The sequence below is a fragment of the Camelus bactrianus genome, chromosome 4 (genome assembly GCF_048773025.1).
Source record: "Camelus bactrianus isolate YW-2024 breed Bactrian camel chromosome 4, ASM4877302v1, whole genome shotgun sequence".
In the NCBI taxonomy this organism is placed as follows: domain Eukaryota; kingdom Metazoa; phylum Chordata; class Mammalia; order Artiodactyla; family Camelidae; genus Camelus; species Camelus bactrianus.
In genome coordinates this window covers 90,930,389-91,072,903 of record NC_133542.1, presented here as the reverse complement: position 1 = coordinate 91,072,903, position 142,515 = coordinate 90,930,389, and the positions used below count along the sequence as shown (strand labels likewise).

General features: G+C 43.8%; 5 protein-coding genes across 10 annotated transcripts; 3 read left to right on the top strand and 2 right to left on the bottom strand.

Annotated features, from left to right (window-relative positions):
- Window positions 1-17,667: 17,667 nt before the first annotated feature.
- SPINK4 (serine peptidase inhibitor Kazal type 4) lies at window positions 17,668-24,395 on the top strand. The gene is made up of 4 exons (XM_045504665.2): window positions 17,668-17,817; window positions 21,682-21,722; window positions 22,578-22,690; window positions 24,253-24,395. Exons 1-4 carry the CDS (start codon window positions 17,757-17,759, stop codon window positions 24,296-24,298), a joined length of 261 nt encoding a protein of 86 aa, XP_045360621.1. The 5' UTR covers window positions 17,668-17,756; the 3' UTR covers window positions 24,299-24,395.
- A 2,310-nt stretch (window positions 24,396-26,705) lies between these two features.
- Window positions 26,706-38,329, bottom strand: BAG1 (BAG cochaperone 1; the record flags this gene model as incomplete). Its single annotated transcript, XM_010967495.3, has 7 exons — window positions 26,706-28,955; window positions 29,477-29,539; window positions 30,366-30,473; window positions 33,003-33,116; window positions 34,792-34,874; window positions 36,174-36,302; window positions 37,660-38,329. Coding segments are annotated over 7 exons (1,257 nt in total), but the record flags the coding sequence as incomplete, so codon positions are not given.
- A 161-nt stretch (window positions 38,330-38,490) lies between these two features.
- Window positions 38,491-51,324, top strand: CHMP5 (charged multivesicular body protein 5). Its single transcript, XM_010967371.3, has 8 exons — window positions 38,491-38,646; window positions 39,501-39,605; window positions 41,167-41,213; window positions 42,883-42,976; window positions 43,103-43,174; window positions 46,390-46,498; window positions 48,309-48,421; window positions 50,549-51,324. The coding sequence occupies exons 1-8, from the start codon at window positions 38,578-38,580 to the stop codon at window positions 50,597-50,599; spliced, it is 660 nt and encodes a 219-aa protein (XP_010965673.1). The 5' UTR covers window positions 38,491-38,577; the 3' UTR covers window positions 50,600-51,324.
- Window positions 51,325-59,012: 7,688 nt separating this feature from the next.
- On the top strand, window positions 59,013-116,208 carry NFX1 (nuclear transcription factor, X-box binding 1). 4 transcript variants are annotated; one of them, XM_010967373.3, is made up of 24 exons: window positions 59,016-59,175; window positions 62,156-63,160; window positions 70,017-70,175; window positions 71,460-71,537; window positions 75,108-75,213; window positions 77,463-77,534; window positions 79,205-79,344; window positions 81,856-81,955; window positions 82,039-82,256; window positions 87,582-87,679; window positions 90,880-90,910; window positions 97,319-97,401; window positions 98,360-98,468; window positions 101,131-101,250; window positions 102,402-102,481; window positions 105,369-105,599; window positions 106,495-106,568; window positions 107,354-107,455; window positions 108,011-108,052; window positions 112,316-112,414; window positions 112,999-113,065; window positions 114,236-114,381; window positions 115,063-115,167; window positions 115,936-116,208. In XM_010967373.3, exons 1-24 carry the CDS (start codon window positions 59,151-59,153, stop codon window positions 116,006-116,008), a joined length of 3,363 nt encoding a protein of 1,120 aa, XP_010965675.1. In that variant the 5' UTR covers window positions 59,016-59,150; the 3' UTR covers window positions 116,009-116,208. The 4 variants fall into 4 exon arrangements, with proteins under 4 accessions (XP_045360628.1, XP_010965677.1, XP_010965675.1 ...); XM_010967374.3 differs by having other exon boundaries at window positions 59,017-59,175; window positions 97,322-97,401; XM_045504672.2 differs by lacking the exons at window positions 115,063-115,167; window positions 115,936-116,208 and having other exon boundaries at window positions 59,013-59,175; window positions 97,322-97,401; window positions 112,999-113,102; window positions 114,236-114,373.
- Window positions 116,209-125,450: 9,242 nt separating this feature from the next.
- On the bottom strand, window positions 125,451-140,972 carry AQP7 (aquaporin 7). Of its 3 annotated transcripts, XM_010967376.3 has the most exons (8): window positions 140,777-140,971; window positions 139,620-139,670; window positions 135,593-135,710; window positions 129,210-129,333; window positions 128,661-128,798; window positions 128,335-128,453; window positions 127,909-128,126; window positions 125,451-127,540 (listed from the first exon to the last, which is right to left on the bottom strand). In XM_010967376.3, exons 2-8 carry the CDS (start codon window positions 139,643-139,645, stop codon window positions 127,258-127,260), a joined length of 1,026 nt encoding a protein of 341 aa, XP_010965678.1. In that variant the 5' UTR covers window positions 139,646-139,670; window positions 140,777-140,971; the 3' UTR covers window positions 125,451-127,257. The 3 variants fall into 3 exon arrangements, with proteins under 3 accessions (XP_010965678.1, XP_074219262.1, XP_010965680.1); XM_074363161.1 differs by lacking the exon at window positions 139,620-139,670; XM_010967378.3 differs by lacking the exons at window positions 135,593-135,710; window positions 139,620-139,670 and having other exon boundaries at window positions 140,777-140,972.
- Between the last annotated feature and the right edge of the window lie 1,543 nt (window positions 140,973-142,515).

Genomic DNA, 142,515 nt, shown 5'->3' with positions numbered 1-142,515 from the left:
TCTCCCTGCCCTCTGCAAAAGGGGCCAGTTTGTGAACGAGCAGGTGGGTCAAGAATTTAACTTGAATGAAGTTCCCAGGTGTTGTTGATGCTGTTGGTCCACGGATCGCACTTTGAGAACCACTGGTTTAGTGCAAGAAACCATCATTCCTCGGTATGATCAGTGCTCATTTGTTAATTCAGTTAGTGAATGGCTGCTTGGGGCCTGCTATGTGCCGGCCATGCACGAGGTGTTGAGTGTTCAGTGACAAGAAAAGCAGGCACAGACCCTACCCCCACGGAGCACCCAATCAACTGGGCAGAAAGATATTAAGCAAATAAACAAACTACTAAGTATATAATAACAAATTGTGATAAACACTCTAAAGGAAAAGAAAAAGAAAACTATGAAAAAATAGTAACAAGAACCTACTTCAGATTGAGCAGTCAGGTAAGGCTTTGGGGGGGAAAGGGCATTATACAGGCACGTTTTAAACAAACCCCTAAAGGGTGCACTTACTGCACTGTGTCATGACCTATTAACAAAACAAGAATCTTGTCTTGTTAATATTTGTGGCTTCAGCATGCTGCAGAGAATAGGGCCTTGATTGATAATGTAAGAATGGATGGAAAGATGGATGGATCATTGGAAGAATGAACAAATGAATGACTATAATATGTGATGATATATGCATGCATGCGTGGGTGGATGGATGGTTGGGTGGATGGATGGATGGATGAATGATGGACGGAAGGATGGATGGACGACTGTCTCTGGCAGCAACCCAGGGAACCAGGATTCCTGGTCGTACGTGTGAGGCCAGAGTAGAAACTGATAGAAACTTAGCTGACTCCTTTACTTTATTTCCAAACCCTATTCATCATTTAAAGTGACCACCAACGGCCCCTCCTCACCAAAGCTCCCTTGATTACCACTGCTAAGCCTCACTCCCCACATAAATGTGTTGCTATCACCTTTCACACTTCCACACACGCCACACTTACTTCAACACACACAACTGTCTTATACTTGCCACTTAGTAACTACCTGTGTGCAAGTTTCTCAGGGCAGACCATGCTCTCTGTGTCAGTCTTAGAAGGGAAAGGGGGTGGGGAAGGAAGAAAGGTTTTTTCCCTACCTCTGAGCTAAAGAAGGTAAAGAGCTCAGAGGGTGGTAAAGAGATTCTTGCTCTGATAATTCCTCACGCAACTTCAAAAAAGCACTGTAAATGACACATTTCCTCTGAATATGTGTTTTACACTCCTAAGAGGGACATAGTTTATTTACAGACTCAATCTGAGTTAAATAAGAAGAAAAACACCCAGGGTCTTTCTGGGGTGTTTAAAAATGGAGAGTGAAAAGAAAATTTTATAGAGACCAATTCCTTCCCTTTGAAGACTCTCCACCTGGGATCAAAGCTGGACTGACTGTGTGTGCTTCAGACTTCCACACACTTGTGTCCAGCCCCCAGCTCGTCCGCCTGTGCCAAAGGAACTTGAATGCAGAAGGGAATTTCCAAAGGATTTACAGGTGGGAGATAAAAGGTTCTCACCATCCAAAAGAGGGCAGAATAAAGAATCTGGGGCGTGAAATCCCCCAGAGATTGAAATAAAGTACTTCTCAATTGTGAAGGACTTGAACAGAAGACTCTCAGCATTTGATCTTAGCCAAAAGGCCAAGAAGTGATAACAGAAGACTCTCAAAACAAGACAAGAGATAACAAATAGGGGCATGAATATCCAAGCCCGGTATCAACTAAAGAAAATGTAAGGAGAGCAAGATTTCATATGTATGCACACCACACACACACATTTCACACATTTCAAACTATAATACTCTGTGTGAATCAGGATGTCCTGAAACGGTCTCTCGTGGGACTGTAATTGGTACATTTCTGAAATCATTGGGTAGTAGATCTCAAATGTCTGTAAAATGTTCATGCTCTTGCATCCCCCAAAAGAGGAGGATACTATTTGACACCAATTTATTCCCAATTCTGATCATCTGTCTTAATGGAATTACTTGAAACACAAAAATGAACCAAACAACAACAGGAAAAAGAACACTAACCACAAAGATACTCACCCCTGGGTTACATATATTAGTGAACAACTGGAAACAGCCTAAAAGCCCAGCAACTAAAGAATGTTTGTTGGTTGCACATCTATAGAATACGATTTATCCATGCCCAATTATGTGTTCCGCAGGGTTCTTCCTTGGGGAATGTGCTAGCAGCAATGTTGTCAGCAGCAAAGGCTGCAGATCCTTCAGAACACCCTGATTGAGTCCCTCGAGTCCACAACCTGGTTCTCAGCTCCTTGGGGTCAGAACCTGACTTCTTAGGGCAGACTCTTGGCGACAGACTCACTAATAACACCCACGGCTGATCACATCAAAGGCTGATTTATTAGATTATGGTGGATGGCATCCCTTACCAAATAGCAGAATATGTATCCACTGCCCAAGAGCTGTCCTCCAGCTAGTTTGAGGGTAGAAGGGAAGAAAAATCAGGTTTCTTGGTGAACAGGAGGTTTGAATAAAGGGAAATGGATAGTCTTGAGGAATATTTTTTCAAGCCATGGTGAAGCTTGATGAACTGTACCTGATCTATAGGGCAATTTCTCTAGTGCCCGAGATGTTTGCTTCTCTCCCCTGGAGAGCCAAGGCTGCTTGGTGACCAGTTTGCTTTCCTGCACCTGCCTGTCCATGCTCACTGCTTCTCTTTTTATTACTGCAGCTTCATTCTCAGCACAGGTGACTGACCAACCCAGGGGTGGCAGCAGCTGGACCAGCCATCATCCCTTCACTGGGCATACGGACGTGGGATTGTGCTCATTCTCAATCTATTGCCTCTAAGCTCCAAATTCGATCTTCATTGTCCGCCCTGCAAAAATGTAGCGGATCATCTCAAAATGTTTCCGTTGCTGGCTAATGGATACTAAGCTTTGTCAGTAGAGGGCACTGGAGAAACATGGTAGGAGGGATTTTCCTTCTTGATTCCGGTGTGGTCTGCTCAGCCAGCCCCTGTGGCAGGCAGCACCTGGCTCCTACAGCATGGTCAACTTCTCCAGCATCTGGCTCCTGCAATGCAAGCGACTTCTCTAGTATTAGGTTCCTGCAGGACAGATGGCTTCTTCAGCACCCAGCTCCTGCAGTGCATGGTGGCCAGCATCATCCAAAGGCCAGCTGCTTCCCCTGGCACTACCCCTACAGGTGGTCTTGTAGAGGAGTAACCCCAGTGAACTCCAGAGGGTGGATTTCCAGCACGTTCTGCCAGTGCAGCACTATAGTGACTTCTCCATTCAGGGAGCTACAGTTACATCGTCTCCAACAAGGTTTGGATCTGAGATCGGGGGGGGGGGGTGCGGGGGGGTCTCAGGTGCTCTATTCATGCTCCTTGTAGCTGCTGCCTATACTTCTAACGTCCACTGGGCCTTGGGAAACTCCCTAATGTCCTAATAGTACTGATAATTAATGTCCCCCTCTTTTTGTTTTCAGTTTAATCTATCTGTAATGTGTTTCTGTAACTTATAAGTAAGAGAGACTTAACTGATACCATCTGACTCTGGGAGACACTGCCTCTTCTCATTATAAATTAACTTTAGTAGAACATTTAGAGCTGATGTCCCCTTTTGAGACAACATTATTTATAAAAGTGAAAATGAGAAACCACTTGGAAGTCCAATAACAGATATGACTTGAAAATTATTAATGTACTCGTTCCTTGTGTCTTTCCTCTTCAGTACAAATCCTGTGGGCTGGTTATTCTCCATCTGACCCTTCAAATCTATTGTCCACCATTTTCCACTTACTCTGTGCACTGGGAGGTTGGCCTCTGCAGAATACTTACTCCTCTGCCTTCCAATTCATTACTGCAAATGGAAGGCACTTGAAAGAGATCAGAGAGCAGGTGGTGAGAGTTGTCAGATCATTTGTTACTCCCTCTTATTAGTTCCTTCTCAACCAAACCATGAAAAGGCAATGGCCGCATCCCGCCACCTAAATTCCTGTGGGACTGTCTTTCTCGCACAGCTTTTGCTTTGGCTGTTGCTCCTTCAGGACTAGGGGTGGTAATGCCCTCACACACCTCTGGTCCTGAGCACTTTCCCATTTCTTTTTTGTTACCCTAGCCTTGATGGGTAACTCTTCAGTGACCACATTGAATAAGCCACCTGTTTTCTGCTGGGTCACTGGCTGACTCCATATCCATGGGAAGGCAGGAGGAGCAGAGGTTAGAATTTGTTACAGAAGGGATGCAGAGAGAAAGACTGAGGTTCCTGACATGCAAAATGGGATCATGTAGAAAGATAAAAAGCCTTAAAGGCAGGCTATTTAAATTATTTCTTCAGATTATTCTTTAGTTAGATTCGTTGTTAATTTTCCCTATTAAGCAGGTAGGAAGTTGTGTAGGAGACTGGATCAGTTAGAAACACAAAATATAGAAATCACAAGTTTTCTGCACGTCCCTGGTTAAAGTGTGATGTAAATCTGCAGCCACTACAGGGACGTGGCTAACTGAATTATAGAAAAATAAGATACAATATTAATGATGATGACAGCCAATGAGTAAGAGCTTATAATGTAATCTCAAATGAAAAATGAAGTCAAGAGACTCATACTATGATTTCAACTATGTTAAATATATACACATATATATGCACAGAAAAAAAACTTGTAAGGAATTCACCAAAATGTACAAGGAGGTTGCCTTTAGGTCGTGAGATTAAAGGTGGTATTTATGTTTTCCTTTGTATTTTTCTTTATTTTCCAATTTTTCTGCAATGAGTGTGAATTACTTTTGTGGCCAGAATTCTTTTTTTTTTTTTTTTTTTTTCAGAGCACACATACATCATGCTGTGCTCTTGTTATCAGGAACAAACCAAACTGACCTTGGTAAGTCCCAGCCAAGGCATGTCTGTCTCCAGATATGCCTTGGCCTGTTTTGTGTCAAGAACCTCAGCAAACAACTCTCTAAGTTAACTCTTTCTTCAGCAAAGGGTAGGAAGTGGTGAGGCAGGGACCTTCCGGAGGTTGCCTTGGGGAGCGGGGTTGCTACAGTGGATCCAGTTGTCCTGAGCACCTGCTGTGGAGCTACGGGGAGTCTTAATCTTAAAGTCAGGGTTAGGTTGGGCTGCCTGTACTGGGCTGCAAGGAAATAAATTGAGGCAGAACTAGCCCTGTCCTTGAGGAACAAACAAGGATCTACCACCCGTGACATGTACAGGGCATGAATAGTGTCCTCAGAGAGTGGAAAACAGAGTAGGGCCAACTTCATCAGGACTGGAGGAAGGCACGTAAGTGGATGTTCCCCTTCCCACCCGGGTGAGTGCTGTCCTGCCTTTGGGCCTTTGTGTGGGCCCTTCCCTCTACTTGAGATGCCACAACCCTAACCCATCTCCGTCTACCGTATTGCTGCCTGACTTACCTTTGAAGTATTTAGGTAGAATAGCAAGAAGTCACCCTGGCGGATTCAAGCATTGGGTGCTCACCTTATCTGTCCAGGACCCTGGAGGGTACAGACTGGCGCCCCCTACTGGGCAATGCATCTATGTAAGACCAGAGGGCAGGGGCTGTGTTGGTGTTGGCAAGTTAGGATTTTGTTTTGTTTTGATGTTGTAGGGGAGAAAAAAATAACGGTCTCTTACCCTTCTGTGTTCTTAGCTGAGACCCCTGTAATAAAAGACAGATTAACAAGAGAAAAACAGAAGTTGACTAACGTGTATCTCTCATTGGAGATACACGATGGGGGGTGTGGGAGAATGAATAACTTTCTGAGGTGGCTTGGAATTCAGTATTGAGTGCCATTTTAGTAAGAAAAGGGGAGAGGAAATGTGTGACTGTCAGGCGAGAAGAAACAATTTTTAGGATAGATGAGTGGGCTCTTGGATGAGCAGTGTGATAATTCATGACAAAGTTTATCCTCTGAGTGTGCTGTCAACTTCTAGCCTCCTCTCCTGTGATGAGTCACTCTTCCCTAGTTGATGGTGCTACTCGGGAGGGAATCTATGACAAATGAGTTCTTCTGGAAGATCTCTCTTTAGGCACAGAAGGAGAATTCAGAGAAAGCCTCTCCCTACATTTGCTATTTTTCAAATGCTTAACAGCTCAAAATAATCTATCCAAGCAGCGTATTTTGGGGTGGCATATTCTGCTACCCTTCTTTGTGGTTATTGATGTTGTGGGGTTTGGTTTCCTTCCCTTTAGTGACCCACCTGGCGAATTCAAGCCTCCACCCATCACAAAACAAGTCTGTGGGAAGAGCCTTCCCCTGGGTGGGCACCAGGACCCCTAGTGAAGGCCCAGCCCGCCTGCAGCCTCACTGAGGCCTGCAGAGCCAGCCCCACCAGTGCCCAGGGCTGGGCCTGGACCAGTGCGTGACCCGTGGAGGGAAAAAGATTGCAAATCTGGATCATCTGTGCAGCTCAGCGCCTAGGTGCGCTCTCCCTGAACTTCTTTGCTTCTTGATGGGTCCAGCTGCCGAGAACCCTCCCTGGACCTCCTCCCTTGACCAATGTTGAGGATCAAGAAGATGAAGCTCCAAGTTCTCTTTACTGAGCCCTGGGCTCTGTGGCTGGCTGTTTTTCTGGTCCAGAGCAGACATGGTGTCTGTCTCTGGGGCAGTAAAGGGAAGTATTCCTTTCCCTTCCAAACCCTGCCTTTTCCCTTCCTTCCAGTCATGCCCACTGTGCCCACCCAGTCGAGGCAGACGTCTAAACAGGAAAGACCACAGCCATGGCCTCGTCACCTGTCCTTGCTCCTGGATGGCATGCCTGCAGCCTCACGTGGTGAATTAGTCATTTGTAGATGAGGGCGAGGAGAGGAAAGAAGACCCTTGTTGCCTCTACCAGTCTTCCCTTCCTATCCTGTCTCACTGGCCTGGCATGGAGGCTGCTAGGCCAGCCTTTGGCCAAGACACCACACAAAACTGCATTTTGGTTCTACTTACATTCTTGTCAGAAAGTGTGTTCATGCTAAGGCAGTGCTTCTCAAACGGTAACATACATAGAGATCACCTGGAGACCTTGTGAAAGCACAGGTTCTGACTTGGTAATTGCAAGATGGAGCCTGAGATTCTGCCTTTCTAAAAAGCCCCAGACACTGCAAGGATTAAGGGACCCAGTTTTGTATTCTAGACGGGGTGAGGTATTGCCTGATCTGTGAAGATGATCAGAAGTCCAATGTCAGAATTAATCACTGGGTTCCATTTTTCTCCCCAACGCCTGGCTCAGATCTTGACTTATCTGCTGACACAATTTGACTCATCTGTCCCACTGAGGACTGCTGGAATGAGTAATCTTTGTAGTCCTCATATCTAGAATGGTGTAAGCCCAACAGTTTTTTAAATTAATGAGTCGGGGGGAGGATATAGCTCAAGTGGTAGAGCGCATGCTTAGCATGCACAAGGTCCTGGGTTCAATCCCCAGTACCTCCAATAAAAATAAACAAATAAGTAAACTTAATTACCTCCACCCCTCAAAAAAATAAATAAATGGGTAAACACTTTAATGGCCTTTGAAGGCAATTTCCAGAAGATGTAGGTTGTTAATAGCTAAGACAACGTTTCCTAAACTGCATTCCTTGGGACACCAGTTCCAGGAAGGTGTTCATAGACATTTGTTAAACAATGGGGGAGGGGTGGTAAAGTTCTATAGTCAACCTGGGAAATGCTGGATTACAGACATCTGAAGAGCTTCTCAAAGCCTTTAATAAACTAATGGTCATTGCCAGTGTCCAAGAGAGGGATCCAGAAGGGAGTTTCGCTCGCACATTGACCACAGAGAACTTTCCTGAGAAGCGTCTTACAGCGCTAGTGTGCAGAGGAGTATAGGGAACTGGCATCACTCTGGGTGCTCAGCCAAGGACTGTAGGCAAAATTCGGTTACAAAGGAGATCTAGAGAGAGGCGGGGAGAGGATGTGAAAACTGAAGAGAGAGACCCCCTTTTCTGTTCCCCTTGCAGACGGGGTCATCAGACTTTTAAGATCTTAGCCACTGTGGGCTTCCACCTGCTCTTCTAGATTCTTCCGTGGGAGGAGAGGGGCACACAAGAGGAATTCTGATTCCCTCTTCCTCCTCTGATGCACTGTAGTAGCTGAGAGAGTGAGGCCAGGAAACCTAGAGAATACTTCTTGGTGCTCAGTCCACTAAAAGACTGAGGGCTCTAGTAAGTACCTTCAGAAAGAGCTTTATTCCTGCTAGAAAGCGGCGGGGGGGGGGACCATTTTTAAAAGGACTATGCAATATATGTGTGTATTTGAAACTGACAAAACGAAAGGGAAAGTCTAGTAAAAGGGTTCCAAGTGAATCCCAGAGTTTATCTCCCATGAAACAGTGGTTTTCAACTGGAGGTGATTTTGCCCCCTTCATTGGACATTTGACAGTGTCTGGAGACATTTTTGGTTGTCACAACCAGGGAGGAGGGATCTAGTGGGTAGTGGCCAGGGATAATGCTGAACATCCTAGAATGCACAGGACCTCCCCCTCCAACAAATAATTATCAGACCTGAAATGTCAATAGTGCCACTGATAGAAACCTTGTCTTTAAAGTTGCTCTAAAACATCACCTTCAATTTAAAATTTAGAATGTTGCTTAAATTCAGCTACTTTACCACAAAGAATCAGGGGACATTTATTCAGAAGAAAATTCACGATTATCAATTTGGAGGTCCAAATCTTAGTCAACAATACTATTTTGTACATTTAAACCACATCACAAAGAGCACTACACATTTTGCAAGGAGACATACAAGTAAAACAACTCACAGCAAGTATTTCCTTTAATTTAAAATTTTAGGATGTTACTTGGAGTCAGCTGTTTTAGCACAAAGAATATAGAGGAAATTTATTACTTAGAAAGGATAAAAAAGTACAAATAAATAAATATTATGAGTGGAGATGGGAGGGACCCCACTCCTGGCTATATCATTAGAGATAATTCTCACACAGGTACATAAAGAGACATGCAAGAGGATATTTTACCACAAAGTTATTTGTGGTGGTTGGAGAGCTGGACACAATGAGGCATCCATTACTGGAATGTTCTATCACAGTCAGAAGAAATAAACTAGATATACACACAACAATGGAAATACATCTTTAAAGCACAGTGCTGAATGGGGCAGGAGGTGGGGCAGGGAGAGTAAGGAAGAGAAAGAGATCTCCAGCACAATACTGTTGATGGAAATTAAAAGTACATGCCTACAAAACAACACCTCATGCTTCCAAGAACACTCACAAATAGATTAGATTTACGAATCTGAAGCACTGCACACACTTTTATGGTTGGACTCTTAGGAATTAGTCTCTACTGCCACCTGGTGATAGCAATCCAAAACTGAGGCATAACTCTGTTCCTACTTGTACCGAGGAATAATTTATATACTATGAAAGGCACAGATCTTAAATCTTTAATTTGATGAATTTTGACAATTGTATACATCAGTGTATTATCACTCTAAACAATATAGAGAAGATTTCCATCACTCCAGAAAATTCCCTCCTGCACTTTGCAGAAGATCCTCCCCCCACCCTAAAAGCAACCAGTGATTCATTTCTGTTAGTATAAATAAGCTTTGCTTGTTGTAGAACTTCATGTACATGGAATCATACCACATGTACTCTTTTGTGTTTGCCTTCTTTCGGGAAGTATAATGTTTTCAATTCATCCATGTTAAAGCATGTATCAATAGTAAATTCATTTTTATTATTGAGTAGCATTCCATCCCAGGGATGTTTCACAGCTTATCTATTCACTGGTTGACGGACATTTGGGTTGTTTCCACTTTCGGACTATTAAAAATAAAGCTTCTATGAATATTCATGCAGAAGTCTTTGCGTGGACATATGTTTTTATTTATTTCCAGTGGAATTACTGAGTCATAAGGAAGATGTTAGTGTAATTTTTTAAGAAACTCCCAAAATAATTCTCCAAAGCAGTTATATCATTCTCCACATTCACTAGCAATGGTTTATATAAACAATAAAAAAAATGGACAATCTTAGTTGAATCTTTTTAATTGCTGAGTACTATTCCATTGTAAGATTATATCCTAGTCTCAGACTTTCAGCCTCCAGGACTGTGAGAAAATAAATTTCTATTGTTTAAAAAAGAAAGAAAAGATGGACAACCCAATTTATTTAAATGTGTAAAAAGACATGAACAGATCCTTGATGATATGCAAATAGCCAAAAAGCATGCATGAGGTCCTGGGTTCAAGAATAAATAAATAAGTAATCTAATTATCTTCCCCCACCAAAAATAAAGAATATTCCCATCTCAAAATCCTAGCTTAATCACATATACCAAATACCTTTTGCCATGCAACTTAACAAATTCTTAGGTTTTGAGAATGAGGAAGTGAACATCCTTGGGGGCCCATTACATCCAGGGACCTTAGAACATATTTGAAGATCCCATGTTTTGACCCCATAGCATCTTGAAAGCTAGAAGCTGCCTTCCACCTGGGGACATTTCTCAGGCTTGACAGGAGGTGGCGCTGCAGGGGTGGGTAGGTTTTGTGGCTTGTGTTGAGACTAGCCTGGCTGGGAGATCAGACGTCTTAAAGGTTCCCTCGTCCTCCAAGCCAGCCTGCAGAGCATGGTACTGCCACGGCCGCCGTGAGGAGGTGCTGTCAGCGTGCCAGAAGCTTCGTTACAGCACTTAACAAAAAGTGTCCCGGCGATCCCATCGGGTAGCTGTTGTTGCCCCCCTGTTATTGAAACCTAGTCCCCCTAAAACTGAGTTCCCTGCTGAGATTAACCTCTCTATCCAAAACTTTATATTCTTTCCTGTCCCCTCTGTCTTCCATCCTGTGCTAACTGGACACTAATCAACCAGATCAGATGACTAAAATTGCTGTTGTTAAAAAAATTTTTTTAATAAAATAAAATAAAATTGCTGTTGTTGATAACATCCTTAACTTACAGACTCAGCTTGTTCCTTCAGGCAAGATGAGCTGACAGATCCCTGGGTCACTGACCACCAGACCAGGGACTCCTAAACCATAGGCATCCTGACTCTTGAAACTATGATTAAGAAATGTCAGAAGATGATGATTAACCCCAGCTGCTTTGTCCTTCCCCTTAAAAAACCCCTAACTCGAAGGCCAAGCTGGAGTGGATCTGAGGCTTGTCCCCAGCTCCCTTGCTTGGCGCCCTGCAATGAGCTGTTACTTTGCTGCAAACACTTGCTGTCAGAGTTTGGCTTTCTCCCCAGGGACACACGAGGCCACTGCTTGGTTACGTTATGAAAGAGGAAACTACCCCTCAGAGAGATTTAGGAGTTTACTCAAGGTCACACAGCTACTAAATGCTAGAACCTCAATCAAACAAGGGCTGGCCTGCTACAGAGCCCTGCACTTTCCATCTTGCCAGTGTCTCTCCTCAGCCTCGCCCCTCCTCAGAGTGGCCTCAGAATCCCAGAGAGGAAGGGATAGCAGTGGCTGGACCGTGTCAAAAAGAGTATGTCCTGGTGAGGATCTGAGGACCCTTGCTCCAGATTGGGAAAGAAGAGGTGGGCAGAAGCCCAAACCACACCCTGCAAGAGGGAAGGCGGGGGGGGGGGGGGTAGGCCAGGGTGGCGGGGGTTGGTGGGGGGTGGCGAGGGGGCTCTCTCCTCCTGCCACTCACTTCCTTGTTCACTTCTGGGGCGGGGAGGGGTGTCTTTGGGTAGCTGGCAGAGCTTGAGGAGGAAATGATCCCCAGGGAGGGGCAGACAAGGCCTGAGGCCTCACCTTCAACACTGTCCACATGGCGACATAGCAAACATTAATCAAGTGCCATTGAGCCGAAGAACAGGAAGCTCCCTCACCTGTTCGGATCAACGCCCATGGGCTGCTGACAGCCTGTGTGGTCTGGCCACTCAACATGGCTGTCCTCTTGCTCTCTGTTCGTCCTCTGCTCCACTAGTGCCTGCTTCACTTACACCAACTCAGTCATACATGACTGACTTTCCTATGTACTTCCCACCTCACTCCCCCTGGCCACCCCAGCTAGTGATTGCTCTAATCTTTAAATCAGAACATCTCCACCAGGGAGCTCATCAAAGGGGCAGTGAGAGGTGTGTTTCTCTGCTGGTTTCCCTGGTAACCAATGAGCCAACCTGACATCAATTCCCCCTATAATTGGTAACCTCCCTCTCCTTGCAGAAGCAAAGAATGCTTTCCTATCCTGCCTGTTGTCTGCCGCACACGGCGGGTTGTTACCCCAGGACCTTGCTTCAGACATGTAAGATCCCCTATTCATTAAACCACTGACGTCTCTGTCACTGACTCCAGGCTTTTTCTTCGGTCCTGAGGCTGGGTGAGTCCAGGGCCTGCAGGCCTGTGGGGTACAGCCCAAAGCAGCCCCTGACTGGAAGTGAGCACCCTGCCTCCGGAGGGTGTGTACCACCACCAAGGAGGGTCTCCTGAAGGAAAGACTTTCCAGGACTCCTAGGACCCACACTGAGGATGTTACCGAACGCAAGTTCATGTGCCCCAAGCTCGGTGAGGCAAAACAGACTGAAACGTCGGAGTTTAGAGCAAAGAAAGGTTTATTGCAGGGCCAAGCATGGAGAACAGGTGGCTCGTGCTCAAAAAACCTGAACTCCCCAGTGCTTTTCAGGGAGATTTTATAGGCAAAATCTAGAGTAAGGGCTTCAGGGTATGTGAATTCCTTCTGATTGGTCGGTGGTGAGGTAATGGAGCGGGAGTTCCAGGAATCTTGTGCTCAGCCTGAAGTTACCATCCTCCACCTGGGTGGGGGCCTAGTTCTGACAGAACTCAAAGATATTGTTATGTATATTCCTTCAGGAGGACCCAGGACCTTGCCCCATCACTGCACTATTGTTTCTTAACTGCTCCTCCTTTGTTTCTGCCTTCCCTTACTTCACTGATTAGCTGAGAGCGCTTTGCACGGCCTGTGGAGGCTGCCTCCAGCTGACCCACGTGAACCTCTGAGCAGTTCTCCCGTATCAGGAGACTTCAATTGGATCCCTGTTGGTCCAGCCTTATGAAGTCCTGGGATCCTGTAAGTGAATTTATCCTACAGGTAAGGGATCAGCATATGGGAAAGATTTAGTGACATCTGAGACTGCTGTCTGACTAGCAATATTCCTCCTTCTCCTGGTAACAGGTACTCAGATTGCTTTGGAGACCTACTGACCCCATTGGATACAATCTTTGAGGACTGTCCATCAAAATGCCCCACCTTTCCTAGTCAGGAAGTGAACTCTAGCAGGTTCTATCTTGGGCCTAGTCCTTTCGATTTTCATCTAATTTTTTGTGTAGCTCCTATAGCAGGCACTGTAGCAGGCCCCACCCACAACTTGGCACTCACCATTCCTGTGCAGAATGAGAGAACTGGGAGGAAGGGTCTTCTGAGGGAGGAGCCATGATGGGCCAGGAACAACATTTGCATCCCTGAGGGAAAAGGTTGAGGTGGTAGGTTAGGGCAGGCCCTGATCTATGGGTTAAAGTCTGGGCTGTTGGGGATGGACTGTTAAGGGGACTGGGGGAATGCAGAGATGCCAGTTAGGAGGCTGATGCAAAAATGTCCATTTCTGGGTGTTTGATACCCAGTATCTCACACACCAGGTGTTCCTGCTCAGACCCTCTACCAAAGACAACACGCTGCATAGTTTTACTCCCTTCGTGTAAAACCTATAAAAGTGCCCAGTGCAGGGTACCCCAGAAGTACTGTTTCTGCTTTGGACAGAGACAGTTAGAGCTGGATTTCTCACTCCAGTCTCAGTCCTGCTGTCACAACACCTGGACTGGATGTCGCTCTTATCCTAGGCTTTGGTGTTCCTTCTTAGGGTAGAGGGTGTAGCCTGAGCTAAGGCTTGGAGGCATAGAAGAGCCTGTTGGGTGGTTCTGTCTGATGCAGTGAAGGGCTAAGTGGCCAGAGATGAAATTAGAGAGGCCAGCAAAGGCCCGGCCACGGAGGAATGTTTATGCAATGCCAAAGGGTTTGGTTTTCATCCTCAAGTCAATAGAGATTGAATAGTTTTAATGAAGCAAAGGGAAGGACAGGCTGTGGAGCTGACTGTGTCCAGACCTGGCCTCCATGGAGTGGATGCCCACACCTGGGCTGCTCAGAACAGGTAGATGGGGGGTGGGGAGAGGAGGCAGGCATCTGGGGCTGGAGGAAGGGTGGAACAGGATGTGGGCTGAGAAGCCAGGTCCAGGGGCAAGGTGGTCATGCTGACTGTGCTATCTGGCAGGCCCAGGGCCTCATTGAGCTCAGTTTACCCAGTTTAAGTCAAACAAGGCCCCTGTCCCCTCCACCCGTCAGCGGGATTCATGACTCAGACCTAATGGATGCTGTATTGCCGTCATCAAGGAGGGGCTGTATTGCCGGAGGAGCTGGGCACCCATCCAGGTCTCAGCAGGCAGCCTGAAGTCTGCTTGGGTGAGGCTGGGGAGCGTCAGCTCAGCCAGCAAGCTCGGCCCAGGCCTTCACTGTGACCTGGGGCAGGAGGTGGAAGAGTCTCTAGCAGCCCTGCCTGAGCTCTATTCTGTCCTTATTGTGTTGATCCCAGCACTTGTGTAGGTGCCCAGGACTTTTAGGGCTTGGCCTCTGTTCTGCTTCTAGGAATCTCCACTCAAACTACTTCCTTGGCGTCACAGAGGCTGCACATGTCTCTCCTCTTCCTGTCCTCTTCTGGGCCCTCACAGCCACCCTGGGAGTCAGGCTGGAGGTGGTACATATCAGTGGGTCCATTTCTCAGATGGGAGCACATGCACAGGCTCAAAGAGAAGGGATGCACCCAAGTTCACTCAATGAGTTGGTGGCTGGGCTGAGACCTGAGTATGAGCTGGCTGTCTCCTGCCACTCACTTCCTTGTTCACTCAGCTCCAGCCATCATGGATTCTTTGATGCTTTCCTCCTGAGCACACTAAGCTTATCCCATGCCAAGCTTGTTCCTGTCCCAGGGCCTTTACACTTGCAGTTCCTCCACTTGTCAGGCTCCTCCCCAGATCTCTGCAGGACCTGCTCCTTCTTGCTCAAACATCACCATCTATAAGAACAGCTTCCTTCCATTTTGTCACTTTCTCACCTTACAACATAATTTCTCTTATTTCTGTCTGACTTATTCCCTGCTGTATCCAAACACTCAGCATGGAGCTGGGCACCTAGCTACTCATTAAACTCTTGTTGAATGAATGAATGAATTCTGAATTAATGAATGAGGTTTATTTGGATATACTGACGCCCATGGGGTGCTGCCCAATAGCAGTTGGATTTAGGAGTCAGGCTCACACTTTGGTTGAAGGACAGATTAGGAAGTTTGTTACTGTGAGTGAATCTGGAAGGTTGTTTGTTTGAGGACAGAGACCTTGGGCAGCGGGTGGCGGTAGGTGGGCTCGGAACCCTATAGGCTGCCCTTGACTTTGAAGGATACAGTACTCAAGCTGTCTGGTTCCTTGAAGCAGCTAGAACCATCAGCAGCTATTCCTGGCACATTCATAGAGGTCTAATGTCCAAAACAAAGGAGGTGACAAGTTCCTTTGCTCCCCTGTCTCCTTCTCACTCTAACCTGGGACACTGGCAGGGAGACTTGGGGACCAGGTGAGACATGTAGAGAGGCCCAGGAGTTTCATCATATGCAAGGGTTGGGGTCTGGACCTGTTCAGCCTAGAGGTGCTCATCTGGATTTCATGCAGGTGCAAGAGGCTAGAGACAAAGCCAGGACCTGCACCAAGGAGTCTCAAGGAAGCAGACTTCTTGTGCGAGGAAGGACTCTGTTCAAAACTGTCCAGCAGTAAAGACAAATACTGCATGATATCATTTATATGTGGAATCTAAAAAATAAAACAAACTAGTGAATATAGCAAAACAGAAACAGACTCACAGAGGGAATAAACTAGTGGTTACCAGTGGAGAGAGGGAAGAGGGGAGGGGCAAGATACGGGAAGGGAACTGAGGTACAAACTACTATGTATAAAAAATAAATAAGCTGTGAGGATACATTGTACAACACAGGGAATATAACCAATATTTTATAATAACTATAATTGGAATAGAGAATTTAAAAATTGTGAATCACTACATTGTACACCTGAAACTTATATAATATTGTACATCAATTAAAAATAATTTAATTTAAAAACTGAGACCTTAAAAAAAAAAATCCAGCAATGAAACTGCTCCCCATCCCTGGAGGATGAGTGACTTCTTGGGGGGCTGCTGCAGGAAGGCCTGAGTAGAAGATAGGAAACAGGACATAGATGACCTTTAAAGTTCCTCTTCCTTTATGAGATGACGCTCTTGCCTTAGGACAGGTAAATATTTGTTCTGCCCAGCTACAATGGAAGGTCACCTGCCACCTGCCGCTTACCGCCTGCCACCTGCCACCTGCCACCTGCCTCAGAGTCATTCCTGAGAAGGGGCAAGAGGATCTTGAAGCTGAGTCATGGACCTCAGGCTGGGCTTGGCTGTAGATCTGGGGCTTCTATCAGTCTCTAGGGGTGACTGCCTGCAGCCCGCAAAGGGGCTATTCTTGAACAAGAATCCTTCCCACTTAACTGTTTTTACAATGCATCTGTAGTCTTGAAATCGTTCGAAGTAAAAAGGTCAAAAAACAACAACAACACTAGAACTTTAATTCAAATATTTCAGAGTAAGGGTCAGCACCTGCAGTTTAAAATTCTCCCCAGGGAAATTTAGTCTGCAGATGGAGCTGAAAATCACTAATCTAAATGAATTAGAGAAATGCATATGTAAATACAATTTTATTATTCTTTTTATAAATCAGAAATTCTTTGAAAGCAGATAAACAAATATCTTATTCATATATATATATAGTGTAAGTAGGGGGACTTTTGGGTATTGATTTTTCTTGAACAGAATCTTATTTGTATTTAACCCATTTAAATGTAAATATAGGGAGAGAGGGTGTTGCTCAGAGGTAGATCAATGCTTAGCATGCAGGAGGTCCTAGGTTCAATCCCCAGTACCCCCACTAAAATAAATAAATAAATAAACCTAATTACCTCCCCACCCCCCCAAAAAAGAAAAAATGTAATGTAAATGGACATAGAATACATGCAAAGCACAAAGGCATCTTCTTTGTTATATCTTTATTTTGCCTTTTTTTCCTGTCAGTTTTGCCCTCTACGTGGTACAAATAAATAAAAATAAATGAAAAGTAAATTTCTATTTACATTTATACCTCATTTCATATTCTGCAAAATGTTTTCCCATCTGCTATCCTCACTCACATCTTCACAGCAGCGCTAGGAGGGAGACAAAGCCAGAATTATTATCCCCACTTTGTGATGGGTAAACTGAGGTCCAGTTAAGGAAAGTGGCTTTTCTGAGGTCACAGAGTTGGTGAGTGGCATCATTGGCAAACGAGCCCATGATTCCAGCCCCTTGTCTCTGCCTCTGACCACCTTCCAGTTGCTTTTTTCTCTAAATTGTATCCAGTTGCTTTTTGGTTTGTTTTCTTTTTGATCTCTCTGTCTCTCTCCGACTTAGTTTCTCTCTGCTTTTCTCTTTCTACTTCAATTTCCCTCTCCCTCTTGCTCCAGTCCTTGGACTGGAGTCAGCTTTGCAAGTTGTCCAGACCTTTCCTCACTTCCAAAATCTGCCAGCCACAGCCCAGCCCCAGGCCACCACAGGCTCTGCTGAGAGCAAGCCCTTTCTGGAAGCCAGAGTGCGGGTATTACCTCTGGGTGACACTCCCCGCCTCTCCATCTGGCCCCAGATAAGATAAGGGTGGGCATCGGCACTATAAACAGCTTCCCTGGCCCGGACCCCAGCCAGCTCAGGCCACTGCAGTCCAGGATCAGCATGGCTGTCCGCCTGTGGGTAGTTACCCTGGCCTTGGCTGCCCTTTTCATTGTGGACAGGGGTGAGTGGGTAAAGCCTGGATTCTCTGTGGTTTGGTGTTGGTAGGTGAGCTTGGGGTGGGGGCAAGAGGCAGGGGTCTGGAACACCCTGGGAGGCCTTGGTTTTCTGCATGTACCTTCTTTCTGCATCCTGGGCTAGGAGAAAAGACACCTGTTCAATGCTTGAGTTCAAATGCTAACTCTGGCCTAGAATTACAAAAGTCCCCTCCCCTCTGGGGGTCTCCAGCTATAAAGTAGGAGGAGGTTGTTCTAGTTCAAAGCTACAGTGGGCAACTACTGGGCTAGAGATCGGGGAGGCAGAAAGGAGCAGGCCTGTCTGCAGGAAGATAGGCAAGTCTGCTGGATGCAGGGTGGTGGGTGCCGGAGGAAGCCTGGTCTGGGTCCTCTGAGCTCCCATCTGCTCTGTCAGGCTGTGGTTGTGGGCCTGAGGGTAGCCATGTGAACACATGGGAGCCCTCACCCTGGGCTGGACACATGCTGCTGGAGTGGGGCCTCCTCAGGGCCTGGGGCATTTCTGCAATCTCGCACCTGCTGTGCATCAGGCATTGTTATGAGCCCTTAAAACGCAACAGTGATCAAAACAGAAAAAGAACTGCCCTGATGGATCTTAAATCCAATGGGGTAGGAAGGAGAGGAATTGACAATAAACAAAATAGGTGCAATGTATGTTAAACAGTATGTTAGAAGGTGTTGAAGGCTAAGGAAAAATATTGGGCAGGGTGATGGGGATTGGGAGGGTTGCAAAGTTAAATCAGGGGAGTTCTATCAGAGGTGGTTCAAGCAAAGCTTGAAGGAGGCAGGGGAGTAAGCCATGTGGGTGTCTGGGAGAAGAGGGTTTCAGGCAGAGGGAATAGGCAGTACACAGGCCCTGAGTTAGGAGCACGTCTGGGGTGTTTGAGGTACAGCAAGGAAGCCAGTGGGGCTGAAAGTGAGTCAGGGTTGGGGTGCCAAGTGATAAGAGAAGATATGATACAGGCAACTGGGAACTATAATGGGTCAGGCCTTGAAGACTGACATGAGAACTTAGCTTTTCCTCTAGTGAAATGGGAGGCACTGTAGGTTTGTGAACAGAGTTATGTGTTAAAAAGGATTGCTCTGGTTGCTGTGTTGAGAATAGACCTTGGACCAAGGCCAAGGGCAACCTTGCGGGTAAATGTAATTTTCCCCCACGTCATCCAGGAAGGAACTCTGACACCACAGGGTTCTGAACTCCTCCTTCCCCCCACGCACTTTAGTGGTCAAATCCTGAACACTCACTCTTGGTAGGGCACTGCTACATGGGGGCAGGGACAAAGCAGCCCCAAGGCACGCAGGTCCGTAGGGAGGCAGGAGTGACCCAGTGAGTGGGATAGCACATGGTGGTGGAAGAGAAGCTTCTATGGTCTGAATGTTTGTGGCCCCCAAAATTCATGTGTTGGAATCCCAAATCCCAAGGTGTTGGTATTGGGAAGTGGAAATTTTGGGAGGTGATTAGCCCATAAGGTCAGAGCCCTCGTGAATGGGACTAGTGCCCTTATAAAAGAGGCCCCAGAGTGCTCCCCCGCCCCTCCCACCTGGCAAGCACACAGTGAGCAGGCAACAGCTACAAACCAAGAAGGGGGTTCTTTCCAGACACCAAATTTGCCAACGCCATGATCTTGGACTTCCAGTCTCCAGAACCATGAGAAACAAATATTTGTTGATTACAAGCCACCCAGTTTATGCTAATTCAGTTATAGCAGCTGGACTGAAATGGAAGCCCAAGTCCAGGCCTGCTCAGGAAACCCTGAGAACATTAGGGAAGGCTTTGTGGGAGTCTGTGTGTAAGCCTGGCTTTCAAGAGGGTATGAGTTAATAGGAGAAGGGGAGTAAGGACATTTCAGGCAGAGGGACCAGCACAGGTCAACACAGAGCCTGTTCTGGAAGAGTGAACAGAGAGGAATAGTTGGGGTGTGGGGGCATGGAGAGGTGTCCTAGGAAGAGCCCAGGGGGAAGTTTGGGATCAGCTCATGAGGGACCCTAAATATAAGATGAAGGGGCTTAGTGTTCATGACAGGGAGCCATGGAAGGGCTTTACATTTTTTAATGCTTTCGTCCGTCCCCCACCCCCAACAGTTACATCCCACAAAATGCGCAAATCTTATCATTCAATGAATCTTACTCAATGAGTTTTGACGACCTGTGTAACCCAGACCCCTATCAAGATACAGAACATTTCCATCACTCCAGAAATTTCCCTCATGCTGGTCAGTCCCTGCCCCCACCCCACCCCCAGAGGCAACCACAGCTCTGACTTCTTCCTGCCATAGATTACTTTTCACGCTCTAGAATGTCACATAGATGAAACACGGTATGCATTCTTTTGTGTCTGAATTCTTTGGTTCAGTGTGGTTTTGAGATTCAGCCATGTTGCTGCATGTTTGCTCATTTTTATTGCTGAGTTGTATCCTGTTGTACATGTGTATCACTGTATACCCATTCGCCTGTTGAAGGACATTTGGGTAATTTCCAGTTTGGGTAATTGTGACATGGGACGGTTTTGAGCAGGGTGGTGACAAAGCTAGATTTGCAAGTTGACGCTTAAACAGGACACTAGAAGTCAATCCTTGTTCTCTTCTCCCCTCTACCTTGGCAATCTCTTGTAATAACATCTCCAGGAGAAGCTAAAACCACAGAGCCTTGCACACCTTCGGGGGTGGAGAACTCTCCACTTCTGGAGACAGCCTCCTTCATTAAGGTGTAGCTCCCACTGAGAGAAAACTCTGGAGCCCACACCTACCTCTTTGTAGCCTCCTTGTGCAGATGGGCTCTGCCCTGTGAGGTGGAGAAGAGCTCATCTCTCCTTTGGCCCCAGAACAGCCCTTGAGAGACTTCAGGGAGCAGCCTGCCCTTCTCCAATTTACACAGACACCTTTCCTGACACCTGTGGCTCCCGTTCCCTCATCCACCCATCATGCTCACCATTCCCATCACACTTTGCTCATGTTCTATAGGCAGTTCATCCAGACCTCGAGAGGCCATGGGGCACAACTGTGTGTGGGATGAGCAGGCTGTGGAGTGAATGTGTGCAAATCCCAGCTCTGCTGGTGTGCTGCTTTACATCTGAGCTTCTTTCATAGGTCGGTCACCTTACCTGGGAAACAGACTCTGGGATCTGTAAGCAGTTTACCAGGGAGTGCTCATGGGGCAACACCTGTGAGGGGTGAGGGGAACTGTGATGCAGTGGAGCGGGGGTGGCCCTTGAGCATTGTTCTGAAGAGCAACAAGGAGTTCAGATCGTTGTACCCACATTAACCTGACATCGGATATGGGCTGTTCCCAGGTAGGGAATGTGACCTTGGGCAAAGCAGCCCTGTTTTCTGAGGGCAATTCCTAGGAAGGGACGCGATGTGAGCAGCTAATACTCCTGACAGCTGAGGAAATGAGTGCCTCAGTCCTGCAGGTGGGATCTGGGGAGTGGACCACTCATCCACTACTGCCTCCTCTCCTCCCTGTTACATAGGGTCAGGGAGACGTGACGAGTAGTCAAGATCATGTGTTGTCAATGCCTGGGATACACAGTAGCCTTATTACTATATTATTATCATGATGATGATGATGATGATGATGATGATGATGATGATGATGATGATGATGATGATGATGATGGAACATAACAATCCCAGTGGGATCTGATTAATATGGAACAGCCTGGATTTTCATCTCCCAAACTCGAGGCTTTCTGTCTCGGTTCTTGTAATACAAGGTCGCTTGAGTGCACTGCTTTCCCTTGAGAAATCCCAGACTGGGTAGTGGCTGGGGCAAGTCCCTGAAGAAGCAGTCCTCAGAACCCCTGGACCCAGAGCCTAGAGCCGAAATCATCTAATACTTTCTTCTTTGCCTTTCAGAAGGACCAGTGTCGGCAGAAAAGCCCGTTTTCTCAAGACTGGTAAGGGGGCTATTGCAATTCTAGCCCCAAGGCTGCTGTTCGGCCTTCCCCGCTACAGAGGGGACCCCCTCATCTGTGGTGTGAAACCAGGGTTTTTCTTCTTTACATTCCTGCTCATATATCATCGGTGCTTCCACAGCAGCCAGGGTAGCCTCCCGAGCCTGCATGCTCCCCAGGTTAGCCCTTCCAGGCAGGCCCAGCCCCTTCGCCAAAGTTTGCACCACTAATCAATGCAGAACTCAGGTCTCTGGGGCCTGGGACCATCACTGCTGCATGGCTCCGCCTCCCTCTCCTAGGCCCTACCCCAGGCCCTGATCGCAGTCCTGGCCCACTTCTTTCCCTGACCACAGGGCTGCCTGAAACCCTTTCATACTGAGCCTCAATGAAGTCCTGTTTCTCCAGCCTTCTCACACCAGGGGCCTGGTAGGTCATGCGGGCCAGGGTGAGTTCTGCAGCCCCCAGAGAGGAGGGGCCTCCCGGGAATGATGGGTGGTTCTGTCTCCCTGGGTCCTCAATAGGACCAGCGGCAGAGCTTCTAGCTGGACCCTGGAAGGAGCGTATGAGCCCACAGACACAGGCACACACCTAGAGGCCCGCATACTCGGGCTCAGCAGATATGGTACACACTTATGTACACACCCACGGCCACAGCCACACACACGGTCATGCACACACACACAAACATGCCAAGGAGCCTTGGTTGGTTTCATGCTCTTTGGACCCACACTGGGGCCTTCTTGAATCTGGCTCCTCCCTGGAGCCCCCCCGGCTCTAAGCAGAACCCCTAGATCCCTCTTCTCTGCCTCGGAATCCCTGAGTGCCCTCCCTCCGTCCCTCTCTTCCTCTCTTCCACAGCCACTCTGTGAGCACATGGCAGAGCCTCCTAAATGTCCCCTGACATACAACCCGGTCTGCGGCACTGACGGGGTCACGTATGACAATGAATGCAAGCTCTGCTTGCTCCGGATGTAAGTCCACCCCCACCTTCCCCTCGGCCTGCTTGGGTGGGCTCCATCTATGGTGCACACGAGTCTGAAAGGAGCAAGACTTGACCGCCTCTTCTTTCCTTCACACTTGGGCTGGGAAGAGAGCTCCAACGTTTCCCCATAACAGAATGAGCACAAGTATAATTCAAAAGAAGGCATACGATTCCAAAAAAAGAAAGCCCACTGGTGGGTGGCTGGGGGTTGGGGCAGAAACCCTGGGTTCTTTTCCTTGCTCTGCCCCCGACTGACTAGGTAATTTGTTCATTTATTCCTCCAGCCAGCAATTATTTTTTGAACACCAACTATGTGCTGGGCACTGGGGATACAATAGGGCAGAATAAGCTAGGCAGCATTACTGGCCTCCTGGGGCAAACCGTCAGCCTACGGGGAAGCCAAGCTGAAGGTCAGCCAACTGCAGCACAGATGCCAAAGGCTCAGGTCAGGGAGCACAGGGCACCGTGGGTGCCAGGCAAAGGGCAAGGGCAGGGAAGGCTTCCCAGGAGGTGACACCTCAGCTCAGCCCTGAGGAATAAGTAGAAATTAGCTTGGCAGAGGGGAGTGTATAGCTCAGCGGTGAGGTACATGCTTAGTATGCATGAGGTCCTGGGTTCAATCCCTGATATCTCCATTAAAAACGCATGTGCGCACGCATGCACGCACACTCACACACACACACACACACACACAAGCAAAAACCATAAAGAAAAGAAATTAGCTAGGGAAAAGGGAAGGTAATTCCAAGAGAAATAAGTTTGGAAAGATAGAGAAAGTGAAAATTTTTATATTTGAGGAAATGTAAGAAATTGGATATGCTAGAGCATTAAGTTTAAAGGATAAAGGGGGGAAGTAAGAGATGAGTCTAGAGTGAGCAGGGCCAGGACATGACCCTGGTACCTCAGCTCTTCTATTTGGTTTCATTTCTTCCTTAATAAGACCTTGAGCTCACCAGAGCCAAGTAAGATCATGGAAGAGAAGAAAGTCTTTGGAAGCTGCAACACTCTCGACAGAGAGGCAGGAGAGCAGCAAGACACTGCCCTAATGTAGAAAAAGATCATGATTGGGCGTAGAATTGACAGGCTGTGAGACTGGATGTGGCCGGGGCAGGGCAGGGAGGAAGCAAGAGCAACATGCTGGTTTCTAACTTGTAGGCTTGAGTGGCTGGTGGTGCCATAAGGGGAGAGGAGCAGGGGTGTGTAGCAGGGCTGTGGGGCAATGATGTTTGTGGATGGTCGAGCCTCCAGGACATCCCAGAGGGAGGGAAAAAGTAGAGTTCAAGACAGAGGTCCAGGCCAGAGACAGATTTGCAGCCATCAGCCCATAGAGGTGGTTGAAAGCCCATGAAGCTGAAACCTCCCTGGGGGAGGGTGTACAGAGGGAAAAGCTATTGAAGGATGTGCCAGGGACCCCTGGGGCCTGCCCTGCACTGTACACTGGGTGGGTGGGCAGAAGTCAGCAGGGCATCTGAATGGACTGGGCTGGGGTTCCTGGAGGGTATGTGACAGTTCCTGAGGAGGTGGCCTCGTCTTTGTCTGCTGTGATCCTAGAAACACCAAACAGGACATCCAGATCGTGAAGGATGGCCAGTGCTGACCACACAGGAGCTCCTTAAGCCATGAAGCTTCAGGCTGGAGAATGGTGGTGGGCGTGGAGATGATATGACATGAAATAAAAGATCCAGCCCAACCCCGCCAAGTGGGTCAGTGTCTTTGGGGACCCAGGGGAGGTGGCTGGGGTGGGAGGGGAGGGAGAGTTTTGCCCTGTCCTCCTTACTCTGAATCTGATGTACTCTCCATCTCTGCATCTCAACCCTGCCACACATTCCCCTAGAGGTCCCACACATCTTCTGCCTTCTTGAAGGGGTCAGGGCTCTGAAAGGCCAGCCCCTGTCCCCAGGACTCTGCCCAGCACTCCTGTCTCACCCTCCTGGCTGATACTCAGGCAGTGTACGTGGTGCACATGAACTGCTTATTAAAATATTGAACTAGGACCGTAACTGTTGAAAACAGGTGCTCTCCCAAGCCCTTGAGTGTCCCCCTGCATCCTGGCTACCCACAGCAGGATAACTTCCAGACCCTGCTCTGCTCTTTTGGTCAATATCCACTCCGACCGCTTGTTAAATATGTCGATATTAGACATAACCTCAGGCACACACAGCATACATGCACTCACACAGTGGCCGACAGGAACACACAGCATCCAGAAATCCTACCATAGACAGAGATCTCAGCCCGTGTCAAATACCCGCTCTCTTGGCCAAATTTTATAGGAGGAGCCTCTTGATAGTGGTGATGAGGGGAAAGAGTGTGGAGAGGGGCCTGGCCAGGTAGTAGCAGTTTCACATGGACTCAGATTGCTGCTCTAGGGAAGGCAGATAGAGCAGGAAATGCTCTGTGGGAAAACACACACTGGGAAGGAAGTGGAGTCAGGGAAGATAGGAACCAACATTCCCTGGACCAGTGAAACGGGAACTTGGGCAGGAATTGTTGCTGATAGATCTGCAGGTGGCAGAGACCGAGAGGTCGTCCACAGACCCTTCTACTGCTATTGATAACAGAAACTTGTTTCAGGATGTAGGATTAAGTTTGGCTGTGAGAGACTGAAAAGCCAAAATAACAGTGGCTTAAACAGATAGAAGTTAATTTCTCTCACACACAGACCTATGTAGTATACTAACTTCATGCTCCTTTTATATTGTTACTCTGTCATCCTCATCATTTTCCACCTCAGTGTCCAAGATAGTTGCTCCAACTCCAGCCATCATGTCTATATCCAACCCACAGAAAGTGGCTAAGAAGGGCACTCTACTGCCTCTGAAGATACTTCCCATAAGATGTATGCACTCTGTTTACATCCCATTGGCTAAAATATAGTCTCTTGGCCATGCTACATTTGTAAAAGGAGACTGGGAAATAATTTTTACCTGGTTGGTTATGTGCCAAGCTGAAAATTAGGAGTTCACTTAGTGTAGAAAGAGAGTGGATATTGGTGACATCTAAGTCTCTGCCCCAAGTGGGAAGTCCCTTTTACACCCAAGTGGCAGAGCTCAGCCAAGCTTCTCCTCAGCGACCCAATACTCCTACAATGAGGAATCACAAAGGTTCAGTCTGAACAATGTGCCAGACACCACACAAAAATACCCAGTTCCCCACTTTAGAGATGTGGAAACTGGCCACTGTCTCTTGGAACCACCCTGAAACCTAAGTGTGGGCCCCGAAAGGCCTATTTATTCTATGTGACCCTGCCGCCCTGGACATTGCTGACCGAAAGATTCGTCTCCAGATTTTCTAAACTGGAAACAAGGAAACGGAGGCAGTTCCTCTCTGGTAGCGAAGCCTTAAGATGTGCCAAGTGGGGACAGCGGTCAGTCATGTTTCTCACTTTGTGGAAGAGGCAGGACTGACTGAATGATGCTGGCATGCAGAGAGATATGGGGAGTGATTCCAGGCAGCATTTGTGTTCCTGAATCCCAGCTGCCCTTGAACTTTGCAAAGTTACATGAGATAACTTGACATCCTATCAATACATTTTCTATTTTGACAATCTCTTTGGAATAAGTTCTTGGTATTTTCAACTGAGAGTCCTGACTACCAGATGATGAATGGCTTCCCAGAGAGGGTAATCTTTAAGCTGTGCCTTGAGGGACAAGTAGAGATAATTCACTGAACAGACAGTGAGTGGGAGAATTCTTCCAGCTCTGCGAGGCTAAAGGATGTTTGTGGGATCAGAGCCGCGTTTGTTCCCCTGCGACAGGACGGATCATGTCCTGGGGAAGTGGGCAACTAAGGAGTGCTCTTTCCCTGTTTCCAGGCAGTGATGCCCTGTGGATGTGCATGTTACCACTCTGCTCATCTGCTGGGCAGCCCGGGCCTCAGGGAGCTTTTCTCCACCCTTAAATAAGACAATGGCTACTGATGTTATAAATTCCAGTGCCGACAGAGCTTCAGTGGTTGAGTGCAGCTGTGGAAATTTCACTATTGACGTGTGCAGTCAACATTCATTCATTCTTCAAATATTTATTAAGCACCAACTATAAACCAGACAATGTGTTTGAAATACACAAAGCTCCTTAACCCAAGGAACTTACAGTCTAACATTAAAGGCAAATATTAATCAAATAATGCCACAAATAAATCATAGACCGTGGTAAATGTTCTTCATCTTAAAGAAAAGTTACAGCAAGCTATGAGAGGATATCACCTGGGGGCTTGATATGTTCTCAGACACTGGGTGAGGCTTCTCCGGGAGGAGACACTTAAGTTCTGAAGGATGAACAGCGGTTACCGAGGAAAGGGGTAGGGGCAGGGGGAAGGACGCTGAGGAGCTGTCCAAGCAGAGGAACAGCGTGTGCAAAGACCCCACAGCAGGAGAGGGCACAGAGCAACTGAGGACCTGAACCAGACTAGAGTGGCTGACAGCAGAGAGCAAACAGGAGGGTGGCCCCAGATGAGAAGGGAGGAGGGTAAGGACCTTGGCCTTTACCCCGAGAGAAATGGGAGCCGCTGAGGTTTTTAAGCAGGGGACTGACATGATAAGATGCGTACCTCATGATCACTCAGGCTGCTCTGTGCAGAATGGACTGGAGAGGGCCAGAGAGGAAGGGCGGAGACCATCATGAGAGATAAACAGAAGGAAAAGGAGGGAGGAGATGAGAGTGTGAGCAACCCCATGTTGGCTGGGAGGCAAAATGGTAGAGGTTTAGAATATGGGCTCTGAATTAAACTGCCCAGTTTGTGTCCTGGCTTTGTCACTAACTATGACCTTGAGCAAATTACCAAAGCTCATCTCTAAAACAGGGATAGGATCTGTCTACCTCCTAGACTGTGTGAGGACTAAATGACAAATACATCTAAAGAACTGAGAATGGTATCTGACACACAGGAACTTGCTGTGGCCCAAGGCCACCCAGCTACTACGCAGAAACAGATAAATACTGAACTGCTCTCACTAAAGTCAGGGTGGGCTGGTGGGGCCCACAGCCTGTCACTCGTCCACCCCTGCCACCAACCTGTCCTAGTCCCACCCCCGCAGCCCTAAATTCCTAGGACTTCACTGACTCCTTCTCTGCCAAATAAGGTTGGCCTCAGAGTGGCCTGCTGGGAATCTGTCTCCTGGGCACTGTCCAAAAAAAACGGCATTACAGCAGCTGACCCGTTTAAGAGTTCTAGCATGCAGGGCCACTTGTGACATTACTGAACAGAACTAGACTAGAACTTCAGAAGGCTTTTGCTTCTCTACACTTCAACTACCAAAAAGACAAAAAAAAAGTTGAAACACCCTTTCTGCTTGCTGATGTGTCTATAAACTGGTAGGTTTTTTTTATTTGTTTTTAAATAATAATGAAGGGAAAAAAGGACACAAAACAGAAACGGCCTCAGAAGGGCACGGTTAACAGAAATGCCTTTGAAGGAACTCCTGAGAAGTCTGTGGTTGCCCTCACCACCTTCCTGCTCTACCCACTCTGTCTCCCTTCTCTCCCCCTCCTAAGCCACGGTTCTGACCTGGTTTCAAGCAGAGACTTAGTCATCTCTGGGTTCTAACCTTCTAGACATTTGCTGGTCACAGCCTGTGGCTGGTCAGGGTCACTGGCAGGTGAGGACAGGGTCTATGAACCAACAACCCAGCCAGCTGATCCAGAATTAGGTCACAAGAGATACTTGGAGAGAGAGATTCTTGGACTGCCTGCCTGCCGAAACACCTGTTCCGAGCCATTCCCAACATTCCTAACCAGATGAAGGCTCCTGGTGATTCTGGTTTGAAAGAGAGGACTATGCGATCATAAGGACAAAAAGGCCTCACGTATCCGACTGAAGACCAGAGCGGCCTATACGCCCAGAACTACCCCAGGACAAACGAGAGCTCTCACCAGCCCAAAGAAAGCACTTACGGTCAAAAGAGCTGGGAAGACTCGGGCAGGTGAGGCCCTCTCCAGACAAGACGGGCTGTGGGCAGCACAGACACTCAGAGACGGAGTGTGAAACTGACAGGAGTGCTAAAGATCGCGTAGACAATACTTGTTCATTGAGAGCGGGTGCAAGGGAAGGGAAACTGGCAGTTGGCCACTTGTCCCCAGTAGCCCTGGAGAAATCAGGTAACGTCTGTTCCAGAGAGGGCAGAGCTGGTGGAGCCATTCTTCAGGGTAGCATCTTTCTGCCTCACCTCAGTCGGCCAGGGCCAAGTTTGTGGACTGCAGTCGCTCCGTCTCCTGGCAGATGTTCTGCTCCACTGTGTCACACTCAGCTAGGAACGCCTGAAGGACAAGTGCAGGGGGCAGTGAGGGCCCACTGAAGGCAAGCCAACCCCTGCCCATTCTAGCCTCAAAACGCTCTTTGCCCAGTCATTCTGGGGAGCTCGTTATGGCTGAAACAGGCCGTGCAGGGATGGAGACGGCCTAGGTTCCAAAGCAAGGAGGGGAGGGAGACGGAAGCACAAGACCACGGTTTCTGATGATGCTCTAGGCCAACAATCCTCAAAGGGGGGTGAGGACAGGAAGTCCTGCCACTCCAACTGCATGATTTCAGGGGGCCCTGTCCACATGGAATTGTGTCACGTGTCAGTCCTATCTGCTCTCCAGCGATCTTTCTTCCCAATTGGTTTAAACCCAAATTTAATTACAGGACATAAAAGGAGCTCTTTGCTTATGTTCTGGGTTTATGCTGAGAAATCACCACCCAGAAAAGCCCACACCACACACAATTCTACTCTCCCCTACTTTGAACAGATACACACACCAACACATTACACTTTGTGATGTTCTTCCGCACAACTCACCTGAATCCTTTTCACCAAACCTTTCCTTTTCAGTCTACTGTCTTTGAAATTTTCTGGCAGAATCTATGGAAGAATAAGTTGACACATAAATAATCTTCAGTGAAAATGACATAAGAACACAGCACTAATACCGATAGTACATCAAACAGACCACAGGTCACCAATGTGAATGAGATGTGCATTTTCAGGAATCACTTCCCTGGGTCTGTATCCTACACGGCCCTTCCCATGGCTCTCATTCCTATAAAAGCGCCCTTTGTTCTCGATGTCTGGGCCACAGATCTGTAACATGGACTTTGTCCTTTCACTGTTTCCTGTGCATGGATACTATGTCCTAGCTAGACCATGAGCTCACTGTGGCAGGAAAGCACCTTCTGCTGCTGCTTTACAACCTCCCTCACCCTCCTCCTCGAATCCCAAGCAGAGTAGTTCACCTTCAAGGTCGAGTCATCAGGCTAGAAATATCACGACTGTGTCATCTGTTGGAGGGAATGTGGAGTCAGTGATTCCCAATAGCCTCACAAGAGCTGGGTCCGACTGAATTCTGTCTGTATAGGTAGGTAATGGGCTCAGCGGAGTATCAGACACATGAATTTCAGGAAAGTGGAGCCATGTGTTTCTCTGACCATGAGACCATGGACCATTTGGTCCCAGCTTCATGATGACTAGATGTTAGCATGCATAAATAAAAATGACAAAAACCTTATGTTGGTGGGACATGAAAAATTGGGAACCATCTAATCTTTCTGTGTGTTCACTGAAGACCTGGCAGTGTCTGGCACACAGCAGGTGCTCGGTATCCTCAGGCAGTAAGAGAGCAACACTGAAAGAGTAAAACTGACTGAAATATAGTCAAAGGAAACTAGTTCCCAGCTGAATATTTACTTACTAGTGTGTCAATCTCCTCTAAGATCTTCATAAACTGCTCGATTGTCACCTTTACTCTCCTATCCAGTTTGCAGAGAGCTTCAGCTTGCAAATCCTTGGCCAGAAAACCCTGTAAAGGAATGATGCATTATCTCAAGGGTTCCCTGAGGCTGATGGAAAACTCCAAGCCAAGGCACTGATGAAGCAGCCATTCCCTGAGTCCATGGTCCCCAACAGGCTGGTCCAGACCTCAGGCCCACAACTTCACCTCTTGGGAAAAACAGAAAAGCTGGCCCTGGGCCACCCCAAGCACTGTAATGGGCTGCAGGCCACTATGTCACGTGGCTACTGGGGCTACAAATGCCTCCGGAGGCCTGGCTCCGGTGAAGCCCCCGCCAGAGTATACCCGCACATAAAACGCAGACATTAAGAGCACAAGGTTTAGAGTCTGATAGGCTTGGGCTTCAATTCTGACTGCCCTGTACTGGCTTCTGATCTTGAGCAAGTTACTTAACCTACCTGTGCCTCAATATATTTATCAAAGCCAAGAGCTACAGATGCAGATTTGACAACATGTAATAAACATTAATCAGCAATTCCAACTGGAAGAAGTTATTCTACCAAAACAATTAGAAAAGATTTATGTCCAAAAATGATCAAAGTGTTAATGGTAAAATAACATTAGGTGATGAACAACAGAAAACTGGTTAGTAAACCATGATACAGTCATGTATGATGAAATATTATGCAAGTTTTAAAAAAGTATGATCATTTTTAATGATACAGGAAAATGTTTTTAAACCAATAAAAGAACAATTTTTAAAGTGCACCTAACAACACTATACCAATTTTTTTTCCTTAAAATGGAAAGATAGATTTCAGTTTTTAGTAATGGCTATCTTTGAGTTAGGGCCTTACGGGTGATGTTTATTTTCCATATTAAAAGCGCCCATATGTATATTTAAAAGTTACATACAATCAGTATGTATTACTTTTGAAATTAAAACACAAACATACATCCATTGTTATAAAATGAAGGGATCAAGGGTGTGGAGGGTGCAGGCCGCAGTCTAAACCCACAGCATGGTCTCTGCACCCCTGCATAAATTCACAGGCAAACGTGAACGGATAACAAGAGAAAATGGTGTTGAAACAGCAGGAATCAACAATTCTGCACAGGAAGCTTTGGGAGATGTTGTTTACTGTAGTCTGCCTGAATTCGGGACAAAATTGAACAGACGAGAGGACTTTGGTGCTTTGGAAAGTGTGAAAGCAGCTAGTGAACTCTATTCTTCTCCATCAGGGGAAGTAACTGAAATTAATGAAGCTCTAGCAGAAAACCCAGGACTTGTCAACAAATCTTGTTATGAAGATGGTTGACTGATCAAAATGACACCCAGGAACTCTTCAGAACTAGATGAACTAATGAGTGAAGAAGTATATGAGAAACATATAAAATCTATGGAGGAGTGAAAATGGAGCCCCTAAATAAACTAGTTTGAAACAACTTAATCTAGCATAGTTGTCTTAAATTAGAGGTGGATAGAAGAGTTTCAAAAAGCAACTTTTAGCAAAAACAAAAACAAAAACAAAAACAAAAACAAACCCAAAAACAAAAAAAACTTGCAACAATGTTTTAAGAAGAAAATACCCCTTAACTTCCCAATGACTTCAGATAAACACTACGCATCTTTTTCACAGCACCCTATGATTTTCAGGGTTAGGCGCTAGTTGTAATATTCAGAATTCCTGAAATTACGTGTGGTAAAACTAGTTACAGAAATTATGTAATTCAAGTATAACATTATCTTAAGCCTAACATAATATTGTAACTTGCTTACATCCATCCCTGGATTTGGGTCAAAATACTTAATGATCTTCCCATTGGAAATAACTGGCAGTAGAAAAATGTTTTTGTTAGTTGTACAGGGTCAGATGAAGAAAAATACTATCTTAATTTTGCAGTATACTGTGTTTGCTGGTGCATTTTTATACAGTGAAGCAACAGCCTTGCAGGGAAAGAAAGAGTTTAATAATAAAGTATTCAACTTCTTAATTAAAAAATACAATACAATACAATACAATACAATAAAAGGATCAAAAGTAAACATGGTTTGGGGCTGTTCCTAATCTTTATTTGGTTTCAGCACTCCACCTCTAATACCGTAAGGAATTGAGTAGGATGACACCACTCCCCCTTCCCAACCCTAAGATCACACTCAACTTAGACCTTCTATGAATCAACACAATGTTCTTTGCCTTGCTAAATACATTGTAACAGACTGGACTGAGGGAAGCTACCTACTCTATTTCAGACAATACACAATCCTAACATAGCAGGTGTTCTCCTAGGAGCACAAATGAATACTGACTGGGGTTTGGAAACACCAATGATGATAACACAAAGCACTTAGTATGTGTCAGGCTCAGACTATGTTATTTAATCCTCACAACAATCCTAAGAGGGAGGCGCCATCATTACTCCCTTTTTACAGATAAGGAACCTGAGACAAAGGCAAACTTGCCCAGGGTAATAGAAAGGGGAGAGCCAGGATCTGAACCCAGGGAGTCTAACAACAAAGTCTGCCCTTGTAACCACACATTTGTATCTCACAGAGTTCTCAGAGAAGGTAGAAAGTCTAAGTCCACAGACAGTTACCTGCTGGATTCCAGTAAGGTCTTTATTCAACTCTTCCAGTTGGTCAGCTATCTTCTCCACAGACTTCTCCAAATCTTTCAACTTCTTTAGTTCAGCTTCTTCCTCTGGACTGTTCTAAAATGTTAAAGAATAAAATGAAGTCAATAATCACCAAGAATGGAGGGGAGGATATAGCTCAAGTGGCAGAGTGGATGCTTAGCAGGCATGAGGTCCTGGGTTCAATCCCCAGGCCCTTCATTGAAAATAAAATAAATATATAAATAAGTAAATAAAAGAATCATAGCTCCTGTCAGGAAAAAAAATCCGACCACAAGTAGGCTAAAATACTCACCTAGAAAAAAATAGTCTTAACTCTGCTGCTTCTTGGAAAGCTAGCTGGAGGGTTATACACTAAAATTTTCTATCTAGAGACTCTAGACTAGAGAGAAAGTATTAGGTACACATTCTGGCGAGGGCCCTGATAGCTTGGTTCAGAGAATGAAGCCAATCCACGTGCCAGATTCAACCTTAGCTGGGGGCTGATCATCAACAGACTTCAGACTGAGGCCTGGAGGGTGAATAAATTACAGTGAACATCCATGAGGAGTCCAGAATGGTGAGACAGGTCGAATTCTACTCTTCCTTTGAGTGGAATTCCTGAGCACTGTCATTCAATATGACAATGGTGACAATGATGACCACTTTTATTGAGCCTGCCCTCTATGCCAGGCATCATCCTTAGCACTGTACCTGTTTAATTGCTTAATCCATACCAAAACCCAGTGAAGGAGGTACCCTTTTAGATGATGAAATTGAGGTTATTGTAAAGTAACCTAAAGTCACACAGCCCAAAAAGGTGGAGAGCTGAGACTTGAAGCAGACTTGGTTCCACACACCCCAGGACAGCTCTAACTGTGGGTCCTAAAGCTTCTTCAAACTCAACCTTTGGGTTCTCTTCATTGCCCATCACCATTCTCCCCAACCCTTGATCAAGAAATCTAGAATATTTCCCTTTCTCTCACCTGAGCAATTGGTGGCCAGCAGCTTCCTGCTTTTATACTATCCCAAATTGTTCACATTCTTCTTTGTGGCCAAATCCTGAATGCCAGTCTCCTGGCAGTTCCAAGTCTGGACTAGACTTTCTTTGCCTCCACTTTGCCTGTCTCTGCCCCCTCTCCACTCTGAATCAGCCGCCTCACTCGAAGTAAGGGAACTTCATATGACCAACAATTCCATTGTGTCACAATGCGGGACTGGCCATGGCCCTCTCTCATCCAGCCCAGGGTGTACTGTCCTCACCCCCTTTCCTCACTGACTGGCTCTTTTTCTCCCTCAGTTCTTTAGTCTGAACCTTCCTTTCCAGTCAAAAAAGGTTCACCCCTGTGGGAGATTTTAGGAGAAAGAATGGCTAAAGGAAGAGAGGTTCTGAAATTTGTAGAGTACTTATTTTTTAAATCTACAAGTTTCTTTTAACAAAACTCTCTTTTGTAATCCCCCTCCAAGTGAGTAAAGACTGCTTTAGGCACTTTTTTATCCAGACTGAGATTCCACCACCAACACAAAAGCCATGTTATTGAGGCAGCATAATTACTCCTAATTCCCAGAGTGAAAGCTCTAACCAACAGGAGCTGGATGGTCTGAGAAAACAAAACTGGTAACTGCACTAAACAAACAGAGACTCCATTTGTTTGGAGAGCGCTACTTCACCAGAGCCAAATCTGGGTCCCCAGTTCTGCCTTCCAAACAGAAACATGCATAACAGATCTTAGTCATTTGATTCTGAGGTACCCTAGTGGAAAAAGCAATTTACCTTTTTTCCAATTAACATGACCCGGCAACCATTTTGTATTCCAAGTGCTGACAGTGGTGTCTCCATTTCTTTCAGAGATTTTCCTGAAAAATAGAAGATATGCCACAGTATAACAATTGCATGGCAGTGAAAATAGATTTCTGCAGGAGTGCAGGAAATAGTGTGTCAACTAATGAGAAGAGGATAAATTGGTATAACCTTTTTAGAAGTTTTCTTGACCCAGTAACTTCATTTCAGATGTTTGCATAACAAATAACTGGACGTGTGTCTGCCCAGTAATCGTTATACAGAATAAGTATTATTCATAATAGTGAGAATTGAAAAGAGCCAAAAATTCAGGAATAGGGGACTGGTTAACTATATATCAGTACAATAGAAGACTTTGTAGGCATTAAAGCTCATTTTTTTAGGAAACTTCAATGTCTCAGTGTCACAATAAATGTTGATGGCCCAGTATTATTTTTAAAAAGTTATAAAAACTCTATAATCAATATGATCCTTGTTTTGTCAGCTTAAAAAAAAAAACCCACAAATAAGAACCCACACTTTGGGGTACCAAGATAAATAAAAAAAAGGCTGGGCAGAAATAGACTGAATTGTTATGAGGGGTTTTATCCAGAACATCCCCTTTTTTGTGCTTTTCTCTATTTTGAAACATGGACTTCTACTGCCTTTACAATTCTGAAATGAAATGTTTTGAAAAAGAAAAGACAAAGAGTTACACTATGAAATATAAACAGAAATGCTTCCCATCACTAAATTCTTTATGACTGGCATCAAATGGGATAAATTTGGCTCCAACAGATACCAAAATAATGGGTTCCCGTGGGAATGGGAAGACAGAGAACAGGATGGGAGTGGGTGTGTCCTGGCAGAAATCAGCATCCTCTGCTGGGCCTGTCACGTCTGGGCCCTGCTAAGTTGGTTTAGCACCTTCTCTGTGTCAGCACTATGGTGAGCATTGTACACACTAGTATCTCTGCCCTCGTGGAGTTTGTTTTTCTATCAGAGAAATCAGATGGTCAGTGACTATGAAAACAATTATTTAATAGTAATTTCAGTACAAGTTATGAAGTGGTAGGGAACTCTGTGTGAACATACAATGGGAAGAGGATCTAACTCAGCCAGGGAAGACTGCCCACGTGCTTCATGGTTAAGATTTCTGCCACCCTCATGTGACTTCAACTCTAATACCTGTCCAGATGTTTGCAAGTGCCTAGTACCTAGAAGGTCCTCAATAAATATTTGTTGAAAGAATAAATGAAATAACAAGCAAATAAGATTTGTCCAGTATGAAAACTGAGTTACCATTAGATAAGGTTAAGCAGTTTTAAATAGGCCCTTTAGCCATAAGAACTCAAAGCTGGAAGAGAAATGCCCACCCTTAAATATGAGTTTCTGAAAAGGCAGCGGGACCCCTGTGGCCTCTTCAACAACCTGGGCCAGGTCTTGGACAACTGGTTCACTACAGCCTTCTTGTGGGATAACATGAAGGTCATGCTTCTCATTGCCTGGGGAGAGAAAAGTGTTGGATGAAGAAAACTCAAACCAATATAGGCTGACACTTTATTTATCCAACCTTCAAGGCCCAGTTCATATGCCACCTACTACAAACAGCCTGTGCCCCAATCAGGCCAGCTTTCCTTTGGTGACCTGCTCAAGGACTTCTATTTCCTTTATTATGGTGACTAGCAATATTAGTGATATTAGCTAACGTTAAATAATATCACTTAACATGCATAAGGCGCTGACTAGGCTCATTTCATGCATTATCTTATTTAATCCTCAGAACAACCTCATGAAGTAGTTACTACCTATTATCCCCCATTTCACACATAAAGCGAACTGTGAGTTTGGTCCAGCCCATGAGACTCAACTCCAAAGTCAGAATTTGACCTCAGATCTATGTGATCCCAAAGTCCATGCTTTTCTTCAAAAGTCATCTGCCTCCTGGGGCCTGAATGTCCTCTACTCTGTGCTGTACTGAGCAAGGAACTATTTTTGTCTCCTTTGCTGTAATAGGCAAGGAACTGTTTTTCCCTCAGGCCTCTCCCACTGGGCACACCTGGGCACATACTTGGTTGGTGCCCAGTAAACAGACAAATGAGTGAAAGAACTCCAATAGCAGAAATTTTCTTTTTAGGGCAGGTGTGTCGATTCTTTTCCAGGTATGTTGACAGTAAGGAGATAACGTGTGTCCAGTGCATTATGCCAAGGCTTGAGCCTGCTCAATAGCCACATGAAGTCAGCAGGACAGGTGTTACCAACTCTACTTCACATAGAAGAAACAAGCTGCCTGGAAAGAAGACATCCCAAGGTCACTCAAAACTGCAGAATCTAGAATCCTAGATTTTGAGGCCCTGGAGTCTCCCCTAGTTGGTCCTGAGGAAACTTCACGGACACAGCTCTCTGGAGAACTGTCTTTGTTTAGATCTGTGTCAACTCTAACAGTAGGCAGACCCAAAGAGTGCCCTGAATGTATGCTTGGAACCACGGCTCATTCAAAAATCAGATAGGAGTTGAGACTCCTGCACACACGTCCAGACACAGCAATCATACACAACATGGTCAAACACAAGCCTGGCAAAAGACCCACAATAACTGCGCAGGCACACACTAACACATACAACCAAGAACACGACGTGAAGCACGGACACGTGGATCTACCAAATGGCTTGAGTCAAAATACACCAGCCACATGGAAAGGTGTGCTAAAAAGACCCGTACAAAAGCCGGCCTCACGGATACAAACAAGGTCCCATGCTTCTGGACGCCAGATAAACACAAGGATACACGCTTCGGGGCACGTGTCCAAACCCACAGACTTTCGTAGCCCGGCACGGAGCCCACCCGGCAGCCCCTGCTCACTGTGGGTGACGGTCACGCTGAGCCCTGCTGTCGCCATTTCCTCGCTCTGAGCCACCTCTTCGTTTCGGGCAACCTCTTCGCTTCGGGCCACCTCTTCGCTTCGGACCACCTCTTCGCTTCGGACCACCTCTTCGTTTCGGGTCACCTCTTCGCTTCGGACCACCTCTTCGCTTCGGACCACCTCTTCGTTTCGGGTCACCTCTTCGCTCCGGGCCACCTCTTCGCTCCGGGTCACCTCTTCGCTCCGGGTCACCTCTTCGCTCCGGGCCAAGCGAGGCCGCGCTTTCTTCTTCACCCGCGGCCTGCGAGCGCCGGCGGCGGCGCCCCTGGTGGGTCCAGCATGCCCGCCGGTCACACTCCGGACGGCTGATCGCTGCGAGGAAGGCGGACCGCGCTCGGCTGGAGGCACCGACTGGCGCGGCTCCCGGCCCGGCCGAGTGGCGCGCCGCCGAGGGCCCGGCCGCTCCCGGTCGCCCCGCGTTCTCCGCGCGCCGCCGCGCTCCGCCAGACCCGCGCTTGTTGCCCGCCCAGCGGTGGGAGCTGAGCACGGTGCCCTGCAACCCCGCCCGGCTACTTCCTCGCCCAACCCGGGCCTACCGGCCCCGCCCCTGGGAGCAGCCCCGCTGCAGCTGGGCTCTATTCCGCTAAAGCCGCCCCAGGCCCCACCCACTCACCCGAGGCCACGCCTACGATCGCCACCTAGGCCACGCCCCCTGCTAATCCTCCCTGTCCCCACCTCCAAGCTCCTAGAGCTCTCCTTCCCCGGAAGACCCAGCTGAAAATCCGGAAAAGGGATCGGGAAACGCCAATGGGCACATTGCGCTTGCGCACGGGGGGCCGGAAGTCAAGTCGAAGGCGGAGGTGACTCTGCTTCCGTTTCTGGTCTTGCTGCGGTGTTTTTCTTCTCGGCCGGCCAAGATGAACCGATTCTTCGGGAAGCCGAAACCCAAGGCTCCGCCACCCAGCCTGACTGACTGCATTGGCACGGTGGGCACTCAACCAAGCATAACTAGGCTCAGGGCCCCTAAGAACCCCGACCCCGCCCACCCCCGGCTCCGGCTCCTTCTCCTCCACCCCATTCCTGGTTCCGGGCCCATTACACCTGAGCGCTCTCCACCCCACTGTCCTTGCTGTCACCCGAGTCATTCCAGACGCCACAAACCGGGGACCCTTAACCCACCACTGTCTCCCCGTCCTTGCACCCTATCCCTTCTGATGCCCAGTGCCGCGTCCGCTCGCCCTTGCCTTATTTCCTCACCCCAACCAGCCGTAGGCCCACACACATAGCCACCTCGTCGAGCCCGACCTGTAACTCCTCTTTCGTCCCTCATCCCTCTCGCACGTCAGGACCCTCCGCTTGATATCCTAGCTCACCATATTTGTACCCCAATCCTGTATCTCAGTAACTCAAAATTGAGAACTCTGACACCTCATGTTAAGCCACCACCTTCTATCCAAAAGAATAGCATTAGATACACAGCCCTAGCCGGGACCCACCAGGCACTAGCCCATTTCACACGCCTCCTGGTTGAGCCCCTATCCTTACTCGTCTCCAACTCTAAGGAAATCTCAACTCAGCCCAGTGATTCGCAAATTATTTTTCTGCTCAAACACAGTTGAGGGTGACCCTGGAATATTAGTATCTTAGGGGTAGAGTATAAAAGCCCCCCAGTGTTTCTGACTGGGAATCTTCCTCCCTCCATCATTGGAAATTACCGTTTCCACCTTTCACTATGTGCTCTCCTTTTTCTTTTCTTCCTCTATATTCATTCCTCTCCTTCCACTTTTCATTTAAATGTATTGCAATAACTACCACTGCCTTTGATTTTTTTTCCCTCAAGGTGGACAGCAGGGCAGAATCCATTGATAAGAAGATCTCTCGACTGGATGCTGAACTAGTGAAGTATAAGGATCAGATCAAGAAGATGAGAGAGGGCCCTGCAAAGGTAAGATAGGAGGTACCTACAGAAGGTGCTGTGACAGCCTAATTGGAGCACTTGTGTAAACAGGACCTGGTGGTAGGGCCTAGTGAGAGCTACAGAGGAGATGCTCACGGTCTAGTAAGGAGAAAACGTATGTGAGGGTGTATCCTTCAGGAAGGAGAATTTGCAGCCAGATATGAGAGGAAGGCTGGGGTTTGACCTGGTGGAGAGAAGATGCTAATCCCATGTCTAGAAGCATGTACTTGGGAATTAGCATATTCTACTGAGAAGGTGGCCATCTGGAGAGGCTGGGCCATGCTCAGGAATAATGAGTTGCTGGGCTGGTCAGGGTAGGTAAGTATAATAGATTGGTTAAGGAGTGGCATGTTGGGAAAAAGTACCAGTGTTGTATTAATGATACCATCAATATGCACTAGCTGTGACCTTGATAGAAGTCAGTTTCTTATTTTCCTCTTATATTAAGCAGAAACATAGAGTATTGTATTTAAGTGAATATAGAACTACCCTCCTTTTTCCAATCCCTGTAACTTATTAGGCATTTGAGCTAGAGCAAGTTACTCAGCCTCACTGAACCTTGGTTTTTCCCATCTGTAAAATGGGGATAACATCTACTTCAGGGGGAAGGATATAGCTCAGTTGGTTGAGTGTATGCTTAGCATGCACGAGGTCCTGGATTCAATCCCTGGTACCTCCATTAGATAAATAAATATACCTAGTTACCTCCCCCACCAAAATAAAAAAATAAACATTAAAAAAAAAACCCTACTTCATAGTGTGAGAATTAAATGAGGTAATTTATGTGCCCTAGCACTGTGTCTAGTACATAGAAATGTTCAGTTAGGTATTATTATCTGTGAAGTAATAAAATCTGCTTTTCCTTCTTCATTGGAGGAGACAAATAAAATGGTTTATGAAACAGTACAGAAGGGGAAGTGACAAGAGGATTTTCTCCGCCATCTTAGTTGGATGGCATGGAATGAGGAGCCACCAGAGGCGGAAAGCTCACCTAGACTTGAGGAGATGAAAGCCTAAATCATGGTGGTAGTCATGAGAATGACATGAAAGGAGTCAATTTGAAAGTGAGTTCTGAAAATCTAACACGATGACAGTGCATGAAGAGACAACAGAGAGGGGAAAGGTAAGGTTGGTATAACGGTTCTCAGCCTAGAGAAGTGAGAGACTGGTGGGGCCATTGTTAGTAAGTTCCAAGATGAGAGCAGGTGGAGGAGTATGGGCATGGTGAGTTTGAGTGGATAGCAGATTGTCCAAATTGGGACTCTCCCTAAGGCACCTGGAAAGACAAAATCAGCCCTCTTGGGGCTGGGAGTAGAGATGATATGCACTAGGAAAAGAAAATTACCTCAGTACCCTGAGATGCGAGATGCAAGGACAGAGGCAAGCCAGGGCTTGAAGGCTGCTTAGGAGGTGAAAAATCCAGGAGCCACTGTGTCCACTGCTTTGAAGACAAGAGGAACTAGGTATATGAGTCTGAAGATATGGAAGATTTCTTTTACCATATGTATATTTTCTACTTCCTTTCAATAAATTCTATTTTTCCTCCTAGAATATGGTCAAGCAGAAAGCCTTGCGGGTTTTAAAGCAAAAGCGGATGTAAGTTATAAACATAATCTCCTTTCCTCTAGCAGGTTTAACCAAAAGAGAAATTGTATTCCATCCCTTTAGGTTTTCATACCACTTTATAAGCATTCTTGAGTTAATTGCAGATTTCATTTACACATATAATTGGCTGAGTTGTTCTTCCCCTGCATGTTCAGCAGCGTCCGTTGCAGCACTGTCCATCTAAAGAGAACTTTTTGCTGTGTTGGGAGGTATTTTATATCTATGCTGTTCAATACAGTAGCTATTACCATGGCTATTGAGCACTTGAAACGTGGCTAGTGTGACTAAGGAACTCAAGTTTTCATTTTATTTAATTTTAACAATTTAAGTAGCCATGTGTGGCTAGTGGCTTCTCTATTGGACTGCCCAGATCTATAGAGTTTGATTCTCCCATTATTTATTTAATTAGGGTGTGCCTTTTTAATTGTTATTTGTTTGTGAAATTGAGAATCTTAAATAGTTGTTCCCTCCCATAAGAAGATTTAACAGTCCTTGATTTGTTTTAGGTGACTATGTCCCCAGTCATAGTCACCATTTGAACAGAAGCCAAATAGCATCTTTGGTACTTCCCCTTGTGGGCTGTCCAGCTGGTGAGACCCTCTGCTAATAAAGAGTCAGAAAGATTGTTGATACCTCTATTCCTACTTAAAAAATGACTTTTTGTAAGACATCAGACACCATCTTCTTTTAGATTAGACGGAATTGGAGAAAGAAATTACATGGCCTAGAGTGGTGACAGTGTGTGCTAAAACTGTTTCCTCCCTTAATTGATAGTATTGTAATTTTTGAGTGGCTTTTTTTTTTCAATGAAGGGTACCCTTCATTGTAGAAACTTGGAAAGTACATGAACATAAGCAGAAGAAAAGAAAATCTACCTAGATTCCTACTACTAGAAATAACAACCTTTAAGTGCTAATTTCTTATAGTTTCTTTCTCTGCTTGTGCATACATGGTATGTGTGCAAATAATTTTTTACAAGAAAATAAATGGTGTGTATATAGGTTATCCTTTTCTACTTAATGCCATTTGCTTGCATCATTGACTATTTTTCTTCTGGTTGGATGGTTATATGGTTTCCAAATTTTGTATAAAAACTATAGTGATGCAAGTCTTTGAGGAAGTATTATAAGTTGATACAAAACTTTGTTAAAAAAAAACATAGTTGGAGTACCAGGCATTATATTAGGTTGGGTGGATTACCTAGAGATATGAGGTTACTAAAATATAATACCTGTCCCCAGGAGCTCAGTTTATTGGAAAAACAGTTTCACTATATGTATGAAGAGCCTTAAAAAATAGTCTTAACCCTTTGCCCCAAGAATGCCACTTCTGGGCATTTAGCATAGGAAATTATCTAAAACATTATAAAGACATATATTGACCGCTTAGCAATGTAGAAAATGGCAATAATAATGGTAATGTTAAGTGGAAAATAGTGTTATAACTAAAATACCTACAAAGGAAAAAGACTGGAGGGATACATCAAATGATATTTGTGTTGGATTGATTAAACTGTTTTTCCCAACTTTTCTGTGTATTTAATTTTTTAAGGTTTTTTTTTTTCCCCTAAAGAAAATTCTCTTGTTTAGTGTTAGAGATACTTTCTTCCTGAGGATTTCTGTCTGGCTTACATTTACCATTCTCAATTGACTCTAACAAGGTATGAGCAGCAGCGGGACAATCTTGCCCAGCAGTCATTTAACATGGAACAAGCTAATTACACCATCCAGTCACTGAAGGACACCAAGACCACGGTACTCCCAAAGCACCTTTTCTCATGATTTTATTTTATTTTTGTGCTCTTTTCCTGTGGTTTTTAAGACAGTTTAACCAGCATTGCTTCTTAAGACATGATGTTTTTTTCTTTCCTTTTTTTTTAGGTTGATGCTATGAAACTGGGAGTAAAGGAAATGAAGAAAGCTTACAAGCAGGTGAAAATAGACCAGATTGAGGTGAGATGTATACTGGTTTCCACAAGAATGTGCACTGGTTTCTGAAAGGATCAAAATGAATGTGTATATGATGGGAAGAGCCCAGAAGACAGAATATATCTTGTGCCTGCCATTTGCTAATAAAGTAACTTCAGGAAAGGGTACCAAAAGTCTCACTTCCCTTATTAGTAATGCAAGGATTCTGATACCACATACAGTTATTATGAGGATGAAATAAATGAGCTGGTTTATCTAAACACACAATGCCTGGCATATAATACACACCCAGTAAATAAGCACCCAGTTTCCTTTTACTTTTAACTTACTTGATGAATTTTAGTTGGTTGCCTCAGTTGTAAAGTAGTGGTGTTGCTGCGCATCTCCCAGGATTGTCATGAGTGTTAAATTCATAAAATGCTCAGCACGGTTCCTGGTGTAGAATTGGTTCCCTTTAAGTAATTCTCTTGAGATTTTTTTCTCCCCATTTTATTGAGGTACAATTGACATCTAACATTATGTAAGTTTACAGTGTACATTGTGATGATTTGATACATGTATATATTGTGAAATGATTACCACAAAAAGGTTAACACCTTCATAACCTCAGATAATTATCATTTGTGTGTGTGTGGTGAGAATATTTAAGATTTGCTTTCTTAGTAACTTTCAAGTGTATAATACAGTACTGTTAAATATAGCCACCATGCTACATTAGATCCCCAGAACTCAGTCATCTTTTTTCAGTTATACCCCATTTATAGTTATTTTAAATGTTGGCTACATTCCCTGTGTTGTACAATATATTCTTGCAATTATTTCATACATAATAGTTTGTGCCTCTTAATCCCCTACCCCTATCTCTTTAGATACTTAATAATACTGTCATTAGGTCCTTACAATTAGCATTTTCTTTTGAGATCATGCTTTGGCTGGGGAGATGAGCCCTTAGAGCTTGGCTCCTCTCACCTCTGTCACTTAAACAGCCCAGCTGGCAAGCAGGGACAGCACGGGGAATGGTGACTGGCCAGAGGAAACCTCTTCCTTTCTGCATATGTGAGAGTGCTTTTCACCTCTGCCCCTGAACAGAATGTCTCTTCCTGTGAGGGCAGGGACTGGATTTTGTTCACTATTGTATCCCCAGTACCCTAAACAATGCCTGGCCATAGCTCGAGCTCAAAGTATTTAATAGTTAATGAACAGATGAACGAGAGGCTATTCAAGCAGTTCTGCCCAATTCACGCAGTATTTGTTGGCTGAGTAGTTACTGTGTATCCAGCATTTTACTGCCTCTGCAGAGGTGTTCTCTGGTAGTTCTGGTCTTTAGTAATGCAGGCAGTCTTCTCATCTAGCTTTTCCCCTCCTTGGACCACCCTGGGCCCTCTCTGTAATTGGCCACCAGTCTCTGCTTACAGAATGATATCTTACAGGAGATTCACTGAGAAAAATGTTCGTGTAGGCTTGTCTTATTTGTACAACACTGTTTGATCATAAAATGTAATGAAATAGAATTTTATTTTCTGCTTTTAGGGTTGCTTGTGTTTTAATCAGTGCTATTTAATAAACAAAATAGAAATTTTGGTCTTTCTGGGTTTTTGTATGTCTCTTCATCTTTCACCTGTGGTTGTCTGGCTGTCCCCACACCTAATTATCCTTTTCCTGATCCCTAATAGATTTGCCTGCATGATAGATGGAGAGCCCCTTTCTAACTTTTTTGATGTGTATGGGTATATGTCTTTGGCTGGGCTATATATTTTCAGTTTCTTTTGTTTTCCGAAAATAATTTACTTGTAAAACATTGTCATTGTTTTATAGTGCTCATTTAAAAATTTTTGCCTCTGTGTGTGTGTTCACCTGTCTGTATCTTTTTTATTTTCCAGTTTCTGCACATCAAGGCTAATGCTTGTATTTGCTGTTTTGTACTGCTTTTGTTCGTCTTTCCAGAATTGAACCTGCTAATTCTCTGTGATGATTTTTTTTTTCTCTGCTATCCTAGAATCTATTGCTAGGAATCCTATTCATGGGTGATTTTGGGAGACTTGTTTTGATATTTAAAAGCATAATAGAAGCTTGGTTTGATTAGTTTATGCTATTTTTACTCTCTTATTGTTTCAGCCAATGCTCCTCTGTATAGCAGATGGTTACACATGTACAGGATGATAGTTTGGCACTTAGAAGTATAGAAAAACAAAGCATTTCCTTTTCAAAAAATATTTTTCTCCACTTTACTTTCTACCCTTATATGGAAAAAACAATCCTCTAACTTGGGAGCCAGGAAGGAGTTTTTAAATGTTTTGCACTAGAAATTCTGGAGGATAAGTTGTGCTGATTTGGACCTTCTGCATTATCAACACTAGTCCATTCCCCTCTATGTGGAATTTTCAGTGTGTGAAGAACATTTTGTTCTGTACATCCCTAACACAATAGAGGATATATAGTAGTAAGTGCTTCGTGTTTGACATGTTATTGCAATAAATCCTTACAATAATCCTATGACATATGTTATTGATAATCCCATTTTACAGATGAGGAAATTAAGGCTAAGAGACGTTACTTTTCACTGAGTAATGGCCAAATTTTACCTTGGATATGTTTGACTCTGGAGTCTGCTCTTCTAACCGTTAAATTGGCTGTCCTTTATTATACTGTACCACTTCTCAGACTGGTTTTTATGTTCTTTCTGGCCTTGCAGTAGTTGCCCATTTAAGTACAAGCAGATCATTCACAGATGATTTATACCCAGTCAGTTTTTTTCACCAGCCTGATCTCAGATATCAAGCCTTTCTTGATTCCATTCTGTTTCTCCACCCAGGGTGGGACCAGTATAACCTTTTGTACCCAGTTGTTTCCACTACTGCTTCCTTTCCCTACACAGTGTAGTCAGTTTTGGGCTGACTCAAGAAGAGTAATTTACTTGTCTCAATTATCTCCTTTTCTCCATTAACTAGAAAATTTTGGTAGTGTAAATGTTGCTTGATTTCATGTTTTAGGTAAACTTTCTATAACGATGGAAAGCTGGTGGGCATCTATTCTTGCAATAAGAGTTTGGATTTCCACAAAGCACCTTAAATTCAAGTGCAAGATTGCCAATTTTATTCTTCTCTATTTTTAAGTTTACATTTTTACCACCAGAAATAGGAGGAGGATCATGTGGATCATTGCTTATTTCTAAGATTTAGTGGAGAGAGTTAGAGAAAAATGGTAAGAAATAAATAAAACCCTGTCATATATTTTTGTAGGATCTACAAGACCAGCTAGAGGATATGATGGAAGATGCAAATGAAATCCAAGAAGCACTGAGCCGCAGTTATGGTACCCCAGAGTTAGATGAAGATGACCTAGAAGCAGGTAAGTTATGGCAAAAGAAATATATGTGTAGCTTTAGTGTCTGAAAGGAGCAACTGCTTGGGACCTTTTCTTCCAAATGTTAGAGAAAATCCTGTGAGGGTTCCCTGAGATTTAGTTTATGATATAGTCTCTTGGCAAAGAACTTGTGAGGTGGCCACATCAGATTGTATACCCCACCACCTCTGGGATGGGCAAGCTCTGAAGGAAAGTCCGGGCAAAGGCCTCTGCTAACCTGGTACTTGATATCCAAACACTGCCATTCCCTGCTGCTTTCCTTTGGATTTTTCTCTTTATTTTCCTACTTGGAGTCCTCTCCCTCAGAACAGCAAAGCAGATCAAGAAACAGGAGTTGGTAAATACTTAGTGTGCATCTACTAAGCCAAGCACTGTGTTAAGGTGCTGAGGATTCACCATTGAAGAAAACAAACACAATCCCTGCATTCTTGAACCTTACAAGAGCACAGACTGTTGGGAAAGGGAAGTATGGGGTACCATAGGAGCACATAGCCGGTGAATCTAACCTAGTTGGGAGTAGGGTATGGGCATAGGACCTGAAGGATGAGTAGGGGTTAGCAAGAAAAAATGGGAGGGGTTGTTGGAAGGCCTTGCAGAGAATAGTTTAGAAACCCTTGCTGTAGTCCATTTCAGAAACAATAGTGGCGTAGCACAAGATCTTATGGTAGCTCACAGAGAAAAAAATGTGACAATGAATATATATATGTTCATGTATAACTGAAGAATCGTGCTCTACAGTGGAATTTGACACAACATTGTAAAATGATTATAAATCAATAAAAAATGTTAAACAAAAAAAAGAAATAATAGTGGCTAAGATTAAGGTGGTGGTAGCAAAAACAGAGAAGTAGACAGATTGAAGAAATTTTAGGACGTTGAATGGACACGATTGATTGGATGTGGAGAGAGAGGGAGGTGTCAAAGATGTCTGTCAATTTCTAGCATGAGTAACTGGGTAGATGGCAGGACCATCTCACACTGGATTTTCTGTTGCATGATTCCCCTGTCACATTATTACTACTACTTTCTCTCTACCTCCTGTTTTGCCTAGAACCTCTCCCACCCACCCCCATTTACTTTTCTATTTTATTTCTCATCTTGAGTTTCCCTGATGAGTCTCTACCCTGCTATTGCCATTCTTCCTTGTCACTTCCAGCTCACTTTGCCATAGACTTATTTTTATTTTTATTTATTTTTTTAAAAAATATTTAATCTATTTATTATTGTATGATTTTTGTTTTGGCAGGGGGAAGTAATTAGGCTTATTTATCTTTAGAGGAGGTACTAGGGACTGAACCCAGGACCTTGTACATGCTAAGCATGTGCTCTGCCACTTGAGCTATACCCTCCCCCCGCCATAGACTTATTTTTAAAGCCTGGTCTCATGTCATGGTCACTCACTACACAACAATCTCATGCCTCCTTTCAAGTTCATCAATAAATGAGAGAGAATTTTTTGCATTTGTTATTGTTAGGATTTTCTAATTTGAATCGGCCAGTTGATAACTATGGAGTCTTCTCATGAAGACCAGGTCCTTTGTAAACCTGTAGGGAATGATGGTTTTCTTCATTGATCTTATTTTAATTATTGTTTTTCATAGATTTTACCACATCGGTCTCCTTGAAAAGTTCTTATGATGGTCTTTTATTTTGCAAATAGAAAGTAATAAACCCTTTCTTTTTGTTTTTAAATTTTTATCTTACTGCAAATAATTTGGCTAACTTTCTTAACATTAGCTGCCAGTTTTCTTGCCTATTTTTTTTTTTTTTGAAATGTTGACTGTTTCAATCTCAGAGTTGGATGCACTGGGCGATGAGCTTCTGGCTGATGAAGACAGTTCTTATTTGGATGAAGCGGCAGCTGCACCTGCAATTCCAGAAGGTGTTCCCACTGACACAAAGAATAAGGTGAAAGCTTTTTCTGTTTATATTTTCTGTGCAAATTGGTAAAGGTTTTATGCTTGATCACCAGTCTGGGAATCTAAAAGGTATTCTTAAGTAAGAACAAGGAAAGACTGTCTCTGTCATTATTTTGGGAACCCTTGAAAACCCAGTTTTCTTGCATTGGATTGTGTATAGGCTGCGTAAATAGTGTCACCGAGGCCAGGGGTGTTTTTATATAATAATAATTTGTACAGTATAATCACCCTTGTTGTGAGCTTGCACTGAGTGCCTTTTATAGCTTTTAGACATTTCCCTGGGAAAGCAGCAGCAACACATGCATGAACCATGCTGGGCAGCAGTGTGAAATAAAGTTCTGCTCTAGACACAGTGGTTAATAATAGGGTGGATTTTTTTTTAAACTAGGGGTTCATAATTTAAGTATGAAACAATGTAGAATGTATTGTTCAACACCAGGAAAATAGCCAATATTTTGTAATAACTAAATGGAAAGTAACCTTTAAAATTGTATAAAAATAATAAAAAGTGTTTTAAAAAATGAAATCTTCTAACTCTGAAAAAATAAAAATAAAACAACGTAGAAGGATTCTAATCCAAAGGGTAAAAGAATTGTGAGAGGGGAGGGTATGGCTCAGTGGTAGACTGCATGCCTGGCTTCAATTCCCAGTACCTCTGTTTAAAAAATAAATAAATAAATAAGCCTAAAATGATCTCCCCTCCTTAAGAAAAAAAAAGAATCATGAGATCTGGATTTAAGTCTGAGGCTTAAACCGCAACTATGAGACTCTGGTGAATATTTTGAACTTTTCTGTTCCTTGCATCTATAAAATGCAGAGAATTATAATTAGCTCACATAACTCTTCTATGGATCAAATTAGATCTTGTATGGAAAAGAACTTTGTGAACTCAAAGCCCTTTTCAAACCTACGTGGTTGTCATTATAAATAGATACTATTTTTTTCTTTTAATGGAGGTACTGGGAGTTGAACCTAGGACCTCATGCATGCTAAGCCCATGCTGTACCAGTGGGCTACTCCCCACCCCGCAGTTGTCATTATAAATAGATAAAATTTTGCTGCTTATGAAATCCTATTCACCCCACCTTATAGTTCCTGGTATAATGTGTTGTGTTTTCTGTTGCCACTGGCCATTTACAGCTCTGGTGTTGATCCACTCCCAACGTGCACATTGAGGTGCAAAGTGTAGTTGAGAAAATCCTGGAGTGGGAGCCAGTCTCAGCTCTGCCTTTATTCACTTGTGTGACTTTGAGCAAGTCAGAAATTTGTGTCTTCTCTCTGAACCTCATGTTTTTCCTACCTATAAAATATGGGGAACAAGTGGTGGAAAGTGGGTAATTTATCAGATCCTTTACAGCTGATTCTGAAGAATGTGTCTTCCCTTACTTTACCCCCCATTCTTCCCTTGAGCCTTCCTTGGGGTCGTCTTACCTTTCTCCACTGCCCACACCACCCTGGCCTCTCTGGCTACTTTAGGGTGCCAGGTGCATAGTTTGCTTTTTCTCAGCATACCTAAAATAATTTTTATTAACACTACCATAGCCCACCTTCTCAAATCCCTAGTAACAAGTCCCTGAAGCATGTATGTCATTTCCACTTTTAGAAGGTCACAGATTTCTGACTTAAATGTGCTGTTGAGGTATGGTTTGTGACTCAGTACTGGTATTGCTGCCTATAGGTTTGTGGTAAAGTGTGATGTGAAAGTGGCTGCCTGTCCTAGGGCATTGCTCCTTCAGGGACTGGGGAGGCTACAAAAGCTATTGATTCACTTTAGGGATCAGAGTGAAAGTGGGAATCTGGAGGCGAGGGCTCACTCCTCAGCCTTTCCTTCTGGACCCTCCCAGCCCCTTTTTCCCCTTCCTAGATTTACTCCTAAGTTTCTCTTTCTCACTCTTCCTTTATTCTGCAAAGGGTTGCCCCTTTTGATCCCTTCTACTTTTCCTGATTTATCACTTCCCCCTTTACCTTTCATAAAAAAAAATTCTCATCTTATCAATGGGATTTTTGTTTTCATTGATTAAACACTTGGAAATGAGTTTTGACTACTACAGTTTTGTAATCATTTTTTTTTATCAGTTGAAAAATAGTGGCACTAAACATTGCTTCCTTTTCACAGGATGGAGTCCTTGTGGATGAATTTGGATTGCCACAGATCCCTGCTTCATAGACTTGCATCATTCAAGTACATCGTGTAAAATAAACACATATTCTGGGACTAGGAAATATTTACCTTTCCAAGTTTGCCATAACAGATTTAGGTTTCTTTCCTGTCTTTGGAGGAAAAGTTAATTACATTGCTCTTATTTTTTTTTTCCATTAAGAGACTCATTGCTTGGAGGATGTTTTCTTTGTACTAAATTTTTATTCCTCCTTTCTTATGAAAGACTAACTTACTTAAAATTATCAGTGGGTATGTATGACTTCCTTCCTTGAAAATAATTTTGAAATAAGACCAGGAAATGGGAATCTTTAAATACTAGGAAAGCGTATCTCCACAATCTCAAATTGACCTGATCAGTTGCTAAAACAAAGATGAGATTTGTGGGACTGTTCATATTATGACTCAAAACCATTTTCTCTTGTGGTATTATAGGTTGGTTAAAGTGACGGCCTTTTTTGGTGAGTTTTGTTGTGTCTTGTGTGTAACTCATTACTGTGTCCAATATTGGAATGGAATTACCACTACTGTATCATGGGTGGATATTTTGATTCTATGGTTCCTTCAGTATTACAGCTGACTTGTAATCAACAATGAATATTCCTTGATATTTAATGTATAGGACATTTATTTATACTCAATAAATATTTTTCAAAAGGTTATAATTTTAATAATATCACTTCAGCCTGAAACCTCCACTACAGAAGCCAAATGTAATAAAATTTTAATGTCAACTCGGCCTTAAAGACTTCACTGCAAAAATTGAATTTAACTGGTAGCATTGTGGTGTAGAAGGAAGAGCGAGGAGCGGTCTAGGCTTGGGCCCTGGCTCTGCCAGTAATAACTAGGTCATCTACTCACGCCTCTGAACTTCTGTTCCTTACTAGTAAAATCGTGCTTACCTCACAAGGCTTTTGTGAGGAATAATTGAGATAATTGTCTTGAGTACTAACTGCCAATCTCATATGAGGGATCATTAACAATAAAAAACAGGGGCTTTATTCTTTCCTCGGGAGGTGCTGGGAGTGCTGCAGCAAGTCCAGATCCCTGCCTGATTTCAAGGTCTTTAATGATCCATTCTGCCTTCCCTAACCTCTCGCCCACAGCGTCCCCTCCTCCAGCCTCACTGGGAGCCTCACAGTGCCACATGCACCAGCCTTCCATGTGTCAGCAGGTCAATCCAATGAACATTTATTGAACACCAGCCCTGCAGAGTCTCTGTACCAATCCAGGGGATACCAAGAACAGTCACAGCTCCTCTCTTCAAAACCTCCCTGTCTAGCTGTGAGGATGAGACATGTATGTAACCCTCTCCCACCCCCACTTATGTTACCCTTGAAGAAGCCTTCCAGTGGAGTGAGCATTACACCATCCATCATCACCTTCTTGAAACCTTCCTTGGCTTCCTTACAAGTTCTCACTCAGCCCTTTAAATATTCCTTCCATCATAGGTCCAGTCTTGGACTTCTTCTCACCCTTCATACTTTCCTTTCAGATAGCTCACACCCATGATTTTAACTATTATCTGTGAACTGATGACTCAACTGTGACTTGCCTAGACCTCTTTCCTTATTCCTATTTTCAGTTCTGGGTATTTCCAATTAAACATGCTGCCACTACCTAAAATCTAACATCTAAATTGAGCTCGTTCCCATGGGCTTCACACTCAGCACACATTCCTGCTTTATTTCTTACCTTGCCCAGTGTTATCAGCGACCCGGATATTGCCAGTTTTAGTGGGTGATATTTAGTCCTCCAGCGGGGCCTCTTTAGTACATCGGATAGGAGTGAACAACCATTCTGCCAAAATCTCTATTCCCTTGACCTTCATGGTATTACTCTCTGGTTCTCCTGTTCTGACTATTCCCTCCGAGACTCCTTTCTGAAATCTTCATCGCTCCAACCCTGTAATGTTAGTGTTACTCAGTCTTTATCCACCATAATTCTTTCTCTGCTCACTTATATTTAATGAGCTCAGCTGTTCTCATGGCTTTACCTGCTGACTTCTAAATCTATACTTGTATCCTGGATCTTGCCCCTGAGTTTCAGAATCCTGGTTATAAACAGCTGTTTGCCTGTCCGTCATTTGGATGTTCCAGAAGCCCACAAACACTTCATATTCAGTGGCTGAGACAGCCATTACTTTTCCCCCAGACCTGAATCTCCTGCTTTCCTTGCCTCAGCTAACAGAACCATTATCCTCCATCATTCAAAACAGAAAGCTCTTGCATTGTCCTTGATGCCTACACTTTGACTCATCCTACACATTTAGTTAATCTCTAAACCTCCTTTTAATCCCTGAGTGTGTCTGAATTCCAACCTCTCCTTCCATCTCTTAGCTCTCTTTGGCTTAGACATCCCTAGACTATAGTCTTTTGGAATAAATGCCTTGCTTTTCTCTTCTTGCATAGTTTCACCTCCTTAAGTCCATTCATCACACACAGCTATACTTACCTTTTTAAAATGCAAATCTGACCCTTACTTAAAGTCATGGTTCCCTGATGCCTCCAGCAGGACATAAAAAGCTGCCTATGACTTGGCCCTTGCCTCTCTGTAATGGTTTATTGCTTAGTCTTTTCAGAACAACATTCTCTTTCAGTTAGAAAACTGCCTCCTCAATTTTAAATGTATGATTATTGGAAAAATACCGATTAGAATAGCCTATCTTTACTTTCCTATTGTGGATGTAGGCTTGTGACCAGGCTGTGCCTACTGAAGTTCATTTCTTGAATTTCCTAAATGGAAACTAGGGGAAATGCTTTGCTGTTGTCGATTTTAACAGTTAGTCTGAGATACTGAGGCAAGAGAGCAGCAAAAATGAGAGGCAGAATGAAAGCCTCTTCGTGGCACTGAGCTCTGACTTCCAGTCCTTGAGATTCTTAGAGTGCTTCAAGTCTCTGTAACTCTTCCTTTAATTCTGGGAGCTGAGAATTCTGCCTGTGACCTGCCTTTTCTGCTTAAACTAGTTGGAGTTGGGTTCCTGTCACTTGCTGGTAAGAGTCCTGAAAAATTTCTCTGCAGCCTCACTTTGTGCCATGTCCCACTTTGTAATTTTCTGCTCTAATAATTGCTTCTAGTTCCCCTGCATCCACCATTCAGTCATGATTCCCTGCCTCTGCTCATACAGTTTCCCCTCCCTGGAACTGTAACCAAGCAGTGGCCTCGTGTGTCCCTGGGTAGAAAGCCAAACTCTGACAGCAAGTGTTGCAGCAACATAAGGGCTTATTGCAGGGCGCCAAGCAAGGGAGTTGGGGACAAGCCTCAGATCCACTCCAGCTTGGTCTTCAAGTTAGGGGTTTTTAAAGGGGAAGAACAAAGCAGCTGGGGTTAATCATCATCTTCTGACATTTCTTAATCATAGTTTTGGGAGTCAAGGTGCCTATGGTTTACAAGTCTGGTCTGGTGGTCCTTGACCTGAGGATCTGTTAGCTCATCTTGCCCTGGAGGAACAAGCTGAGTCTGTAAGTTAAGGATGTTATCAACAACAGTAATTTTAGTCATCTGACTCTGGTTGATTAGTGTTCAGTTAGCACAGGATGGAGGTCAGAGAGGACAAAAAAGGGAATGAAGTATTGGATAGGGAGGTTAATCATAAACTCAGCAGGGGAACTCGGTTTTAGGGGAACTCAGTTTCAGAACTTCCTTAACACCTTTGTCATTCTGCTGATTCTTGTTGTACTGGGAAAAGACCGAAAGCCAGGCCCCGGACTTTGTCGATCCCAGTGAATTTAAGGAAAGTGGATAGGATGAACCCTGCAGTAGAGAGCCCCAAGCACACAAAGCCTCCGGTGATCACTCTTGTAACCACCACCAGATAGCACTTCTGGTCAATATCTCACCTGTTAACCGTCAGAAGCAGAACTGAGTGTCAGTGGTCTCTTTAGGTTGTAATGTAGCAGCCCTGGGAGTTGAGCAGAGGTGGAGGAGATCGAAATGATCCAATAGAAAAAGTTTCACTTTTATCTCTATTATCCATATCTCTTAGCTTTCCTTTTGTATGTTCTTATGTCACCTAGAACATTTGTTTGTTTTATTGCTGCCTGGGTCCTGCTCCTGTAGATTCTTATATAATAGATCTAGATACAGTGTGGGCACCTGGATTTTTTGGGGGGGAAGTCACTTGGATTTTATAAAGTTCCCCAGGTGGTTCTTAGGCATAGCCAAAGTTAACAGCTGCTGCCCTAGGGTGCCTGACCAGTCAACCTGTTTTCATGGACAAGCAAGTCTGCCTGTTGCCATAAATTTCTGCGATGAAGAGATAGGCAATGATTGCCCTAAGGCAGAGTTTTCATCCAGAGAATGAATTGGAATTCTCTGTTTTTTGAAGAGTTTGTGAAGGATTGATGTTAATTTTTTGAATGTTTGGTAGAATTCACCAGTGGGCCTGGCTTGGTGGGAAGATTTTTTTTATTACTAATTCAATCTCTACTTGTTATAGGTCTATTCAGATATTCTATTTATTCTTGAGTCCGTTTTGATAGTTTGTGTATTGCTAGGAATTTTTCCATTTCATCTAGGTGATCTGATTTGTTAGCATATGCTTGTTCATAGTATTACCTATGATCTTTTTTATTTTTGTAAGATTGGTAGTAATGTCCTCTCTTTCATTACTAATTTTAGTACTTTGAGTTTTCTCTTTTTTTGTTTTTCTTGGTCAATCTAGCTGGTTGGTCCACTTTGTTGTTTTTGGCTAATGAATCAACTTTGTTTTGTTGATTTTTCAATATTGTTTTTCTGGTTTTTTTATTTCATTAATTCTTCCTCTAACCATTATTATTTCTTTCCTTCTACTTGTTTTGGTTTAGTTTGCTCTTCTTTTTCTAGTTTCTTAAGGTAGAAGTTTAGGCTACTGATTTGATATCTAGCTTCTCTTTTTATTATTAAATACTTTTTAGAGCAGTTTTAGGTTCACAACAGAATTGAGCAGAAAGTACAGAAGTTCCCACATATGCCCTGTCCCCACACATGCATAACCTCCTCTACTATAGACACCCTGCACCAGAGTGTGCTTTCACTTAGTAATATACATTTAAGATTCCTCTGTGTGTTTTCCATGGCTTGGTAACTCATTTCTATTTAGTGCTGAATAATATCCCATTGTCTGGACTTCTTTTTTAATATAAATATTTACAGCTATAGATTCCCATCTGAACACTGCTTTCCTTGTTTGTCTTAAGTTTTGGTATGTTGAGTGAAGTCTGTATAGAAAAGGCAGGATAAATACTTGCTTACTTCCATGTATTTACATGTTTTGGAAATAATGCGTGGGTTCCCTAGCGTGCCAGTTTTGAATTACTGACTTTCAGTTCCAAATTTATTCTTTTTGCATGCTCTGTGAAATGGATTTGGACCCTTTAAATATTTATCCTTTACCAGCTGGCAGGTACTAAGCTTTGTCAGTAGAGGGCAACAGAGAGATTCTGCAGGAGGAAAGGGTTTTGTTTCCTGTTTCTAGTATTTGGGTTGGGCAGGCTTCTCCGGTGCCTGGTTCCTGCACTTCAGCACCTGGCTTCTTCAGAGTATGGTGGCCAGCTGCCAGAAACATCTCCTGGCACCCCCCTCAAGTGGTTTGTAGTAGAGTGCCTCTTGTGAGACTCCTCCTCATGAATGACTTGCCCTAGCACCATACGAGGTAGATTTCTGGCACCAGTGCAGCACCACAGCAGCTTCCCCACCATCTAGTGAGCCACAGATAGGCACAGCACCTCTAACAACATCTGTGCCTCAGCTCTGGGGTGATCTCCACTGGACACTTTATCTCAACCCTTGAGGCGGAGGCTGTTCCTTATATTGCTAATCCTATATTCTTTTAGAATTCTCTTTTACTGCTTTACTAGCCAACCCCTTATTACTCCATTCCCCTATTGTAGTTAATAAGTCTTTAAATAAATAAACCCTTCCCTGTCCAAATTACTGGGTGGTTCCTCTCTCCTGATTGAACCCAGACTGGTACAACTGGTAATTTCTAAAGGTGACAGTAAGGTTTTTTGTTTGATGAAGAGATCTGTCCAAATTAAGGATTTATGTTCAATAAAGGATAAAGTTAGTAGATGTAATAGAATATAAGACAATTGAAATGTCTAAAACTGACAAGATATACAAGTCTACAATGTACAGGAAACCATCAGAAAAATTGAACAACCCCAATAGAGAAAGGGGCAGTGAATGTGAATAAACAATTTAAAAAGAGGAAAACTCAAAAGTTCATTAAGAAATGTTCAGACTCAGTAATAAGAGAAATTTAAATTAAAACAATGAGATATCACATCACAGTTTCTGGTTTGGAAAAAGTTTGAAAGCTGGATAATATTTATATCTCAAATATACCTCAGATCTGTCCTCTTCTCTCCATCACATTTGCTGTCACTCTAGTCCAAGGCCACTATTATCTTCTGCATTATCATAATACAAAAATGTAACTGGTCAGCCCACTTCTATTCTCGCTCTCCCACAATTCAGTCTTCCTCTGAGAGCATGAAAAGTCTTTATGTGTAAATCAGACACTGAAGCTGAGTCCCCCTAAAATTGAGTTCCCTTACAGAGTTCATGATTAATCTCTCTATCCAAAACTTTATTCCCTTTCTTGTTTCCCCTCTGACCTCAATCATGTGCTAATTGAATGCTAATCAACTAGAGTCAGGTAACTAAAATAGCTGTTGTCAGTATCATTGTTAAGGTGCTAAAATTGCTATTATAGATATCATCATTAACGTATAAACTTGGGACAAGATGAGCTCCCCAAGCCATGGACCACCTGGCGAGAGACTTGTAAACAAGAGACATCCCGACTCTCCAAAATACAGTTAAGAAATGTCACAGAAATGTTACAAGATGATGATTTTTTTTAATTAATAAAATTTTTTTTAATATTAATTTTTTTGAAGTATAGTCAGTTAACAATGTTGCATTAATTTCTGGTGTATAGCACAGTGATTGTTATACATATATATTCCTTTTCATACTCTTTTTCATTATACGCTGTTACAAGTTATTGAATATAGTTCCCTGTGCCATATAGTAGGATCTTGTTGTTTATCTATTTTATATATAGTAGTTAGTATCTGCAAACCCCGAACTCCCAAATTATCCCTCCACCCACCACAAGATGATGATTAACCCCAGCTTCTTTTATCTTCCCCTTTATAAAAAAACCACCTAACTCAGAGACCAAGTTGGTGTGGTTCTGAAGCTTGTCTCCCACTCCCTTGCTTGGTGCCCTGCAGTAAGTGCTTTATTTTCCCTCACCACAGCCTGGTGTCATTAGATTGGTTTTGCTGCATATTGGGCAAGCAGGCCCAGGTTCCATTAGGTAACAATACCACTTCTTGGCTTAGAACCTTTTAATAACTTCCTAGTGCTCTTGGAATAAAATTCATTATCATGGCCTGCAGGTGATCCACGTGATTTTACCTACCTCCCAGTTTTATAGTGCCACTCTCCTTGCTCACTGTTCTCTAGCAAATATTCAATACCTTGAACGCCAAGCTCTTTCTTTCCTCGTATCTTTTGCACACGCTATTCCCTCTGTCTGAATCTTCACGTAGCTTACCATTCTTATCTGTCCTTCTACTCAAAGAAGGTGGGCCACCTTTTTCGGGAGCAGATCCTAGTAAGTATCACTGTTACTCTGATTATTTCTTTCATAATGCAAATTATTAGCTTGCAAATAAAAATTGCTTGGTTTTAACCTCCCCTATTAGACAATACACTTCATGAGGGCGACCATGTTTGTCTTTTTCACTATTAACCTCCAGCACTTAAAGCACTGCCTAAAACAAAATAAGCGTTAGAATGCATGTGAACGAATGACTATTTTGTGTTCTAAGAAAAGCCTGGACCAATGAATTACTTTACAAATGCAGATCCTTCACACGTAAATGTTGTGTCCTAGTTAGTAATGCGACAGCAAAACACGCAAACGAAGTAACTCCACACACTCACTTAAAATTTTGTGCTTTAAAATTTTTCAGTGCCTCCAAACTTCGTCCCTCATATTCAGCATCCATGCTATTTTTTATTGTCACCTGCCAGTTTAAGTCCTTTATCATTTCTAAAAAATTTTCTATCGTTTTCTGATTTGTTAAGAGCGCTTTGTATAGTAGCTTTTTATTGTTTGTTTTGCAGGCATTTTTTTTTCCCAGATTGCTTTTTTTTTAATCCCACATAGCCTTTTGACTTTTTATTTTTAACCCTACGGTTGAACTACTCTAGTAAGGAGGTGATGTCTGGGGTGACTCCAGTAAACCAGTGAAGCTGGTTGGGTGACAGGGGAAAAGGGTATCGTAGCAGGAGAACAGAGGGAGTCTCAAAAGAAAAACAATCATAGATCACGCAAGTCAGGGCCCCTGACAAGCACTATCCGCCTCCTGCAGTCGGCCGGCCGGCGCGCCTGTCTGACGTCACGGACGCGCCGCAGTGTTGACTCAAGCCGCGCAACCTCGGCGGCCATCTACCAGGCGCGCAGCTGCGAATATTCTCGCGGCGCCGGAACTCCAGGGCACGTGACCGGGTGACAGGGCTCTCTGGGCTGGAGGGCGCGCTTGAGGTGTTGCGGCACGGGATGGCGGAGGCGCCTCCTGTCTCAGGTACTGTCCTGGCCCGCGCGGGACTGGGGCCCTCACGGGGAGCGGATATTGGGTCATTGAGGAGTCTTAGAGCTTCGGCCACTCGTATCGCGAGAGTGGCGCGTACTAGGCTTGGGGATAGTGCCTCGGAAGGGCCTAGGCACGCGCGTCGTGTGCACCGAGTTCTCAACCCTCCTCACTGGGTCGTGAAGTCCGGCCGCTGGGTTCCTAGGGAGAGTGAGTGTGTCCGGCCTTCTCCAGGGCTTATCCTGGCCTTGTAGGGCAACGGCCGCACTGCTACCCGACAGGCAGGCGTCGGCCGGGTCACGGCCCGTGACGGTGGCGGGCTTCCGACGCTCGGCGGGTTTGCACGCTGTGCCTGAGGTATATATGCTCGTGCGTCCCTGGAGTGGCGGCGCCGGCGCTAGCCGAACAACATGGTTTCCAATCTTAGCCTGCCACGAACTCGCTTTGTGACTGAGTCTCGTTTTCCTAATCCTTGAGTTAAGAGTTTGAAAGTCAGTTACTGTGAAGATTCCCGCCGCTGCTGAACCTGTTTCACAATTATTAGCTTACTTCCTCTCCCGGAGTTGCCTCTGTGTAGAGACAACCTCATTTGGCTGTTAGTATAACATCCATTTCCACTTCCTTCAGGATATCCTAGATCGTTATTTTCCAAAGTCTTTGAACAGTGACCGAAAAGGAACATTTTACGTCGTAGCCTCAGTGCACACAGACGTAAATATAAAAAAGTGAACCAAAAGTTTCAGGAAGCAGGGGTTTTCCTTACTATCTGCAATACACTCTGTTACCTATTTCGTTTGGAAAAATATTTGTCACAACCCACTACATAATTTGATTTCACGACCCACTCTTTTTGAAAAACAGCAGGGATATGCAGCATAAGATTTGTGAATAGTCATTAATTTGAGTCTTTCTACTGCTACCTACCAGCTGTTGGCACACCAAGAAGAGTATATGTGTATATATGTACTTGGACTCTATACTCTACAGTTGGATTTCCCCTTACTCTGCTCCACCCATCTGCTGCTTACCTGCTGTGGTGTTATCCTGGATCTAGGGTACCACTTGCACTATAGCCAAGCCTTGGAGACATCCTGTTTATTGAGTAACTTCCAGCTATTTAAAATAGTAAAAATATAAAGGTGTCTCAGATCTTTGTGTCCAGTTTTCCTGTGCCCTTTCCCCCTTCCTCATGTCTCTTAAGGGTCTTTCTGAGGGCTTTGCCTACTACCTTATGTCTGGTGGAGTGTATATTGTATGTGAGTAGGTGCTGTCCTGTCTTGATTCTCTAGTTACATCAACTCCTTACTGCTTAACATGAAAGTATCCTATTCCTATCCTTTACCAGGCTATTCTGGACAACTTTACTGACCCTTTTCCTGCTTCTCTTACAACCTTGCTTCTTCAAGCAGAAGACTACACAAAACCCATTTGGTCTAATCTACCTATTCTCACCTTTATGTTATCTTTTAAGTTTCTGGAACACCTTCTCTGCCACCTTCTGAATTTGTCTAATCCTCTTGCCATTTTGTAAGGCCTTTCACCTCATCCTGGGAATTCTGCCTGTGTGAAAGCTTTCAAGACAAATTCTGGAGTGAGTGAGAGGTTACCCTATGACCTTTATGATCTCACTCAGTTCTTAAGTATATATTTCTATGGTACCTGCTACCCAACTTCTGACAGTGGAGTGTAATGTAAGAGTGTGGTCTTTAGGACCACATAGCCTGGGGTGGAATCCAAAATCTGCTTTGGGATACCCCTGTGACCTTGGGCAAGTTACGAACTCTCTCTGTCTCAGTTTTCTCATCAAGAATATAAGGATTAAATGAGTTTACATACGCAAAGTGCTTAGAATAGTGCTTGGCACATGTTAAGTACCTAATAAATGTTAGGGCTCTTTTTTTAAACCTGAAACCCACAGGTTGAGCACTGCACCCATCTGCGGTCAGGTCTGTGTTTCAGATAGTCTGTAGTACTAACAGGAATAATAAAGCACCATTTTAACCACTTTATATGTGTTACTTGCTTTACTCTTCATAGCGACTCTTTGATGTGGGAATTCTTCTATCTCCATTACATGTAAGAAAATTGGGATTAAGTAACTTGCATAAGGACACAATAAGTGGTGGGCAAGGACTTAAATTTAGCTTCTGGGCAGTATCAGTTCATAGAATGTTCTTTGTGCTACACATAGTTCTAACTTTGCTACTGACTGGTTTGTATCCTTAGGCAAATTATTTCGACTTTGGACTTCAGGGACTGAGTTCACTATACAAAGAAGCATCTTGGGGAGGGAGGCGATGAGTAGGTTGAAGGGGCATATGCTTAATTTTGGAGACTCTGGGATTCTGGACCATATTACAGAGATTATGTATGGAAAATCTGAAATATATTCCTGGGGGGAAGAAATGGGATATACTCACTCGGCTGCTGCTATGTACTGTCTATATGAAATCTTGCTTAAATTCCACAATGACCCTTTGAAATAGTATTAATAACTTTTGTCATGGATGAGAAAACTAAGCTAAAAGCAATCAAGTGATATCCTCCTAAGCTCATATGGTGAGTTGGAGGGCCAGACTTTAAACTGATTTTGGCTGACTTCAAAGCCAGTTTACTTGATATTACACAATGCTACCTTAGAGTTTTGAAAGACCACGTGGAACCTACTGATTGATGTCTCACCCCTGAACTATTTGCTGAACTTACGTTTTTTGGTAAAATAAATGCTTAAATGCCTGATGGCCCGGGTGAGCAATTACTTAGCAATTCAGCAGTGTTTGTTGGTGAGGCTCCTGGACATGGGATGATCTGTCTTCTACAAGCACCTTGAACACCTTCACAGGAAACACAGGCCTTATGAAGAGACTGTTCTATACAAAGTTGTTAGGAAAATAACTTTTAGGTATGGCTTAGAGTCGTTGGGGCTTAATGGGTAACCAATTAATTTCTTGCATGTCTATTACTTATGTCCTAGGTACTTTTAAATTCAATACGGATGCTGCTGAGTTCATTCCTCAGGAGAGAAAAAATTCTGGTCTAAACTGTGGGAGTCAAAGGAGACTAGATTCTAATAGGATCGGTAGAAGAAATTACAGTTCACCACCTCCCTGTCACCTTTCCAGGCAAGTCCCTTATGATGACATCTCTGCTATTCTTCAGCACACTTATCATCCTTCAGGAGGCAAACCTAAAAGTCAACAGAATTCTTTCCAATCCTTTGCTTCTAATAAATCACTTAAGAGCCATGGCCTTCAGAATCAACCTTGGCAGAAACTGAAGAGTGAAAAGCAGCATATCAGAGTCAAGAGAGCACAGAGTCTCATTGACCAGACCTCGGATGCAATTAGCTTGGAAAGCATGGTCAAGTCAGAGAGTGGGGCAAACCCCAGAGACCACAGCCCTTCTGAGAGTGAGAAGGAAACTGTTGGTGCAGATCCCAGAGGAGCAAAACCCAAAAAAGCAACCCAATTTGTATACAGCTATGGTAGAGGACCAAAAGTCAAGGGGAAACTCAAAAGTGAGTGGGGTAACAGAGTGACTCTGAAACCTGAGGACGTGGGACCTGAAAACACCAAACCTGTGGTGGTTATCCACCCTGATTCTTCGGATACATCCTCTAGAAAAGGAGTAGCAGATGGGTATGGGGCCAGACGCAGCGAGCAGAGAAGACACCCACAGAAAAGACCTCCCTGGGAAGTAGAGGGGGCCAGGCCGCGACCAGGCAGGAATCCACCAAAACAGGAGGGCCAGCGACAGATAAATGCAGGATCCAGAAACAACATGACCTCTGTTCCAAAGGATCATCTTAATGAAAGACCAGCAAAATCTGCCGGTGACAGTGGGAATTTGGCAGTCATCAATAAGTCTTCCAGAAGGGTTGACCCAGAGAAATGTGCTGTAAGGAGGCAAGATGCTCAAGTAGCATCCTTCCCCCGAAGCAAACAGAACCACATGCTAAAGAATGTGGAAACACACACAGGTAAATCTTCCTAGATGGGTGGAAATATTTTTTTTTTTAATCTTAATTTCTGAATAGGTTATAACAGTCACAAATTTAGAAACCAGAAAGTATGTAAAGGTACACAGTAGAAAGTCTTATTCTGTCCTTGTTCATCATCTGCCTGGGTCCTGCCGCCACCTGCTCCACCTCCCCAGTAGGTAACCACCTACTTAGTTTTTAAATATCATAAGCAAATACAAGTAAGGAATTTTTTTTTCTTAACAAATAAGGAATTTTGTAAGGATTTTAAAAAACTATTTATTGTATTTTTTTTTTATTTTAGTGGGGGTGGGGTGGGTAATTAGGTTCGTTTATTTTTAGAGGAGGTACTGGGAATTGAACTTAGGACCTCATGCGTGCTAACCATGGACTGTACCACTTGAGCTATACCCTCCCTGCTAGTAAGGATTTTTTAAGTGCAGGTATGAGTGGTATGGATGTTTGGTTATGAGAATTTTTTTTTGAATTGTGAAACCTCAAGTAGAGAATGGTAACATCTCCACTGCCTCTCCTGGTTCCAGCCTGTGTCGTGTCTTACCTGCTCATCTGCAAGAGTTCCTAACTAATCTTGCCATCTCCAGTTTCTTTCAATTCACCTCTTACATCAGTGTCAGAGAGCGATCTTACTAAAACATGTATTGAACTGTGTCACTCCCCTGCTTAATTCTGTTCGCTTTTTCTCATCACCTACCGTTCTGGCTTCTGCCTCACTCAGCAGCCCCATCTGCTGCTGCCTCAGTCCCCACTGCATTTTATCCCTCAGGCTCTGTGCTGCTTCAGCATTCCATGCTGTTGCATCTGTGGCTCCCTCTGTCCAGACTTTACCACTCAGCTCACTGGTGAATTCCTACTCGTTTTTCAAAAGCTGTAGTTCAGCCACATGTCCGGGAAACATTTTCTCACCTCTACAGATAGCATTGATCTTTTCCACCCCTGTGATACGTCTTTCCCTTACGTACACATACTTCTCTTACAGCACTAACCACGGGAAACAATCACTTGTTTACGTGTCAGTGTCCTCCGATAGTTTATGTGCTCCTTAAAAGCAGAGATTAGATCTTTCTTTTCATTTTTATATCTCTGTTGCCTGACACAGCTCTTAGAACACAGTAGGTACTCCACTCTGGCTGTTAGAAAGTTCTTCCTTACTTTGTTTTTTGTTAGCTTGTTTGTTCTTTTTTGTTGTTGTTTATTTTTTTGAGTAAAGGTAGATTTATTTAGAGAGATACATACTCCATAGACAGAGTGCAGGCTGTCTCAGAAGGCAAGAGAAAGGCCACGAGGTGTTACAGTTTTGTGCTCAGGTTAAAATAAAAGTAGATACACACTCCATAGACAGAGTGCGGGCCATCTCCAAGGACGAGGGAGTGAGAGAGGCCTCTTCATTACTTTGAACTGAAAACTTCTTTCCTGTAAGTACTTCCTATCCCATAGTTCAAATTCTGTCCTCTGGAACAACACAGCAGCTAGTCTTTCTCCTCGGTTTCCCTCCCACTCATTGCAGATAGCTCTTCGCAGTATTTGAAGACTTCTCATTTTGCCCTGAGTGTATATTTTATCCGGGCTAACTAACTTCATTCTGCCAGCTCTTCCTCTTGGACCATCACCATTGTTTCCCTCCAGCTTAATGTGACATCCAGCTTAATCCTGCCTGGGTCTGTTTTCACACTGGCCTCTAGTTCTGCTGGTTTTCATATGCTTCACCAGGCAGCCCTTCTTGGGACCTCAGCTTGTGTGTGAACCAAGGCAATGTTAAATCAGAGTTATTCTTGAATTCTCAAGTCTCGTCATAACGAATTACAAATGGAATGGCTTAAAGATAGCACAACTTCACTATGTCATAGTTTTCTGTAGGTTAAGATTGTGGATTAGCTGAGTTTTCTACTCAGTTCTCATAGGACTTAAATTTGGCCAGGGATGCAATCTCATCTGAGGTGTGGGGTCTTCTTTGATGCTCACTGGTTGTTGGTAGGATTTAGTTCCTTATGAGTGTAGAATTTCTTTTTTTTAATTCAAGTATAGTGAGTTACATGTGTCAGTTTCTGGTGTACAACACTGTCCCAGTCATGCCTATACATACATATATTCGTTTTTATATCCTTTTTCATTAAGGTTATGTATTGCAAGATATTGAATACTTATGAGTATAGGATTGAGCTCCCCATTTTCTTGCTGGCTCTTGGCTCAGAGTCACTCTTAGCAATTCCTTACAATGTGGCCTTCTCCACAGCATGGTAGTTTGCTTCTTCAAGGCCTACAGGGAAGCATCTGCCCCAGATTCTTTACATCTGTCTGATTTCTGTCTCTGAGCACTAGACTTATAAAAGGGCTCACTTGATTAGATCAAGTCCACCCATACTCAGGAGATTATATAGGGCATGCACACCAGGAGGTAGGAATCTTGGAGTCCACGTTAGAGTTCTGCATAACAAATCACTCTTGGTCTCACATCCCAACATATTTTTGAGAACACTTTGTTCATATTTACTGAGGAAATACTGTGTGCGAAGTACTGTTCTAGGTAATAGGAATACAGCATTGATGGGATTTACATTCTAGTAGGAAAGACAGGATGAAAGCACTTACATATTTAATATGTCAGGTGGTGTTAAGAGCTCAAAAGAAATGTAAAGCAGGTTAAGAGGACAGTGACAGGGGCACTAGTTTACATAGGTTGGTCTCTTTAATGAGAGATTTAAACAGAGACCAGAAGGAAGTGCAGAAGTGCACCATGGGGCTCCCTGAAGAAGAATGTTTCAGGCAGAAGGAGAAGCAAGTTTAGATTGAAGTGAGATGGGGGCATTGTGAGCAATGAAGAAATAGGCAGGAGGTCAGAGAAATCACAGGGGCTGGATCACATGAGGCTCTTAGATTTGGTTCTTAAGTAAGAAAATGAGAAGCAGCTGGAAGGTTTTGGGGAAAAGATGGCATGATCTTACAAACATTCTAAAATGATCACTCAGCCTATTGTGTGGAGAACAGGCTCTCTGGAAGAGTTACTACCTGTTGCAGTAATTCAGGTAGTTGAAGGAAACTTGAATTAGGGTAGCAGTGGTGGAAGAGGTAAGAATCAGATACTGCATGTATTTGGAAGGTAACACTGACAGGATTTGCAGATAGAATGGATGTTGGATGCAAGAGAATGAGAGGAGTCAAGAATGAAGCCAAGAGTGTTGTGCCCGAGCAAGCGGAAGACTAGACTTGTGCACTGGAGCAGTAATGCCTGGGAGAGGAAATGGTGGTGTTTGTTTTTAAAACTTTTAGTTTGGTGTAATTTTAGATTTATAGAAAGATTACAAAGATAGTACAGAGAATTCCCATACATCCTTTACCCAGCTTCCTCTAATGTTAACATCTTATGTAACCAACTCTGGTTCTTTGTCAGATCTAAGAAATTGACATTGTTATGATAGTATTAACTAAATTTCAGGCTTTATTTGCATTTCACCAGTCTTTCTGCTAATGTTCTTTTTCTGCTCCAGGATCCAGTCTAGGATACCACCTTGCGTTTAGTCAGCATATGTCCTTAGTCTCCTCTGATCTGTGACAATTTTAGTCTCTCTTTTTTGGAAAAGGTGTTTTCATGTATGTTTTGCTTTGTGTCCTCCTTGTTCAGGAAGGATCAAGGATTTGATTAAATTTGTTAAATTTGAGTTGCCTTAATCAGACTACCAAATAGATATGTTAAGTAGGGAATTGGATATAAAATTCAGGGAAGAGATCTGGACTGGAGATTAAATTTGGGAATTGTCAGTCAGTCTAGAGATGGTGTTTAATAGGCTAGGAGACGTCATGTAAGGTGTGAGTGTAGTTAGAGAAGAAAAGATTGAGGATGGAGCCTTCCTAGGCTTGGCTGGAAGATGGGTTTCCAGCAAAGGACATGGAAGAGAGTAGCAACTAAACTAGGAAGTGGAATTTTCTAAACATCAAATAAAAGAACTCAAGGAGGAGTGAGTGATCAGTTGTGCTCAATGCTATTGATAGGAACAGAAGGATGACAACTGCGTATTGACTGTTGGATTTGGCAGTGTGAGGGTTATTGGTCTTCATAACAGCAGTTTTGGTGGAGTGGTGGGGGTGAAAGCTTGACTGGAATGGAAGGAGGATTACCCCAAATAGGTCTCCATGGCTGTTTGAGAGTGGGCTTTGCTTACTCTCACTCTGCACTGAAAGAACCTATCATGGCCCCAGTTCTTCCAGACTGTCTGGATCCCTCCTTCTGTGATAACAACCCCCCCCCCCGCCGCCATATCCTTAATTTGTTTCTGCTGTACTCCTGCTCGTAATGGACCTGTGGCCTTCTCTCAGTTCACCACTTTCCCTACAACCTCTCAGAGCCTACTTTTTTCTCTTATCCCTGTTACCTTAGTTTCTGGAAGCAGGGAAGAATGCACTCCTTCCCCAGTGTCATTTCTGTACCAGTATTCTGCTTTTGTATCAGAATCCCTGCTCCTTTGAAAATAATGCTACATCAGCTTTCATCTCCCGTCACCTTCTGTGTGTCTCCTTATCTTTGTCATCTGTTAGCCTCCAAATCTCACCTGCTATGCCCCAGACACCACTGTAGGAAAAAAATCTCTGCCCTCAAGGAAATATACATTCTGAGTATAGAGTTAGGAAATAAACAATGTAAAATAAGTAAAATATATGCTACAGTAGATAGATTTAAGTAGTGTAGAGAAATAGAATGTTGAGGGAGTTGGTTCCAGTTTTTTAAGTGGGGCTAGGGACTGCCTCATTGAGAAGATGCCATTTTGAGTAAACAACTGAAATGGGAGAAGGACTGAGCTGTGCAGATGCCTAGGGGAAAGTATTCTAGGCAGAGGGAATAGCAAGTTGTAAAGACCTGCCTGCAGGAATTTGCCTGCCACTTTAGGGCTAGGAAGGAGGCCAGTGTCATCTCAGTAGTGACCTAGGGAAAGAGGAATAGCAAGTGAGGATTGGGAGGTGATGAAGGCCACTGTAAGGACTTTGGTTTTACAGGCATGTGACGTAGGAACCATTGGCAAATGCTGAGCAGAAGAGTGCGTCACCTAATTTGCATTTTGATGGGCTCCCTCTGGCTACTGTGGTGAGGATAGACTGAAGTAGGCAAGGGCAGAAGTAGAAAGGCTAGTTAGGAGGCCATTGTAATAATCCAGGTGAGTGGATCGTGGCTTAGACCAGAGTGTTAGCAGCAGAGGTTGGATTCTGGATATATTTTGAAGGTAGAGCCAGCAGGGACGAGAGCAGTAGCCTTTGGAAAGGGCTTAGCGGTAATTTGTAGGTTATTCAAAGTTGATGGCTGTCACCACATAACTAAATGTATGGGAATCCTAGTGGTCAGATTTCACTGTGACTGTATTTAGAAACATCACATATAAAACAATATTTATTAACAAGCAATAAACTTAATAAACAGTAAAACAGAAAGACAATCTTCAGGGTAAAAATCAAAACAAGAATTAATCCTAGTGTTCTTGAGTGCGTTCTATACTTCACTTACCTTTCTGTGTCTTTTACTTCTAACTTGGTTCTGTTCTGCAGTGGTCAATAGGCATTTTCTATAAAATTCACTGCAAGTATAATTCTTGCAGACTATTCCTTTGCCCCAGTCAGCCTTTTATATATAGATGGCTCAAACACAATCACACTCTCTAATGAGCTCTCTCTTAGCTAACTTACCCCTCCAGAATCTCCCACATATAACATATAACTGATAGGAAATATAATTAACTTTCTTATTCAGAAATGTTAACCTACTTTTAAGAAAGAATCTTAAGTCTGATTCCTCAGTTTTTATAATAGAATTCAATTTTATGATATGTTCATGTCTATCTAAAGCAGGTGGGTTTCCCTTTAAATAGCCCCTCAAAGTATCTTTATTCCAGGCTTTCCCCAGTGGGAAAGAGCTATCCCAGAAACCTTACTGACGCCTGAAACTTTCAAAGGAGAGAGGTTATGGAACAGATGAGATGATACTCACTCCTTCATCCATTCATTTGGTAGATAATACTGAGCACCTGGTATATACCAGGCATTGGTAATACTACAGTGAGCAAGGCAGACAAGGCCCTGGTCCTGCCTCCCAGAGCTTGCAGACTTGGTGTTCTGTATTTCTTTTGGCATTGAATTGGACAAACAAAGTAATCTTAGAAAGCTAATATTATGGAATGATTAAAATATGAGCCTTTGAGTCAGGTAACAATGAGTTTGAATTTTGATTTTTAGAATTCTAGCTATATAATCTTGATTTAACCACTTTCAGTCTCAGTTTCTTCATCTGTAAAATGGTACCTCAGTCTGGTAACCCTACCATGGGGCTGTGTTAGGCGCCAAGCCTATCTTTGTTGAATGAATCAACTAAAGACTTTCAGGGCATCTCCTAGAACCATCTCACCGCCATAGATTGTTGGAACCTGTCCAAGATTAGGTTTCTTGCACCTGACCACTGCAGCTTCACGAGCCCCACCCTAGCCTGAGTCCATAGATGTGGTAGATTCAGAGCCTCCCAGAGTCACAGAGGGCAAAGCAAGGCACTGCAGCACGTTGCTTCTGTGAATGCTCAAGCCATGTGTCATGAGGGGCATTTGGCTACTCTGATTGGATCCTGGGCAGTTTATTAAGAATGTTTCCTCAATTGTGGGAATCCCCACCAGAATGTCTACTTTTTAAGTCATCTACCTCACATATTCCTGCCCCTTCCAAGCCTCAAACTCTAAACAACCACCTTACTCAGAATCAGACGTCCCTTAAAACATCTACATTTGATTCTTCTCTCAAATGCCTTGCTGGTTCTTGGTTGACTACAGTAAAGAATGTTTTCCTGTGTTTATCTGTTTTGGTTTTTGAACAGGTTCTCTAATTGAACAGCTAACTACAGAAAAATATGAGTGCATGGTGTGCTGTGAATTGGTTCGTGTCACAGCCCCAGTGTGGAGTTGTCAGAGCTGTTACCACGTGTTTCATTTGAACTGCATAAAGAAATGGGCAAGGTCTCCAGCATCTCAAGCAGGTCAGTCATTTCTCTCTTCTGCATATTTGTTCTCCCATTTTTGATATGTTCGGGTTTTAAACTTAGCTTTAAAAATACTATTTAATTCCTCTTGAATATTTTATCTGCAGGGAAAGCATGTTGCCCTGATAACATTCCGAATGGTCATTATTAAGCTGTAAATCTTTTTTGGGGGGAGGGGCTAGTAATTAGATTTATTTGTTTATTTGTTTTTAAAGGAAGTACTGGGGATTGAACCCAGGACTATGCATGCTAAGCATGCGCTCTATGCCTTGAGCTATAGCCTCCCCCTATTAAGCTATAAATCTTAAATTAACCAGCTAAACGTAACAATATTAAAATATTTCTAGGGTACAACATTATCAGTCATTTTTAATGAAAATGGTAGCTTTTATCCAAATAGCAACTCTAGAAAACAATTTTTTTTGCTTGAGGTATGGTTGATGTACAATATTATGTAAGTTTCAGGTGTACAACTAGTGATTCACAATTTTTAAAGGTTATATTTCATTTATAATTATGAAATATTGGTTATACTTCCTGTGTTGTACTACGTATGTACTATATATCATTTTAGCTTATTTATTTGAAAACATTTCTTGTATAGTTTGCTTTAGAAAATTTATAGAAAGCAATTGTTTACTTTACCCTTAGGATGTTGAAGTTGTTTTGCTTTTAACAGATCTTCTCCATAGTATTTTGTGGGCTTTTCCCAAAGTGTACTAACATTTATAGATAGTGCAAGTGTTGCCAACAATATACTTTCTGAACTGTGGCTCTTCCAATTTAAGACACCTGGATTTTCCTATGTGTACTCAAATATTTCATCCTATTTCTTTTCAAACCAACATTCAGATCATGTTTACTTTGGTATTAAAAATAATAGAACATCCTCCCACAAAGTGAAATGCTAATTATATGAAGTGATGGAGGTGTTAACTAACCTAAAGTGGGAATCATATTGTAATATATAGTTGTATCAAATCAACACTTTGTGTACCTTAAACTTATACATGTCATATGTTAATTATATCTCAATTTTAAAAAATAGAACAAAATGGGTACCCACTTTATTCACAATATCTTGAAGTCCTTAGAAGCCTAAATGCAGTATTTAAGCAAAGCATTCAGTATTGTGAATTTGTTTCTTAAATGTCTGATATCCTTAACATAGAAATTACTACCACAGCTTCAATATTACGGCTTCCTGTAGATTTAATTTTTTTTAGTTACATGTGCTTTTGTAAGGAAATTATTTTGATTTCTTCTCATTTTTCTTGACAGATGGCCAGAGTGGTTGGAGGTGCCCTGCATGTCAGAATGTTTCTGCCCATGTTCCTAATACCTATACTTGTTTCTGTGGTGAGTTTTTTGTGTACGCTGGTGTCTCTTCCACTTTGTGCATTGTATCTCAGCTCCCAGCCCAGGAAAGGTGGTGTACTGGGCATGTTTTAGAAGTTACTAATAAGACCTCAAAGCTACAGAAGTCTACAAGACATATGCGTGTGGTCTGTTGCACAGCTAGAGTCACAGGCCTTCGTGTGCTTGGCAGATTGTTCTGGAGATGGGCCTTCTCATCATGCCCACCAGGTCTCCTTGGCTGGAGCTTTAGGTCAGAGCTGACCAGATGGCAGAGGCAGGTACAGACATGGGCTTCTTCTCACCCCTAACTGTAACAGCTTTGAAACTCCAGATTTGAGCAGCATGAGTAAAGAATAATGGTGAAGTGCACTTTATTTTAATCCAAGAAATCAGTCGTTGGTCTTTTTAATAAAAAGAGATTTTCTTTAAACCAGCATTACAAACTCAGTTCTCTTGCTCTCCCTCTTTATGGAATACTTCTTCCTGTTTTTGAATAGCTCAGTTCTTCCATGTGTTAGGAAAACAACTTTCCGTGATCCAGATGCTCATCCCTGCTGCTAACCTATTTCTTGCATGTCCTTTTTTTCCCGTCTTTCCTGCCTGTCTTTTAATGGCTAACCTTCGCCCTCTGGTTGTTGATTTTTCAGGTTTTGTTTTTTAACCGTTTGTTTCCCTCCTTGAACCATTGCATTTTTGCTTCTGTCCTCATTACCTCACTGAAACTATATTCAGAAGTCATCAATATCCCTTTCCAGACCAAATCCAGGGCTGATTTATAATTCCTTAACCTTTTTGGCTGCACAATAGCCCCTGTTGCTTTGACCATTCCCCTCTTGAAATGACAAGCTCTTTCTGTTTCTTTCTCCATGTTGTCTTTGTTTTTCTAACTAATTTGTTCATACTTCTCCTTTCCCATTTCTAAACTGGCAGCTTTCACCAAGAGTCAATCATTAACCATCAACAGTTTAACTTTGAACTCAATTATCTTTTTGAATTCAACTATATACAGTGTTCTTCTCCTTCTTGTCTTTAAATCTTCATCTACTGTATCATTTAAGGTCTGACCCCAAATATCCTCTTCTAAAAGAAGCTTCCCTTTCTTATCTCCTCTCTCACTTTGGCCACTATTATCCAGAATCTGCTGGTGTCTTATTGCCAAAATCTGAACCTTAATAGATACTCAATTAGTATTAGCTGAAGAAATGAATGTTCCTGAATATGCTACTGGAAAGGCAGCATGAAACTGGAAGCAAGAGATCAATTGAAAGTTGGATAAATAGGACCAATGCCAAGGATTAATTACCTTATTTTAAAGGACTTTTAAACATAAAGCACCACAATGAAATTAAAAATCTTGTTAAAGCCTTCAACTGACTAATTGAATATGAGACCCCAAGAAGGTAGAAGAATGTAGAGTGAAGGTCAAGGTGACTGAACGAGGTAGAATGGTATGGGAATACAAATAATGGCCTTATTCTACCTGAGGGCTTTGCCTCACTCTGCTCTTCAAGACCTTTAGTTTAATACACTTATTGAAAACTTATTAATATACCAGTCACCATGAAGAAACAGAAGGGAATGAGACTGTTTATTGAGTTCCCAGAGTTCATGCTCTAAGATTTAAGACACAGTTAACTTGATGTTCTACTAGAAATAACAAAGTCTGGGAGCTCTTTGAGGTGAGTGTGATCTGGCTAGATGATTAAGGGAACCCTTCATGAAAAAGAATTGAATTGGTCTTGAAAACTAGGTTTAAAATCAAGAAAGCTTAGGATCTCTTGAGAGAAGAGGAAGTCACCCATTTATGGAACCCAGGATCTATGAAGATGGAGGAGTAGGAGATGACTGGAGAGGTAGGACTGGCTCCTTGGTGCCAGACCTAGACATTGGGAATTCATTTGTCTGGCTGTGGGAAGCCACTGAGGGCATCAACGTGCTTCTTTATGAAGATTAGTCTGGTGACAGTGAGTAGAGTATTTTGGGACCTAAGCAGTTTGGGGACTTAAAATAACCCAGATGAAGAAGAATAAAAGTCTGTTATGGGTTTTAAAGTGGGACAGAAAAGGAAGGTATACAAGATTTCAAAGGTAAACAGGAATCAACATCAATGGGAAAGGAAAGAACCCAAATGTGGCTCCAGAATTTTATGCTTTTGGAATGGTAATACCAAGAACAGAAAAGGGCAGGTCAAGAGAACCAGGTTTGTTGGTGACAGTGAGTTCAGTTTAGAAATGTGAGTTGGAGAAGTAAGACATCTAGTGAGAGATGTTCTACATGGAGTTAGGGATATTTGAAGAAAGGTCAAGGTTTAAGGATGATAGCCACAGTTGAGAGCAGTAGATGAAAGGATAAGGAGTGAAAATGCAGAACCTTGGCAGATGAAGAGGGAAAAAAACATCATTTAGAGTCAGGGAAAAGAGGTGGAGTCAGGGAAAGATGGTAGGGGAAAACTAGGGCACCGTACTGGGACAAGAAAGCACATAGGTAGGGAAGCTTTTCTGATAGTCTAAGATGAGGTTCTGCCAGTAGAGAGGCAAGAGCAGGCATAGAGGGGAAGGTGAAGTGAGATACAGTATGTAGGAAAATTGACAAGATTTGGTGATTAAAATATGGAAAGAAAAAGGAGGATAGCTCTAGTTTTGAGTTTGTATGATTCTGACAGTGATGCTGTCACTAATAGAAATAGGGAACCCTGAAGAGGGTGGGGTTTAATAGGGAAGATGCTAACTTTTACTGTAGTTAGAGGGAATCTGAAGTGACTGTAAAACCCCAAGCACAGATGTCCACTAGACAGTTGGACATACAGGACTGAAACTGAGGATTCAGGGCAATGCAGAAAATGCAGATTTTGGAATCATTTGCTTTTAGGTGTGTTGAACCTCACTGCACAAATGAATTTCTGAAAGAGACAGGCGAGAGAGAAAAGCAGAGGCCAGGGACTGGGAACAGGCTTCATTTAGGATGTAAGTTGCCCAAGTGAATTCCTCAAGGGCAAGGAGTCCTACACCCTGGTTTTACTCTTCCTGCCCCTGTGCTAAGTTCATGGAAGATGCTTACTGAAGATTATGCAGTGATGGTGATTATAAAATTTTAGCCCTTTTATGCCTACATTATAGCTTTCGTATAGGCGAGTTCCTACTCTACAGGAGACTTAACCTTTCCATCTCTTATTGCTTCTTTCCCCCATTGCTCTTACCTTATTCTCTCTTTCTGATCTTTACAGTAGATATTCCCGTATCAATTCAAAGACTCATTTACAGAAGACTTACCTTGCAGGCTTTTTAAAAACTTAGATTAAATGTATCCATTAGTCAAAGTGGCACTTTCATAAGTAAAAATGACTTTTTATTTGTCTTTTCCTGGTAATCCAGAATTTATCATGCTCAGTGAAGTTTTGATAAGTAGTGTTACATTCAACTTTTTATTTTAGGATGTGAGATAATGTGTTTGGTTGAACTAATGAAAACCACACTGATGTTTCTTGCTGTCTGGCTTTATTGTATTATCTCATTAATGTCTAGGATTCAGTTGAAGTTTGTACCATTGACTCTGTAATCTGATATGTTTTAGGCAAGGTAAAGAATCCTGAATGGAGCAGAAATGAAATTCCACATAGTTGTGGTGAGGTCTGTAGAAAGAAACAGCCTGGCCAGGACTGCCCACATTCCTGTAACCTGTAAGTTGGAACGCTAGAACCCTGGGGATTTCTGGTGAACATGCTTTGCTTGTGGCTCTAGTTAGCATGTAACAGGACTGGGTGAACGACAGTGTGGTATTCTTACTGAGCACTTGCTCTGTGCCAGCTACTCTACAAAAGTTGACTCTTTGAATCCTTACTACAGGCCAGTGATGTATAGATATTTATCATCTGCATTTTACACATGAGGAGAGAAGTGCTCAATAATACAGTTGATCAGTTACAAATAGCAAATATCTACAGGCTTTGACTTCAAAGGTTTAATTCCTAGGTTCATCTCTTAACGGTTATGTGATGTTGGACAAATTACTCCTCTGAGCCTCAGTTTCTGGACTTGTAAGATAATAACGATATGATCAAAAAACAGTTACAGATTTCTATGAATATTTATCTAAGACACTAAAGAGACTCGGTACAGAGAGTTGGTATACTTAAGAGACTGTGGTAAGTGGCCAAAAATTGGTAACACTTGCTTTTATTACCCAAATCTAAGAGTAAAACAGACATCAGAGTGTTATACTTGCCTCTGCTGTTATCTGGCTTCTGCATGGAACAAGGCTTGGACCAGAAGTCTTGTGATCAAGAGTGGGGGTGGTGCTGGGGAGTAGCAGCATGGGGAGAGCTGTTCAGACTGGGCTGCCATCTGCTGGGCAGTCAGCACGCCTTCCCCCTTCCTTTGACCGCTTCCATAGGTCAGAACCCAGGGACTCATCTATTTAAACTGTTCCTTCCCTTAGTGGGCATTTTAAGTAAATTTTAGTGAGGAGAAATTAATCCTCTGCTTGAATTATCTTTTCAAAGCCTTCAGCAGAAATGGGCCCCTGTCATGACTACCAGAGAACACAAAATGTGATGCAGATCAGGTGGTCATTCATTTAGGAAGCATTTTTAAAACACCAACACGCAGTCTCCACCTTAGAGTGATTGAATCAGAGTCTCCTGAGGATGGGTCAGAGCCTTTGTAGTTGTAAAAGCTTTCCAGGTGATTCTAATGTGTAGCCAGTGTTGCAAACCACTGTTGTAAAGGTTATGGGATACTGGGGTTAAGTTCAGGCCTCAGGGCTACTTGTAATAACCTGGAATCATCCACACCTGACCAGTAGTTTATCTATCAGTCTAAAGTTATTTAAATATGCAACCATGAAAATAGCTTTACCTGAAAGGGTTGAGGCATATCATGTGAAATATAACTATTAAATAATGATACTCATCTTTAAAGAAGCATACTTAAACTTATGTCTCCTGTGGGTTCTGCCTGTCAAAATGGGTCACCTTGACACATGTTCCTGGATTGTTTTCACTGTTTAAAGAGTCATTATAACTGATTTAGGACTCACACAAAAAAATCCAACCAGACCACTTTATAGGCATACCTGGTTTTTATAGCATATTCTATTACCCACTTGATTAATTAGACTTGGCTCTGATTGGCTTTTAATTCCCCAAGGATTGTGATTGTAGCTGCCCCTGCAGCCCCCCAAAAAAGTTTTCATAGAAATTTCCAAATTGTTTTAAGTATTTTTTTACAGATGTGCAGTTTACCGGGGGTATCTGCTTTGAAGAGAGCAGTATTTATTTGTAAATATAATTCCATTTTGTGATTTTTTTTTTCTTTGGTCTCTTTATATCATAGCTCATATAAAAAGCATTCTCTTCAGAGGCCTAATTCTGACCTGTAGCATATCACTAAGCCCAGCTCTTTCCATGAGTCCCTTTCCCTTTTGTTACTTAGCAGCATGCCTCCCCTCATGTTACCCTCCTTTTCAGTGTTCTTGTTGTTAGCTCATCACCTGGTTATCACTTCTCTGGTGAGAAAATCTCTGTACTTCTCACGGACCTAGCAGATTTGAGCTTTATTACTGTGCTCAGATTCTGATCCTCTAAAGGACTCCATTGGCTGGCAAGCTCTTTTTGTCCCTGCACACTGCTAAGTGGGCCAAGACCATATTTGGAAATATTATCTTTGACTGTCAGACCCAAACAAAACCAATATTTTGACTTGGACTTTACTTTTCTGGTTAAATAGTCTAAGATGATAATGCTGTCAATTATTTCAATATAAAAGTGTTGTATCTTTGTTTAAATAGTTTAATAATCAACTTTAGACAAATACTAAAACATTTCATAGTAAGTTTGTTTGTGGCCATGTTAGGGCCCAGTTGGGGCAGCTTTTTGAAAAGGTCTGGATACATGGGTATGATTTATTCATCACAGGATTTCTTTTTCAGTCTCTGCCATCCTGGACCTTGCCCACCCTGCCCTGCCTTTATGACTAAAACATGTGAATGTGGTCGGACCAGGTAAAGTTAGAATTGTACTCCAAAGAAGACTTATGTTTCCATACTGATGATTTATGTATGAATTTCTAAAATAAAAGATCAGTAGGTAGGTGCAAATAGTATTTATTTACCACCATTAATAAGTGGTAGGTGTAAATAGTACTTTTCTGTCAATAATAATTTCCTGTCCTGCCTTAATCCTGTTTTGCAGTCTTATAAGTGATTAAAAAGTTATATCATAGTGAGATTACCCATTTCAGGCCAAATACCAAGGTGATAGGGACTTTCTTCTTAACCTCTCTAGTGGGTGAAAGAACCAGGAATTGAACCCAGGCCTGCTAAGGTCCAGAAGGCAGAGACCACTTATCTATGCCTAGCATAGTGTCTAGTGTCCAGGAAGTTTTCAGTGAATATCGTTGAATGAAATAATTAGTAGCCCTCTGATCCCGCTCTGTTTTCATTACAGTACAAGTTCTGCTTCATCAGTGCAAGGATCACTGATAGCTGTGGAGTGCCTCTGAGGCCCAGTTAAGACCATAAATGGTTTCTGAACCATAAGACAAGATGGGATCATGCAGATTTTCAGTGATAATAAGCATTTTTAATTTTTTAATGTTTTTGAATTGAAGTATAGTTGATTTACAATGTTATATTAGTTTCTGATACACAGCATAGTGACTCAGTTATTTATACACACACACACACACGTTCTTTTTCTCTTGATAAGACCTTATCCATAGCATTTTTTTAAATGTTTACTGAACTTATAAAGATAACAGTGTGGTCTGAGAGTCACGTACAAAGACTCTGAGTCAGAAAGACCAGGTCAGATTTGGGCTCTGCCACTAACTAGTTTGTTGACCTGGGCAAGTTGCTTGCTCTTGCTGAGCCTCATTTTTCTTACCATAGATAGAAATACTGGTGTCTTCTTCAAGGAGTTGATGTTGGCTGTGATGCTGATCACTGGAAACTGATAATCTATGTAAATAATAGTGACTTTTTAAAACAAAATATTAGTTAAAGTGGGAGTAGGGGATAGGATAAAACTCTTTGTGGGAGAGTAGACTCCAAGCTCTAAACCATTACCCTGGAAAGAAACCTGAAAGCATTTGTCTAAGAGCACTGGCCTCACATCCTTCTCTAGCTAATCAGTCAGCAAAATCAGGAAGTTTATTAGAATAAAGCCAGAATAATTTCCCTATGCTGAATCAAAGTTACATACAGTATGTTCTTAAGTATTATAGCTGTAAAATGCCAGAGTGCCAGGTCCCAGGAGGGTGCCATTGTGCTTTCATTCCAGGAATGTTCATTATAACTACACTTCCAACCTCCCTATCTGCATCTGTGAGATACTGTGGGAGCTCCAGTCTCCTGCATACTGCTTCAACTCAGAGAAGAAATCACATGTAACAAATTCATTGAAATAGCCTTCAGTTCCTCACTGGTCAGAAAATAGGGGAGAGAGAAAGGCAGAATGAGAAATAAGGAAAGCAAAGGAGAGAAAAGAGAAAAGAGTGGAGAAAGGAAGAGTAATTGAGGAAATGACTGGAGGAGGGAAACCGGAAAAGTAGGGGAAGCGGGGCCAAGAGAAAGGTTTAGTAGGTTTTGGAGGAAAATTAGATTAGCTGTCAAATAGGAACTCAATATCCAACATTAGACTAATGCTGTCTTTACATCTGCTATTTTTACAGGCACACAGTTCGCTGTGGTCAGGCTGTCTCAGTCCACTGTTCTAACCCTTGTGAGAATGTTTTGAACTGTGGTCAGCACCACTGTGCTGAGCTGTGCCATGGGGGTCAATGCCAGCCTTGCCGTATCATATTGAACCAGGGTAAGTGGTGGGCACACCAGCCAGCAGTACTTGGGTACTTTTCTGGAACCTTATTTATGGTTGTCTCGATGACATGGATTTGTTTCAAGCCTGAAGTCACAAAGAGTCTATTAGGTCTGGTACCTTGGGTAGAAAGAATTGTATATATATGAATGGTTAGATAGTTTTTATTATTCTAGTTACACAGTAGTAGTGTAGGTCATTGACCTATAGAATTTGGACAATAGAGTTTAAAATTTGGACAATAGAGTTTAAAATAGAGTTTAAAAGTAACTGCTTGGGAAATTTCTTTAACTACTTGAAAAGGACCCAGAAAGGCCAAAATAATCTTGGAAAAGAATAAAGATGAAAGAACTGATTTTAAGACTTAGACTTTTTATCAAGTTTTACTCGGGTGTGATACTATTGATTTATGTTAGCACTTAACAATAAGAAATAGCCCTATGAAGTGTTTTGTGATGTATGCTGTAAGGATTTTTTATGTAGGGCACTATGCCATATATCATTCAGTGTTCTCTTTATGGGTCCTCTTCAGAGAAATTCCTGTCTGGTCTTAGTTTCAAGAATAGTCACTTTTCCTCAAAGACTATCAATCTCTTTTTATCTTATGAAGCCTGTATAACTGACCGAATGTTTGTCTTTATAGTGCGTATTTCTTAGCAATGATTCATTCTATTTCCCTACCATTGTTTTTCTTTTTACATCTTTTAATTTATGTTCTCTTGATTTATTTCATATGTCCTTATATGCTGCCTCAAATCCATTTTGAGATAAGGCAGGTTAAGTATATGTTGGCACTTTGGGCTTAGCAGTACAGGTTGTGGTGTGGAAGAGTCCCTTTGATCTGGACCACTTTTGGCTCTTGATACATATTGAGCTTTTACTCAGCTAAATCACCCAAGTCTTTTTTGTCGAATTTGCATGAATCTCAGTCTCTTTCTTTCTGTTTTTGTGTACATAGCTGATTTTTCAAAACCAGTTGAAGACTTTTTGTTTGTCCATATTAAATGTCTAGCAAAGTATTTTGACCATCAGTATAGTTTATTTATCTTCTTGAACTGTAATTCTCTTAGGAGTACTTTCAGCCCTATCTAGAGGTTTAATAAGCATTTCTGGGTCTTCATTCATGTGTTGATTTAAAATGCTGAACAGATTCAGGCTGACAACAGAGACCTTCCTGCAGACTGTCTTTGGTTCCTTAATAATCTTTAACTAGCAGCAACTCCACTCAACTCTTCTGTCACAAGTTCATATTTCTGTCTCATGCCTAAGCATAGTAGAGTTGTTTTAGTATTATACTCAAATTATCTCCTGATTGATCAGGGGCTTCACTTTGTTTTTATTGTCACAATTTTTCTGACCCTTGATTTTTTTGATTCATAGCTGTCTTATACCTCTGTGGGGGGAAAAAAAAGCCTCTGTTCTATTTGAGCAGAAACTTAGCAAATGAAAGCTTGCTCACAGAGGCTCCCAATTGCTAGGATTTATTTAACAATTCATTTATTTCACCAATGGTGATTGCACCAGTAGTGATTGCATTTCCTGCATCTATATTAATTCATATAATAAGTCTTTATTAAATAAGTTTTAGAACAGGAGATGAAACTGCACATGTACTTACTGGAATATTAAATGTTTATTTTAAAAATCAAGATTCTTGAGTCTTTAGTGACAGTTTTCATTATAGACTGAAAATGTAAAGTGACACTTACCAGAAAAATTATGTAAGCTGATGAAAAATAGTCCTTATGAGACTTTGTTACATACTAATTTGTCAGAAAGTAACTCCTTAAACATAACATGTATTTGTTGCCAATCTGAAGAAATAAAGCACCCTATTATTCCTTGAACACACAGAAAAATCTAAAGATGTTAGACTGGGTTCTCTATCTAGAAAGTATAAGTCTCAAGTTATTTGAAACACTTTTTACTCATTGTCAATACTCAGACATGATTACTTCAAATTTAATGTAGTAGAATACAATTAATACGGATTTTATATTGTGCTAATTTCTAAATATCTTATTTAGCAACAGAGACTTTTTCCGAGCATTTTATGTGAATCCCAGGGTATAAAGTATTAAATCTATGCCGCCTGGTTGAAGTGAGGATGGGATCCAGTCATCACCTCCTCCATCACTACCACCGGTTTAACTTCTATCTCCTGCAGCATCTGCAGAGGACCCCAGGGACCCCTCGATCCATGGTTTTCAACCACGGCCTTATGGACCACAGAGTAGTCTCTTAACTTAGAGGATTGCTTCACTTTAATGCTCATGTTGGGATGTGCTACAGGGGCACCATGAGATATTGACAAGGCCTTTTTTATTTCTGCTTATGGTAAAGCTCTTCAATGGGTCTTAGAGCTGCTGTATAAGCCACATTTATTTCTGCATCAGGTCTGCTCAACACTAATAAATAGCATTTTCTGTCTTCTTAATAGATTGCTTAGAATATTTTAAGCACCTGTACAGATAACTAATCTTTTGTTTTTGAAATTATGTCCTCAAGTATGCTACTGTGGCAGCACCTCCCGGGATGTGTTATGTGGAACAGACGTAGGAAAGTCTGATGGATTTGGGGACTTTGGCTGTTTAAAGATATGTGGCAAGTAAGGTTTTATGTTTTTCTCAGTTAGAATAAAGCTATATGTTATGCAACAATTATGTAACAGTCTGTTGTTTTTCTTAACAGGGACTTGAAGTGTGGGAACCATACGTGTTCTCAAGTATGCCACCCACAGCCCTGCCAGCCATGCCCACGGCTCCCCCAGCTGGTGCGCTGTTGCCCTTGTGGGCAGACTCCTCTCAGCCAGTTGCTAGAACTTGGAAGTAGTGGTCGGAAAACATGCATGGATCCTGTCCCTTCATGTGGAAAAGTGTGCGGAAAGCCTCTGCCTTGTGGTTCCTTAGGTAACTAGTAGGCACAGAGTTGTTTTTAAAAAAGTGAATGTAAATATTTGGCAGCAGTGACTACTCAGGCAAAGTAGTATATAATTTCAGTTACAGTATCAGAGGTTTTGCTAAATATTATGATCAAATTTGTGTGGGCACTTTTTCTTTCCTCCCCAAAGTATACTCACACTTGCCCTATTGATCTCTCTTTCTAATTCGAGTGTTTTATTGCCAACTCAGGACAGTTTTGGTTGGATACTACTTAGAGGGGTAGGGGATGATTTCTCTTAGTAGCTTATACTAGTATGAGTGCCAGATATCCTTTTACTACTAATTTAGGGTTCAGCAAGTATTTAAAAGCATTTTCATATAATAGAAACATCTTTAAATAATTGGGTGAGATGTTTAAGAACTGAAATTTTAAGTACAATTAAACTTCAGCCATTTGAACCACTCAAGAAGCAAGCTTCTCTACAGCTAAGTTTCCCATCTTGCTGAGGATAACACCTCCTGAGTGTCATTGTAGATGGACATTTTTCTAAAATTTACATTCCCTTCTTCCTTTAGACAGAGGTTACCGAAGATAATTTCTTTCCCCTTGTTTGACCCAGACTCATCATTTCCCAGAACCTCAGCTCTCGTATTACTCTGAGTACAGTAATTCCCTCAGGGCTTGCTGAGGTTTCTCAGATAATTTCCCCGTAGCAATGTACAGGTTGAATTGTTTTCCTTACTTGTTAAAGCTTTTGTTTATTTTTTTTGTCAGTGCTTTTAGTATGCCTATGTGCCTACCTTTAGTGACTCTCCCTTTCTTCTGACTTGGGGCTTCTGATTACTTGGATATAGAAACTAGAAAAACTTTGTTGGAATTAGCTATAAAGTAATAGTCTGAGTTTCTGATTGAGACTTTCTGAGGCAGTCCTTGGGAAATGTACATGTACAGTTTTGAAACGACTTGGCAACTTCTCTCCTGAGTGAGTGTTCAAAAGCTGTGTGTTTAGAAAAATGAAAGTGCATAAATGAGTCTGAGTAAGCAAGGTGTTTCTATAACTAACTGTGGTAAAGGTAGAATCTTCAGGTTTGGTATCCATTTTTTCAGAAAGAAAGATTTCACATTTCTTTCAAGTACAGTAGGAGCATTCTGCCTAATTCCTTTTGTCATTCTGACTTTAAAATTATGTATAGAGGAGAAATGCTCTCTTCTCATATCTTTTTTTTTTCCTTCTCATATCTTAATACATGTTCCAACCACATCAGGAAAATCAATCATCTCTTGCTTCTCTGTGTCTACTGTAAAAATTTATCTTCAGATAAGCTCTGTGAAATAGAGATCAAATGACTTCTAATTCAAGAAGGATGGTAAAAATCTTCCTTCTTCAGAAAGCACGTGGGTCAGTTTTGTAAGAATTTCATATATAATGACTAGAAATCCTATCCTGAGGCTAAGATAGCTTGTTGTCAATGAGAGAAAGAGGAAACGTGAAATGATAATGTAAAGGGACTTGAGCAAGAGAAAGACAGTAGTTATCAGTATGAACAGACCTGGGGATAGGACAAGACCAGGTCTAGAGATTCAAGAGTAACTGCTATACCTTAGCAGAGTTTTAATCATGGAAAACTTTTAAGGAACTAGGGTGAGTTGGATTGAAAAGCTCAAAGACAAGCCCATGGCTAGTGGTAACAGTGGCTCTCATGTTTATTCAGACCTGGCTTATCAGCAGAAAGCTTGTTTAGGCCTTTTAGTATCTCCCCCAGTAGGAAATTTCCATCCTAGGTGCACAGTTTTAGTACAAAATACTAGTTGAAGCTCTGCTTTCAGGATGGTAGCATGAGGAGCTACGTGGACCTACTCCCAGCAAAACAAGCAAAGCGGAGAAAAACTAAAAAAGTAGCCATTTAAAGTCTGGGAATTGCCTACAGGCATACATCAGATAAAGAAATTTTTATTGGAGAAAATCTACTAAAACTGAAGAAGAACAGCAAGAATATGTCTATGTCATCTGAGTCACGCCCTACTCCTTCCCTCCCCGCTCCACCCCAGCTCAGCTCAGCAAAACCTCCATTCATGATGGGTGTTCCCAAGAAGATGGGGCTTCCTCTACCCTTAGCTCCTATGTCAAGTGTCACTTCCTCAGAGGAGTAGACTACCAGTATTTCTCATGCCCTCCAACCCCAAGTTGAAGAGGCTAAATTTCTGATAAGCACAGCTGACAGGTTGGAGGCTTCCTCCCTCCATACAGTCCCTACCCATAGATTGGAGACTGTCCCACTCACAACAGGCAGTACTGGGGTTGCAATAACCCTCACCCCAGCTCACTTGTAGGGCAGAGGTTTCACAATGAGAGAAGCAAATCAAGAAAACCAGAAGCTGCTGTCCTACCCAGCACCCAGAATAGTGGCTGAATGACTTTTCCCAGGGAGAGAGGCAGTCCATAAGGAAAGAGAGCTCCAAAATACTCCCCAAAAGAACTGACGTTAATTTGAAACAGTGTGGGGAAGTTCAGGCCTAAGGGCCATTTAGATAACAGTAGCTCCTCTTCATTAAGAGCAACAAGCTGAACTGCGGGAAAGAGAGAGCTAAGAGGGGGTCAGAATAGACCTCACAGACTTACCTCAAAGACTGCCTCTGTCCAGATTTTATTGGATCAGACTGCTGAACAATTCATGCCTCAGGACATTGTTGAAAATAATAATCAGCGAGCAATTAAGGGAGCCTCAGGACTGAGTGTCATACCAAATGAGACAGACAGCTTAACAGAGATCAGGAAAAGAGACAAAGGGAGCCCTGCTAAAACCATTGTCATCCCAGGGTGACAGTGCACATGCCCAAGGCTGTGCCATCTAAAGAGTGACACCAGTGTCTCAAACTGTAAGAGATACAGGCTTCACTAAAATAACCTAGCCAAGTCACAAAACAAATAAATAAGCAGACAACAACCAAAAAAAACCCCCACAAGCTGTGGGAAGAGGAAGCATTATCTAGAGTTACTGTGAACCCAGAATGTCTAGTTTTCAACAAAAAAATTACAACGTATGCAAAGGGGGAAAAACACAGGTAACAGAAATTTTCTATTTCCTGTTTCAGTTTTCTGTGAAAGTGACCGATGTCAAGTTTAACAAAGACTTTGAGGTAGCCATTATGAATATGTTCAAAGAACTAAAACCATGCTTGAAGAGGTAAAGGAGAGTATAAAGGCAGTGTTTCATTAAATTGAGAATATCAATAAAAAGATAGAAACTATAAAGAAGAACCAAATGGAAAATCTGGAATTGAAAAGTCCAGTAATTAAAATCAAAAATTCATTAAAGGAGCTCAACGGTAGATTTGAGCTGGCAGAAGAAGGGTACAGTAAATGGGAAGATAAGACTTATAGAGATCATATAATCCAAAGAACAAGGGAAAAATGAAGCAAGAAAAAATGAACAGCACCTCAGAGAAATGTGGGACACCTTTAAGCACACAAACATACATATCATGGGAAGACCAGGAAGGGAGAAAGGAGCAGATAAATATTTGAAGAAATAATGATGGAAAGCTTTTCAAATTTATTTAGAGACAATCTACACATCTAAGAAACTCAACAAACTCCAATAGGATAAATTCAAAGAGATCACACCTAGGCACATAGTAAAAATGCTGAAAGCCAAAGACAAGGAGAAAATCTTGAAAACAGCACAAGAAAAATGACACATCGCATACAAGGGAAGCACTGTAAGAGCCACAGCTGACCTCCCAGCAGAAACAATGGCGCGCACTACATCACAACAGAAAGGTAGTGGGATGACCTGTTCGAAGTGCTGAAACGAAAAAATTGTCAGCCAGTAATCTTATAGCCAGCAAAGCTGTCTTTCAAAAATGAGGAAAACGGAGAGTTCATTGCTAGCATTACAGTAAATACTAAAGAGTGGTCTTTAGGCTGATAGCAAGTAAACCCAGATGTAAATTTAAATCCACATTAAAAAAGAGTAAAGGTAATTACATAATTATAAAAAGAAGTATAAATGCATATTTCTTCCTTTCTCAACTGGTTTAAAAAGCAATTTTATAAAATAATATGTATATAAATTGTATTACTAGGCCTATAACATATAGAAACACACCTGACAATACAGCACAAAGGAGGTGAGTAGGATCAAATGTATTGGAGTGAGGAAATGATACCAGACGGTAACTCAGATCTGCAGGAACAAATGAAGAAAACCAGAAGTTTTCTGATTTAAGGAGATAAATATAACCAATTATAAATTTATACTTGCTCTCCTTTCTTTTCTCAATTTCTTTAATAGGTATAACATATAAAGCAACAATTAATAAATTGTATTGTTGAATTTATAACATATATAGATGTGACATGTATAACAGTAATAGCACAAAAGAGAAGAGAGAATAGAGCTATATAGAAATAAGCTTTCTGCATCTCATTGGAATTAGGTTGGTATAAGTCTGAAGTAGATTCTAAGATACATGTGGTAAGCCCTCAAGCAACCATTAAGAAGATAACTCAAAATGTAGTGACAAATACCATTACCAAGGGAAAATGTTACACTAGAAGATACTCACTTAATGCAAAAGAAACCAATAAAGGAGGATTAATATTAACAAAAAAGACGTGAGACATACAGAAAACTAAAGTAAAAATGGCAGACATAAATCCAGTTATATTGATAATAACGTTAATGAGAATGGATTAAACAAAAAAAGCAGAGATTGTCAAACTGAATTTTTTAAAAGGATCCAACTCTATGCTATCTTAAGGAAACAGACTTTAGGATCAAAGATACAATTGGGGTGAAAGTAAAAAGATGGAAAAAATACTAGATAGCAGCCATAGAGAGAGACTATGGATGATCCCTGAGGGGTCTTTGAAGCAGGACTTGTCCTAAAACCTAGCTAACCAGAATGAGTGGCAGGCCACCTACTACCAGACATTCACAGAACTTAGTGAAATTATGGATCATGGTTTCTGATTATGTATGATCCCAAATGATTTTCAGAGTCAAGAGTACTTCAGTAAGTCACTTATGGCTACAATTTTAAGGAGATCTGAGTCTAAAGGTCTAAATAAAGAGTCATAAGATCTATCCTTTGACTTAGGCAGAGCATCTTGTACTCCGTAGCGTATTCCTGTGACTAATGCTGCGGCCCGTCCTTGCTAGAAAAGGCCCAGCCTGCTGGATGAAGGGATGATAGGGGAAGAGGCATTGATGGCATCCTTTTTCCCTTAACTCTGAGGACAGAGTTGCAGGGAACAGAAGTGGAAGACCATTGTGGCTAGTGAATTTAGGAGTCTGAAAATGAGTAGTTGCAATTTTCATCCCCAGCTCTTTTCATTTTTATTAAAGATTTCATTCATACCTGTGAAAAGCTCTGCCATGAAGGAGACTGTGGACCATGCTCTCGCACATCAGTTATTTCCTGCAGATGCTCTTTCAGAACGAAGGTAAATCCTAAACAATGCTAGAGTTGTTGCCACCACTGCCTTTTAAGTTGGTGATTATGGGAGGGAAGGAATCAAAATAACCTCAGGTTTATTCCTATTATACTATGTGTGATTCATTCAATCCAGCCAGTGTATACTGACACCTACTGTGGACCAGTTGTAAGATAGGTATGGAGGGTTCCAGCATTCAAAGCTCAGAGGCCAGTTACAGGCTTAGGGCTCTTATGTATACGAGTAGCTCTACCAAATACAAGTGTGGTAATGCCAGATATCAGAAGAGAGAAACAGTAGCACCACTGCAAGCAGTTAGCTAACCAGGAAGTGAGAGGGAACACAGTCCGCAAGATCACCCTCACTGCTGACACTCACTGCAAGAGTTTAGACAGTTGCTCAATTAGGACAGCCACATGACCACCCTCACCTCTGATACCAGCTACAATCCAGTGGTTCCCCAAGACCACCCTCAAGTTTTGATAATTTGCTAGAAGGACTCATGGAACTTATTGAAAACTCATGATTACAGTTGATTACAGAGAAAGAATACAGATTAAAATCAACCAAAGGAAGAAGCACATAGGGCAGAATGTGAGAAAGTACAAAATACAAAGCTTCCAGTTGTCCTCTCACCATGCAGTTGAAACAGCGTTGTTTTCTCAGCACCCATGTGTGACTGTGTGCGTGGATTATTGCCAACCAGGGAAGCTCACCCACCTAAGCCTGGGTATTCAGTTTTTATTGGGGCTCTGTCATGTAGCCATGGTTGACTGCCTGTGTTGCTGATCTCACTCTCTAGAAGTCCACTAATACTGTGTGACCCAGAGCCCACACCCTAAGTCACATCATTGGTCTTCCTCGTGTGGCCAGCCTGTACCCTGAGTCATATTAGACTATCTGGTGACCCAAGGCCCCAGGCAAATAATGACCCTCTTATCAAGCATGATATTCCAGGGGTTTAGAGATTACCTCCTAGAAGCCGATGGAAAAGTCGAGACCTCTCTTCGGATAATGCTAATTCTTCACTGTACAACTCTTTCATCAATTTCTACTTTCTCCCTGGGACAATCTTTATTGGACTATGTGTTATAGAAAAGGGTCATCTTACCATTTTGGAATTTAGTGCCCATTCTTGTGTCTGTAACTAGAAGAGGAAAGGAAGCTTTCCTGTAGAAGTCTTTGGGTAATCCAACTTGTGGAACATACAGAATATTGATCTGTCCTGCTCTCTGACCTACTTCTGGTCATTTCAGTGTGTATCAGCACCTGTCCCAGCAGAGCACAGGCCGGGTAGAGAGAATTCTGAGTAGTTGGTTCTGTTTGTTAAATACAGCCCAAGGTCTGGGTAGCAGCTGACTTAAATGATTCTGAGGATATACTCCATAAATTTGGAGCTAGCTTAATAGGTAAGCTTCAGAATTAAAGGAAAAGAGTATCAGAATAGTGCAATTTATGTGTGACAAAAGTTGTATGAGGATATGTAGAGTTTTTTCCTGAAAGAAATCACAGAATACATGGGGAAGTAAAGGTATTTTGAATGTCAGGTACAGGACCACTTTATGCTTTGTAAATACTGACTTGAAGACTGTGTGAGATACGATGATTCAGTAATCGTAAATTTAATAAAACCTAGAGGTGTTCTTTGTGAACAAGAATTACAAACAGGGTTGGGACCTACAGGCTAGAATTGACTACTGTCAATTGGCTTCTTTCTCCCTGGCAATCCCATTTTCTGTCTTCTGTCTCTGTGTTTTTTTGCTTCTCATTCACTCTCTATCCTCACTCCCTCTAATAGTGGGCCCCATGGCTGAAAAACTATGTGTCAATTGAATTTTTGCAAATAGAAGTCTTATTCTAAAATTGCTGGAGGAGCTCACTATCAGTATGAATTCTGTTAAACAGTTTGACAAAGTGAAAGATGTTTTTGAGACACTTGATAATCACCTAATTATTCAGCCAGATTTTTCATAAAATGTCTTTTATGGAATGAGCTTTTCCATGGAAGTGAGGTTTCTAAATAAACAAAACTTACATCTTAAAGCTTCAAAGATTGTTCTCTTGTAATCATTGGTGGGAATCTTTGAGAAATGTATGCTGTATCTTACTACCTCTTAACAGAGCATACTGTATTTAAGGTTTTTTTTATTGGTAATTCATATTTATTATAAGGATTTATGGGACCTCTGCCTTTCCCTGCAGTTGAAGATTCCACTCCAGCTTGTCATTTCTTTTGTACAGTCCAGTGTTTGCACTAGCTGGAGCACTCACTCAAGCAGTTTCATGAGTCACGTTTGCTTTATATCTCTAGAGCATATGGGGAGTTTTTTCATATGATTGAACCCAGCCAGCTTATTTAATTATCTAAAACATCTTTCTCGCCAAGAAGCTGCTCTTTCTTAGACATCTTCATGTCTGTTATCAACTCTAGCACCTGCCCCTTTCTTTTCAGTGTCATTTTCACTAAGAAGAAATGTTTTTTATCATTTTGCTTATTTCTGAGTACATGGCAACCTATACATGACATCAAAGCCAAATTCAGGTGTAGATGCCAAGCCGCCAGCCAGGCTGAGTCTCTCTCAAGTGCCTCACTCACTCTCCACATAGCAGCCTCACCACACATTGTTCAGGCACATGTGTCAGCAAAATTACATGCGATAGACCTTTGGGGCCATTCACACGTAATTGAAACCATGAAAGTAGAATTTCAAAGGCCAGAGGACTTCTGTATTCCACTTTGCTGCAGTTCAACAGCATTGTCAGGGTGCCCTTGAGTGTGTAGAGCTGTTTGCCCCTGCATTAAATGGTACCCGATTGTTACATATTTTCAATTCTTTCCTCTGCTTTTCATGGCTTTTTCTGTCTGTACCCTTGCCAGACAGTTATTTCTCTTTGCTTTGTGTACCTTTAGCAGTCCTTCTTTTCATTCAGATTTTATAATACCTAATCTGCTGAGTTTGGAGGCCAGTCCACAAAGAATGTTACAGTTATGTTTGCATGAAAAATCATTAGACCTAGGGCCCTGTTGTGAGTAAAGCATATTAATACAGAGATGGAACTAATCTCGCTCCAGGTAGGTGAAGGTGGTGAATAAGCGACTGCCAGAGAGCACGATATTTGGGATATGCTTGTTACATTTAGCATTATACTACAGTTGTATTGTTTCTTTTATTCCTGAAGTAGTTATTAATCCTTTTTTTTTTCCATAGGAGCTTCCATGTACCAGTCTCAAAAGTGAAGGTATGACTGGAAAGGGGCTTGAGGGAACTTTCTGGGGTAAAGTTTTACATCTTGATGGGGGATGGGTTATGTATCTGTCAAAATTCAGTGGAGGTACACTTAAGATTTGTGCACTTAATTGTATGTAATTTTTTGCCTCAAAATAAAAAAAACATGAATTGAATTCTAGTTAATGAAATGCTGAAAAATATAAGGAAAATGTATTCATGTGTGTAGTTTACTTTGAAAAGCATCCAAAATTAAGATAAACTGATGGGTGGATAGAAGAATGGATAGTTATGTGAAGAAGTAATTAATGGTAGAATCTAGGTAGTGGGCACATATAGGTGTTCACTGTAAATTTGTTTCAACTTTTTTTATGTTTGAAAATTTTCATAATAAAATGTTGGTACAGAAAGGGAAGGTAAATGACATCTAATGAAACAAAATTTTTACAAACTGACTCTGATGCTTGATCCCCTTAAGGCTTGGTAGGACCATTGGATACGTGGAACAGGGCAGCCTTCTTAACCTTGAGGCATAGAATAGTGTCTCTTCCTTTGTCCTTGATCCTGATATTCCACTTTATTATGGTTCCATCCCTGCTTTGCTAACCATTACATAGTCTTTGTTTAAACTGCTTTAAAACCATTTTGGAAAAGTGATAGAAGATAAACTTGTACAAAATAAAAGCTCTTATTCTGGTCAAGAAGAAAGCTATTATTATATAGGATGCTCCTGGCTACATGTATCTAAAAACCCAAGGAAAGGTGACTTGAGCTATAAGAGGGTTTACCGTCTCTCATGACGGGAAGTCTGGAGGAAGAACAAGTCCAAGGTTGGTTAGTTCCAAACCCAATGATTCCAGGACTCCAGTTCAGCTTCCTGCAGTTTTCTTGGTTTTCCCCTCATGGGTATAACTTAGCTACAGCAGTTTCACACATTGAGTTCTCTCACAACAGCATCTAAAGGAAAGAAAGGAAGATTCTTAATCTTCTCTTCCTTCTGTATAGCACAGGGAACTATATTGTATGTCTTGTAGTAACCTATAATGAAAAGGAATATGAAAACAAGTATATGGATGTATATGTATGACTGAAACATTATGCTGTACACCAGAAATTAACACATTGTAAACTGACTATATGTCAGTCGAAAAAAAAAAAAAAAACAGCAGGGAAAACAGTCCTGAAAGACCTTCAATACACTTTGTATCACATGCTCCTGCCTAAACCCTTCACTAACAAGGGGAATGAAATTACCATGAAAGGCTAGCCTATTCAGTATTTACCCCTGGAACTGAGGAGCACATGGGTGCCCAATATCTGGACAGAAGTAGGGATCTGTTAGCCTGAAAAAGGTAGAGAATGGCTGAATATCTGCCTTAAATATATGAATATTTGACATAACCAGAAAATATCTTCTCAAAACCACAGTCAAAATTTTGGTTATTAAATACATAATTTGAAAAACTTACAACATTAATATAATTTTAAAGTAAAAAAAATTAATTAAACAATATAAAGCAAAAAGTAGAAACACACCCTTACCTCATTCTCCCCTCCTAGTTCTACTGCTTTGATGAAACCACATCATTAGTTGGTTGGGTATGAGTCCAGATCTTTTTCTGTATTCATACAGATGTATGCACGTGCTATTATGCTTTTGTTTTTGCCCTAAGCTTAGGTTCTTACTAAACATACTGTCTGGAACTTGGGTTTTTTTCCCCTTGATAATATATCAAAGACATTTTTCCATGTCATTATGTGTAGCTCTCTCTCTTCAGAGTATTCCGTATGTGGATATGCCATAGTGTAGTTCAGCCATGCCCATTTGGTGGTCATTTACCTTCTCTCCAGTTTTTCCCCGTTTCAGATAATGCAAGTTTAATTTATGTTTTTTCTTTGGTTGCTTGTGCTTTTAATATTCTGGCTACTTTTGAAAGTATATCTGTAGGAAGGATTCCTTAAAATGAAATTGCCACTTAAATTTTTGATGCATATATACTCGAAAAGTTTATATTCCTGTCCACTAAGTGTTTGTGTACCTTTTTCTCCACACCTTTACCCATATCACTTATTAATCAGTCTTCCTATTTTCTTCTCTTTTCCTTCTGGTTTTGTTGAGTTATAATTGACATATAGCACTATGTAAGTTAAAGCATATAGCTAATAATCTGACTTACGTCATGAAATTATTATCATAAGTTTAGTGAACATTTGTCACCTCATGTAGATACAGAATGAAAAAAATAAAAAAGAATTTTGTGTGTGATGAGAACTCTTAGGATTTACTCTCTTAACAACTTTCATATATAACACACAGCAGTGTGAATTATATTTATTGTGTTGTACCTTACATCCACAATACTGATTTATCTTATTATAATAACTGGAAGTTTGTACCTTTTGAACTACCTTCATCCAATCTGCCCCCCCGCCTCCTTTTCTGGTAACACGTCTGATCTCTTTTTCTGTGAGTTTGTGTGTTTGTTTTTCAAGTAAAATTGAGCTATAGCACTATATTAGTTCCTGTTACAGAACATACTGATTTTTTTCTGTACATTTCAAGATGATCACCACAGTAAGTCTAGTTACAATATGTCATCATACAAAGATATTACTTAGTTATTAACTATATTCCTCACACTGACTTCATACCCATGACTCACTGATTTTGTAACTGGAAGTTTGTGCCTCTCCCTCACCTATTTCTTTCTTGCCCCCACTCCCACTCCCCTGGCAACCACCTGTTGTCTGTATCTATAGCCATTTTGTTATGTTTGTTCTTTTTTTTTTTTTTTTTTTAGATTCCATGTATAAGTGAAATCATGCAGTATTTGTCTTTCTCTGACTTATTTCACTTAGCGTAATATCCTCTAGGACTATACATGTTGTCACAAATGGCAAGGTTTCATTCTTTTTTTATGGCTGAATAATACTCATTTGTGTGTGTGTGTGTGTGTATAACACATATTGTTTTAATCTGCAGTTAGTCCTTTACTGCAGATATACTGATGTATTTTAAAGGCTCTTAATTGGAATATGACCATCTTTTATTTTACTTAGCCTTTATCCCACTATGGACCTTTAGTCTAATGTTGCATTTTTATTGGCTAAGTTAAATGTTACTCTAGAGTAAAATTTGAGTTTTCTGTTTCTTTTTTTTTTTTAATTGAAATTTAGTTGAATATTGGGTTAGTTTCCAGTATACAGCATAGTGATTCAGTAATACATATGTCTTCTTTTTAATTCTAGGTTATTGCAAGATACTGAATGTAGTTCCTTGTGCTATACATTAGGACTTTGTTGTTTATCTATTTGATATATAGAAGTTTGTATCTACTAATTCCAAACCTCTAATTTATCCATCCCCCAACCTTTTCCCCTTTGGTAACCATAAGTTTGTTTTCTATGTCTGTGAGTCTATTTCTTGCTTTGTGAATAAGTTCACTTAGATCTTTATCTTTTTTTAGATTCCACATATAAGTGATATCATATGATATTTGTCTTTATCTGACTTACTTCACTTAGTATGGTAATCTCTGGGTCCATCTATGTTGCTGCAGATGGCATTATTTCATTCTTTTTTATGGCCGAGTAATATTCCCCCCACATATATACCTTATTTTCTTTATCCATTCATTTGTCGATGGACATTCAGGTTGTTTCCATGAGTTGGCTATTGTAAATAGTGCTGCATGAATATTGGGGTGCATGTATCTTTTCTAATTAGAGTTTTCTTCAGACATATGCCCAGGAGTGGGATTGCTGGATCATATGGTGACTATTTTTAGTTTTTAAAGGAACCTTCATACTGTTTTCCATAGTGGCTCACCAAACTACATTCCCACCAACAGTGTAAGAGGGTTCCCTTTTCTCCACACTCTTTACAGCATTTATTGTTTGTGGACTTTTTAATGATGGCCATTCTGATGAGTGTGAGGTGATACCTCATTATACTTTTGATTTACATTTCTTTAATAATTAACGAAATCGACCATCTTTTCATGTGCATATCGGCCATCTGTATGTCTTTGAAGAAATGTCTATTTAGGTCTCCTACCCACTTTTTGACTGAGTTGTATTTTGTTGTTACTGAGTTGTGCGAGCTATTTTTATATTATGGAAATTAAGCCCTTGACAGTCACATCATTTGCAAATATTTTTTCCCAGTCCATAGGTTGTCTTTTTGTTTTATTTATGATTTCCTTTGCTGTGCAAAAGCTTATGTTCCATTAGGTCCCGTTTATTTATTTTTGCTTTTATTTTGATTGCCTTGGGATACTTGACCTAGGAGAACATTGCTATGATTTATGTTAGAGAACGTTTTGCCCATGTTTTCTTCTAGGTGTCTTGTCTTATGTTCAAGTTTTTAAGCCCTTTTGAGTTTGTTTTTTTGTATAGTGTGAGGGAATGGTCTAAATAACTTCATTCTAACATAACATTCTAACATTCTTTGTTCTAACATGCGTGTGGCCGTCCATGTTTCCCAATACCACTTGCTGAAGAGACCTTCTTTTCTCCATTGTATATTCTTGCCTCCTTTATCAAAGATTAATTGACCGTAGGTGTGTGGGTTTATTTCTGGACTCTCTATTCTGTTCCATTGATCTATATGTCTGTTATTGTGCCAGTACCACACTGTTTTGATTACTGTAGCTTTGTAATAATGTCTGAAGTCTGGGAAGGTTATTCTTCCAGCTTTATTCTTTTTCTTCAGTATTGCTTTGGCAATTCTGAGTCTTTTTTGATTCCATATAAATTTCAGGATTATTTGTTCTAGTTCTGTGAAGAATGTCCTGGGTAATTTGATAAGGATCACATTAAATCTGTAGATTGTTTTGGGTACTATGGCCATTTTAACAATATTAATTCCTCCAATCCAAGAGTGTGGAAGGGGGAGGGTATAGCTAGGCAGTAGAGTGCATGATTAGCATGCACAAGGTCCTGGGTTCAATCCCCAGAACCTCCACTAAAAAATAAAATTTAAAAAAATTGATTTAAAAATACATAAAGAAACCTAATTACCCCCTCCAAAAAAAATTAAAAAGCATAAGATATCTTTCCATTTCTTTAAAACATCTTTAATTTCTTTTATCAGTGTTTTATAGTTCTCAAACCTGCCTCCTTGGTCAGGTTTATTATTAAGTTTTTTTTTTGCTTGTTTTTTTTTTTAAAGAACAAACAATTCCAAAATTTATATGGAACCATAAAAGACCCCGAATTGCCAAAGCAGTCTCTTACAGGTCTTTTCTTTTTCTCTTTCTTCTTTTTGTTACTAAGTTTTTTGTGTGTGTGTGCAGTTTTAAAAGGGATTGTTATACTTTCCTTTTCTGATATATCATTGTTAGTGTAAAGAAATGCAACAGATTTGTGTAAGTTAATTTTATATTCTGCTACCTTATTGAATTTATCAGTTCTAGAATTTTTTGTGTGGAGTCTTTAGGGTTTTCTATATATAGTATCATGGCATTTGCATACAGTGACAGTTTTACCTCTTCCCTTCCAATTTGGATCCCTTTTCTTTCTTTTTCTTCTCTGGTTGCTGTGACTAGGACTTCCAAAACTGTGTTGAATAGAAGTGGTGAGAGAACATCCTTGTCTTGTTCCAGATTTTAGCAGGAAGGATTTCAGCTTTTCACCATTGAGTATTATGTTGGCTGTGGGTTTGTCATAGATAGCTTTTATTATGTTGAGATATGTTTCCTCTATACCCACTTTGGTAAGAATTTTTATCATGAATGGATGTTGGATTTTATCAAAATTTTTTTGCATCTATTGAGATGATCATGTGGCTTTTGTCTTTTGTTGATGTGGTGTATCATGTTGATTGATTAACATATGTTGAATCATCCTTGTGACCCTGGGATGAATCCATCTTGATCGCAGGGTATGATCTTTTTTGTGTGTTGTTGGATTCGGTTTGCTAACAATATTTTGTTGAGAATTTTTGCGTCTATATTCATCAGAGATATTGGCCTATAATTTTCTGTTTTGGTAGTATCTTTGTCTTGTTTTGGTATCAGGGTGATAGTGGCTTCATAGAATGACTTTGGGAGTGTTCCTTCCTCTTCAGTCATTTGGAAGAGTTTGAGAAGGATCAGTTCTTCATTGTTTGTTTGGTAGAATTCCCCAGTGAAGCCATCTGGTCCTGGACTTTTGTTTGCAAGTTTTTTTTTAATACTATCACATCTTCTTTATCCATTCATCTGTCAGTAGGCACTTGGGTAGTCTGCCTGGTTTTTTTTTTTCTATTTTTTTTCACAGTCTGACAAGTGAAAAATGATCGTATTTTAGTATGGGTTTTCACCGTAGCTAATTTATTTACATTATTATCTTTGTATTTCTTTAGCCTGTAGTCACTCAAATGTTTGTTGAATGAATGTTCATACCCTTTGACCTTTTTTTCTTTTTAATTTGTTCATAGCAGATGCTACATTTATGTGTGACAAGCGGTGTAACAAGAAACGGTTGTGTGGACGGCATAAATGTAATGAGATATGCTGTGTGGTAAGTGGACCTATCATCAGGCACAATCAGATTGTATTCATCCAGGGGTTAAGCTTCTGGAAACCTCAGCCATCTAGAATGCAGCCCAGATTTAGAAAATCACTGGGAGGAGCCCCTGAGCAGCAGTCATAGTGCTGCCCAGAGACTAGAGACTAGGCCTTTTTAGGCCTCAGCCAGGTCAAGAAGTCAGCCAATGGCAGCATGGAAGAAGGGAAAGAAGAAAGACAGAAGGCCTTAGGCCCTAGAACCCAAGACCACTGGGTGAGCACGTAGTCATCGGCAAGAGATTATATGATGTCCCAACACACAGTCTGGCCTGGCCTGGCCTTAGCAACTGATGCTTCAGTTTCATATACTTTTTGGCTCAGGTCAGTAATTAAAGTGAGTGTGGCATTTTGGGGGGAGCAAGTTTCAATTATCTGAAATATTCACTTCTGTGGAACTAAATAAAGGAAGCACTACCTGGCAGTAGGTGCTGTTATTGTGTGTGTGTGTGTGTATGTGTGTGTCTAAACAAGATAACACAGTACCATAGTACCACAGCAAAGAAGTATAGAAATACACGTACATATATGTCTATATGTATAATACACAATTGTTATTCTTAACATTTATATTGATAAGGTAAAGAGTAATGAAATTGTTCTGTATATTGACTTATTTATAAATGAGTGTTTGAAAGCTTAAAGATTTCCTCTTATTATTGAATATTTCAAACGTATATAAAAGCAGACTTGTATGAGTCCCATATGCCCAACATCCAGCTTCAGCAGTGATCAGGAAGATCAGTAATCTTGGTTCATCCACATCCCCATCTACTCCCCCTCCCCTGATTATTTTGAAGCTAATCCCATATATCATGTGATCCATAATTGTGGAGAGCTTCTTTATTAATCTTGTTTGTGGAAAATATAAAATACAGATAATTTCATAAACAAGTATAATTCTCTCTTCCTAGGATAAGGAGCACAAGTGTCCTTTGATTTGTGGGAGGAAACTCCGCTGTGGCCTTCATAGATGTGAAGAACCTTGTCATCGTGGGAACTGCCAGACATGCTGGCAAGCTAGTGAGTGTCTTCCCTGTATGCTTTATTAGTAAGAGTTTTCTAGAAAGTCAGGTATAATATATTCTGAGCGACTTGACTTTCTTAGATTAGTATGGATTACTGAATTGATAAGCCTTAGTATTTCAGATATGTTGAGACTTTTTTAAAAAGTTATTTCTGGTGCTCTAAATGTCCCTGAATATTTGAAACTTGGGATGTAAGCTGCGATCCTAAGGTCTACTCATCTTATAATATTAAAAACCCACACTCATTAATGCTACAAATCTCATCAGAAAAGTCATGGGAAACATACTAGAAAGTTGTGAAGCTCATAGTGGTAAATACATATTTTTCCAAAATTCTATTTTCAGTTGACAGCTTGAATTATATTATTGGCGACAAAGCCATTTTTCTTGAAGTGACAGGCTCACTGTTTTGTTTTTTTTTTAATAATCACACAATAAAATTTTAATACTGACCAATGAAAATAGCTGAAAAAAGTTTTCATAGTAAAACAAAATAAGAATACATGTTTTAATACAAAACTTGATTTTGCTGGCAATTTGAATAGGCTCACTGTTAATTTTTGATAAAATGCCCCCCAAAATACCCAAATCTGCATAATCATAGTTTTTCCGTCACTTTCAAGTAAAAAGGTGTTTTATGAAGAAAAGTTAATCCAGTTTACAACTTAAAGAAGTGCAGTTCTTTAAAACAACAAGAGTACATACAGCTCTCCATATCCGTGGATTCCACATCCATGTACTGACAGGTCGAAAATGTTCAAGGAGTAGGATGGGTTATAGCTCAGTGGTAGTGTATGTTTAGCATGCACAAGGTCCTGGGTTCAATCCCCAGTACTTCCATTAAAAAAAGAAAGAGAAATAAAGTGTTCAAGGGGAAATTTTCTATAAGGTTCCAAAAACAAAATTTGAATCTGTTTTGTGCTGGCAACCATTTACATAGCATTTACATTTTATTGGGTATTATAAGTAATCTAGAGATGATTTAAAGTATATGGGAAGATGGGCATAGGTTATGTGCAAATACTACACCATATTATATAAGGGACTTGAGCATTCTTAGATTTTGGTGTCCATGAGGGTCCTGGAATCAGCTCCCCCTGGGAATACTGAGGGACAGCTGTTTTTTTGTGTGCAGCAAAAGTGCTTCATGCAGATTTCCCGTTTTGTTCCACAGAATATTAAAAAGACATATATTTAAAGGTTAAAATTTTTTTCACTGCTTCATCAAGGGCTCTCTTAAGTGAAACTGTCATTTTTTTAATTTACTCTCAGTACTTGGCAGTGAAAAATACAGTGATTACAGTTTGGTTCTACTGCCTTGATTTGCACTAATGCCCTAGCAGTATTACCAACTATTGCTTTTGCACTATCAATGCAAATATCAACATAGTGAAGAAAGCAAACACCCAATTATTATTATTATTATTATGAAAATATTTTGACCTTGTAGATTCCCTGAAAGGATCTCAGAGAGTCCTAGGGGTCAACAGAGCACACTTTGAGAACTGCTACATTAAAAGATTAGGCTAAATCAGGGTTTCTCAAAATACCATCTCTGGAATACTAGGCCTACCGCATTTCAAAAATGAGTCAGTGCTTTGTTACAAATCACACACAAGGAGTTCCATAAAAACAATTTATGTAGCCCCTTACTCTTTGACTAGCTATTTCACATGTATTAGCCCATCCCCACAATAACCTTGTTGAGTGGATAGGTCAAAGTTTGGTATACCTATTGGACCAAAAGAAAGAATCAGAGGGGTTAAATTACCTGCCCACAGTCACTGAGCAGGTAGGCCCAGGACTAGAAGCCTAAGTCTCCTGCTGTATTTACAGGGCTCTTTCCACCACATTGTGAGGCCTCTGCTGGGTTTGCTGGAGAGGACTGACTGGAGAAGAGTAGTGGGTGGAGGAATCCTTAAGGGCCCTGGGCTTCCTGACTTTTGGTTCCTAGTTGAGAACTGTGGCCAAAGGCCTGGCCTTTACTAAGGACCAGAGTTAAAGAACTAGCTCCCCTTTGAGTCTGAGGGTCATGAGAGCTCTTGGCAAAGTAGGCTGCTTGTTGGAGGGCCCATATGAGTTCCCATTTTGATTGGGCTTATGAACTGTGCCTAATGAACTCAGATGTAGCTCTTGGCTTCATCTCAACTTCATATTTATAGCAAGATAGGTGTTGATTGTACCTATAAGAATTTTTTTTGAATAGCTTCAGTGGCTCTCTGAGGTTTATATTCAAAAGTATATTTTTGTGTGTTAACTACCTATGGCTTTCATAATCTCTATCCATTTTCCTAACCAAAAATTAAAAAAAAAAATAAAAGGATCTGTATCTTTTAGTAGAAGTCCCCTGTTCTATCAAAAGAGATGGTCTATAGATCTTTTGTTTATAAAATACATGTAAAAATATCTTAGATTACTCATGGACTTAGAGTTTGTTGCAAGTAAAAATGGAACACTTTATCAGCTCAACTTTAATAAAATAAAAACTTTTTTAAAAAGCAGCCTCAGGTGAAAAAATAAATAAATAAAAAAGCAGATTACCCCTAAAAATTCTCCTCTAAAACTACAAGCAAAAAAAAAGGTGAGTGTGTGTATGTATGTGTGTGCACATTTCGAACTCATGAGGGGTTGTTATGTTTCACCTGCTGCAACACCAGGTTTTGATGAATTAACCTGCCACTGTGGTGCATCAGTGATCTACCCTCCAATTCCCTGTGGTACCAGGCCCCCTGAGTGTACCCAGACCTGTGCCAGAGTCCATGAATGTGATCATCCAGGTGGGTCCCATTTCCTTGCCTTCACACCTCACAGCCTGCTTACTGTATCATTTAGGATGTTGCATGCAGCTCTTTTCTGCTCTGAGGTCACACTGTGATGGTCACCCCTTGCTCCCTGTGCTTGGGGGCTGCTTCTGTGAAGGTGGGTGTGATCTTGGCTACAGCTGGGAATCACAGTGCCCTTCATCGCTTTCCTCTGTGTATGTCAAACACTCCCAAAAGGTCGGGGGGATCCCCAAGCAGGTCTTGTCTTTCAGGGACTTTTCTTCTTTGTGGCCTTCACTTGTGCTGCCTATTTCAGAGTTAATCATCTTTTTGCAAAGTTAAAAATAACTTCGGTTTTGTTGCTGTTGTTGTAGATGCAGTATATGTTTATTATATAAAAAGTAAAAGAGAAAATAAAGTCAAAAGATTGAAATTAAGTCATCCATTATTTCACCTTTTAGGAATTATGCCTTAGTGTATGTTTTTTAGGGCCTTTCTTCGTGGGCAAAAGTATGTATGTACTTTTTTTCCCTAAAGTAAAAGTGAGATTCTACCGAATTTATTTTAACTAACTTTTTCCCCCTCTTATTATTGTAATTTTAATCTATCTCCTTACCAGTGAACATTTTTTACACTGTAGGTTTTTAATGGTAGTGGAGTGTCATGGCCATCTGCATAAGAACTAAGACATCAGGGAGTATGAACGAGCTCAGGCCAGGATGTGTTCAGCCAAGGAAGGCTTTGTTGCAGGAGATGAGTTTGAATGAACTGCCTCTTCTCGGCAGTAAGGAAATTGAAAGGAATCAGAGGAAGCCTGTTAGATAGGATAAGTAGCAGAAATGTCTGAACAAGACAGCAGTTATTATGTAAGGTAGGGCCAAAAGAATGACAGAGTAGTGTGGACCATCCGTGTGGCTGTGCCTCCTTCTCTGCTTCTGTGTCTGTCCCCACCACACATCCCTCTCCCGCCTCAGTTGTGTTTCTTTTCCTCACTTATACCCACGTTAAGATAAAGCCAACAACTTTTTCTTTCCGATGACCTTTTAAAAAAGTGCTCCCACCTCCTAAATTTAAAAGTTCCATGTCATACACCATTGTAATATAAATGATAGTCTGTGTGGCTTTATTTAAACATTAATCCTAATTTTAACTTTCTCTTTGTGCAGTATATCATTCTTGTCATAGTGAGGACAAGTGTCCCCCTTGCACTTTCCTAACTCAGAAGTGGTGCATGGGCAAACATGAGGTAAGTTTTTTCTCATGTGTGTTCATCGTTCCAACCAGAGATTTTTGACTGAATTTCTTTAAGAGTTGTTAGCCTCCAGATACACACTACTATATATAAAATAGATAAACAGTGAGGACCCACTATAAAGCACAGGGAACTAAATTCAGTATCTTGTAACAATCTGTAATGGAAAAGTATCTGAAAAAGAATATGTATATATAAAACTGAATCACTGCTTTACACCTGAAACATAAATCAACTATACTTCAATAAAAATTTTTTTAATAACAAAAACAAACAGAAAAGAATCGTTAGCCTCACTGTTTCTCAAAGTAGATAATACTCCAAGAAGCAGAGGTTTGCTATTGCCACATTTTTTGCATAAAATAAAATTTACCCTTTTTAGTGTGCAAGTCTACAGGGTTTGACAAAAGCATTCATGTTGGGCCCACTGACATCCTTCAAAGTCCAACGACCCCCATTTCTGGGCTCTGGGATGTCTGCCTGTGATCCCTCAACAGATAAAGTACATTCTTTACTGTGTTTCCCCTAACAAACTAACAGCCCTAGGTAATGCCTAATCTCATAATAGCCCACTTTATCAGAGTCATAAACCCCACCTTCCTTCACAGACTCTAAACCTCTTAGCTCACCTACAACCAATCAGAGACTTGCACACAAGCCCATCAGGCACCTTGTGATCCTACCTTAATAAAGACCCCAATAACTGGCTCTCTGTGCTCACACAGGCACCTGTCGCCTGAGTGGCCTGCTGTTGTCTATGACAGCATACCCCTAATAAACTCCTTTCTATTCCCATACTTTATCTCTGGTAAATTCTTTTACCAACCCACATGTCACTGGCTTACCAACTGGCTGCCACATTGTGTCCCACAACAATTCATATGGTCGTGTAACCACCACCACGTTAGGATGTGGAACAGTTCATTCACCCCAAACTTTGCTTCATGCCCCTTCATAGTCACTCTCCCCTTACCTCCAGGCCCTGGCAACCAGTGGTCTGTTGTGTGTCCCAATAGTTTTGCCTTTTCCAGAATGGCACATAAATGGAATCGTACCATAGGTAGCATTTTGAGTCTGTTCTGCTCTCATTTTTAATCTGGTTACAATCAAATTAAACTCAGCCAGTTGGCCGTGAGATCAAGGGCCGTCTGATCAGGGACAACTTCTACGTTAACCAGCATGGCTAGAGGTTGCTAATCTGGGGACAGGTGTTACAGTGAGAGCATCCCAGGAGTGAAGGTGGGCTCTCAACCAGTTGCGACTGTTCCTTCTCTTTACTTCCTACACAACTTTCCATCCTGACTGATGCGCCAGAACGCCTTCCTTCAGACTAACCCACCTGTCCTCGTTGCCACTACCGTGAAGAACTTTCATCCTTATTCGTAGCATCTAAGCTATATTTGACACTGCTGGCCCTTTGAAACACTTAAAACATTTTTTTACTTTAAAAAATGCATATTCATTGTAGACAATTAAGATAATATAGTTTTGCTACCCAGAATGAAATACTCTAACGTTCTGGTGTGTAGAATTCCAGGCATGTATGATATACAGTCTCCCTTACTCTATTAGGATTATACTGTTTTGTAACTTGCTTTTTTTTACTTTATAACATGTTGGCCAACATTTCTTGAAACTCTTGACAACTGTGACAACATGCTTTCAGTATCCTTATCTTGATGGACATATTTTGCTCCACTTATTTCCTGTCAGTGGTTCTCAAGTCATAATCCTTAGTATTTATTCTTCTTTTGAAATCTTACTTCCTCTGAAAGTAACCATTCTAAGACATCCTTGTATCTTCATGTTGTTGGCTGATTTGGACTTCACTCAACAAATACTTATATACATAAATGTCTGTTATATGCTGGGTAACAGGCTAGGTTTGGGTGATTCAGAAATGAACAAGACAGGCGTGGCCCTTGCCCATGTGGAGCCTTCACTCTAGGGCAAGAAGCAGACGTTTAAACAGTTGATTATGAATACAGTAATGTGGGAAGTACAGAGTACTGAAGGGGATAGAAGAGGCCCCTACCCAGGGAAGGCGTTTCTAGAGGAAGGACATCCTAAAGGATATTGAGAAGATAGGCAGGTAACGTGGGGACGGGACAACAGAGGACAGACATAGCATGTGCACAAATTACCACCAGCGCCCTGGTAGTAAAGTGTTTAATGAAATTCAAAGTGTATTCCTCATTTTAAGGGTCCTTAAAAAAGAATTTGAGTAAATATAAAAGAGCAAACCTTTAGTTCCACAGGAATAAAATTCCAGCATCTTTTTCCTGGAGTGAAGAATCCTAGAAGGAGTCACTTTCTCAAGGAAAAATGATTTGGGGGTTCCATGGCCTGTTGCTTCTTTTTTTTTTTATGACAGAGCTGTCTGAAACTATAGAGACCATGAGTTGGGAGATGTGAGGAGAGTTGAGTATTGCTTAAAACAGCCCTGCCAGCAGTCTTGAAACCATGAGCCAAGGGTGCCTCCACCCCCAGGATTTTTCTGTCAACTCAATGCCCTAGCTGTTTGCAGAGGAGGGTAAAGATCACCTGATCCTCCCTGTTAGTCATAGCATTTTCAGATACTCCCTAGTTATCTGGTTTCATGTGTTTGTTACCCACCTTGGGAAGTTTATGTTGCAAGTCACACTTGGCTGCTATAACAAATCCTTTTAGAGCATAACAAGCATTATTAAATAAGGTTCAGGTTTGTTATCTTTTCAAACTGACCTTTCAGACTTTGAAAATCAGCTTAATGTTTTTCAGATAAAAAGAACTTTTTTAAAAAATGCTCTTTTTGAAAGTTCAGAAATGTTTAAATAGGAAATTAAAACCCACTCCAAATGCTTTGTGGAGATGAGAATCTGGCTACTTCTGTCTCTCCTAGTTACGAAGCAACATCCCCTGTCACCTGGTTGATATCTCTTGCGGATTACCCTGCAGTGCCACGCTACCGTGTGGGATGCACAAGTGTCAGAGACTCTGTCACAAAGGAGAGTGTCTTGTGGATGAGGTTTGCAAACAGCCCTGTACCACCTCCAGAGCTGACTGTGGCCACCCATGTATGGCACCCTGCCACCCCAGCTCACCCTGCCCTGTGACTGCTTGTAAAGCCAAGGTGCGTAATTGTGGCTCCAGGTAGGGCCTTGACTGTGGTTCTGGGGCTGCTGCTGCGTCCAGAACTGCCTGCAGTGGCACCTGGGCACACGTCCTAATCAGGGTCATTGGTTGCAAGGTTACAAGTTAACAAGAGAAAGGTGGAGTAAATTGTACTGATTACTGTCTGACCAGCTTGAGATGGCCTTTTACTTGAGAAAGTACCCACTGCCACCTGACCAGTCTCTGTGTCTCTTAAATCAAACTCTTAAGAGAGATTCTGATTGCCCACTCCATTTATTCAACAAATACATGTGTCTGTTTTGTGTAAGATGTTATGCTGTGCTAGGTTCTGGGTCTCCACCAGTGAACAGGAGACACATGGTCCCTTCAGTTAGATGGACAGATACTAATTATACCCAGATAATTGACTTTGACTGTGGTATGTGTCATGAATGAGCAGTTACACCCTTGTAGAGGGTGCCACAAGGACATGTCAGTGGAGGATTTACCTGGTCTGAGGGATTAAGCAAGCCCCCCCCCCACAGCCCCCGACCCCAGGAGGTGAAAATAGAGGGATGAAATAGAGTTGATTAGGCCCTGGCTGATCAAGTGTCAAGTGTCCACCTCTAGGTTAGTGGTAAAAACTTCATTCTAGGCCTGCCCCTTCATGCAGAATTAAAGACAGAAGTAATTCCCAGTAAGGGCTGCTATAGACTGGACACTTCTCTCCTAGCATGTCAGTTACTACGTTGTCCGTTTGCACGTGTGGTTAGCTTCCTCCATCCTGGAGGGTAGCCACTCATTGTCTCTCCATCTCTGCCGTGGTTTGATTTGAGAGAGGCTTTAAAAATGAAACCTGCCTATTCAAGTGGTTTCCATGTGCTGAAAGTCACTCCAAGTTAATCTTATTTCAGATAGAGCTGCAGTGTGAATGTGGACGAAGGAAAGAGATGATGATTTGCTCTGAAGCATCTAGTACTTATCAAAGGTTAGTGCTACTTAAATGTTAACAATTGGTGGGTCTAGGTAAAGGGTATACATGAGTTTGTTATAGGATCTTTGCAACTGTTGTTAAGGTTGGAAGATTTTTAAAACAAAGTTTCCTGAGTCTAGTTTTTCTGGTTCGAAGAAAAAGTACTGCTTTATGTAGCTTTCCCTCCCTAACTTTAATTTGTAAAATAACCTTTTAATTTCTCCTCCTCCTCCTTTCTCTCTCTCTCCTTTTTTGGTCTTATTACACCATGAGATCAGAAGGGAAGATGTCCTAAAGTTGCATGGATTGCTTTGATGTCCCACCACTTGTGGTGACACAGCCAGGACCAGGTCCTGTGCTCCTGCCCTAGGGTAGGGGTTTCTGACTGTTCTGTGAGGTGTCTTTATAGCCTCCTGAAATCTTGGGACCTGTGTAGGGGCATTAGGTATGGATGGTTTTGTGTATCTCTGAATAGATGAAGAGATGCACCATGGAAATGGGACTTTAGGAGTATGCAGACATCAGATTGGCTGTGTTTGAATACCCACTGAGTGCCTGGCTTTGGCCTGAATGTTCAGGAGGGTACTGAGGAGTGGACGGACTCATTTCCTGTGGAGCTGCTTAAACTGCTTGAAGAGATAACACATAAATATGTGGGTGGTTCATAATAGATGGGCTTCCAAGGCCACACAGATTGTCATGTGTTAGATTTGCCTTGAAAGAAGTGTTCTGTGTGCCTGGTATGAGGAGGTTCTTGTGAAAGTGCAATCCCTTCCTTCCCTTTGTGTTTTATACTGCAGAATAGCTGCTATTTCCATGGCCTCTAAAATAACAGACATGCAGCTTGGAGATTCAGTGGAGATCAGCAGGTTAATTACTAAGAAGGAAATTCACCAAGCCAGGTAATTTTAAAAATGTGTAGCCATACCTTCTTTCTCCTATTAGACTTAATTTCCAGAGGGCAAGAATCATTCGTGTCAGTCCCCCACAGTAAAGCCTTGCACACACAGTAGGTATTCAACAGACATCTGATGTTAAAAGACCACACCCTCTCCAACTGAAGAAATCCTACTAAGGATACAGCTAAGACCAGAGGCTTTTCCAAGCCTCACTGCAGACAGTAGCTGGAGGGAGCAGAGACCTCGATATGTCCAGCCCAGCCCACTGAAAAACAGAGAACCAGAGTGGTGGCTGTGTTGAGAGAAGGAGATGGGGCTGTCATGGGGACACTGGGAGCATTTTGGGGGCTGAGCAGCCAGGGGATACTCTGAAGCCCTCTGAGGACTCCTTGACTCCCATAACCCAGAGGCCTGCCCACCTGTCCTCGAGAGGGACCTTATCCAGCCATTTTTTGGCCAGAGTCTGCTGTTTCCAGGTTGACCATCTAAGAACTTACTGCTGTATAGGAGCTGTGAAACCTGTACTCTGACTTAATTTTTTTTCATTTGTTTCTCAAGGCTGGAGTGTGATGAGGAGTGTTCAGCCTTAGAAAGGAAAAAGTAAGTAGCTTCAACTGCTGTTTTTCTAATTGTCCTTGAGCTCTGTGAATTTGGTGAGAGGGAGCAACCCTTCAAGCATTCACCCAGAACCCACTCTGAGCCTTTTGTTGCTATTGGAGAGCAGGAGAAATTCAGTCATCAAGAACTGAAGTATCTAAGGATAAACCAGTTAGGTGATTTCAGCAGATTTCTGAAACATGAGCTTGTGTAGTTTCAGGCAGGTATAAACATTGCATGCCCCACAGCATACTTATTCAGGGACTGGCTGACTTCCTGATTACAATGAAGATAAGAGGCTTAAAATTCTTCTAATGAACTTTTATGTTGAAGTATAACATACCTATAGAAGATCAGAGCTGTACAGATCAGTGAGTCATCACAAAGTGAATACAGTGGTGTAATCAGCACCCATGTCAAGAGATAGCAAATTACCAGAACCTCTCACACTACACCAAGATAAAACTCTATCTTTGCTTCTAACATTTAGATTATTTTTGTCTGTTTTTGGACTTTATGTAAATGATGAAGTCATACCGTTTGTGTTACTTTTGCCTGGTTTCTTTCATTACACTAGTGACATTCATTCCTGTTGTTGCATGTAGCAGTACTTTGTTCATTTTCATTTCTACATGGTATTTTATTGTATTAAATATCGTCGTTTATCTATTCTGTAGTTACTAGATACATGTGTTGTTATCAGTGTTGGGCTCTTACAAATAATGCTTTGTTAAGAACATCCCTATACTTGCTTTGCTGTGTATATGTACTCATCTGTGTTGGATATAAACTAAGGAATAGAGTTGCTAATGAATAGGGTATGCATATTTTCAGCTTTAATTGATTCTGCCAAACATTGTCCAAAATGGTCGTACCAGGTTACACTCCCACCGGCAGGGTCATGATTCCCATCGCTCTACATTTGTATCAGCCCTTGGAATTGTCAGTCTTTTTAATTTTAATCCATTTTTGTGGATGTATAGCTGGATGTCTTTGAGCTTTTAATTTATAGTTCCCTAATGACTAGTGACGTTAAGCACTTTCCTTTTTTGTGAAGTACCTATTCAAGTTCACTTATTGTTTATTTATGTTACCTGTCTTTTTTCATATTGATTACTAGGATTTCATTATATATTTTGGAAATGAGTCCTTTGTTTTATGTATTTTTTTTCTCCTGTTTTGTGCCTTTACTTTTCACTCTCTAAATGGTGTCTTGATAAACAGAAGTTTCTAATTTTAATATAGTCCAGTTTATCAGTCTTTTCCTTAGTGAGCAATGCTTTTTTATTTAAGAAATATTTGTCTGTCCTGAGATCCTGATGTTATTCTATGTTACTATCTAGAAGCCTTATTTTACCTTTCACATTTAGAGCTACAGTTGATCTGGACTGATTTTTTTTTTTTTTTGAGCATGGTAAAATGAGGATTCATCATTCCATTTTTTTCCATACAAATATTCATTTGACCAAGTACCATTCATCAAAAAAAATTTTTTCCAGTGCTCTGCAGTACCATCTTTGTCTTAAGTAATCGAAATTGTGTGTGGGTTTATTTCTGAGCTCATTCTGTTCCATTGTGCTGGTATCACATTATCTTAATTACTGTACCTTTATAACTGGTAGCATATCTCTTCAAACATGGTCCTTCTTCAAGATTGTCTTGATTATTCCTGGTCATTTGCATTTTCATTTAAATTTTAGAATTAACTTACCAACATCTACCCAAAAAACCTGCTGGGATTTTTATTGAGTTGGTATTTAATTTATAGATCAACTTGGGAGGATTTGATATCTTTATAATTTTGAGACCACTAATCCATGAGCAAAGTATATTTTCCCATTCATGTCTTCTTTGATTTCTCTCAATGATATTTTATAGTTTTCTTTGTGTAGGTTTTGTTTATCTTTAAGTAGATTTGTTCCTTGCTATTCGATTTTTTTAATGCTATTATAAATGGTATTTTTTTCCTTATATCACTTTTTTTAATAGACTTTATTCTTATAGAGCAGTTTCCTTATATCACTTTTAAAATTTAATTTTCTAATTGCTTGTTGCTGGCATATAGAAATACCACTGATATTTGTTGACTTGTATTCACAACCTTGCTAATTACTTATTTCTATTAGCTGTAGCTTCTTTTGGATTTTGCACCCAATCATATCCTCTTATAATTTCTTTCCAATTCTTACTTTTTTCTTTTTCTTGCCTTATTTTGCCAGCTAGGACTCCAGTACAATGTTGAATGGAAAGTGGTGATAATAGATATTTCTGATTTATCCCCAGTCTCTTAGGGAAAGCTTAAAGATTTCACCACTTAATATGATGTTTGCCATAAGGATATATATGAGGATACTATTTATCAGATTAACGAACATTTTATTCAATGACTGGCAGACTTTCTGGTTCCAACAAAGATTAAACGTATAGCTCTGTAAAAATTTTAACAATTAGGGAATTTAGGTAAAGGATATATAGGAGTTCACTATAGCATTCTTGTAATTTGTGTTTCTTTGAAAATTTTTCAAGATGAAAAGCAGAAACAGACAAATGCAAACAAAATACAGTCTTGTTTTACCTTGAAGTTTGACTTGCAACGGTTGTTAACAGTACCTCTTTACATGGCTAAATGGGTAAAATATAATATGATGATTAATAACACTGCCCAAATTTCCCTTGATTTGACCTTTGTGGTAACTGTAATAACTGCTGTTCAAAGCTCTTGCCCTTTAAGAACTGTCACATTGTGCTCAGCTGCAAAATGTGAACCTAAGAATCCTGAGTATTCAGAAATACTGATGACACAGAAGGCCTCCAAATCACGGAAATGCACCTTTGTGTAGTTGAGACAGTATTGTGTAGTAGTTAGAGCCAGCCAGCGCTCTGGAGTTAGATTGCCCAGATTCACAGATCACTTAGCTATGAGACCTTGGGCAAATCACATTCTCTCTCTAAGCTTTAATGTGTTTTAAATGTCTGTGGAAATGGTGACAATAATAGTATCTACCTCCCTGAGTTGTTACAAGGATTAAGGCATAAAAACTAAGGATAATATACAGAAAACTCATGGAAGAAGCCTAACACACAGTAGGTGCTCAGTTAATGTCATTTATTGATTAGAACTAGCTATTTCTGAAAGCTTTTTGAATTTGTCCTCAATCTTCAAATGATAACATAGTGACCCTCACTGTATAAGGATTCTTAAACACTCACAGATCTAAGAAAAAAAAGAAACAGAAAATTTAAAAAGAAAATGCCATCTAAGTTTACAAATATATGTTCCATTGCAGAAATGAAAAACTGGCAGGCCAAATTCAGCTCACAGACATGCTTTATTGGTGTTTATATCTGAATTAGTGGCCAACTAATCAAAACATCAAAAGATCTTCCCCCTAAGAATTCTCTTGAAAATTTGAAAATTAAAACTCTATTTAAAAATTAGGAAATCTAGCAACAGTAAACCATATTCTTATGGGCATCAAACTTGTAAGAGACCTCTGTCTCCGTATAAAAGAAAATTGTACTAAGTGCTAAGCTGAATTTTATCTACCTGTTTAAAAAAAAAAAAAGACATAGCTGGATATTGGTGAGATGCCACAAGACTCATGCACTGCTGGTCAAAACAAAACATTTAAAGAAATCTAAATGGAAAATGTTTAAGTATATTGTGGGATATATGTAATTAGAAGAGTATGCAGCTGTTAACACAGGGAGTGTGAAAACCAAACAGTAATATGAGAAATGCTAATCATATAATAATAAGGTAGAAAAAGATCAAAGTTTTATATAAACTGATTGCAACTACTTAAAACTACAGAGGAAAAATCTAAAAGGAAATGTATTAAAAATACTGCAGTGCTTATGTTAATGAAATTCTTTATTTTCTAGACTTTCTGTAAGGTGATGTTAATTTTAGTATTATCTGTCTACTTTATATATCTGATGTTTAGGTGAAGCCTCAGGGAAAGTCATCCCCCAGCAACCATCCCCAGTACTCTTACTCCCCCAGCTTATCTCCCCCAGCTTATTACTCTTATCTCCTCACCAAACAATTTAAGTCCCCAGTGTCAGCCTGTAGCTTGCTCAGACTCATCTAGAGCTGTCTTATTTTATTCTATGAAAACAATTCAGTATCTTGTCCCAAGTTGTTCTTATTTTCCTTAATCATTAATATAGAGAACTTAGGACATGATGGGCACTCTGTTACTATAAGATAGTTTTCCTCCCCCACATCCTTTCTTTTTATTTACCTACTTCTCTCACTTTCAGGCGGTTAGCAGAGGCATTTCATATCAGTGATGATTCTGATCCTTTCAATGTACGTTCTTCAGGGTCAAAATTCAGTGACAGTTTGAAAGAAGATGCCAGGTATGTAACTTGTTACCTACTTTCTTGATTGTGGCTTAACAGAGTGTTTGGTCTTTTAAAATGTAGTAACTAATATGTAATCCTCTGTGATTGAACCAGTTTGTATATGTTATAGAGGATTATATGATGTTTAATAAAAATCCTTCTCTTGGTCTCTTAAAACTGTCCTGTTAAAGAATTGAACTTGGAGAGAGAGAGAGTGTGTGTGTGTGTGTGGTGTCTTTGCGGTAGGAGTTGGGGCCCCCTCCAAAGGCTGGACTAGTAGAATTGAAGGATCTCTGGCCACCCACATCACAATCACGTGGGCAGTCCTCACATGGGTGGTAACAGGTCTTATTTCCCTTGTGTCTCCTGGCTCTCTGATGGCTATTCCTCCTTCCATCTTCTCTTTTCTCATATTTGTTTTCTTATTTTCTCTTCCTTTCTTCCATCAAGTCCAACCTTCTGTTATGTGACAATTCCTGACTTCTGCAGTTTTTCTGCCCACATTGTCCATTGTCTGCACTTAACAGAGAGGGTGGGTGGAAGGGACTCTCAAAAGAGCAGAAACAGATGAAATTAATTGTGCTGATTTCTCATTTCAGGAAGGATTTAAAGTTTGTCGGTGACATTGAGAAGGAAATGGAAGCCCTTGTGGAGGCCGTGAATAAGGTTGAAGTCAAAACATCCAACTGGACATGTCTCTAAGGCCAGCTTGATAAAAAGTCCCAGAAACACTTGTCGGTGTAAAGTAGTTATAGGAAAAAGCCACAACTTCCTTGGGGATCATTATCTTTCCCAAAAGCCCAGCCATTATAACATCATGGAAGCCCTGTTCTGGTTCAGGAAAGATATCTGCAATAATATTAAATATAAATAAAAATCCTAGCTCAGTGCCTAAGAATGGGTGAAGAAACTCAGGACAAAGGGGACCCAGTAGGGATGCTTAGGAAGACCTGCTGGGTCCTCAGATCTCTGAAGGGCTGTTGTATATTTGGACACACTGGTTCTCATTTACCCCAAAGGCAGGAGAGGAGAGGAACCCTGGGGCAAAGATAAAAAGTTGAATAACTGGAGCTGAAGAGTAGTGGCTTAGCCTCCTTCAAGAGAGTGAAGCCTGTCCTAGAGGCAGCCATGGATGTCAAGGAGCTAGTTTTAAGCAAAAAAGTCTCTGATTTAATCAGAAGCAGCCAGCCCCACGGTGACTCCTTCTTCATTCCAGGGGGACTCAGTGAGGATGAGATGGCTGCTTTAGCTCCACATCTAATGAAGAGGGATTTCCTTCCCGCCATCTCCTCACCCCCTTGCCTTCCTCCCTTCTGTTGCCACTTCCCAGCAAGATACTAACACAAAGGAGAAGATGAATCATTGTTCCCCTCCTGACCAGGAAACCTGAGCAAGTGTGTTTCTCTGCTGTGTGTCTGTCTGTACACTCATGATTTTTAGTGTACAGTGTACTTTTTTATAAGATTTTAATTTTGTAAGTCTTCAATTTATTTAGTAATTTCTTGGGAGCATCACTCGTTCCCCAGTTACAGGCCCTCTCAGGAGGAACCATTACACTGTTCTTGTCAGTCTCAGTTTACTAACCCTTTGACCCCCTAACCCTAGCCAGCTGGTACTGTGTGACTCACAGAGGAGATGAAAGAAGTGCATCAGCCCTCACCCTCCCACATCCCCGGCTTGCTTGGCAGTCAGTGAATTGCAGTCCGCTGTGGGCCTCCAAAATGCAGCTGCCTCTTTATTGACCCAGGCTCTTCTGGGATGGTGGGAAAGACCTCTGTAGGCATATTCTGTTTTCGAGATGATTTTATCAATAAGTCATCTTTTCTTTCGGTACAGGGAAAGAATAGTAAGAAGAGCCACTGCTTCCCTCCCATGAACAGAGACCACCGCCGGATCATCCACGACCTGGCCCAAGTGTACGGCCTGGAGAGCGTGAGCTATGACAGTGAACCGAAGCGCAATGTCGTGGTCACTGCAGTCAGGTGGGTTGATCTTGCCATCCCAGGAGGAGCTGCTCAGTGGGGCAGACAGGACCTGGGAAGCAGGGCCAGTCAATATTTGCTTTTCTTACTTCCTCTGTTGGGAGAATAGGTAGAAAATCTGCCTCTGGGACAGCCATTCTGAACCGATCTAAAGAGCTGAACCAGAAAGTAAAGCCCATGCCTCAGTCCTCAGAGCAGACACACCTAAAGGATACAAACCTCAGGTCCGTCCAGATCCACATGAGAGACTCTGAGGGCCTCGGGTGGGTGCCTGCCCATCACATCTGCGCTTCTTCCCCTTGTGTCTTCCTGGCATGATAGAAACAGAAAGAATGCTGGCCTGTGACTACAGTGTTTGCCATTAGAGGAAACAGAGGTAGTAGTGTGAGCCAGCAGGGGACAGAAGGACCTAGGATCACTGTCAGAACCTGAGGGAGTCAGAAGAACTTCCCAAAAAAGAAAGCTCAAGTGTGAGATGAGAGGACACAGGTAACAGGCCCAGCAGAGGTGGGTGAAAGGGGCAAGGGTTACATGAAGTCATCCATGCTCGAGAGGAGACAGGTTCTATCCAAGGGTGCGCCACAGCATCGTAGTGAGTGCCACGGACTAGATTTCCAGCTGTCTGCCTATCTCCACAAACAGCTCTCACTTTTCAATGCTTTGTGTTCTGACTTTTATCAGAGGGAAGTCTATTTGTCCTCCTACCACGCTGACAGGTGTCCTTGAAAGAGAAATGCAGTCACGGCCTCCACCACCAATTCCTCATCACAGACATCAGACAGACAAGTAAGGGTTCTTCAGCTGCTTTCCAAAGGGCCCCGGTCAGAGAAGACAGCGGGGACTGAACTGTCCTGGGCTGCACCAGCCATTGGCAGCTTCCTTGGGCCTGGCCTTGGGGCATTGTGTTGAGATTAATAAGGTTTGGCAGCATTGCTGAAAGTTGCTGGGAAACCCAGGAGGGTCCCTGCTCCTGTTCTGGCCTTCCACACAGAAGCCCTAGCAGTACCTCCTACACAGAACCTCTGGGAGGGTGGGTAGGGAAGTTTACAAGGTCACCATGAGGGTCATAGCAGTCAGTGCCCCCTGGAACTGACCAGGACAGCTAGGTGCTGCCCATTGGGCACAGCCTCAGCCAGGAGTGTCTGGGGCCATGTAACTCCCCAGGATCAGCCTCACTCCACCCCCGGGAAGCAGATGGCCCGGATTCCAGTCAACACAGGCTGCGTTTCCATGTGTTAGACCACAGCTGTGTCCAGTACCACCTGGACATTGGCCTATTTATGCCATATGCTATCTTTTTTTTTCTTTGCTTGCTTTATTTTTTTTATAAGACTTTACTGTGGAAAAATTTTGGAGTAGAGAAAATACTGTTAATATAATATATTAACATAATCCTCTGTGTGCCTATCACCAAATTCCAACACCAGTTTATGTGGACTCCACTGTCTTATCAAAGCTTCACATATGGAAAATCATCTGATCCTTAACTTTCCAAAACCTGAATCTATTTCTCTCAAACAAGAAAAGATTGATCATTCCATGTTTGCTTTTCAGGAATCCTGGGAGCAGTAATTTACAGAAAATAGCCAAGGAGCCAGTAATTGACTACTTTGATGTCCAGGACTGAGAAGATCAAGATGCACTTAGAAAAAAGAATGACTAGGTGTGGTGGAGACTCGTTTGCCAGCAGAGAAATCATGCTTTTTCCCAATTGCCTTGTGGAATCACAGCTCACATACTGTCTTGTACTGATACATCCAGAGCATGAGTGTGTCAGAAATCCCTTTGTCCTCTCTTCGTCTATATAAAGTGTTTAGTATGGCCAGATCTCTGACTGGACGGTCACTAGTGATTCAGTCATTATTTGCAGAGGCTCCTCACACCACTGCCATGGTTGCTTCGAGGGTTGGGGCAACACTGAGCTTGATTTAGACAAAACGAGAATTTTAGCTTGATAGTGTCACTTAGTCATGGTCTCAGTTGTCCCAGTTATCCATCCTCCTGAAAATGCTTGCAGCATCAGACACATTTCTTCCTTAATCCAAAGTGATCACAATCTTCAGAAAGACCCAGGCGAACCTCGCAGTCCAAAATACCAGACATTGAATTAGTACCCCACATCTGGATTCATACATGTCATGTTAAACCCAGCTGTCTTATCTGAGTCTTTTGCCAAAAACTCTCATAGGTCTGCCTAGCTGAACTTATTTTAATAGTTCTCAGCACCATCAGTTCCAGACCTAGAAGAGGGGTCAGGAGGATCTAAAGAATTCCATCTTCTGGAGTCCAGGGAGTTGCATCTCATATCGCATCACTGAGCCTATCTGGTGACAGACATGTTAGCTCTCCAACATGATGGTAGAAGACACAGAGCAAGGCCCTCCTACCAGATTCGCACTGTGGCCTCTGTGTACTGACCAGTGCAGCCCTAACTCCTCTGGTTGAGAAAGAATCTTAGGGACACTTACCTTTCCTGTGTTGCTTTCTCCCAGGCTTGCAGCAGCCGTATTGGTGTTCCCTGTCTCTGAGCTCTGGACCTCTGTTTGAATATTCAGAGAACTATGTGGACAGTCCAGGGCTTATGCCAGCAACCCACTGGAGGCATTCTTCAGGCTCCTTTAAAGGCAGGTACATCAGAAGTTACGTTAGTTTGGCCCTTTTGCATTGGCGCCTCTCCAGCATGGAGGCCAAACTTCCATCAACTTCCTTCTGCTCCAGAACAGGCCACAAGGCCCAGAGTAACAGGAGGAGAACTGAGAAGTGACGTCACAAACTGGCACTTAATTTTCATAGGAAGAGCAGGGCTGCCCTTTGGTCCTGATCCACATGATCTGCCTTGAAAGGGGACAGGCGAGTGGAGGGGAGAGATGGAGAACCACAAGACCACCTTTGCCTGAGCCTGTTAGCAGTGGCCCCACACCCGGCAGGAAGCTCCTGAACAGCTGTTCCTCTTACAAGCAGTGGGTTCAGTGGGTGAACTGTACATTGAGAGCATCTCAGAATCAGCAGAAGGCAGGAGACCTGATTTCAGATTCCAGCTCTGCCACATAACAACTTGCCGTTTGGTGGGGTGTAGATATCACCTACCTCACCAGGGTTGTGAGGATTAAGGGAGGTAACAGGCATGGAGATGCCTGATCTGTTATAGGTGCTGAAAGTTTATAGTATCGAAAATAAAGAAGCATCTTCTCTTTCCATAATATCAGCCAAGTGAAAAGTTAGAATGTTAGGCAGGCCACTTCTGGTGAGTGCTTGCATACCTCCTCATACCAGCCTGTGCTAGGGCTGTGGGAAGCAGATGTGGCCTGTTCTTTTACAGTTAGCGTGCCAGTGGGGGACACATACCTGAACAAATACAATGAAATTATTTGCTCTGGCATAAATAGGTCATTAGTCTGTTTATTAAAATTTGAAGAGCCATACAAGGAGTTTTTTTGTGGCATGCTAGGAACGGCTTAGCTCTCATGCTTGGGGGAAGGACCCCAGATGGGAAAGGAAAACAGAAGGAAGCATTTAAGCTGAGTCTTGAGATAGTAGATGGCCATTTTCAGAAGGAGAGAGGCATGCCAAGTGAAAAAACGCACGAGACGAGCCCAGGGCTGTGGTTTGTGGTAGGTTTGAGGAAGGGTTATTTGTCCAGAGTGGACAGACTATTGGAGGGGCAGGTGATGAAGCTGGAGAGGTTAGGCGGGTCAGTTTGTGGAGAGCCACAGGGAGCCAGTGAAGGATCCTCCGTAGAGAGCAGCACAGCTGGATTTACAATCTAGGGCAGGAATTGGCAAAGGTTTTCTGTAAAGGGCCAGATATTTTAGGCTTTGAGAGCCATAGAGTTTCTGTTGCAGCTGCCCAACTCTGCCATTGTAGTGTGAAAGCAGCCCCAGACAGTACACAAACGAATGAGCATGACTGTTGTAATAACATTTCATAGACATTAAGTCAGAAATTCATGGAATTTTAACATGTCACAAAAATCCTTTTTTTCCCCCAACCATCCCAACCATTTAAAACTGAAAAGAAAACATTCTTAGCTCATGAGTTACACAAAAACAGGCAACAGGCTGGATTTGGCCTGGACCTCAGTTTGCCCACCCTGTTCTAGAGCAGTCACGCAGGCAGGGGTTGGAGGGCAAACTTTGAGGCAGGAAACCCAACCAAGAGATGCCAGAGTGATCCAAGTGAGGAGAGGGTGGTGGGAGTTGGTGCTGCGAAGAGGGAAGAGGTTCAGGAGCTCCAGTGGGCTGCCAGGGTTCAGCAGGGAGCTAGCCCTGCCCAGATCACCCAGGGCACCTCAGACCCCCTCAGCAAATGGAAGCTGTTGCTCATGGGTTTGGTGGGTTCTCCATTAAGCAGAGGCCTTAGACAAAATTTTATAGGTCTGACTAAATTATATTCAGCGTAGACTAAGGGGAAAGACCCCTCCAGCCCATACATAGGGGGAGCCTGTGGGCACCAGGACCCCACGTTTGCTCCCTGAGAAGCAGGTGATATCTTCCTACTCCAGCCCCACTGTCTGCTTCTACAGGAGTTTCTTCATGGAGCCAGAGCTTTCCAGAGACTAAGGTCTTAATTCTGGAATTCCCTCTTGCTCATCTGGCAGGGCTGGTTTCTCTCAACAGTGGTGCCAGCCTGGCGTGCAGGGGGAGGTGTGCAGGATGGAGATGAAAGCAGCCCTCCTGACTGCAGGGTCTGCGTGAAGCTGCTCTGGATCCTGTCCTGGACAGGGCCTGGACTGGCTGGGGAACAGGCCAGGAGGAGGGAACATGGAATGTCGGTTTTGTGGGGGAGGTGCAGAGGATCAAACAGTGGTCCTGAGGTTTAGGTTTGGAGGAGTCCTTCCCCCCAGGTGCCAGCCTTGCTTCATGACTAAAATCCTAGAGACCTTATTCTCAGGAAAACCTGCCAGTGTGCCTCCTCTTCCAAAGTTGTGGAGGAGGCCAGGCCTGGCCAGAACTGCTTCACCTTCACAGACCACCTTCCTCGTCAGTCCCCTCACACACCCTGCCTCACCCTTCAGGAAAGTTCTGCCTCCCAAACTCCCCACATGGCCTCAGCACTTGTGTCCATACCATCCCCCTTGGCCTTTTAGAGCTCTCAATCCCAGGGCCAGACCAACTCCAGTCTGGAAAGGCCTAGCCAGAAGGGACAAATCTCCAAGGGGTGTCACAATGTGTGCCAGGCCAGGACTGGAATCCAGGCCTCAGGTTTCCCAAACTAGAGCCACCCTAGGCCAGGAGGGGGCTGAGATCTCAGGAAAAGGGGAGCTGTCTTCCCCAAACAGAATTCCCCTGGAGTCCTCAGTGGCTCAGGCTGCCCCCAGCCCCAAGCTTCTTGCACACAGCCTCTTGGGAGACCTGGCTGCAGAGAACCCAGCTAAACTGCTGGGATAACCGATTGGCTGCCTCAACTCACTTGAGACCCTGGGCAGTTTGCTTCAAGTGTCTGGGCATTGGTTTCCCCACCCATCAGGTGGGTAATAGTTACTGCCTGTGTGCTGCCCCAAGCCTTTGGAAGGGTAGACAGGGTCTGAGGTTGTGAAGGTCTCCCAGTGTCATGTGGCATCTCACCATGGTCAGGCCTCTAAACCTGTCCCAGGACTGTCTCAGGGCATAGGGAGAAAAGGAACAGAGCAGTTGTGAGGCTGCTCTGGCAAGAGCTGGGGCTTCCAATCACATCCCCCCTTATACCACCTCCACCCCCGCCTACCCCAAATCTGCCACATGGGTGAGGGAATCAGAAGTCTTCATCTTCCCACACTTTGCCAAGAATCTCTTCTAATAGTAGATAACAGCTTTTGAGCACTTTTGATACACTAAGCTCATCTGTTTTACTCCTCAACACCTGTAAATATGCATCCTTATTATTCCTGTTATCCCCATTTTACCCATGGGGAAGCTGGAGATTGGAGAAGTTAGGTCACTTCCCTAAGATCACTCAGTGAATTGGGGATCTGAAATTCCTGCTAGGTCTGACTCCAAAACTGTGTCCTCTCCACTCCACGGCAAAGCAGTGGCGGCTCACACAGCTCATCCTGGAGTCCCTGGGACTCTGTGGCCCAGCAGGTCAGGACAAGTGGGAGGGAAGTTTACACCATGTCCCAAAGTAGAGAATACCCCAGAAGATGAGGCCTTTTCCTACAGTAGCCATGAGAGGGCAGTGTGTATCCCCAAATCAGGAGCCTGGGGATGGGGTGGGACAAGTGCTTGCACTTTGCCTCAGGAAAGCATTATTTAAAACTTTATAGAAGCACTTATAACTGATCGTTTAAGTCATCACCTTTCCATTTCTTTTTTTTATATGTACTCTTTTCTGCTTGTTGACAAACCGAGTAGAAGCACAGGAGGAAAAACATAAGCCACGCAGATATCTGAAGGAAGGTCATCCCAGGCAGAGGGAACAGCCATGGCAAAGGCTCATTGGTGGAAACATGCCATGCAGCTTGAAGGAACAGCAAAGCCATCAGGCCATAGGGAAGTGAATAGAGGAGAGAGTGGCAGGGGCATTGAGGCCATTGGAAGGCTTAGGGCAGAGGAGTGAATGACAAGATCTGGCTCGTTTTGGGAAAGGATCACCCCAACTGCTGTATTGAGACTAGACTGTAGGGCTGAGTCAGAGCAAGGGAGACGCTGAAAGACCACTGCTGTAGTCCAAGACTGAGGCGACAGTGGTTCAAACCTGGGATGCTGAGAAGTGTTTTGATTCTAGATACAAATTGCAGATTTGCTGACAGCTGGGATGTGGGGTGTGAGAGAAGGGAGCAGAGATGACTTCAAAATTTTTGGCCTGAGCAATGGGAAGATTGAATTTACCGTTTACTGGGATAGGAAAGTGTGGGAGGAGTAGGTTTGCGGGATGAAAATCTGTCCAGTGGGCGGTTGTCCATGGCAGTCTGAAGTCTGGAGGCAGGATTGAGCTAGAAATCTAATTTGGGGAGCTGTTGACATATAATGGTATTTAAAGACTGGTGAAATCATTTTGGAAGGGAGAATGAAAGAGAAGAGATCCAAGGATTTTGCCTTCGGCACTCTGTCTTCTAGAGGGCAGGGATCTGAGGGCAGGGCAGGAATCAATAATTGCCAGAGCCGAGCTGGGTGCTGAAGCTGTAGGACCCAGGGCTATAGGGAAGTCCCGTGAGGTGAGGATCTCTGGGGCTTTTTTTCCACATTGCCCTCACTTGTCCTCACTGGTCTGAACTGCCCACCAAGGGAAGGGACTGGCCCCAAGTCACAAGTCAGTTAAGACCCCAGAGTATTCAGGCTCCTGGGGCCAGGATACATCATAGGCCTTTGCTGCCTTACTCCCTTTAGCCATCTTTAAAACATGAATGCTCCCCACGGCACCATCATCTCTCTCTGGGCCACCTCGTCCATCTGCAAAGCTTTAAGTGCCACCCTGCGCTTAAAAGGTCTTTCTCTAGCTCCTGTCTTTCCCTGGGTATCCCACGAGTACCTCTAATTCAGCACATCCAACCTCCAGACTATTTCCTGGTGTCTCCATCAATCTCCCTCTATCAAGTCTCCCCTAACCTGGCACTGGGCCTCCCTTAGGAGTTCATCTTCTCTCTAATGTCCCCAGATCTGGGGCCAGAGGCCAGGGCATAGGTGGAGGAATGTGGGAAGGCAGTAAGGGCAGGAACACATTCTTGCTGGCCCTGGCAGGGCTGTTGCAGGAGCCTGTTGGAACCCCCATCTGAGGAATCCTTTTTATAGGCCAGTAAGGCTTTGGTTAAGTCCCTGGAGGACTTAAAGGCTCAGCCTTAGATTTATAGCCTCATCTGTTCCTGGATGTACCTGGCTCTGAACTATGTCTCCTCTTTCAGCCTCTGAGCCTCCAGCACCCACTCACTCAGGCCCCACACTGGACCCAGAGCATCCCCTCCAGAAGGCTGTGCTCACACCCTCCAGCACCTTCCCCTACCACCACCTTTGCTCCTGAACACAGGCACAAGGGCAGACAGTGAACTCTGGCAAGCTCTACCCTGCCTTGCTCCATCATACTGGAATGCTAATGGGAAAACTGAAGCAGGAAGTGCCTCACTCCTTGGCCAGGTGACCCGCATTTTGTAGGTGAGGAAGCTGAGGCACAGAGAGGGTCAATAACCCATCAGAGCTTGGTAGAGGGCACTTGAATGTTTGGAGCTTTTGTTTATTCAAGGGCTTTTTGATTCTGTTTTTTGAGTGTTTTACTGTTATTTTAACTGTACCTGTATGTTTTATACACATGTTGAAAGACTATGTTTCACAATTTAAAGACCAAGCGAAAACCAGCAGAGATCATGTCAACAAAGGATTGGAATCCCTACTTTCTACCCCTTACTGAGCCAACTTCCCAGGGCCTCAGATTCCTTAGGTGTCAGATGGGCATGGTGACATGACCACGAGAGGAGGCAGAGTGGTAACAGCACACAGCCTCCCCACGTGCCAGGCATAGCTCATTTCATTGTCCCAGCAGCCCTGGGAGGTGGGAGCTATTACAATCCTGTCCTACCTGGTCATACAGCTAGTGAGTGGCAGAGCGGGTATTTGGATCCAGGCGGGCTGGCCTCATTCTGCTCTTAGGTGCCATAGAGTGAGTAGGTGCCCTGCAGCACACGGGAGGCAAGGTCCCCCCATTCCCACTCTGGATTCAGTACAGGGGTGGGTGCAGGCCAAGGTCAGGCTGTGAGACTCTGAGTGGCCACAGCTTTCCTTTGAGTAGAAAGGTCCAGCCGGAGATGGCTACTCCCACCTCTTCGGGTGCTACAGGACTGCATCTGAGGGAGGAGATGGTGAGACCAGCCAGACCAAGGTGCTGTCTATGGGTGTCTGTCCCTCGAGGCCCTGAGTGGGAGTGGAAGTGGGTGAACAGCAGGCCAGACAGGGAATAAAGGGCTCTTCGCAGAGCCAGGACTACCAGGCTGAGGCCCAGCCTTCATCTGCAAAACCCTGGAGGGGCTTGGCCTAAGGCTGGGAGTCATTTCTGTCCCCATCTCAAATAGCCTAAGTTGGCATTGGGGCAGGGGGCAGTTGTGAAGTCATGACATGAGGCTTTGAAGTGCTGGAAGAAGTCAGCATTGGGAGGCTCCGGAAACACCAACAGATCCAAGCCTCATTGGACAGATAGGGAAACTGAGGCCCAGGAAAGGGAAGGGTCCTGTCCAGGTCCATAGCCAGTACATGCTGTCCTGGGACCAGGAGAATGGGAGAGGAGCCAGAGCTCACATCCCGGCCTGGCTCCCAGAGCTGCACAAATATGCCTCCTGAGTTCAGCAAGGGAGTGGTTACAGAAGGAACTGTGTGAGCAAAGCCAAGAGCAGGCTCCCTTAAGGCGCCATAATGCTGGCCTCACCTCATACTGCCTGCTTCCTTCCTTCCTGCAGTGGGACCTGCCTCTCTCCTCCAGAGACCTCCCCCACCTCTGCCCCAAGCCTTGGCCTCACTTCTTCCCAGGCCTGGCCTCAGCTCACCCTGCTCTCCTCATTTCTCTGACCTCATCTTCTTCCGCTCTTCCCAACTCTTTCCATTCCAGCAATGGTCCTTCCATGCCCAAACCTCAGGGCCTTTTCCTGGCTATTTCCCCAGCCTGGCATGCTCTTCCCCCACGTATCCACATGGCTCACTCCCTCACCTCCTTCAGGTCTTTGCTTAGTCACCATCTCAGGCCTCCAGTCTTCACATCCTCACACACTTCCTATCCTGCTTTCCTGCTTTTCTCCTTAGCATGTATCTCGAGCACACATGTTTTGCAGAGAACATCAACTCCATGAGAACAAGGATTTCTTTTAATCTTATTTGTGCCTGTATCCTCAGTGCTAGAATGCTGTCTTGCACGTTTGTAGGCTTTCAACCGAAGTCTGCCAAGAGAACGAAAGGGCTGAAGGCTCTGTGACCCAGTCAGGACTCATCTGAGCCTGACATTGGAATCAGAATCTGCAGGATGTTATGGGCAATGGGCCTAGTGCAGGTCTGTGGCAAAGCAGTGGACAGCAGGCAGGGGTTCTGGATGTCCTGCCTCTGAAGCCACCTCCCAGGGACATGAGGATGCCAGAAGGCTGAAGTGGTCAGTGAGGGGCAGAAGAGGGTAGGAACCAGAATCCTGGGGCCTGTGTATGCCTCTCCCACCTGTGACTGAGGCCTTAGGATCATACTGCTCTGGAAGACCAGGAACAAGAAAGGCCATATTCCTTGTGTCCACAGGGCCATTGAGGCTGAAAGAGGTGAAGAGACTTGTCCAGGGTCACAAGGCGAGGCAGATGGCTGGCCTTCCAGCTGTGGGCCCTTCCATAGCTACTCCCAGGCTTGGTTCCCTGCCTCAGAGCCTCCCACTATGGGATGTCAGACACACTCAAGTCTCTCCTTCCTCCCTGCAGCCCCAACCCTGTGATCTCAGCAGGCCCCACGACACCTGTCACTCTTCCTACCACCTGTTCTTGCTATTCCTTCTTCATCCTTTAAAATACATGATACCTACAAATGCATATGTATCAGTTATATGTTAAAAGCACAAGGATATAACAAATCCACAAATTTACCCAACTCTAGAACTAGAAAATTATTAATAGCTTGCACGACCACCCCTGTGCTCCTCCCCGTCTTATCCGCCATCCCTGTCTCCCTGAAGGAACTGTCTCTTCTTTTTGTTTTTTAAAGTGGTTTTATCACATAAATGCACCCAAGGAATATATCCCTTTTTGCTTGTTTCTCAGTGGTGTAACTGGTGTCACACTGCACTGCTTTTCCATTTTGTTGCAGGTGGCTGTTGTGCCTTAGTTTTCACTGATGTGTCATTTTCTGCTATATGTGACTGGACTGCAGTGTAAGTATCTATTCCCCTGTTGATGGACATTTGAGGTGTTCCCAGTGTCCCCTGACCACCCACCTTGTGTCCCTCGTCAGCCAGACCACTCCACCTCACAGCTGCCTCTTGGCTGTGCTCCCAGGACCCTGCTCACTGACCCCCCTTTCAGCACTCCTCGGCCTCAACTGTATCAACAACAACCACAACTTCCCCAATCCCTGCTTCAACTCTCTTCTGAGTGCCAGGACGTATAAAAGGCATGATGGTTTATTGAGCACTTACTCTGCACCAAGTACTAGCATTGTACATGTTTTATTTCACTGAATATTAACAGCAACATAAATGGTAGATAATATTATTAGACCCATTTTACAAATGAGAAAACCGAGGCCCAGAGAAATTGAGTTACTTGCCCAAGACTACACACCTCTTACTCAAATCCCATAGGCAACTCAAACTCAACATGTCCACAGTATAACTTATCATTTTTCTCTTCAAAACAGTTTATCTCCCACACTCCACACTCCACACTCACTGGTAACATGTCCAGCACCTCAGGGCCAAGCCAGAAACTGGAAGTCAGCCCTGACCCCTGCCGCGCCCCCACCTACTCCTTCATCCAGTCCGAACCCAGGTCCTGCGAGTTTTACCTCCTTGGTAATAGGCGAATCCCTTCTCTCCTCTCTGCCCACTGGCACTGACCTGTTAGCTGGCCTGCTGCTTCTCCTAGAGAAGCCTCCCATCACACTCCCGTGCAGGCCCCAGTCTTCCCTCTTTTCCGGCATCCTGAACACTGCAGCTCAGGTGCGCATTCCTAAATCTCATCTCACCATGTCCCCGCCTCCTCTGCCCTCTGTCTCCTCAAACTGTAAGTTGCAGAACCAGCAAAAAGGAAACCCCCCACTCCCCATTCTGCTTTGTCTCCTCCTCCAGGAAGCCATCCATAGCCTCAGCCCCAAGGCTGGGCTGTGAATAACCCATGAGCCCCACAGGCAGCCCCCTCTCCACCACTTAGCTCCTTCCTCGTGATCACCTGTCCCCATCAAGCTGCGTTCCTCAAAAGCAGAGACCTGGCCTTGTCCACTATGGCATCTCCAATGTCTTGGCAGGGCCTGCACACAGGATGTGCTCAATGATTGTTGAAAGGCTAAATACACAAGCAGTGACAGGAACCATGGGTGATGCTGCCTTCTGAGTCCCAGAAAGCAGGATGATTCCCACCTGGCCCTGGAGTTGGTGGACTCTGGCTGCCCCATCTCCACCCATCCTCTGCATCTGTCCCTCTGAGCCCCATGGGGCCATTTCCTGTCCCTACAGTTTTTGGAAGGATTTTCTAACTCGGAATTCCTTACTGTGGGAGAGCTCTGGCCCCAGGAAGAAGGAAGAGGAGGCCAACCTCTTACCTCCTTTCAGTCTACATCACGCATTTTCCAGCGTGGGGGTGATTTTGCCTCCAAGGGAGAGAAATGGATTTTTGGAAGGGAGAGATTTTAAAAACCTTACTTTTTTTGTATAAAGCAAAAATATATGTACAGTACATACACAGATATACAGTATATCTGTGGTATTAAAATACCATGTGATTAAGAAAAACTATATAAAAGGCTCCGTAAGGGAGCAGTAATGAAAAAAATGTTGAGAAACTCTGATCTACACACTTGAGCTTTGCCTTTCCTGGTCCAAGGACTGGTCAGAACTGAGGGAGGGTCTGGAGTCCTATCTCAGGGCGGCTCAAGGTATCCCCAGAGCTGACCCCCACCAGCGAGCTGGTGTCCTTTCCCTCAAATCATCCCCTCGCTCCCCTGTGCCTGAAAGTCCACCGTTCAGTGTCCAGCATCCTATGATCTCCTATTCCTGTGGAGACCGCAGGTCAGACCTTGGGCTTTCCCCCACTGGGGGCGCTTCAGCTCCCAGGGCTGGAAGGAGCCGGAGGCCTCTCAGCTCTATGCTCCAGCCTTGGGCTGCCGCGTAACCCTGGTGCTCCTGGAGGAATTCAGGAGGGAAGCCCAACCACAGGAGGCACCCAGAAAGCGGGGGTGCCACTGTGGGACAAGGCTTTCTTTATTGGGATTAGGATGGGGACGGGATCACAGATAATCTTACTTAGAGGTGCTCTAGGTGGATGGAGTCTCTTAAGGGTGGGGCAGCCTGGACTGAAGGTCTGTTGTCAGGCGATACAGAGATGGGGGTGAGGGAAGAGGTCACAGGTAATTGAGGCATGGTCGCGGGCAACACAGGTGTTCTGCGGTCTTCATATGACGTGGTGTTCTCCAGTATCTGGGGCTCCCGTGGGGTGCTGGAGCCAATGAAGACTGCGTAGATGATGGCACCTAAGTAGGCACCCAGGGGTGGTGCCACCACTGGCACCCACCACCAGTCCTTGGCCCTGCAGGCAAGAGGCAGAGGCCTGTTTAGGGGCTGACACCTAATGTGGCACCTACATCCACCTCAGGCCAAGACAGGGAGTAGGGCCTGAGAGTAGAAGAGTAACCCTCGTCTTAGTTCAGAAGTTTCCCCTGCGCCTGAGCCCTGGTGAGTTTCAGCCTGATTCAGGGACAGGAGCAGGTCTGGGGCAGGGGTGACATTCTGTCCAGGAGCCGGGTCTGCATCAGTGCTGGTCTGGAAGAAAGTCAGGATACACTCCTGCCTCCCCAAGCCATTGGGAGCTCTACAGGACCCTCCTGGATTGCTCCACCCCTCCACATGCAGGGAACCCACAGAAAACTTGCAAGAATGGGCTGGGCAAGGCAGTACCTGAAGACCTGTATGCCCCAGCCAGCAACGTAGGTGAAGAAGCGGGGAGGCAGGTCCCGGGATGGGTTGATGGCATATCCTGAGTTCATGCCCATGGACACTCCAATGATGACAACAAGGATGCCTGTCACTATGGCCTGTGTCCCTTGCAGTGGTGGGTTGTTCCCCTTGTCCGTGATGGCTGAGAGACACAGCTGAAGCATCCCCGTCACTATCACCTAGGGAGCAGACGTCGTGGCAGCCACCGGGGGCCCCTAGCCAAGCCACGGGGCCTCAGCAGTGCCCCCAGCCCAAACCCACTGGCAGTGACATGTCTTGCTACAGTCCCCATCCAGAGTTCTTGTCCTTTCCATCATGAGGGGCTGCCTGCTGGCCCCTTCCTGGGGGGTGGAGCTTGAGGAGGGTCACCCACCCTGGACCACTGACCTCATCCAGGAAGCCCCTCCACAACGACATGTGGTCAGGAAGGTAGGTAGCAAAAATGTTAGCAGTGGCTGTAGGTCCGGTCACTGCCAGCTTTCCCTCCGAGTATTGGATGATGGAGGCTGTGGAGACACAAACTGAGTGTGAACCTGCCCCCAGCTAAACCCCACCACAGTCCCAGAGATGTGGTAGGATGGAGGGTGGGGAGGACCTCCAAGACCCTTGTCTCCCAAACGTTTTCACAAGGCTCAGACACTGAGGTCAGATCTGCCCATGTTTCAGGGGAGGAGGCTGAGGCCAGAGTGGACAACTCAGGGCAGGACACTCACTGTAGAAGAGGAGGTAGATGGTGGCAGCAGCCAGGAAGGAACCCAGGAACTGACCCAGAACGTACACGGGAAACTTCTTCCAGGCCATGCGGCCTAGTGCGCAGCTGGTGAAGGTCAAGGCTGCATTCATGTGAGCCCCTGCCGGGAGGGGCAAGCGTGTCGTGTCGGGGTAGAAACAGACAGCAGTGATCAGTAGTACAAGAGCAACAACAGTAATAATAATGGCTAGCATTTATGGAGTGCACTTGCTCACTCAGTCCTCACAAGGACCCCACGGGGCAGGGACCACCATTGTCCATTTCACTCTTAAGGGAAGTGAGGGATGGAGAAGTTAAATTGCTTCCCCAAGTTGACCCAGCTGGTAAAAATCGTGAGTCAAAGAAGCTCGTGAAGCATCTGGGCAGAGGAAGGGGGCTCAGGGTGTTCTCCCTCCAGGTGACCTCTGAGGGCAAAGTGTCAGTTGTCTGGGAGAAGGGGCTGGCTGAGGGGGCAGGAGGAACCCAAAGGGAACACTGGCCTTGCCTGTCAGGCGGGGCCTGGCCCACTCACCAGAGATGTTCCCTGCCAAATGCATTCCCATGGTGACTCCGAAGCCAAAACCCAAGTTGACACCGAGGTAGCTCCCCATTTTATCTCCTAGAACCATGTGGGCCACGGCACCAAGACCAAACACCTGTGAGAGAGGGCCTCTGAGGGGCTGCCCACCCAGAAACCCCAACCCTAGAGGCAGGCTTGGAGCTCAGCTGGGGCTCTGCACCCTCATGCACTCGGCCTCCCCAGCACTGCCCTTGGAGACCATCTGCCATGCTCTCCTCCTCCAGAGACTTCCCTCCTCATGACCTCTCCCCTGGCCCCTGCCAAGGCCTTATGGCTCTCAGGGCTCTTATGGACACATCAGGCCCCTGGGCCCCAAGCCCACCTGAAGTTCCAGGAGGAGGCAGGGCTTCCAGGAGGGCAGGGCTGGTGTGGGTTGAACTCCTCAGAGCATCTCACACTTCAGCCTAGCCTGAAGGAAGTTTCTTCAAGGGATCTCCAAACCTCATGTCTGGACTTGGCCATGACCCCTCAACCCTCACTGCCAGCACCCCCACCCCCACCCTGCCACATCAGCTCTGGAAGCCAGAGGGGTTCTACTTCTGTCCTCAGCAACAATTCCACTGCCCTTCAGTGTCACTCCTGAACGCCTAGCTCTTGCCCCTCCCTAACTGCTGGACCTCCTCAGATGACCCCTCTCACTGATCCTCTTCACAGGAAGCTTAGAGGCCTGACAGGAGGCCCTCACTCAACCTCCCCCAGCCACCAACACCCACCTGCATCTAAATCTGCCTTCCCCTTCAGCTCTGGCTCCTGCGCCCGCCTCTTTCTCCTTCTGCAGAGGCCTGCCTCTTGCCTGCATCTTCTACCCTCCCCTTGACTGGCTCCCATAGACTCAAGTCTCTTCCTTCCTAAAAGTAAAGCTTCCCGCCTTAGCCTGGGCTCCCTGTCCAGCTGTGGACTCCTGGATGCCCCCTCCCAATGTCAGTCAGTCTCTGGGAAGGACCCGCTGGCTGGCTCCCTTATCCCTTCCCTTGCCCTCCCTTCTTAGCCTGGCTTCTGCTTCCACCTGTCATGGACACCCAAGTTCTCTGATTCCCTGAGGTCCCTTCAGACATCATCTCACTTGACTTTGCTGACTTTCACCCTCCTAACCACTCTGTGCTTCAGGAAAGTCCCTTCTCTTTGGCCTCCATGACATCTCTCTCTCCTGGTGTCCTCTGTAGCCTCCCCCTCTCCACAGTTCCTTCCCACGTTCTTCTTCCTTTATCTGCCTCATAAACACAGATGATCCCAGGGTTCCACCCCTAGCCCCTTTCACATCTCACTCCTGTCGCTATTCCTGGGTTTTCTTACCAGGGCTATGACTTCAAATATACCTGATGCACTAATTCCCAAAACCTCCACCTGGGGGCCAGATTCCTATTTCCAAATACCCACTGGAAGTCTCCGTGTTCCCCAGGCATCCCAGGCTCTATGTTGAAAGCTCACCATCTCTCAGATAATGTGATCCTCATCCCATGTTCCCCATCCCGTTTGGCCAAGCCGGAAGCTTAGATGTCCTCTCCCTCCTCCTCCACACCCAATCAGCTCTGCTTACATTCTCCCCAGATCTTACCCAGTCTCCTCCTTGCAGCCAGAGTGACCTAACACAAAAATCTGATCATGTCTGCCTTTTGTTCAGAAATTCACTGGCTCCCTTCCACTTCTGGGATAAAGTCCCAACTCAGTAGGCCACCACTTTAAGACCCTTTATAATTTCGTGCTTTCTACCTCTCAGTTTCCTATCTGCTCCAGTGTTCTCTATGTCCAGCAATAGTATTACCACTAAATAATGATAAGCATTTATTGAGCACTTAGTATGTGTCAGGTACAGGTAAGCAAGTTCTATCACCTCCTTTAACCCTTATACCAACTTGTGCACTAGGTACTATGATTCTCCCCATTTAGTAGATGGGATCCTGAGGCTCAGAGAAGTTGAGTGGCTTGTCCAAAGTTCACATCCTGCACACAGTAAGCCAGTTTTTGAATCTAGGCAGTCACCTATACCAGACAGTCTCAGACCAAACAACCACAGTGTTCCCTGCCTGCCTCGCTTTCTCCTGCCTCTGTGCTTTTGCATATGCCATTCCCTCCATCTGGAATACCTGACCCAGATCCTGAAAAAATTGATAGTCTACTCTAAGGCAATGCTCAGATGGCACCTCCTCTGAAAGGTCTATGTGTTTTGGATGTGTTCTCTTTGAGGGACCTCTAGATGTTCAGACTGCTGGAAATCAGTCTAGATCTGTGTCATCTAATATGATGGCCACAAGCCACATGTGGGTATTATATATTTAAAATGTGGCTAGTTTGAATTGAGATCTACTGTAAGTGTAAGGTTTTAAAGACTTACTAGGAAAAGGAGAATGTAGAAGATTTAATAGTTTTATACTGATTACATGTTAAACTGGTACTATTTTAGATATATGGGTTTAAATATAATAACTATTAAAATTAATACCACCTGTCACTTTTTACCTTTTTAATGTGACTGCTAGAAAATTTTAAATTATATATATGTGGCTCATATTGTATTTCCTTTGAACAACAGTTCTAGAGTTTTTGAAAAACGAAAACCTAAAGAATTGTGGACACAAGGGCTACAGTTGAAGCCACTGGGGAGGATGAAGACCCCTGGAGAGGGCGCAAGGTGAGTAGGCAGCTGAGGGCTGAACCTAGGGCCGCACATGAGCCCTTATGGGCGAGCATTAGAAACCCCAGCTGGAGCAGCTGTTGAAATGGAAGAACAAAGAGAGAATATACCCTGGACGCCAGGGAGAAGCAGTTTCCCAAGAAGGGTGTAGCCCACACGTCACGTGCAGCCTCTGGGTCCAGCATGAAGGCCTAGAAACCCCCCTAGTAGCGTGGTGAGCACTGCATCATCAGGCCATGGGGACAGAAGCCAGGTCCCAGGGAGTGTGAGGTGAGTAGGTGATGAGGAAGAGTTGAAGGGACCAGTACAGACATCTCTTTGAGAACCTGCCTGAGAAGGGAGGGAGAGAAAGTGTGACAAATGAAGGGAGACTCATGAGGTACAGGGAGGAATGTTCTATGTTCTGCTGGTTTAGGGAGAGAGACTTGAAGGTGTTAAGATTGAGAGAGGGAGGCGATGAAGATAAAGGAGAAAGAAAAGGACGAGCAAAGAGCCTGAGTAGCTGGGGAGGTGGGGGCACAGGCGCAAGCGTGGAAGGTCCTGCATGAGGGAGGGGCCCCACAAGAGCCAAGGGGGACATATGTGGATTCGCAGAGAGGTGAGGTCTGGTGGGTGAGGAGCCGGACACAGGAAACCCGCCTGATGATTCTGTCAGGCTGGAGACCAAGCCGTTTGCTGATTTAAAAAAAAAGTGGCAAGCAGAGTACAGAGCAGCTTTGGAGAAGTCTGAGAAAAAGTGAAATAGCCTGGAGAGGGTAGGGGAGAGGCAGCTGAGCAGGGCCCACTGGGTCCTGCAGGAGCCCCAGGACAGGGCCAGGGATCCCAGATGTGGGCCAGCTTAGGACCAAGGGTACGATTAGGCAGGAGGACAGGAGCAGCTGGGGCATGAGGGTGGCGAGTGGGACCCAGCCAGACTGACAGTCTTGAGGGGATCAGGAGGTGCAAGGACTGGAGCAGGCATGGAGGGTCTGAAGACCAAGGGTCCCTGTGTCCACATAGGAGCTCAAAACCACTTACTAAAAATAGTGAATGAATAAACCCCACATGATCTCCTGTGTCACGGTTGCCAACTGGCAGTCCCTGGACCTAATCCATCCAGCACACGTTTTGTTTGGATAACTTGGTTTCGACGCGTGGAAGTTTCAGCTTCTCTTGCAAAATCAGGAGCTCTGACAACACTGGCCTGTGTTCCGCAGTGCATGGCAACAGTCAGCCAGAGTAGTGGCAGCCACGTCCTTGCCCAGGTCGGCACTCTGCAGGGATCCACAGTCCCCACCACTCTGAGGTGACTCTGGCCCCAACAGCTTGTGAATTTGCAACCCCTGCCCTATAACTCACAACTACAGCAGGTTTTCCAGGGCCCTGGTGGCCCAGTTCCTCCCTTCTCTGGTCAGTGAATGTGGTCCAACGTGTCCAGATCCCTCCATTAGCCATAGGCCCAGCCTGGAGGACGACACCCCTGGAGTGGAACCGAGTGGAACAGTCTGTTTCCCTCATCGTGACTACAATAAATGAGGCCCAAGGTCACATTAGCTTTTCTGATGAAGCCGTCACCCTGATGACTCACTGAGCTTCCTATCGGCTGAAAAAAACCCCACTTCTTGGCACAGGCCTGACACCTAAAAATAACAACAACACAATGTCCTGTGTGACTTTAAACCTCACAAAGTTCTTTTACACGTGTTACTTCCCTTCAGTTCTCTGAATGGCAAGTGTTTGTGCTCTCAAGGGAAACCGAGTCCTGAAGAGTGGTCTTGAACTGCCCAAAGCCTGGAAGTGAGAGTCTTACCTCAGCTGGGGGAGAGTTAGAAACCCACAGCTAAGCTAAGGGACAGAGCATAGAGATGAAGTGTCAAGACTTTAATATAGACAGGACTGGATTTCATCTTAACTTGAAATGTGACCTTGGGCAAGTGACTTTGTCTCATGGAGCCTCAGTCTCCTCATCTGTGAAATGGGGAGAATAATAGTACCTTCTTCACAGGGCTGTTGTGAAGATTTGGGAAGATGCTGCCCTTAAGGGCTTAGCATTATAGTGCCTGGTATGCAGTAGGTACTCAATAATAATCTCAATAAAAAGAAGAGAAATGTGAACGTGGGCAGTGGGCAGGCATGAATGCACATGGGCGGTGCCTGCTTTTCCTAAGAACTCTCCGAGGAGGCACCCTCCTGCCTTCACAGTTCCAAGGTCTAACAGCCCTCACGGGGCTGGAATGTCTTGTCATAAATGAATTACTTTACTCCGGATTAAGGCGAGACAGGATCCAGGTGCTGTCGTCAAAGCTCAGGAGGGGAGGTAACGGGGGATGAGGAGATGGTGAGAGGCAGGGAGGGGAGAACAACTGAGAGCACTTGTCATATCGACAAGCGACCAACACGTATGTCCTACACGTGTGCTGGGTCTCGGGCTCTTGGCCTTCTTCACACAAGTCAGCCAGTTTGATGTTAGTGTCTCATTTCCCACTGAGGAAGCTGAACAGTTTTGAACAGTTAAGATATTTGTGAAAGATCATACAGCTACAAGAAAGCAGAGCCAGAACTGAAACCAGCTCCAAAGCCCATGAAGGCCCGAATTCAACACACTTAATAATATCTGAGAAAACAGGCTCTGAGCCACAGAGAGCTCTGCCCAAGGCCAGCTGGTGACTCAGGGGCAGGATTGATCAGGGTAATAACCCAAGTGTCCAGAGTCCCCTGGGCTCCGTGGATCCCATTGTCTCCTACACTGGCTCGATGCACAGACACATGCACACACGCTCAGGCGCACTCAACCTATCTCACCCCCACTGCGTCTGGCGTGCTCCTGACCACCTTTTCCTCCCTTCCCAGAGGCTGGCCCTTCTTTTCATGGACCTGGGCCTTCATAAGGTGCAGACAAGCATGGCCACAGGTAAAGGGCAGAGGCTGGCTGGGTAGGTGGCAGGGCTGAAACAGGTGGAGGGAGAAGCAGTTTCCAAGAAATCTCACATCCCACTCACATCTGGTTTGTCTCATCACCCACTAAAAGAGCCCTTGCCGAGGTCCCCAGTAACCTCCATGTTGCCAAAACCTATAAAAAGATATCCATGCTCACCTTCTCTGGCCTGTCTACAGCTCCCCACACTGCTAACCACTCCCTCCTTGTGGACGCCCCACTTCTGTCACCTGCTCTCCCCCCACCTTCTCCTCCCACCGCCCTGGCCACTCCTTCTCAGGTCCCTTTGTGTATTCCTCTTCATACCTCAGGCCCTGTCCTCAACTTACTCTTTTTCTCCTTCTATGCATTCTCATTGGGCAATTTTGATAACTGCCATTCATATCCTGATGAACTCGAACTCTTTACTTCCAACCTAAGTCACTCTCTTGAGTTCCAGGCCTCTATAGCCAACCCCCCTGAGATTTCTCTCCAGCGCCTCAGCTGATCCCATCCAAACTGACCTCCCCTTGCCTTGTGCTGGGCTGCAGCCTCTGAAATGGCCCCATCAGTGCTTACTCCACATCTGCTGCTCACGGTCTCCTTGGTTCCATCTTCTACCACTCCCTCAAACGTGTGCTTTCTTCTCCACCCCTGGATCAGTCACCACTCTCTCTACCCTAGGTCATTGCAACAGCCTCTTAATTGGTTCCCTTCCCTCCAGCTTTGCCCAGATTGCCCTTCCTGAGCCGTGCCTTCCTGAGGCCCCTTCCTCAGAGCCCACCCACCCTGTACCACCCACCCACTCACCATCATGACAAACGTGCTCGTGAACTCGGCTAGGAACTCTCGCACCATCTCATTCTGCATTATTTCTTGCATCCTTCTTATCGTGGGTGGAGTGACCATCCTGGAGTTGCGGGTAGACCTGAAGCAGCAGCCCAAGCCCATGGGCAGAAATGAGACTCAAGCACACTGACTGTCCATCAGCCCTTCAACTCATAGCTGAGTTAATGGGTAACCCAGTGGCCTCTCCACACGCACCTCTTCTTGCCCAGGGCAGCTGGTACTGCTGCAGTCAGAGACACGTGAGAGCCACAGGGATGTGGAGAGGGACTGGGGGTAGACGGCCAGGCCATGCCCCTTCTTCCTGCTGGTGGGGACTGGACCAGTAGGAAGGGCACACCAATGAGGCCAGTTTGCAGAGGGGGGCAACTGCGGAGCCAATAAGCACCATCTGTGGTGCCAGTAAGGCTCAGGAGAAGCAGGTGGGAGAGAGCAGGCAGGAGAGTGGAGCTCAGTTGTCTGTCTGCCTGCCTGTCTGCAGGAGCCAGAGCTCTGAGGACACAGGCAAGGCATCAGGCAGGACCTGGCAATAGCAAGGCTCTGCAAACAACAGGGTGTGGCAAAGTCTGCTCCTGGGCTCTATAAACAGCACCAAGGCTTGAAACATACCAGGTTCTGCCAGAGATGACAGGGTCAGCAAAGTACACCAGGTTCTGCAGCCAGGTCAACACAAATGGGTGTTTGTGAGTGAGTGAATGCATGAACAAACGAATGAATGAATAATGAGGAGGAAGGATGGAAAGGAAGAACTGGGTCCAACTCCCTAGTGTATCCTCAGTGCTTAGCACAGTTCCGGGCACGTAGCAGATGTGCTATATACATTGTCGAATGAATGAAAACTGAGGGTTCATCTGGCTTACTCTTCACTAGATCCCCAGAACTTCCCACAGTGCCTGACACGTGGTAGATGCTCAATAAATGTTTGTTTCATAAGTGCATGACTGGATGGATAGATGAAAAAGTTAGAAGCTCTATCTTCTGTTGGGAGTTGGGGAGATGGGGCTCAAGTTTGGGGAAGGAGGTGGGGTCTGCAGGCTAAAGAGGAGGAGGAAGGGTGCAGATACATCTAAAAGCAGCCTTAGTGCTTGTCAGACTGCTGACTCTCCCCCATGTTCCATGCTGAGTGTCCCTCAGCTACCTCACCCTGCTCAGTCTTCCTGACTTTCCCAGCCTCATAGCAGCAAAGAGTAAGCAGAGGGAGTAAGAAATGTAAACCAGGCATGGATAAAACACCTTCCACTTTTCTGGCTGAGACCTCATGTTCATTTCTCACCCACCCTTGTCCTCGCTCTGTCCTGACTTCAGAGGAACAAACCTAGGGCTGAGCATATGAAGGGGGATGTAGAGTTGCCTGGACAGTCCTCTGGCTCCCAGCCAGCAGCAGCTCCCATGTAGCATCATATAAGGGTCACCTTTCCCCTATGACTGGCCTCCTCAGCCCTGAAGTAGAGCCTGAGGTAGGCAGGGATCTAAGAACAGTCCTGGGAAGGTACCACAGAGGCAGAGGAAAGGTGGACAAAGCAGGAAGTCAAAGACACCCAGAGAGCTGTGGAACCCTGACCCCTTCCTCCTCACTACGCAGCAGGCAGGACACAGTAAGTAAGTGACAAATAACCACCAAGGAGTCAATGAACCAAGGATTTATTGAATGCCTCCTATGCCTACTCTGCTCAGGCACTGTAGTAAAGACCACTGGCGTGATCCCTGCTCTTAGGAAGAAAAACGATTAACTAAGCAATTACTTATAAGTGTGAGGATTGCAGGGGGGCAGCAAATGACCCAGAGGAGAGAGTAGGAGATTCTTCCAGAGGGAGGGAAATTTAGATCGAGAATAGAAGGCTGGCCAGATGAAGGAGCATCACGGGAGGCCACGGAAAGCTCTGAGCATTGGAACGGCTTGGACAAAGGCTTGCAGCTAAGACAATGATGTGTAGAGGAATCCTGCAAGGATGCAGAGAGAGGAGGGAAAGTGGTACAAGAGATGCAGACGGCCTCATGACCCACATTAGGAAGTCTAACCTTGACCCAGAGGGTCACAGGGTGGAGGATTTAAGCAGGAGCACTTCCTCCTCTATGGAGGCTGGAGTGAGAGGAGTGGAAGCATGGTGAGCCATCAGGAAGCGTCACCATGGACAGGCTGAGAGGTGATGGCAGCTTGAGACAAGAAGTTGCAGTGGAGGTGACTAGAGGAAGACAGTCAAACGGACAGTCATGGTGTTTTATTAGAGAGGAGAGTGGAGAGGGAAGAGTCAGGGGTGACCCCAGGCTCTGGCTGGAACAGCAGAATGAGCTACATTAGGCAGGAGGGTGAGGAGTCCCCTTCCGGGTGTGGGGAGTTTGAGGAGCCCAGTAGACAGTTAGGTGATGGTGACCAGTAAGGAGGCTACTGATCACGTGGTCTTGTTTAGAGATACACATCTGGAGGTCACCGAATCATAGATGGTCATCTGACCCATCGGCGTAGATGAGAGAGCTCGAGGAAGGGTATAGAGTGATAAAAGGGCATCTAATAAAACTAGCCTACAAACCAAGAAACTAACAGCCAACCAGATAATTACCTAAGTAATATCTGCTAACCACGGAACTAAATAGCTAACAACTCCCCAACCAACCCTTCGGCTAATCAACCTAGCCACTTAGCCAACTCACTGACTCTCCTGTTAACCAGCTCATTTAATTTTCTGATCAGCCAACCAGCTATAAACTATCCAACTAACGTCAGGCCAACCATTTAACCTACTAACCAGAATTTATCCATTCAACATTTGTTGAGCATCTACTTATGACTCAGGCACAAGGGATACAAAGTAAAGCCCACCCTTGGTTCGCTTCATCTAGTGGAAGAAGTGGCTAATGGCAACACCATCAGAGGCAAGAAGCCCTGGGGTGGGAGGTGAGGCCTGCAGAGACATTTGAAGAATGGGCAGGTGGTGGCCTAAAGTGGCTGTGAGAGAGTAGGGTGGTGGTAGAAAGAATGGTGGGAGTGAGCACATCTTAGGTATTTTAGGAGACTGGGGACTTGATGTGAGGCACAGGGGACAGAAGTACCAAGGACAAGGACTTGACTTCTGGCTTGAGCAGCAATGGAGAAAAGGGTCCTTGACTGAGCTAAGACCACAGGAGAAGGAGTGGGCTTGGAGGGGTGGAGAAAGCTGTTTTCAACTGGGCCTCAGCTGCCTGTGGGACACCAGTGGGTCTTTGGAAACCAGGTCTAAGCCCAGGAGAGAGTCCTGGGCAGAGACAGCAGTGTCATCAGCACAGAAAGGGACCCATTCATTTTCTGTATCCACGAGTGCACAAGCAGACAAACATCCCTGCTCACGTGGAGCTGACAGGCAGTGATGAAATGTAAGTACGGACGTTTGTATGTTAGAAAGTAGTACATCCTATGGGGAAAGACAGACTAAGGAAAAGAGAGGTGGGGAGTGATTTTGAATAGGGCAATCAGGGTAAGCCTCATTGAGAAGGTGGCATTTGAGCAAAGACAGAAAGGAGGTGAAAGAATGAGCCGTGTGGATAACTGCGGGAAGAACATTTTACGCAGAGGGAATGGTCACTGAAGGACTCTGAGCATGTTTAAAGCAAAGGAATGGAGGTCACTGTGACTGGAATAAGGAGAGTAGGGTCGGGTGGGCAAAGGTCAGAGAGGAAACAGGCTCTAGGAACGCAGGGCCTTGGCCATTGCAAGGGCTTTGGCTTTGATTTCACCCCAAAGAGACCTGAGCCTGAGAGGGTGAGAGGTAGTGAGTTGAATTAAGTTGAGCAGTTCAGTCTGAGCCTCCCCTCACCCAAGGGCCCAGCCCATGCTTGGCTATGGGAGCAGGTAGGAGAAGCCTTTCTTCTGGGCCCCATGGGCTGGTGGTGAGTGGGAAGGAGGGGGTCTGGGCAGATCAGCTGCCATGAGGGAGAGGCTGAGAGTGGAGCAGGGAGGGCACTGGGGGATGCACTGGGGGACGAGAGGTTATGGTAGGGGAATGGGTAGGGTGCTTACCGCCTCTTCCTCTCTGTGTGAGTCATATTCTGTCTTTGAGATTTTTAGGTGCTGTGAAGCCAAAGAGAGGTCACTATGTCTGTGGGGCACAGAACTTGGCCCCTCATTCTCCTCAGACCTCAGCCCCCCAGGGGAGAAGCCAGAGAGATAGCTCCCTCCAGTGGCAACCCCTCAACCCAGCCGAGCTGGCAGGAAGGGAGAGAGAGGGGTGGATGTGCTTCAGCCAATGGGGAGAGGCCCTGGAGCCCCACCCTCTACCCACGCTGGCCTCGGGACCCCTGGCCCTTGGAGTGGGCCCTGCAGAGGTCCTCCTGATCTTCCCAAGTTTGCAGCCCAGCTTTGGACAGTGGAGAAGCCCACACCCTCCCCTCAGCAGCTCCATCCTCACCCATGCAGTATTATTAGCTTTAGTCTAACCTCAAGCTCTCTTGCTGCTGACTTAAACTGACTTTCCAGGGCTTCTTCCACCTTCTCCTTGCACACACATGAGTGCACGCGCACACACACACACACACAATGAGGTCCTGAAAATTCATTTAGTCCACACACCCACCTGAGAACAAAGTCTACCCTCTCACCTTTCCTGAAAATTCCCCCTTGTGTTCCTGTTTTCCTCATAAATGACAACACAGAGGTAACCCTGGGGTTTCCCCATCCTGCTTGTCCCCCTTGTTCTCTAGCCCCTTCCCTCTAACTGCAGCACAAGTCCACATCCCTGGCTCTGACTGCAGAAACCCTCTGGCCCCAGCCCCAGCCTCTCAGGAGGGGGACTCCAGGGGGAAGACAGCACTCAAGTAAAGCCAGCAATTGACCTGTCTCTCTGATCTGAATCCCTTCTGCTTTGGTCCATTTTTACTGGTATCTACCTGCTCCTCATCCCACCCCCAGGCTCTGCTGACAGCCTAGCCCACACATCCTCCCAATCTCTGCTCCACCGCTAGTCCTCCCAACAGTCAACTTACAGATAAGGAAACTGAAGCCCAGAGAGAAAGAGTGACATGCTCATACAACGTAAGAGCTGAAGATTAAACAAAACGGACATTTAGGCCTTCAACTCCCAGCTACAGTTCCTTCCCCAGATAGTCCCACAGTCACCTCCTCCCCGAATGGTCTCCAGGGAAGGCCCCCATCCCAGCCCTGCCTGAAGCCTGACTCACTCTGCTTGTGTTTCCCAGCGTCCTTTTGCCTTGGGGGCTTCTCAGTTATAGCAGGTCTTGGTCTTGTCCTTCCATGACTGTCTCAGGCTCCGGCTGCAGCCCCAGCTAGGGCTCCACTGTCCCTGTGTCCCCAGTCTAGAGCCCGCCTCTCAGCCCTCCTCGCGGGGGCTGAGCACTGCTCTTCTCTGCTCTTCCAGGGGAGAGGTCAGTGGGGCAGGGGTTTGGCCTGTGTTACTTGAGCCAAGTCCAGACGCGCTGCCCAAAATAGCATCCCTTCTCCTGTCAGCAGCGCCATGGAGACCGGGCTCTAAGGCAGCCCTTGTGAGGTCAGAGGTGAAGCTCCCAGTGGGCGCTCAGGGCCTCACAGTCCCGGAGGACAGGCCTGTCTTCCAAGCCAGGTGTCCAGCCCAGAGCCAGAGGAAGCCCTCCCGGGGCTTCTGATCCGGGGGAAGCTTCAGAGGCTCCTGAGCGCCATCACTGTAGGGAGAGCTGCACAGAATGGGCATTGGAGGTAGAAAGTTCTGGAGATCAACAGCCAGGTGGAGGGGCTGGGGAGGAGACCCTGAGTCATTCCTAAAGAAGCCCCCATCCTGAAGGAGGTAGTGGAGACTCAGGTCCTGGATTCAGGGGCCTCCCAGTCTGAGAGGAAAGACACATAAGCCATTTTGCAGGGAAACCTCAGTCTAAGAGAGGAGGTAGAAAGCCAAGCCTGGTTCTCTGGAAGTTCTTAGTCTGGTGTCAGGGAGAAGTCTGGGCCTTGTCGTCTAGAAGCCCCCATCTAAGTAGGGGAAGGGGAAACCTAGGCCCCACCCTCAGGAAAATGCCTCCCTTGGGAACAGCAAGCAAGGCCTCTCTGAAGGAGCCAAGCCAGACCAGAATGTAAAGCTGCAGGTGGGGTGACCAAGGTGGAGTCAGGACCAGCTGCCATCTGAGGGGACTTCTGGAGCCAGGGCATGGCTGAGCCTCCAGAGATGGGCCAGTTTGGCATTTGAGCACATAACCTGGTGCTGAGAGAGAGGTTGCTGGTCTGCAGACTGTAAGGAGAGCTGCCAGGTGGAGTAGTGGATGGTGGGCAGTGGGTCCAGGAAGCTTCTGAGCCTGGCAGTCCCTCATTGTAGGAAGGTGGTATAGGATTTGGTTGCAAAGCCAGCTCTGGTAGCAGAACTGTCCTCTAGAGGGTGCCAGTATGCCGGGTCAGGTCTGGAACTTGCATTGCCTAGGTCCTCACCCCTACTTGCCCAGCAGGTCTCTCTGCAGGGAGAGGCAGGGGTAGGCTGCCCAGTCAGAGACCATCCTTAAGGAGTGAATTCTTCCACTGCAGGGCCATGGCTGACGTTCGGCCCCTCACTCCCCTCTACGGACTCCAAGAGGGCTCAGGAGGCTGAGTCCTCTATTCAGGAAGGTAGCAATGTACCCCTAGTAGTGGGGGACACCTGCCTTTATTCCCTTCTTGTGTGTGCTGTTGAAGTCAGGATGAGGTAAGGGTTAAAAGTGGAGATGGGCTCTTGAATGAGGTCAGAGATTGGGCAGAGTTGCATTGGGCTGCAGTCAGGCTGGTGAGGGAGGGAACTGGTATCCATGTTGGAGTCAGAGATCAAGCCCTGGGCTCATTTACTGGGCTGTGCACTGGAGACCCCAAAGTGAAGAAGACATAGTCCTGTCTGTGTCATGGGAGAGACAGATAAACAGCAGGTGACCGGGGATACACCGTGATAAGGTGGAGGGGATAAAGGAACAGC

What these genes read in the sequence shown, in the direction of transcription:
- SPINK4 (XM_045504665.2), top strand. Translation starts at nt 17,757, where the DNA reads ATGGCTGTCCGCCTGTGGGTAGTTACCCTGGCCTTGGCTGCCCTTTTC. An exon ending in CCTTTTCATTGTGGACAGGG is followed by an intron (nt 17,818 to 21,681) that starts GTGAGTGGGTAA and finishes TTTGCCTTTCAG; the next exon opens with AAGGACCAGTGTCGGCAGAA. An exon ending in AGCCCGTTTTCTCAAGACTG is followed by an intron (nt 21,723 to 22,577) that starts GTAAGGGGGCTA and finishes TCTCTTCCACAG; the next exon opens with CCACTCTGTGAGCACATGGC.
- NFX1 (XM_010967373.3), top strand. Translation starts at nt 59,151, where the DNA reads ATGGCGGAGGCGCCTCCTGTCTCAG. An exon ending in GATGCTCTTTCAGAACGAAG is followed by an intron (nt 87,680 to 90,879) that starts GTAAATCCTAAA and finishes TTTTTTCCATAG; the next exon opens with GAGCTTCCATGTACCAGTCT. An exon ending in CACAGACATCAGACAGACAA is followed by an intron (nt 115,168 to 115,935) that starts GTAAGGGTTCTT and finishes TTTGCTTTTCAG; the next exon opens with GAATCCTGGGAGCAGTAATT.
- AQP7 (XM_010967376.3), bottom strand. Translation starts at nt 139,645, where the DNA reads ATGACTCACACAGAGAGGAAGAGGCG. An exon ending in CACACAGAGAGGAAGAGGCG is followed by an intron (nt 135,711 to 139,619) that starts GTAAGCACCCTA and finishes CTGCTGCTTCAG; the next exon opens with GTCTACCCGCAACTCCAGGA. An exon ending in GGAGGGGCTTCCTGGATGAG is followed by an intron (nt 128,127 to 128,334) that starts GTCAGTGGTCCA and finishes TCTGCTCCCTAG; the next exon opens with GTGATAGTGACGGGGATGCT.
- CHMP5 (XM_010967371.3), top strand. Translation starts at nt 38,578, where the DNA reads ATGAACCGATTCTTCGGGAAGCCGAAACCCAAGGCTCCGCCACCCAGC. An exon ending in TGAGAGAGGGCCCTGCAAAG is followed by an intron (nt 39,606 to 41,166) that starts GTAAGATAGGAG and finishes TTTTCCTCCTAG; the next exon opens with AATATGGTCAAGCAGAAAGC. An exon ending in TGAAGATGACCTAGAAGCAG is followed by an intron (nt 46,499 to 48,308) that starts GTAAGTTATGGC and finishes TTTCAATCTCAG; the next exon opens with AGTTGGATGCACTGGGCGAT.